Here is a 144,179-nt window from a genome sequence, read left to right as displayed (position 1 = left end):
TATAGTTGGTGTGGACCTCAAGAGGTTCCAAGCTAAACTGCTTGACTATATATGGGACCATCGGAGGCCTAGCGTGAACAGGAAAACACTGTACTCTCCTAAATTGGGGGGAGGTTTGGGCATGCCAGACCTTCTTAAATATTATCACTCAGCTCAATTGGCCCAGTTGATCCGATTTCATACAGGTCGGTCCCGGCCACTCTGGATGGGGTTGGAGTCCTCTCTGAACCCAGACAGAGATCAGTCACCTGATGTGGCTGAGGGGACGGGATAGACCATCTGTGCTATGCCCGTCTTTGTCGTTTTCCCTGAGCCTCTGGGAACGCCTAACAAAAACATATAGATTTAAATCGCCACACACTCCGATGGCGCCCTTGTTCCACAATCCCCTGTTCACCCCGGGTCTCCGCCCCCAGGACTTCTCTTGGTGGACCAATAAGGGTCTATTGAGGATAGCAGATCTATGCGACCATAAGGGAGCTTTGTCAAAATCGGTTCTACAAGAGAAATACGGCCTTCCGAACTCTGAATATTTTCGATATGCTCAAATTGCGCATTTTTTAGAGACTTTGAATCACACTTCTGATCTCTCTACATCTACGGCTATGGAACAACTTTGCAGAACTTTTGACAAACACTCCGGTCACATATCATTAATTTATGGTTTATTGTCTTCCAATACCCAAAAGATGGTTTATATGACAAAGTGGGAACAGGATATTGGCACGGAAGGGGGCTTCTAAGTCATACATTAACACCTCTTTAATAGAGGCCAGTTATAAAGTGCTAATGCTCTGGTATATGGTCCCTGCGCGAATCACTAGTTTTGTCCCGGGGGCGTCTCCGCGGTGCTTCAGAGGGTGCAATGTGGACGACGGCACTATGTACCAGATCTGGTGGACATGCCAAAGGGTGAGACGATTTTGGATACGCACTTATAACTTTATCTACTCTTTAACTCAGGTTAATCTTGTTAAGTCGCCTCTGTACGCGCTGCTGGGACGCCCGGTGGAGGGAACGTCAAAGCACTTGAGAAAACTGATAGCTTTTGTATTTGTGGCAGCCAGAATCTCCATTGCTAAGTCTTGGAGGTCCCCCACTGTTCCCTTTTTATCTGCTGAAGTCTAAATTGTCATGGATTATGGTGAACGAGAGGATGTCGGCCATATTGAACGACAAGGTTGCGGTTTTTGACAAGGTGTGGGACCCTTGGAGACGCCTACCTCACGAATATACATCAACGCAAGGGCTTTCTCTTTTTTATCTTCTTTTTTGGTCAAGATAGGGATGCACCATCCTTTCTTCTTCTCTCTTCTTCTTTCCCTTCCTCTTCCTTTTTATCTTTCCTTCTTTTCTTTTTTCCTCTTTCTCTGCATTTATATTGCTGCTTCCCATTGTTACAACACTAAATCAGCTATAGTTGGTTGTTGTCCCCTTGGGTCTAGATAGTGATCCGAATGACAGATCCTGTGCTGGGTCTGAAGTTATCCGTACTGATAGATAATTGCAGTAGGACCACTCAAAGACATAAGTTATATCTGTATGCTAGTCCTCCAGATGATGACTGATTGTTTTTCCCCTTCCCCTCTTTCTTTTGTATACCCTTTTTTTTTTGTAAAACTTAATAAAAAATATTGGAAACGAAAATCAAAGCAGTACTTACCGTTTTAGAGAGAGATCTTCTCCACCGCTTCCGGGTATGGGCTGCAGGACTGGGCATTCCTATTTGATTGACAGGCTTCCGACGGTCGCATACATCGCGTCACGATTTTCCGAAAGTAGCCAAACGTCGGTGCGCAGGCGCCGTATAGAGCCGCACCGACGTTCGGCTTCTTTCGGCTACTCGTGACGCGATGTATGCGACCGTCGGAAGCCTGTCAATCAAATAGGAACGCCCAGTCCCGAAGACCATAACCGGAAGCGGCGGAGAAGATCTATCTCTAAAACGGTAAGTACTGCTTTGATTAAAAAAAAAACACCCGATTCCCCTTGACAAAATGAGCCTCAACCTAATGTTAAAAATTGTTTTTCGGGTGAACTCCCGCTTTAACTGCATGTTACGGTCATTCCTCCTAACTCTCTCAGAAACTCACCAAGGTCCCTTTCCGAGCTTTGCAATAACATGAAGACATCATTGATGTACCTCAGCCACAACCCCACATGGCTGAGGTACATTAAGGACCGATACATAATCTCCTCCTCCTACCAAGCGTAAGTGGAGACATGTATATGTCTTGGAAGTGCCCCTTATTTGTTGGTAATTCACCCCATGAACTGGAAATAATAATGCAAACTCTAATAGAATTAAGTAATTATGTACTCCAATCTGGGGGAGGTTAACCTCAAGAAAATGGAACACCGCTCCAATAATGTGGGATCAACGTATATAAAGATTCATTGTCGATACCTACTAGCAGTGAGCTTTCCAGGACATCTATCTGCTGGATCTTAGAGAGATTGTCCTTTGTATATTGCACATATGAGGGTAAATTGAATACCATATCCTTATCAGGGCATCCCAACCTATTCCAGAGGACCCCCAACAGCTGACATAATTGGCCTACCAGGTCGAGCTTGTACGTTGTGTATTTTCAGCATAATATAGAAGGTAAGGGTATTATATTCCCCCACCCTCAAAACATCCCAATCTTGTTTGGAAATCAGAAAATGAACCAGAGCAGGAAACGGGTTGCCAGACAACCTCCTATAAGTCGAAGTATCAGAAAACGGCCTCTTTAGCTCACGCTCATACATTAGTTCTGACAAGAGCACTACATCCCCACCCTTCTCACTTTTCTTAATTACTATATTGGGGGCCTCTTTTAATTCTTTGAGAGCTACTTGTTTTTCCCACATGGGGTTGTCTACCCCCAAACTGCTCCAGTTGGCACTTACTGAAATAATCGTGTACCAGATCAAGTAAGCCCAATCCGCCTAGTCTTTTTAAATGGGGGCATCTTCCTCGACCTAATAGGCAGACTAACGGTCCGTCTCCAGAGCTGGGACTGTCCTTGTTATACTTCAGAATCGTCCTCATTTTCTTTGAGGAGAAAGACCAATTGCCCTGGCATTCTAATCACTGGGGGAGGGGGACACTATCACCAGTGGGTTTGGATTTCTTATTATTTAGAATGGATTAGCCCAAGAAAGGACCTTCCTCAAAAGGAGGCTTATGCTCTTAAATATCTCAAACTCATTAATTCTACTCATGAGGGAGAAAGAGTCCTTTCTGTAACAATTCGATATGCCTTTCCTTCAACTTAACATTAGAGAGGTTAATAACCTTCATATCATGCAAGTTACTTCTGGTTCCCTGTTCTCCCTTGCTCTTTTCTCCTAAATGTTCTTTCTTTCTTTCTTCTGTTTTCCTAAAGGTTTCTGTTTTTTCTCTTTTCTGCCACCCTTTATGTTGCCACGGCACCAGTCTTGCCTGTTCCTTTTTTCTAGATTGTATCTTCCCTGTTCACCACAGCCTCCTCTAAAAAAAACAATGTGCCAACTTCACGACAGGTTCCTTGTCACATTCAGAGGAGGTTAAACCCCATATAGGTCGTTTGTGAGCAAGAACGTCCTCTCCTAGACTACTCCTACCGTATTCTCCCAATCCTCAAGATCAAATTTAAACTTTTGTTTGTTTGTTTTCTGGAGTGCAGGTTTTTTTGATTTTTCTCAAGATCCTTTTTAAAAAGGTCATTGCTTTTTACAAAATCAGGATTCTAAGCTTTCAGCTCCTTAGGCCCCTTTCACACTGGGGCGGGAGCCGCGGTGGCGGTATAGCGCCGCTAAAAATAGAGGCGCTATACCGTCGGATTCGGCCACTAGCGGTGTGGTATTAACCCCCACTAGCGGCCAATAAAGGGTTAATACCGCCCGTAATGCGGTTTCCCATTGTTTTAAATGGGAAAGATCGGTGAAGGAACGGTATACACGCCGCTCCTCTCACCGCTCCAAAGATACTGCTGGCAGGAGATTTTTTTCTCTCCCGCCAGCGCATCGCCTCAGTGTGAAAGCCCTCGGGCTTTAACATTGAGTATGCAGTGCAGGAGTTTTTCAGGCGGTATAGCAGTGCTATTTTTAGCACTGTACCGCCTGAAAGACTCCTCAGTGTGAAAGGGGTCTTAGTGCTCTCTTCAATCAGGGCCTAAAGGTCTACCAGCTGTATTTTTTTTCTCTTCTACAATCAACCTCATGATCTCCAGGCAGTGATTAGTGCACTGTTTTTTCCCCTTAGATGATAAATCTCCCAGTGTGGAGGTGCTTGGCTGGAACTGCCCTTTCTCTAAAGATCACACCTTGACTGATAGACGATTCAAGGGACATAATGTCCCATTTCTGACTTAAAAACCTGGTTTACCTTTTATGCTGTTTGAACAATCTCTTCATAATATAATGGCTACACTGTTTGGTCCTCCATTTATGAACTACTTGGGCGAGAGACTCCTTTAGTCTTTGTATCGTGTATAGTGATGATCTAAAACCAAGGCTGGACTGGGACAAAAATTTGTCCCTGGACTTCATCCAGACCGGTCCACTTTAATTTTGCAAACACACACAAAAACAGTATATAAACTATACACAATTACGCAAAAAAACAAGTAAAACATTCCACTATGGGGCATGGGACAGGGCATAGACACACCAGTGCCCATTAATGCAGCCTCACCAGTGGCCAATAATGCAACCTGATCAGTGCAGCCACACCAGTGCCCATTAATGCAGGCACACCAGTGCCCATAAATGCAGCCTGATCAGTACCCATCAGCGCAGTCACACCAGTGCCTATTAATGCAGCCTGATCAGTGCAACCACACCAGTGCCCATTAATGCAGCCACACCGGTGCTCATTAATGCAACCTGATTGGTGTTCATCAGTGCAGCAACACCAGTGCCCATTAATGGAGCCTGATCAATGCCCATTAATGCAGCCACACCAGTGCCCAATAATGCAGGCTCACCAGTGCCCATTAATGCAGCCTGATCAGTGCCCAAATCCTGTTCACCAATCAGCTAATATCTCGACTCCCGCTGTGTAGCTGTTTAGAAAAAAAACTTCTCCGGTCTCCCCTGTGTTCAGTGGGGGCTGGGGGACAGATAGTGGACTACTTCATCACTTTCGCTCCTGGCCAGCTCCAGTGTACTGATATAAAACAGTCCGGGCTTCAACTGTGTGGTGCGCTGCTGAAGATTAATCCACCCCCGGCCCCCCACTGAACACAGAGGGCTTGGATAAGTTTTTCTAAACGGCTGCACAGCAGGAGATTAGCTTAGTGGTGGACAGGGTTTGGGAGTCCCCGCCCGCTCTACCTCCACTGTCACTAAAACCGGCCCACCGGGATACTCCGGGTAGTACCAATGGCCAGTATATGCCTGTCTAAAACACAGCTGTGTCTTGCAATGAATGCAAATAAAAGGAGGGCATCCTAATCATGGGGGGGGGGGGGGGGACACTATCACCAGTGGAGATGGGCACCAAAAAAATCATAGTTTTAGTCAACTGTAGAATAGTTAGAAACGCTTAGTTTTTAATTACATTTTTGTCATCATTTGGGAAATTTTCCAAGACTGCCTGTTCCGGCAACATCCTGTGTTTTTAGGGTGTCTCTACAGTAAAATAAAGCACAACAACTGGCTTACGAGCCAGTAAGGCAGGAAAAAATTACAATTGTAGTAGAATTTCACAATATATAAAATGTACATGGGATCATATCATTATGTAAATTTGTGCATTTAACATCTTTCTTTCTTTCAGTTATAATCGATGGCGTGGAATGGAATGATGTCAAGTTTTTCCAGCTAGCTGCACAGTGGTCGTCTCATGTCAAGCACTTCCCCATCTGTATATTTGGACATTCAAAATCCAACTTCTAGCCTTCTACCACAGGGGTCTTGTCACTGCTGCCCTCCTTCTCAAGACTGGATGTTTGGATAGCCAACACTAACTAGTGCCAACTACTATCTCGAACTGAAGCCCATCCAGCTCCTTTCCTTTGCTTTATTTTTATTTTTTACCGTTTTTTTTATTCAGAATATTTAAAGTTAAGTTTGAAGTCACGTTTTTGTATTTTTTAATTTTACAACCATAGGAGGACATCATCAAAATGAAAAGTCTTAAACATACTGCTTACCCAGCAGTAATTTTGGTACTCCTTTAACTGGGTAAAAAGATGCACTGCTAACTAATGTGTTACATGTAGAGTTGGGTTAGATTGGTGATTTCAGTGTGTGTGTGTGTATGAATTTTAGGTTGGCCTATGATTGAATTAAACTAGTACTATGCCATTCATGGTCTTGCACTTTGTTGAAACTTTCTGCCAGGATGGATCTTTTTGCCACTCTGTTACATTTTTTGTGAAAGGAAATTATATTCCTCACAACTACTCCGAATTCAGTGGAGCAGCTGCAGCTTTATCTTTTCTGCTGCGAGGGTGCTTTGTTACTTTAGTGAATTTTGAGCTTTGTCATTTTCCAAATAGGATAGGCACAATAGTTAAATAGGAGCTGAAGTTAATTTTGTGTTTATTAAAAGTCAGCAGCTACAAAAACTTTAGCTGCTGAGTTTTAATGAACAGAAACTCGCCTGTCTCGGGAACCAGCAATGTGCTCACCTGAGCCATTCCTTCTCTCGGTCTTCTGTCCGCGGTTTTTACAGCCAAGTGCCCACTGTGCATGCGCATGCTGCACATTGTGAATAGTCCCACAGTCTTTAAGGACCTAGGCGATACAAGCGGAAGTGGAAGCGTATACATGTCTAAATCGGTTACCTCCAAGAAAAAGTGTAATTTGGTGAGGGAGATCCTAAAGCATAACTTCCTCTTTTGGGTCGAGCTCCCCTTTAGGAATAATTTATACTTGTTTTAATATTTAACAAACTGAGGGATCTTAACATTATGAGATGTAATGAGAAATTATTTTAATGGAGTTGTTTGATAAAGCCACTCAAATTATGTTTCACAACTTACACATCTTGGTAGGACTTGTGTTGATCTGACTTCACCGACACTGTGGTTTAATGTATTCTAATAAAATAGAGTTCACTTTTTTCCACACATAGTGGTTACTATCTTCATACTGCATTCTAGGATATCTAAACAGAGCTACTAAGCTTCTCAATATTAAAGGAAAAAAATGTGTAACCCCTGAAATTTACTTTTACTGTTGGTTTTATATAGAAAAATAACAGATTCTGCCTATGGGAACTTTCTAATTTGAAAATGTTTTTTGAACTTCTCCACATTGATTTGCAACTGCTTGTGTCACTAAACGTATGATTGCTGAATGCACTGCTATCAGTTTCTGAGCTTATTACAGTTGAAAATTCCTTTCCATCAAATAGTTTGCCACAAAGTTAAAACACTTGCTGCTCTCTTTATTTTAGGTTAGCAGTGTCTGATGTTCATGTTTTAGTAACTGTAAAGCCGCGTACACACGACCATTTTTTATGTCATGGAAAAAAAACGAAGTTTTTCTCGACGTGATTCTTGCCAAGCCTGCTTTGCATAAACACGATCGTGAAAAAAAAGGTTTAGCAAAGCGAAGTGACGTACAAAACAGGTACGACGGCACTATAAAGGGGAAGTTCCATTTGAATGGCGCCACTCTTTGGGCTGATTATACAAATTTCCCTTCTAATGACTTGCTTCCAAGCATGCACGTTTTTTTCCCCATCGTTAAAGCGTACACGACCGTTTTTCACAACGTGAAAAACGACAATGTGAAAAATGAGAAAAAAAATAGAGCATGTTCTAAATTTTTAATGGCTATTTTTCACGTCCAGAAAAATGCTCTGGAGCCTACACACGATCGTTTTTAATGGCCAATTAAAAAAATTGCATTTTTCTCGTCATGAAAAACGGTTATGTGTACGCGGCATAAGGATTTCTTTTTACCCTCACCCAGGTTCATTGACAGTTTAGACATGTAAAATGCTTCAAAATAGCCATATTGTATATTTGGTATTGTGATATGGGTTTGGGTGATAACTGAAAACATGTCCGTTTTATTTGCGATGCCATGTCCAGAAAAATAACCATCAGCACCCTTAATGATTCGTTTTCCTATTCAGGTGTCCATGATACCATGGGAACTTGTAAACAGTGAATAATAAACTACAACACGATAATAGATATCGGCACTTGCCTTTCAAGAGCCTAATATAGGAATTGATGTTACAGTGCAATACTGTGCCGGGTTGCTGTCAGGAAGTGTCTTAAAATTATGACAATCTGTAATATTAACCATATTATCGAGTGGCTATAAGATCATTCTACTGTATACAGTGATGAAAATGCAAGGAAGATTACTTTACTTACTGTGTAATGGAGAAAATGCCTTTTCAGTTTTTTTCCAGGAAAAAAATGTTTATAATATCTTATATGTTTATCCAAATTTGCTCTCCATTGAATAAAATGACTGACAGTAATTATTGTTAGCACTTTATCTTTGGCTTTGTGTCTTTATTGTCAAAATTGTATCTATCTGCTTTTGTACAGTACCGTCTACATGACACAAGTAATTTTTTAATATGCATAGTATAGGCACAGGTCTGCTTTAAAGTATTTGCATATTTCAAACAAGTAGGAAAACCACTTAAACGCTGAGCTCCACAAATTATTTGTATTGCGTAATTACTCTGGTCCAGTTTGGTACAATGTAAGTATGCATATATTATACCCGATGAACCACTGAGGGAGCTAAAAATCACTGTAGTAATCAGTGCTACTACAGTGATAGTTGCAATCCTATGCATTCTGTGCAAGCAGCTTTTCCTCCGCACACTGACCACAAAGGGTCACTTACTCAATACTGCCAGCATTCAAAGGAACACCTTGCAATTTTTTCCAATGAATGCAAGGTGTTCTCTGATTGAACGGTAGGGAGAGGAGGTGTTCTATGAATGGTGGTGGTGCCAAGCGAATGAACACCTAAGTTCTGTGTGCAGAGGAGAAGCCACTCGCACAGGTTTTGAGCAGGACCCAGAAGATTGCAGCTATCACTGTGCCAACTACTACAGTGATTGTCCGCTTCCTTATCGGGTTCATCAAATATGAGATATGCATACTTTGTCAAATGGGACCAATGTAAGTATGTAATACATTCAATTCCTGCAGTTCAGATTTAAAACAAACCCCCATTCACCTCTGTAACTATAGGCATAGTGGATTAAAATTTCACAACCAAGACATTGAAATAAATGGAGAGCAATTGTGATTGCAAAGGGGAATGCTAAAAAAAAATCTGACTTTACAGTCTGTTGTGATTTTATTTATTTTTTTAGAAAGAATTGCTTCACACATCACCCCATCCATGCCCTGTCCCTGTTAGGTAACATTGAAGCCTGCAGGAGGGTTTGGACACTGGCAAACAAAAAATGCCTCTGATTTTTGCTGGTGCCCTAGGAGGATGGACAACTTTTCTCTACTAAGAAACGTTTAATTATTTTTACTGGCAATTTTTGTTCTTTTTCTCAGCATAACTGGTCAGGGAAATGGCCACAGAAGGACTGGCAATGCTGCCCATATCCATCATGTATGCCTATGGAAAACCTCTGTACGCATCGCGGACCAGCAATAGCACACGAATGGTGTGACAGATGCTGCTGGGAGCATTATGTTGCTGGATTATTGTCAGCTCCCCTGTGTGTTCCCTGTGCCTCTGTATCCCTGATTCATGGACTTCCTGTTACTGACCCAGCTTATCTTGACCCTGATTCCTGATATCCTGGTTTGACCTCTGGCTTGTACTTTTGACTCTGCTTGCTTCCCAGTGTTTGACCCCGGCTTGGCTCATAAACTCTGCTTCTCCTGTCTCCCGTGTATGACCCCTACCAAACACCTCAGCATACCTGATCTTTAAGTGTTTTCAGTCTGCTACAGCCATCTCCTGGTGATCAGCTCTTCTGACTAAAGCAACATCTGGCAAAATGTGCTTCTTTGGGCACAGCACTTCCTGTATCATCTCCAGTGTTGTGTTGCACTTAGCGGCAAGGGGAGCCCTCTCAGCACCTCGGCCTCCAAACCGGTACGTGACACTTGTCCTTCAATCAGGACTTTGCTATTATCATGGTCTTACCTCTTTGCAGGCTTCTCATCACTGACGTGCTGGCGGCCATCTTGCTTCATGGGGTTCTTGTAACCTGCCTCACTCTGCGGCTCCTCCTTCCCACTGGGAGGAGCTGGCTGCTCTGCATATATATATATATATATATATATATATATATGATGGCAGCTGCAGCATTTCCTTGCTTGGGCCTCTCGTCTGTTACCCCTTCTGTGATCATGCTGCTGTTCCTGGTTACCGACCCGGCTACGGACGTTCCTTCTGGTTCCTGACCCCCAGCTTCGTTTCACCCCGTCTCTGGCTACAGACTCCGGCTTGGCTGACGTTCTTCCCTGGCTATCGACCCTGGCACTGTTGGACGACTCTTCTGGTGGTTACGATCGTCAGCGTGGACTTTGACCTTGCTGTTTGGTTTTCAATAAAGATCCTCTTATTCATTTATCTGTCTTGTACGTCTGATTTATGCTTCCATGACATTAGTCATGGAAGCAAGCCATGAATCCTGACGGTGCAGGGCCATCCTCTCTACCCATGCTGGTTGCCAGACTTGATCAGCAGGATCATCCGCTGGGTGAGTTCGCTCAGGCGTTGCAAACCCTGCTTGCACGCACTGCTCATCTCGCTCCTGCTGCTGTTAGGCCGGTTGTCGCTCCTGTTTCCGCTCCTACTGCCGCTCCGGTTGTTGCGCCAGAGTCTACCCTGGCACCCGTTGTTGCGCCTGCGGTGTCTCGGGGTATGACCGGTTCTGCCCCCCTCCCACAGCGCTTTGGGGGTGAGCCAACTCAGTGCCGAGGCTTCCATAACCAAATTGGCATTTATTTTGAGTTGCTGCCGCATGCCTTCCCCACTAAGAGGTTGAAGGTGGGCTTCCTGATCTCGCTGCTCTCGGACAAGGCCTTGGCCTGGGCAAGTCCTTTATGGGAGAACAATAATCCGGTGGTTGCCGAGTTTTCTGGTTTTGTTGCTTCCCTTCGGAGGGCTTTCGATGTGCCGGCTCGCTCTGCCTCTGCTGTGAAGCTCCTCATGTCCATCAGACAGGGTTCACGATCGGTAGCCGAATACGCCATTGAGTTTCATACCCTGGCAGCAGAGGTGGGCTGGAATAATGAGGCTCTGGTGGCTGCCTTCTCCCATGGTCTCTCTGACACCTTGAAAGATGAGATTGCGGCTAAAGACCTACCCGTGGAGCTCGAGGCTCTCATTTCTTTCTTGATATTGATTGACACCAGACTCAGGGAGAGACCTTTCTTTAAGGAGAGCCTGCAGAGGCCTCTCAACAGATTGGCGCCTACATTTGCTTTCCCACCCGTTCCTCCCTCTCCTCCCACGCCTCCTGGGGTTGACGTGTCTGGGGGTGAGCCCATGCAACTGGGGTTTGCTCGCCTGTCTGAGGGGGAGAGGGCACTTCGGAGACGTGAGGGTCGTTGCATGTACTGCGGCCTCAGTGGGCATTTTCGGTTGTCATGTCCGACCCGTCGGGGACTGTCGGGGACAGATCTTGGGTGGAGTCTCTTCGTCCCCGGTTTTCCGTGCTGATAAGCCATTGCTCATCATTGTCCTCTCCTGGGCCGGGGGCTTGGTGACGGCCCAGGCGTTGGTGGATTCTGGTGCTGGTGGCCTTTTCATCGACAGTAGATTTGCTGCCGCAAACTCCATTCCTCTGCAGGTTCGAGCTTCTCCGCTGGTTCTTGAGGCGATTGACGGTAGACCCCTTCAGCCACCGCAGTAGACTCATGAGACCCTTCCAGTGGAGATGGCCATTGGGGCCATTCACAGGCAATCGGTCTGCCTTCAAGTCATTTCGTCTCCTCACTACTCGGTGGTCTTGGGGTACCCCTGGCTCCAGAGGCATAATCCGACTTTCGATTGGAGATCGGCCCAGATCCTCTCGTGGTCCCCACAGTATGGGGCTAGTTGCATCCATGGGCCTGTCAAGGTGTTGTGTGCCTCCTCGGACTCCGTGTTGCCTTCTGAATACAGGGAGTACCTAGATGTATTCGATAAGGTGCGTGCGGGTGCTCTGCCTCCGCACCGCCCATACGATTGTGCCATAGATTTACAACCTGGTGCCATTCCTCCTCGTGGCAGGGTATATACACTGTCGGTTGCTGAGAACGAAGCCATGGAGGAGAACGTGAGGGAGGCGCTTTCCCGGGGGCACATTCGCAAATCCTCTTCCCCAGCGGGGGCTGGATTTTTCTTTGTAAAAAAGAAGGGCGGAGAGTTGAGGCCTTGCATCAACTATAGGGGCCTAAATCGCATCACGATTAAGAATGCATACCCGATTCCGTTGATTTCCGAGTTGTTCGACCGTCTCAAGGGGGCTACGGTCTTTACCAAACTCGACCTGAGGGCTGCATATAACCTTGTAAGGATCAGGGAGGGTGATGAGTGGATGACCGCGTTCAACACCAGGACCGGTCATTACGAATCCCTGGTTATGCCCTTTGGGTTGTGCAATGCGCCCGCAGTCTTTCAGGAATTTATCAATGATGTTTTTCGTGACCTGTTGCAGCAGTGTGTAGTGGTCTATTTGGACGATATCTTGGTTTACTCTGAATCCATGGATGTCAAGCGAGTGTTGCAACGGTTACGAGAGAACGAGCTTTTCTGTAAGCTCGAGAAATGCGAATTTCACCAGTCCCAGGTAACCTTCTTAGGTTACATCATTTCCGCGGAAGGGTTCTCCATGGACCCTGAGAATGTTTTGGCAGTCCTACAATGGCCACAGCCCACTGGTCTTTGTTCCCTGCAGCGCTTTTTGGGCTTCGCCAATTATTTTTGGAAGTTCATCAGGGACTTCTCCATGCTGGCCAAGCCTCTCACGGATCTGACCAGGAAGGGCAGTAATTCCCATGATTGGCCGGCCGAGGCCATCCGGGCTTTTGAGGCTCCAAAATCAGCCTTTGCTTCGGCTCCCATACTGTCTCATCCCAATCCTGGGTTGCCCTTCGTCCTTGAGGTGGATGCGTCTGAGACAGGAGTAGGCGCCCTTCTGTCTCGGTGTCGGACACCAGGGGGTCCTCTGCTTCCCTGTGGGTTCTACTCAAGGAAACTGTCGCCCGCAGAGTGCAACTACCAGATTGGTGACAGGAGCTGTTAGCTATCGTGCAGGCTCTCAAAGAATGGAGGCACTTGCTCGAGGGTTCTGTGGTTTCGGTTCTCATCCTGACGGACCACAAGAATCTGACGTACCTTTCGGAGGCCAAGAGATTGACACCCCGTCAGGCCAGATGGGCTCTGTTCCTGTCACGCTTTAATTAGGTGGTTTCCTACCTACCTGGTTCCAAGAACGTCAGGGCGGATGCCTTATCACGTCAATTCTCCAAGCTGTCCAGGGAGGATTCGATACCGACTTCAGTCATACCTCCAAATCAGATCCTGGCCGCCATCCGCACCAGCTTGACCTCTCCCCTTGGAGAGCAGATTCTGGTGGCCCAATCTGGTGCTCCCTCTGGGAGACCCAATGGTAGATGTTTCGTGCCTGAGGAATTGCGTACCCGGTTGTTGCGAACCTACCATAACTCCAAGACCGCGGGGCATCCTGGAAAGAATCAGCTGTCCTGGGCTGTCTCCCGTTTGTTCTGGTGGCCTTCTCTACGGTCTGACATTGCAGCATATGTAGCGGCATGCTCTGTTTGTGCCCAGAATAAATCCCCCCGACACCTTCCGTTGGGACTTCTACAGCCCATTCCCAATGGGGAGTGCCCATGGTCACACCTGGGGATGGACTTCATTGTGGACCTTCCTGTGTCCCGAGGCCATACGGTCATTCTCATGATTGTGGATCGGTTCTCCAAAATGTGCCACTGTGTTCCATTCAAGAAGTTACCCACTGCACAGGAGTTGGCCACAGTTTTTCGCCAGGGAGGTCTTCCATTTGCACGGTTTGCCAAAAGAGATAGTTTCGGATCGTGGGAGTCAGTTTGTGTCCAGGTTCTGGCGTGCTTTTTGCTCTCAGTTGGGTATTCAACTCTCCTTCTCTTCGGCTTAACACCCTCAGTCCAATGGGGCCACAGAGCGATCCAATCAAGCCCTGGAGCAATTCCTTCGTTGCCATGTCTCCGATCATCAGGACGATTGGGTTGACCTTCTGCCTTGGGCTGAGTTTACCAGGAACACGGCGGTTAACTCTTCCTCTGGGATGTCTCCCTTCATGGCCAATTATGGATTCCAACCTGCCGTATTACCGGAGTCATTCTCTCCCCAAGATGTGGAGAACCACCTTTCTGCCCTACGTGCTTCATGGGTACAGATCCAGAGGTCCCTCGGGGTCTCTGCGCAGCGCCAGAAGCTCCAGGCTGATCGCAGACGGTTGCCTGCTCCTTCCTACCAGGTCAAAGATCGTGTATGGTTGTCCACTCGCAATCTCAACCTCTGAGTGCCTACTCCTAAGCTGGCTCCTCGCTTTGTTGGTCCCTTCCGTGTGCTCCGCAGGGTGAACCCAGTTGCCTATGCTCTCGCGCTTCCACCTGGTATGCGGGTTTCCAATGTGTTTCACGTTTCCCTGTTGAAACCACTAATATGCAATCGTTTCACCTCCTTGGTTACTCGCCTCGTCCGGTCCAGGTGGGCGATCATGAGGAGTACGAGGTGAGCAATATCCTGGACTCACGCTTGGTCCGTGGCCGGTTGCAGTTCTTGGTCCACTGGTGTGGGTATGGTCCAGAGGAGCGTTCCTGGGTTCCTTCCGCAGATGTCCATTCTCCTGCCCTCCTCCGAGCCTTCCACGCGCGCTTTCCCCAGAAACCGTATTTTGCGCCGCGGAGGAGGGGCCCTTGAGGGGGAGGTACTGTCATGGTCTTACCTCTTTGCAGGTTTCTCATCACTGACATGTGCTGGCGGCCATCTTGCTTCATGGGGTTCTTGTAACCTGCCTCACTCTGCGGCTCCTCCTTCCCACTGGGAGGAGCTGGCTGCTCTGCATATATATATATGACGGCAGCTGCAGCCCTTCCTTGCTTGGGCCTCTCGTCTGTTACCCCTTCTGTGATCGTGCTGCTGTTCCTGGTTACCGACCCGGCTACGGATGTTCCTTCTGGTTCCTGATCCCCGGCTTCGTTTCACCCCGTCTCTGGCTACAGACTCCGGCTTGGCTGACGTTCTTCCCTGGCTATCGACCCTGGCACTGTTGGACGACTCTTCTGGCGGTTACGATCGTCAGCGTGGACTGTGACCTTGCTGTTTGGTTTTCAATAAAGATCCTCTTATTCATTTATCTATCTTGTACGTCTGATTCATGCTTCCATGACCGCTATACACTGTGAAACAAAAAAAGCCACTCCAGATTAGTGAGTCTCTGGTTAATCCCCACACACGCTGTACTTCCAATAATCCTTTTTATTGAAGTTTCATATGACAAGTGGTTGACAGATGGAGCAGAGGACAAAGAGGTAGATGCGTTTCACGCAAATATTAGTGCTTAGTCATTACCTATTAGAACTAGTCACCACAATCACCTATATACTGCTCAAATGTGTCATCATTGGGTTACAGGTGAACTAATCAATTAAAAACAGTATTAAGCTGGTACCACAAAGAAAATCTGTCTGGAGTACACGGTACTCAAGTCTTATGTGAAGAGTTGTGAAGAGTTCGGTCCAGTTCCACTGCTCAAAATAATCTGATAGACCAAATGAACTGGGAGCAAACGTGACGCATCATTCAAAATCATTGTATATCATCATATTCAAAATAATAGAAAAATAAATGTATATACAGTATGTAGTCCACCAGAATAAAATTAAAACGAAACAATCCAAATGAATTTGTGTAGACTTTCAGCTTTAATTCAAGGGATTGAACATTCCATATTCATCGGCGTATAACGCGCACCTTTTCCCCCTTAAAATCAGGGGAAAATTGTGGGTGAGTGTTATATGCCGATCCCCGCTGTTTCTGAGCGCCGCCGACATAGACGGAGCTGAGCCGATCGTACTGTGTACTCGGCTACACTCGCAGTCACGCCCTGTCACGTCGAGAGAAGCCGAATACACAGGAAATCCGGCTCTGTATAGCTCGGCTGAGGCGCTAAATTTAAAAATACATAATGCTGCAATTTTGGGCAAGGTGCAGATGGACACTTATAAGGCTGGATGGACTCTGTGCAAGGCTGCAGATAAATGCTGGACAAGGCTGCTGATGGATGCTGGGCAAGACAGCAGATGGACACTGATAAGGCTGCATTGATGGGCATTTAAAATGGAAGTTTTTTTTCCTTAAACTCCCCTCCTAAATAGTAGGTAAGTCCATATACACAAAATTTCTTTCTGGGTGATAGTTTAATTTTGGTCTACGGTACTAGCCGCCGCGACCATCCTATCCTCCGGTGCCCTTCTTTCCCTCCTAAACATTTTTTTCCTTAAACTTCCCTTCTAAGCTTGGGGTGCGTGTTATACGCCGATGCGTGTTGTGTTTAAATTGTTTTTATTCTTTTCACATAGAAAAAACTTTACAAACTTTCTTAAAAAGGTCTTTAAAATCGGCATCCATTATAAAGTTCATAAGTTCTTCATACATAAAACATATACATTAACATATACACACAACATAATACAAAAGAATTGTGTGGGTACAGAGTTAGGTCCATCCTTATAATCATACATCTATAATAGGACTCCTTATACCTTGACACCTTTTCCTTTCCTTCCCTACCTCCTTTATTAAAGACCTCCTGGTGGCAGAGTGATCATATCCGCCTACCTCACACTCTTCCCCCTGTGTAGATCTGAACGAACACATATACATATAAACATACGCACCTATACCCGTATATAACAGGGAAAAGAGAGGGGGGAGAAGAAAGAGAGGGAAAAAAAAAAGCAGGAGCGGGGTGGAACTATCCGGGTACTTTCATATAGTCCGTACCAGGTCCCCTCCCCCCCGCATTCAACCCAACACCTTATGTATGCACCTATGTGTCTCTTGTCATCAAACCAAAAAAAAATAAAAAATGCGCCGGTAAATATCAAGTTCACATTTTAGGAACTGCAAGCATTTTTATACATATGACTAGGGCAGCCGGATATCCTACTGCACCAAACAAGACAAGTATCTACCCCTTACCTTTGCAACCTTCCCAATAACCACACTGACACCTGCTGGATTAAAATGGCCTGTTAGGCCTTTATTAACAAAAATACAAATAACTGAATATATATATAAAACGTGTATATATATATATACAGCCCTCAAAATTGCACTCGCCTCCTCGCATTTGGCGAGGGAATTTATGTGCAGTGCGAGTGAGGAGCAGGGGTGGACCAGTCTGACAGCTTTCTGACTGAAGCAGTGCAGGCTTTTTTTTTATTTTTTTAAATTACATCAGAGCGGCCAGAGGGGGATTCCCTGATCGATACCGCAACCCCCCCACCCCCCAGGGGGTGCGGGGGGGGGGGCGTGCCGCTCCAGGTGCCACACACTGGGGGGTGTCAGGCCGGCTACCCCCCCCCCAAATGAAAAAAGACAGCGCCGCCGCGGGTTTAACATTGCGCCGATGATAGACTACATCTGTAATTGAGAGCCCGAGCGGAGCAGGTAGTGGCTTTGCGGGGGGCGGGGGGTTGCGAGCTGTACCCGAGCCAGTCGGCACATCTGAGACTGGCGCAACGATCCCCTTCTCTCACGTCTCAGTCTCGGGCAGCGGCTGTCAGCAGAGAAGCCGCCTCCCCCGCTCCTCCTTTATGTCTATACAGTGCTCTGCATGCAGGAGGAGGGGGAGGCGGCTTCTCTGCTCGGCTGACAGCCGCTGCCTGAGACTGATCAAAGCCGTGAGAGAAGGGGATTGTTGCGCCAGTCATAGATGTGCCGACTCGCATCCCCCCCCCATGCCACTACCTCTGGCTCTCTGTCTGCGGTGTGTGTTCCGAGCCAGGTACGTTATAGGTCTGAATGGGGGGGGTCTCGGGTCTGTATTGTAGGAAGGGGGGTCTGTATGGTAGGAAGGGGGGTCTGTATGGTAGGAAGGGGGGGGTCTGTATGGTAGGAAGGGGGGGTCTGTATGGTAGGAAGGGGGGGTCTGTATTGTAGGAAGGGGGGTCTGTACTGTAGCGGGGGTCTGTACTGTAGAGGGGGTCTGTATGGTAGGAAGGGGGGGTCTGTATTGTAGGGGGGGTCTTCACCATAGCGGGGGTCTGTACTGTAGGGGGGTCTGTACTGTAGCGGGGGGAGGGTCTGTATGGTAGGAAGGGGGGGTCTGTATGGTAGGAAGGGGGGGTCTGTATTGTAGGAAGGGGGGGTCTGTATTGTAGGGGAGGGTCTTCATCGTAGCAGGGGTCTGTACTGTAGGGGGGTCTGTACGGTAGAGGTGGTATGTATGGTAGGAAGGGAGGGGTCTGTATGGTAGGAAGGGGGGGTCTGTATGGTAGGAAGGGGGGGTCTGTATGGTAGGAAGGGGGGGTCTGTATTGTAGGAAGGGGGGTCTGTATTGTAGGGGGGGTCTTCATCGTAGCAGGGGTCTGTACTGTAGGGGGGTCTGTACTGTAGAGGTGGTATGTATGGTAGGAAGGGAAGGGTCTGTATGGTAGGAAGGGGGGGTCTGTATGGTAGGAAGGGGGGGTCTGTATGGTAGGAAGTGGGGGTCTGTATTGCAGGAAGGGGGGTCTGTATTGTAGGGGGGGTCTTCACCGTAGCGGGGGTCTGCACTGTGGGGAGGGGGTCTGCACTGTAGGGAGGGGGTCTGCACTGTAGGGAGGGGGTCTGCACTGTAGGGGGGTCTGTGTAACATGTAGGGGGCCCAGAACTGTTAAGGGGGGTGTCTGTGTAACATACAGGCATCTAGAGGTGCAGGGTGCTGTGTAATGTAAAGGGGTCCAGAGGTACAAGGTGCCATGTAATGTAAAGGGTCCAGAGGTGCAAGGGCTGTGTAATGTAAAGGGGTCCAGAGGTGCAGGGTGCTGTGTAATGTAAAGGGGTCCAGAGGTACAATGGCTGTGTAATGTAAAGGGGTCCAGAGGTGCAGTGTAATGTAAAGGGGTCCAGAGGTACAATGGCTGTGTAATGTAAAGGGGTCCAGAGGTGCAGTGTAATGTAAAGGGGTCCAGAGGTACAATGGCTGTGTAATGTAAAGGGGTCCAGAGGTGCAGTGTAATGTAAAGGGGTCCAGAGGTACAATGGCTGTGTAATGTAAAGGGGTCCAGAGGTGCAGGGTGCTGTGTAATGTAAAGGGGTGCAGGGTGCTGTGTAATGTAAAGGGTCCAGAGGTATAAGGGCTGTGTAATGTAATATTGTTGTTAATATTTATTTTTGTAACTTCATTCTGCATAAAACATTTAACAATGTAATTTAATGAGATCGTTTATGAGGGTGTGTTTAGGGGCAGACTTAGGGGCAGGGCAGGGGAGGGGTTGGGTGGGGCAACTGGTGGCGAGTAACTTTCAAGGCCTGGCTAGTGGCTCGTGACTTCAAATTTTGAGCCCTGTATATATATATATATCTCCCAAACTTAAATATTTAACATAATAATATTTTATTCAACATTTTACCACACCTTGGTTGTCAGACCCCCTGACAACCCCTGATCACTCTTTTGGGCCTGTGGTACCATCGTAGCTAGCAACCTGTCCCCAGTCGCAACCACCGCCTCGAGGACCCTAGCTGACCACAGACCCACCCACTTCTCTCCCGGTGGTCCAGACTGACACCAGACCACCAAGGAGGACTCCATCCCTGAAACTATGCCCCCCCACCATTTTACCGAAACCATCCGTCTCTTTCTAAAACGTAAGGGGAACCCACCGCCACTGCGGCACAAGTGAGACCACCTCACACTTGTGCCCGCCGCCACACCAAGAAAGCCCTCCTGATGCCCTCCTCTAATCCCAGGGCCCAAAGATCGATCCCGATCGGGTTGAGATGGACCCCATCCCCCCTCAAATACCTCCAGGTCTCAACCTCCAGCTCCGAGTGGCGAATCGCCACCCCCCCTTGTTGGACCACGAACCTGCCCACCTCCCTATTAAACTTTATCCGGGGCCTTGTCCAACCTTTCGAGCGACCGCGCCTCCCTCCAAGCCATGCGAGCCACAATATCCGACCAAACGATGATCAGATCGTGGAAAGAGGCCCGCAGGCGGCGAATATCCCACTGGATATCCTTGATCACCTGGCGCATAGGGCGGATGCCAAGGTCGTTACCCCCTGCGTGAATAACCAAGATATCGGGTACTGTGAACCTCCGGCAAAACTTTTTGCCACATGAGTCCCCGGCCCCGATCCACCTGACCCTGCCTTCCTCTCTCGGAACCCCCAGCTGCCTACCCCCGGGCCTGACATCCGCCCTCCTTGCCCCCCAAAACACAAAGGAATGTCCCAGGATCCAAATAAGACAACCTTGGGGATCTGTAATGACACAAAAGGAAAAAACAATACCCAGCAGAACAAACACATTCTCTATTCATAACAGATGAGGACGAACATACAATCTGTATCTGTTAGACTCCCATCTGCCAATTCGCTTTACAGAATCTGCAGGCAAACCCCACCTCGCTGCTTCTGTCGCTGCCCCAATGCGAAACGAATGAGCCGAATACTCCCCTGGGACCAAACCACCCTCCTTCAGACATTTACGAAAAACTGCCGTAAACTGGAACCTAGACAGGCACTCCCCCTCTCTGCCGCCATTTTCTTACCCATGGCGCCCCCCGAAGTCCCTCGCTCGTAATTGCTGCAAACAAAAAACAAAACTAACGCCTGCAGACCTTCCGGGTCATCCGACCCCCCTACCTCTTCCCTCAGGGAGAACCATTCCTGCCAAACTTTTGAATAGGCCTTCCACGTTCCCTCGCTGAGCGACTGCTGTATCAATCCAGCGGCGACTCCAGTGCAATGTCCCACAACGTCTGCAGGCAGGGTTCCCCCTGCCCTTCCGCCCCCGGTGCCAGCTTCCGGAATTCCTCCCACTGGAAACGAGATAAAGCATCCACCAATCTGTTATCCACCCCAGGAATATGCACCGCATATATCAAAGCATTCACCCTAAGACATTGGAGCACCAAGTAACGCAGTAGCCTAATCACTGGGGGAGAAGATGCCGATACGCTATTAATTGCCCACACCACCCCCGTGTTGTCGCAATTGAAACGCACCTTTTTGTTTCTGAGGGACTCCCCCCACAATTCCACCGCCACCACGATGGGGAACAACTCCAACAGCACCAAGTTGCGGAGGAAACCAGCTTCCCTCCACGACTCCGGCCAGGGCTCCGCGCTCCACCGGCCGTGACAATATGCTCCGTAGCCCACCGACCCCGCAGCATCAGTGAACAGGACCAGGTCCGCATTGCTGACCGGCCCCGTCTGCCACATCGAACGACCATTGAAGGAATCCAGGAATGTCTCCCAGACCCTCAAGTCGTCTCTCAAGTCATTGGTCAATCGCACAAAGTGGTTTGGCACCTTAACCCCTGACGTGGCCGCCGAAAGCCGTCGGGAAAATATGCGCCCCATAGGGATGATCCTGCAGGTGAAATTTAATTTCCCCAACAAGGATTGCAGCTCCTTTAAGCGAATCTTCCTCTTCGCCCATGCCGCACCCACCTCCTCCCTTAGTGCCACCACCTTGTCCTCCGGCAGCCTACATTCCATAGCCACGGAATCAATAGTTATCCCCAAGAACACCAGCTCGGACGCAGGGCCCTCCGTCTTGTCCGGCGCCAAGGGGATCCCAAAACGCTCCGCCAAGTACTGTACTGTCCCCAACAACACCCCCGCAACAGCGCGAATCCGGGGGGCCTATGCACAGAAAGTCATCCAAATAATGGATGACGGAATTCACTCCCGCTACCTCCCTTACCGACCATTCAAAAAATGAACTAAACGCCTCGAACAGGGCACAAGATATGGAACAGCCCATCGGCAGGCAACGATCAACAAAATACTCCCCTTGCCAATGACACCCCAGCAAACGCAAACTAGAGGGGTGTATCGGCAGAAGCCTGAAAGCCGATTCCACGTCGGTCTTCGCCATCAGGGCCCCCTTCCCGTATTTCCTAACCCAGGAGACCGCCGCATCAAACGATGTATAGGTAACCGCACAACTCTACGGATCGATACCATCGTTAACCGAGCTCCCTTTCGGGTATGACAGATGATGAATCATCCGAAATTGCCCAGCCTCCTTTTTAGGAACCACGCCCAACGGGGAAACTACCAAACCGGGCAATGGCGGCTCCTGAAATGGGCCGGCCATCCGGCCGAGCGCCACCTCCTTGGCCAATTTGGCCGACACCACCGCCTGATGGCGCAGAGCCGACCGTAAATTGTCCGACACCGGAGGAACCTCCGACATCGAACTAGGAATCAAACCCCTCCCTAAAAACCTGCTTCCAACAGACGCGCCGCCGCTCTATCCGGATACTTACTTAGAAAAGGCAGCATCCTTCCCAGTCTCACCGGCGTCATTCCCTTTTCCAGCGCCCTCTCCGGACCGTCCCTTCCCTTGCTTGAAACACTTATTGAAGGCATGGGCCCCACCACACCCCGAACACTCATGCTTGAAGCGGCACGATCCTCCAAACTGGCAGGTTCCGTCGTTGAACTGCCAACACACCCCTTTCTTTTTGAGGGCCGGCGATCCTGAGGAGGAAGCGCTGCCGGCCCCCCCTGGAAAAGACTGTCTCGTAGCCCTGGACGAGGTCATCAACCTCATCCAGAGGCTCATGTCTTTATGGTCCCACCTAATGGAGGGACGAACCGCCTTGCGCTGACGAAACTGTTCGTCGTACCGCAGCCACGCCAAACCCCCATATACCCTATGCGCTTCATGAATGGCATCAAGGTAGCAAAACAACGCCGAGCAGTTCTCGGGGGCCTTTTCCCCGATCACACTAGCCAAAATCGCAAAAGCTTGCAGCCAATTGGCAAACGTCCGCTGAATCAGCCTGTATCTGCGCTTCTCTTCCTCATCCTTTTTACTCTCGTCCGGTTTTACCCGGTCAAGATTAAATTTCTCCAGCGGAAGTAGGGAAAAAAATCTCCACAAACTCGTCTTTCCGGATTTTTTCCCGCACTTCCGGCTTCAAATGGGCACCCAACGGCCCCTCAAAGCAGATGTAAATTTCACCCCGGGCTGTGTCGTCCAGTCTCACCTTGTCCCCGTCTTTGTCCTTATCCTTCCGCTCCGCAGTAGGTCCCTCGCCGTCCTTCTCCGTCTGCGTCTCCGCCACCCCAGTTGCGGGCGGCACCTGAACAGGGGGGGTAACAGCCGCCGACTGCACTGGCTGCAGGGAAGGGGCCAACGCTACGGGGGAAACGACCGGACTATTAGGGACCCAGGGACCAAGCGGGCCCGGGGCCTGGGGAGCACTCCCATCAAATCTGCGTAACAGTTCCCGCAAAGCATCCCACACCCCCCCCCCCTTCCCCCGTGGGACTAAGGCCCGCCACCCCCCCCACTAATCTCCTGTGACCGTAACGCTCCCCCTCCCCCTGCAGTGTGGTGCGCTGCTGTCTTACCTGTTCGACGCGGCCGTGCCGGTCCTCCAGCCGAAGTGCTCGCCGACCGGCCATCCTCCAGGGGGCCCTCCGGCAGCTCCCCCTCTTCGCTGCTGCTGGAACCTGCCGCCTGCCCATGTGGTCGATGACGCTCCACTCGACTTCCTCCCAGACCGCTGGACACAGCTGGCGTTGCGAAAGGTGTGGGGGCGGCCCCCCCCCGAGGGCTCTCATCTCCATCGCTGCTGAATTCTTCTATCAGGTCATCCCTCAGCACCGCAGCTGCAGCCTGAGCTCTGCTCCCTCCCCGGCCTACCCTCCCAGGCTCCGACAGAGGCCTGGAGGCGGGACCTCCCAACTGTCGTGACTGGATGTGTACCGCTCCCGATCCACCGCTAGCCACGCCGACACCGCGTGCTAGGCCGCCGCCTGAACTCCCCGCAAGGCCCGCGCCTGTAGAGGGGTCCTTCCTCCGCCCGATGCCCCGCTAGGGGGAGCCGCCGCGTGGACCTGTGCCCTTGTGAGAACCGGGGACGAAGGCCTGGACAGCCTTGGGGCCTCTATGCGCAGCGTGCCCTGCGCCCTTCCCCGACTGGGACTCCGGATGCGGCGCTGGGACCTGGGGGTAGTCTCTGGCGAAAAGCGCTCCGGCGGTATCGACCGCCTCGCGCGTGTGGAAGCAGGCCTTGTGCCGGCCGGGGCCTGCTGCACCCCCCGCAGAGACTCGGTGATTTGGCTCTGCAGCCAGTCAGCACCGTGTACCTCCGCAGCAGCCTTAAGCTGCTCTAGCAAACTAGCAAACTAGCTACCTCACTCATGGCGGCCCTCTCTATCTCTCCACAGGGAAAACAGACGCAGCAATCCCCTGGGACTTTCTCTCTCGGCTTCTTCCCCTGGACTCCTGATGCCCCTCCTCCACCTTCTCCTCACTATCCAGCAACTCCTCCCTACTTCCCAGCTACTCCAATCGGGTAAGTTCTCAGGAAACTCTAACACCCCCACCAATTTTAACCTCTTCTCCTCCGCCTGTTCCCTGCACCCTGTCATGTCTGTCCTCCACCTCCATTACACTACGGCTCCGAACGTGTCTGTCCACCCATTTTCAGGGGCTCAAATGTAATTTGACAGATTAATATAATCATAAAAATTTTTTTTTTTATATTTTGTTGTTAATCCTTTACTGGAGGCCAAATCGGAGGAGGGGTTTGGGAATTACAGCTCTAAAGAATAGTCACACCCCCCCCCCCTTTTTCAAGGAACCAAAAGTAATTGGACTATTGAATCAAAAGCTGTTTCAAAGCCAGGTGTGGGCTACTCCATTATTTATTAATCAATTAACCAGGTAAAAGGTTTGGAGTTGATTCGAAGTGTGGTATTTGCATTTGGAATCTATTGCTGTGAACCTACATCATGCGTTCAAATGAGCTGTCCATGCAAGTAAAACAGGCCATCGTAATGCCGCATACACACCATCACTTTATGTGAAGAAAAAAAACGACACTTTCTGTGAAGTAAAAAATGACGTTTTTAAAAACTTCAATTTTCAAAGACGAAGTTGCCTACACACCATCGTTTTTCTCACAATGTTCTTGCAAAGTGAGGTTACGTTCCACCACGTTTTACCATTGAAGCTTGCTTCATAAGTAGCTTCTGGGCATGCGTGGATGAAAAAACGTCTTAGAAAACGACGTTTTTTGCTACACGCGGTCAATTTCTGTGAAGTAAAAAGTGCACTTTTGAAAAACGACACATAAAATTGAAGCATGCTTCAATTTTTTTTGGTCGTTTTTTACAAGACATAAAACAACGTTTTCCCCCACACACAGTCAATTAAAGTGACGTTTTTAAAAACGTCATTTTTTTTCATCACATAAAGTGATGGTGTGTACGCGGCATAAGAATTCGAAAAGGAACCAAATCCATCAGAGAGATAACAGCAACATTAGGAGTGGCCAAATCAACAGTTTGGTATATTCTGAGGAAAGAAGAATGCACTGGTGAGCTCAGAAACATAAAAGGGTTTCAGGAGATGCACTAAAAAAAGGTTGCAAAAAATATATTAAACAAACAAAAAAGAACGGGTAAGATCCCACTCAAAACTTTGCACATTGGGCATACAATTAATGGCACTTTTAACTGTACCTTCAAAGTAACCCCGCTACAAAAATCTATTCCTCATATTAAAGACATTCCTCCCTGTTGCATATCCTTTGTAAACTTAAAAATTTGCCTACAGGAATGACTCTAATAGTATGTGCAGGATGAACAGTCTGTCCTTAGTATACTGTTTCCAGTATGAAGAAAGGTGAAGAAAACCGCCACCAGTTGGTAGAAGGCTTACTGGAATGTTTGAACCCAACAAAACGTACGTTCTATGGGTCAAACAGGCTTTATGTGAAATAACCTCTGGAAGCTGGATCGATATTTGGAACTGGATTGTTGGTTGCATTCCAGATGACCAAACCGAGGGGAGTCAGATTCCAACAGGTTATACCCAACCATTAAGGGGGAGGATATCCTTACAAAAAGTTCTCATGAGGAACAATGGTCCAGATAGTCCCAGGGTGGTGCGACGGGATGTGAGTAAAAAAAATGGAAGGCAAGAAAGGGCACATAGCGTAATACTGTATAAATATGTATTTTTTAATGTAGTAGGAACACTTACATTATAGAAGACAATTAGCGCTTTTCAAAGTACTTGTGGCAACAGTGGAGTCTTCCCGACGTGTTTCGTATCATAGTACATCGTCTGGGGTGTCTCTCCACTGCTGCCCTCCAAAAATATATAGACAATATGACCCCAATCCTGAGAGACCAGCTCCCGGTGTGTCAACAATGTGAAACACCTACATCCTGTACAGCAAAGATGGTGGCCTGTCGTGCGTTCCACGCCTCCACCTGGATACATGTGTTATTGCTGGGCCTCGCTGTGGTTATGAATAGAGCAGAACTGCTTGCGTTCCATGACTCTAAGTGGACAGATGCAGTGATGTGAAGCTTTGCTCGTGAGCTGTCCATGCAAGTAAAACAGGCCATCGTAAGAATTCGAAAAGGAACCAAATCCATCAGAGAGATAACAGCAACATTAGGAGTGGCCAAATCAACAGTTTGGTATATTCTGAGGAAAGAAGAATGCACTGGTGAGCTCAGAAACATAAAAGGGTTGCAGGAGATGCACTAAAGAAAGGTTGCAAAAAATATATTAAACAAACAAAAAAGAACGGGTAAGATCCCACTCAAAACTTTGCACATTGGGCATCCAATTAATGGCACTTTTAACTGTACCTTCAGAGTAACCCCGCTACAAAAATCTATTCCTCATATTAAAGACATTCCTCCCTGTTGCATATCCTTTGTAAACTTAAAAAATTGCCTACAGGAATGACTCTAATAGTATGTGCAGGATGAACAGTCTGTCCTTAGTATACTGTTTCCAGGCAAGGGCTTCCTGTAAAGGAAGTAAGTCTTCCAAGGTTACATCTAGAAAGTTGATAGAACATCTACAATTCTTCCAGTGAAACTGAGATTTAAAGAATTATTCAAATATGACAAAAAAAATTCCAATGTACTCAGTTCATTGGAACGAATGAATATCAGATCATCTAAATAATGCCTGAAAAATTTGATGTGTGAACAGAACAGATTATCTGACCCAAAAATTCTCACCCTCTCCCACCAACCCATATAAAGATTGGCAAGAAAGGGCGAAAACATTTGGAGAGAAAAAAAATCCCCATCGTATGAAGTTATATGGGTTAAAAGATAATCCAGGCAGTCCAAGATGAACTCTTTCTGAACATGCGAGTACAGATTGCATTGGTATAAAAAAAAAGATACTGCTTTAATACCCAAAGAGTGCAGGATGCTAGAATATAGGCTGGACACATCACATGTGATTCACATGTCACCCTCCATCAACTCATGATCTTGAAAAAGTCTCAATAATTGATTTGTGTAATACAAATAGCTGGGCAACCTAGAAACTAAAGGCTGTAGTTGGTGGTCTAACCACTGTTCCATCCTTTCATTCAAAGACCCAAAACCAGCCACAATGGGCCTACCCACAAGGGGGTTTAATCCCTTGTGTGTCTAAGGTAGATGATGAAAGATAGGAGCAATGAGTGCATCAGGTATCAGTATTTCACCTTCCTGCACTAATAAAACACCAAGTCTTACAAGTCTTGTTTACCAATAGGTTCCTTCCTAAGTTTTTGGTACACGGCACAATCTGAGAGCTGTCTCAGATCTATCAACCTGTATGCATCTGCGTCCTGAACAACAACCGAGCCCCCTTTGTCGGAAGTCCTTATAACTATAGAGCAGTCTTCTATTAAAGCGGAGGTTCACCCAAAAATTAAATTTTTAACATTACATTCAGCCGAGTTGTCCTAATAACAATCGGCTGTTGTTTTTTTTTTTTTTTTATCCCTGTACATACCGTATTTTCACCACCGCTTCCGGGTATGTCTTCTGCGGGACTGGGCATTCCTAATTGATTGACAGGCTTCCGACCGTCACATACTGCGCGTCACGAGTTGCCGAAAGAAGCCGAACGTCGGTGCGCAGGCGCCGTATAGAGCCACACCGACGTTCGGCTTCTTTCAGCAACTCGTGACGCGCTGTATGCGACGGTCGGAAGCCTGTCAATCAATTTGGAACGCCCAGTCCCGCAGAAGACATACCCGGAAGCGGCGGTGAAAATACGGTATGTGTGGAAAAAAAAAAAAAAAACAGCCGATTGTCATTAGGACAACTCGGCTGAATGTAATGTTAAAAATTTATTTTTGGGTGAACCCCTGTTTTAGCTGCTCGAGTGAACATTTTTCCTCCGTACTCAGGTTGCTGTTCAGAAGACATCCTCAAGACACCACACATGAAGCTTGTCTAGTTAGTCTTTGCTGCCATACCACCTCAGTTAGTCTTTGCTGCCATCTACATTGACATGGTCACCAACCTCTCTTCCAGAAGCTGGTTCATGGTTTTACCTTGCATTCTGACCTATGTTGTCCTTGCTTTGCAATGCAACATGTCAGAGGCTATAAGCATACCTCAACACTCTCCCACCAGAATTATCGAATCTGCCTGCAGCTTTAGCGGTGTGTGAGCCTTCTGCTGCAGAGGCTGTATCTGACAAATTGCCTCAAAAATCCTTGCTGGATAATATTATTCCTGAGGAGTCATAAGACATCTGCCATAGGTCCCAGGCCTATGGGAGAGGCCATTTTGACTCTAATTGGTGTGCCACCTTAAAATGTTTTTTTACCTTAATGCATTCCCTGCAATAAGGTAAAAAACATTTTACTGGGGGAACGCATGCTCAATACTTCAATGGCAGACATGCCAGCCTGAAGTTCCACTCTCAGTGGGAGTAAAACCAGGAACAACAAACTCATCCACTCGCATATCCCTGCGCCACCAAATTCAGGAGTCACCGCCGGCTGCAGAGATCCTCCCGCAATGGTCCTCACAGGTGCATGGCTGAAATCTACCAAAACCATACGGGATGCATTGGTGTGATTCTCCTCTAAGATGGCAGCTAAGCCGCAGATCACAGTCGCCCTGCTGCATGCTGACTTTTTGCTTGTTGCTTCAGTGGAGAAGATGATGATGACTTTAACCATAGCAGTACCTCGTTCATTCCGATCACAGAACCCACTCAGCGCAAATAGATGCAGTCTTTAAAAAAGACCACAACACTGGTTGCCTAACTAGAGAGATCTGGGAGTTGGGGCAGCGGACCTTGGATTTCAAAACAAGGATGAACGTCTTGGTGTGCGAGGCCCAAGATCTGACCAGGAACAGAGGCCCTCCATAATGAAAATAGGACCCTGCTCACTTGTCTTGAGGAAGCAGAACACCGATACCACTATTCCAACATTTGTCGTCGTGGTATCCCTAAATCTGTGATGGATTTGCAGTTGACAGTTACAGCATTACTCCAGTAATCCCCCTGAAAAGCCTTGAATTCAAGTACACTGCTCTATCACCAGATGCCAGCCAAATGGTCCACCAATGAAATAATATTTTTTTTTGCACTACAGCTTCTACAAGTGGCACATTAGAAATCGAATCTTACCAACGCTTTACAGATTTAGCACCATTTACATTCATTGCCAACACCCCAACTGCTGGAGGTTCCCGTTTGCGCTCCAACCCCAAAAGGGATTGCAGGGAGTCTTGGAAGACTAATACCGCGTACACACCATCACTTTATATGATGAAAAAAAATGACATTTTTAAAAACGTAAATTTAAATGATCGTGTGTGGGGGAAAAAGTTGTTTTATGTCTTGTGAAAAACGACAAAAAAAAATTGAAGCATGCTTCAATTTTTTGTGTCGTTTTCCAAAACGTCGTTTTCTGTTTCACAAAAATTGACCGCGTGTAGCAAAAAACGACGTTTAAAACAACGTTTTTAAACCCGCGCATGCCCAGAAGCTAGTTATAAAGCGAGCTTCAATGGAAAAAAGTGGTGAACGTAACCTCGCTTTGCTAGAGCATTGTGAAAAAACGATGGTGTTTAGGCAACGTCGTTTTTGAAAATTTAAGTTTCAAAAACGTGGTTTTTTACTTCACAGAAAATGTCTTTTTTTTCCATCACATAAAGTGATGGTGTGTACGCGGCATTAGTTATTTCCCATCTCATCTTTACGATGCCCTCCCACAAGGGGAAAACTGAGGTTCATTCTCACACCACCAGAGGGGGTATAGACCTTAATGGTATGGGGAATAATCCCGCTCTAATCAAATGATCTAGTGCAAATAAACCAGAATAAACATAGTTCTGGCAAATGTAATAAGAAAACACTGAAATAATATTTGCACCAATAAGAATAAACAGATGACTGTCTATGAATAAAACAGAGGATGGTGCACCAATGGACAACTGAATGTCTATATTATGATAGGTGAAAGTTCAAAACTCAGTGATTATGAAGGTGAAAACATAATGAGGTGAAGAAAACCGCCACCAGTTGGTAGAAGGCTTACCGGAATGTTTGAACCCAACAAAACGTACGTTCTATGGGTCAAACAGGCTTTATGTGAAATAACCACTGGAAGCTGGATCGATAGTTGGAACTGGATCGTTGGTTGCACTCCAGATGACCAAACCGAGGGGAGTCAGATTCCAACAGGTTATACCCAACCATTAAGGGGAGGATATCCTTACAAAAAGTTCTCATGAGGAACAATGGTCCAGATAGTCCCAGGGTGGTGCGACGGGATGTGAGTAAAAAAAATGGAAGGCAAGAGAGGGCACATAGCGTAATACTGTATAAATATGTATTTTTTTATGTAGTAGGAACACTTACATTGTAGAAGACAATTAGCGCTTTTCAAAGTACTTGTGGCAACAGTGGAGTCTTCCCGACGTGTTTCGTATCATAGTACATTGTCTGGGGTGTCTCTCCACTGCTGCCCTCCAAAAATATATAGACAATATGACCCCAATCCTGAGAGACCAGCTCCCGGTGTGTAAACAATGTGAAACACCTACTTCCTGTACAGCAAAGATGGTGGCCTGTCGTGCGTTCCACGCCTCCACCTGGATACATGTGTTATTGCTGGGCCTCGCTGTGGTTATGAATAGAGCGGAACTGCTTGCGTTCCATGACTCTAAGTGGACAGATGCAGTGATGTGAAGCTTTGCTCGTTCCGCAGGCGGCACGTGATACGTCATCTGCGCTCCATGCCTCACTGCCAAAAGAGGCGATTGCGTTCCACAGCACGTGACGCGTCATCTACGCAGCATGCCTCACTGCAAAGGGAGCGATTGCATTCCACAGCATTAGAACCGCTCATGTGATGGGCAGGTCCACAGGAAAACATCCCAAGCTTGCCAATCGAATGAAAACAAGCAGACAAGACAGGGATGGGTGGAGGAAAAGGGTCATGAATGGGCATGTATAGACAATTGCATTGCCACAGTGAAAGTGAACATCGCTAGATTTACACAAAATGAAATTTACATGTAAATTTACATCCGGTAATACCGAATTCAAAACACGATCATTCTTTAAAATGCCACAGTGTTTGGCCATAATAGTTCTAATCTGTTTATGCTGGGTGGAGAAAGAGGTTAGCATAGACCACTTGAAACTGTCATCTGGATCACGTTTAGGTTTAATTTCCAGTAGGGATCCTCTCTCAATATCTTTAAGAACATTAACCTGTACTTTAAAAGTTTCTCTATTCGTACAATTTTTATGTGCCCTAAAAATTGGCTGCGTGGGACCGAACTGAGCCACGAGCAATGGTGGCAACTGTCTATAGGGATAAACCTGTACCGGTCCGTTGGTTTGAAAAACGTTTGGAATTCAAACTGTTTGTTATTGATCCTAATTTCTAATGTGTACAACGAAGCGACATCGGCTGTGACCATAATATAGTCGCCACGTATGTCAATGCTTTCCAACCTTCTAATGGTGGCACCTGTGCCCCCAATGCAGTCCCACTGGTTTGGGATTATTCAGAGCCCCTAATGATTGAACCCTGGCATTTCAGAGACTTTTCATCTTGCCTCCAATGTAATTTTTTACATAATACAAAAAAAATTGTGCTAACTTTAGTGTTGTTTTTTTTTATTAATGAAAGCGTTTTTTTCCAAATACTGTGTGACATAAAAAATTGCAACACCCACGATTTTATTCTATAGGGCCTCTTCAAAAATATATATAGTGTTTAGGGGTTCCAAGTAATTTTCTAGTAAAAAAATGATTTTATGTGTAGGAGTGAAATGTCAGAATTGGCCCGGATGGCAAGTGGTTATACAAGCATAAATCCTTCATTCCTGCTATGCTCAGGAAAATAATTTAAAAATTGTGTCACGTTGGTGCAAAGACCCTGTCACGCTCCATAACGGGTTTCCATCTCCTTTTACCGTTTTCTGGAGGTGCGGTCGAGAGAAGGGTAAGTATATCCACATCTGGTGGGAACGCTCTTAAGTATGTTCCTTCTAGCAGTCTATTTTTGATATTTACAATGAGCTGTACAATGATTCCATGCGAACCTCCATGGAAATTGCTTTACTCTCCATTCTACCTGGTTTAGTGACTTTCCAGAAAAGAAGCCTCTGTTGTTTATTTATTTTGGTGGCTAGACCGTTACAGGGCAGAATTCTGTCAGCTTGGAACAAAGCTGTTCAGGCCCTGGATCTTCCTATGATCTTATCTCCAGGGATTTGCCAGAGCCTCAATTGGTGGTTGCTCCCCCAAAATCTGTCAGAAGGAAAATCCTTCACTCCAGTTACCTGGAAAGTGGTGACCACAGACGCCAGCCTTCTGGGCTGGGGGGCAGTTCTAGAAGAAGCATCTGCCCATGGGAAGTGGACCGGGGGCCGAAAAGCTCCTACCCATCAACATTCTGGAGATTCGGGCAATTCATTTGGCCCTCAAAGTTTGGTCTTACAGACGGCAAGTCTGGTCTGTTCGGGTTTAGTCCGACAATGCTACGGCCGTGGCCTATATCAATCACCAAGGAGGCACCAGAAGTCTAGATGCCCAAAAAGAGGTGAATCACATCCTGGCCTGGGCAGAAAGGCGGTCTTCATTCCAGGGGTAGAAAATTGATAGGCAGATTTTTTAAGCCGCCAGCAACTGAGTCCAGGAGAATGGTCTCTACACCCTGACATATTTCAAATCATATGTCAGAAATGGGTAACCCCAGATGTGGACCTGTTGGCTTCCAGGTTCAACGCAAAGCTGGACAGCTTTGTGTCAAGAACAAGAGATCACTGTGCTCAAGGGATCAGTATTCCCTGATTTATGTGTTCCCTCCCGTTCTGCTTCTCACACGATTCTTTCAGAGAGTCAAGTAGGAAGGAAAGTCAGTGATTTTGGTCGTCCTGGCTTGGCCCAGGAGACCCTGGTACGCAGAAATCATAAGGATGGCAGTAGGAAGACCTTGGGTTCTCCCACTACGCCCAGATCTACTATCGCAGGGTCCAATATTCCATTCTGCCTTACAAAGTCTAAATTTGATGGTTTGGCTATTGAGACCCACGTTCTGAGGAAACGTGGGCTCTCAGGGCCAGTCCTATCCACCCTGGTAATGCTAGGAAGCCGGCCCCCAGGCTCATCTACTACAGAATCTGGAAGGCATATGATTCCTGGTATGAACCCAGAAAGTGGCATCCTACGAAATTTTGCCATTAATAGGATTCTTGCCTTTCTTTTTTTTTAAGTTGGGCTTAAATATGAAGTTAGCCTTGAGCACTATCAAGGGCCAAATCTCGGCCTTGTCGGTATTTTTTCAAAAACCGCTTGCCTCTCATTCCCTAGTCAGGGCCTTTGTTCAGGGTGCACTGCGTTTGAATCCGCCGTTTAAATCTCCCGTGTGCCCATGGGATTTGAATTTGGTATTATCTGTTTTACAGAAGCTACCTTTTGAACCTTTACACCAGGTTTCTCTAAGTCTGTTGACAGAAACAGTTTTCTCTTGTAGCCATATCCTCAGCAAGGAAGGTATCAGAGTTGGCGGCTCTCATGTAAAGAATCGTATATGATTATTCATGAAAACAGGGTGGTGCTGCATCCTCACCGAACTTTCTTACCTAAGGTGGTTTCAGGTTTTCCTCTGAATCAAGATTTAGTCCTACCGTCTTTTTTTCCAGATCCGCAGTCTGCGGAGGAAGAGAGTCTAAACTCTCTAGATGTTGTTAGAGCCAGGCAGCGTCAAAATCCACTATTGCAAGATGGATTTGACAAGTCATTATTCAGGCCTATGGTTTAGAAAAGAAGATCCCTCCTTTTCAGGTGAAAGCACACTCGACTAGAGCAGTTGGTGCTTCGTGGGCAGTGCATCACCAGGCCTCCATGGCTCAGATCTGTAAGGCTGCTACTTGGTTTTTGGTCCATACATTTACTAAATTCTACCAGGTAGATGTGAGAGGTTACGAGGGTGCTGACTTCGGGCAGGCAGCAGTATAGATCCTCTGGCTCGATGGCGGTCTTATTCTGATCTGTGTCTCCCTCCCCTCAAATGTTAGCATTGCTATGGGACATCCCATTAAGTAATTAAGGCTCTGTGTCCCGTGATGTATGATCAATAAAATAGGATTTTCTTTATACAGCTTACCTGTAAAATCCTTTTCTTGGGAAATACCTCACGGGATACAGAGCTCCCACCCCTCTTCGGAGTTAAACGTGGAACACTTATTGCTTTGCTACAAAACTGAGGTACTCTCTATTTGGGAGGGGTTATATACAGCCCTCTTCAGATTACCCCACAGATTTTCAATCAGATTCAGGTCTGTACTCTGGCTAGGCCATTCCAAAACTTTAATCTGCTTCTGGTGAAGTAATCCTTTTGTTGATTTGGATGTATTATTTATGTCGTTGTCATGCTGAAAGATGCAGCTCCTCCTCATATTCAGCTTTCTAGCAGAAGCCTGAAGGTTTTGTGCCAATATTGACTGGTATTTGCAACTTAACTGAGGCCCCTGTTCCAGCTGAAGAAAAACATGATGCTGCCACAGCCACGCTTCACTGTGGGTATGGTGTTCTGCATTGTTGTTTTTGCACCAAACATCTTTTGGAATTATGGCCAAAAAGTTCAACCTTTGTTTTCATCAGACCATAACATCTTCCCACAAACTTTTTGAAGACACCAGATGTGTTTTTTGAAAACATTGCCCGGACTTGAATGTTTTTCTTCGTAAGAAAAGGCTTCTATCTTACAACTCTACCCCATAGCCCAGATATATGAAGAATAAAGGAGATTGTTGTCAATGTACCACACAGCCAGTAGGGATGGGCCGAACAGACCCCTGTTCGGTTTGGACCAGAACTTTCAAACCCGAATAACGAACCCCATTAAAGTCAATGGGACCCGAATATCAAATATCAAAAGTGCCCATTTTGAAGGCTTAAATGTAAGTAATTGGGCATACAATGGTTATAGGGGTCCGGGTCCTGCCCTGGGGGACATGTAATATAATTTAAAAAAAAATGTTTAAATATATATATTTTTTAAATGAGCAGTGATGTTTAGATTTTTAAAGTGAAAGCCTAAAAATGAAAAATGTCTTCCAATATAGTGCCTGGGGGGTCCCCCTAGTCTAACTGTAAAGTGGAAAATCTGTACCATGTCTAGAATCTGCTGCATTAATAATGGAATTTATAAATCCAAAGAAATTAACATTTTCCTGCAAGCTGCCTTTATTTCGCTCAGCAACAGCTGGGGAACCAGTGTGTATGATGAGGCCACAATGTAGTTCACTGGGAACAAGATTAGAGATTTTATGGATACATTCTGGTGCCACTTTGATTTTGTATAGAAGTAACGGGTGTGTTAAAATTAGTCTTTGGGTGTCGAGGCGCCTTCCCACTGTAACCCTATAGAGATAATCTTGATGTAAGCAAGAATTTGCCTTGCTGTAAAAAAATGACACTTTGCTACAATGTAAAATAGTGAGTGTACAGCTTGTATAACGCTGTCAATTTGCTGCCCTCTCAAAATAACTCAACACACAGTCATTAATGTCAAAAGTGAGTACACCCCTAAGTGAAAATGTCCAAATTGGGCCCAATTAGCCATTTTCCCTCCCAGTGTCATGTGGCTCATTGGTGTTACAAGGTCTCTGGTGTGAATGGGGAGCAGGTGTGTTAAATTTGGTGTTATCGCTCTCACCCTTTCATACTGGTCACTAGAAGTTCAACATGGCACCTCATGGCAAAGAACTCTCGGAGGATCTGAAAAAAGAATTGTTGCTCTACATAAAGATGGCCTAGGCTATAAGAAGATTGCCAAGACCCTGAAATTGAGCATCAGCATGGTGGCCAAACCATACAGCGGTTTAACAGGACAGGTTCCATTTCGAACAGGCTTCGCCATGGTCCACCAAAGAAGTTGAGTGCACGTGCTCAGCGTCATATGCAGGGGTTGTCTTTGGGAATTAGACATATGAGTGCTGCCAGCATTGCTGCAGAGGTTGAAGGGGGGTCAGCCTGTCAGTGCTCAGACCATATGCCGCACACTGCATCAAATTGGTCTGCATGACTGTCGTCCCAGAAGGAAGCCTCTTCTAAATATGATGCACAAGAAAGCCTGCAGTTTGCTGAAGACAAGCAGACTGAGGACATGGATTACTGGAACCAAGTCCTGTGGCATGATGGGACGGTGACGTCATAAAGGGGCGTGGTCACTGGATGACATCACCTGGAGACCACGCCCCATGCCAATATAAGTCGTTGCACACCACACACACGGCATTACATCGAGAGAGAGCGTTGCGCCAACATCGGAAGAAGAGCAGAGGGAAGAAGACGACAGAGAAGACCGGGCAAGAGCTAGCAAAAGAGCAGAAGATAGAGGAACCTGGCAGAAGACACCGGACAGCGGGACAAGAACCGAAGAGAGAGTGGAGAAGAAATCAGAAGAGCCCCCCGGAGCTGCCTAATAAATTACTTTAACCACTTAAGACCCGGACCTTTAGGCAGCTAGAGGACCCGGACAGTTTTTGCGGCACTGCGTCGCTTTAACTGACAATTGCGCGGTCGTGCAACGTGGCTCCCAAACAAAATTGGCGTCCTTTTTTTCCCCACAAATAGAGCTTTCTTTTGGTAGTATTTGATCACCTCTGCGGTTTTTATTTTTTGCGCTATAAACAAAAATAGAGCGACAATTTTGAAAAAAATTCAATATTTTTAATTTTTTTTATAAAACATTTTTTTTCCCCTCAGTTTAGCCCGATACGTATTCTACCTATTTTTGGTAAACAAAATCGCAATAAGCGTTTATCGATTGCTTTGCGCAAAATTTATAGCGTTTACAAAAAAGGGGATAGTTTTATTGCATTTTTATAAAAAAAAAATTTTACTACTAATGGCGGCAATTTTGACACATTTTTGGGACCATTGTCATTTTCACAGCAAAAAATGCATTTAAAATGCATTGTTTACTGTGAAAATGGCAGTTGCAGTTTGGGAGTTAACCACAAGGGGGCACTGAAGGGGTTATGTGTGACCACATGTGTGTTTACAACTGTAGGGGGGTGTGGTTGTAGGTGTGATGTCATCGATTGTGATTCCACAGTGAAGAACGGGGAAGTTGTATTTACACACAGCTCTCCCTGTTCTTCAGCTCCAGGGACCGATCGCGGGACTCCAGCGGCAATCGGGTCCGCGAGTCCCGCGGCCACGGAGCTTCGGAGCGGGTCGCGTGCACGAGACCACACGGCTGGGCTTAAAGAGCCACGTACATGTACGTGGATGTGTCCAGCCGTGCCATTCTGCCGACGTATATCGTCGGTAGGAGGTCGTTAAGTGTCTAAAAACCTGTGTAGTGTGTTTGATTTTTGACACTTTTTTTTCCAGGTGAATGGGTAGGGGTACCACTAACTCCTTTATATATATATATATATATATATATTAGGGATGGAGGTGTATCACTGGTGACTTCAGACCTTTTAATTTGTTTGCATTGAATCTGGGTGGAAGACACCCATAGCCCAAAAACTGGCCTGCTATCACTACCAGCCACTGTGTTTTATAAATCAAATTGAATTTACTTTATATACATGCATTTAGCCTCTGATGCTGCCCCTCCCAGTGGTAGTGTTTTTTTGTGGCCTGTGTGTCTTTTGCTGTCTCCTTGTGGCGGTGGCGGTGTTTTGTTTGGCATGGGAGCTGTGATATGTAAAGGGAGATTTTGTTCTCCTTCTGTCCCCCCCTGTCCCTTGGATTCTGTGGGGGGGCCACTGGCATATCGGTGCCATGCTCTTACACTCATTGGGTGCTTATCGCGGTCACCCAGTGGTAGTGCAGTTTGCCATCTTGGATAGATAGGAGTCCGCTGCTCATGCGTACCCCTATTGCCAGCTGACGCCCTGGCGTCGGCGCTCCAATCCATCCCCGCATGACGTTGGGGGCGGAGCAGACCGGACCTCTTCAGGGATATAGGTCAGGGGTGAGACATGGCTAAGATCACTTCCTTCACTAACACCAAGCACACCACAGAGATTTCCATTTCTGCTTAGCTGTTTGTATATCAAGGTAAATACACTTTCCCCAGCCTAGCACTCACCTGGTGCTTCATCTGCATTCCCTGCACTTTGTTTCATTCAAAACACTGCTGTTCACACAACTTTTTTTCTCTTTTCTTACTATAGGGGTTGATTTTCCAAACACATTTTTTCAGGATTTACTTTCTTACCCATGGTCTCTATGTCTGCGCCATTATTGGATCATGTTAGTCCACACGTTTCCATACAAATAATTGTATAACCTTTGCCTACTCTGCCTATTTAGTAAGGTTTGATATACATACTTATGTTAGAGTATACATGCTCTCATATAAAACGTTATTACATTATATAACTTGACATTCACCTTACCAATTTTGGCATATTATTGAGACATATAAATCTATGTTTACAGCTGATATCTATCAAGCTACATACTGAGACAATTAGGACCATTCACCTTCACCTATGCCATGTCTGCCGCATGGCGTCCTCCCTGGGGGCACCCGTGTCCGTCTTCTCCCCCTCAGCTCCCGTGCCATACTCTGGCTGCTGCCGTCCATTCGGTACATTGGTAAGTATTGGGCCGTTTTGTTCTGGCCCATTCTGCCATTGTTCTTACATTTACCACTGTGACACATCTTGTTGTCTATTTAGATACATCTCATCTGCATCTACTCCTGATGAGCGAGCTATGATCTCGCAAAACGTGCGTCAGGTTTCTTCAATGCTTGTATATGTATATACTCCATGTCATGATGTTTTATATCAACTTTATTTATTCTTTGTATCATGTGCCAATATTTGGCTGCGCTATATTATCCATGTGTGTACATTCATTTTCAATAAACATTTTTACTGCTATTACTTTTGTTACTCAGTGGCAAACTGTGACCACCTCATTTAAAGTCCCATGAGTCCCAAGAGATGCAGACTTTTAAACTGAGCACAGATAACAAGTCATAAGGTCTCTCCTCTTCGGTCCAAAGGACGCAGCACCCATTTTTGCCCAAATAATGTAAAATTGTAATTAGTTTGAACACAGAACAGGTTTTCCACTTTGCACCAGACCATTTTAATGAGCTTTGGCCCAAAGAGAATATGGTGGCGTGTCATGTTTAGATATGGCTTCTTCTTTGCATAATAGAGCTTTACCTTGATTTGCACAGCAAACTGTGGACACAGATAAGTGATTTTTGGAAGCATTCCGGAGCCCATGCAGAATCACGGATACCTGTGATCTTTAGATCACGGGAATCCAAATAGCTTTCGGCCTTGTCCCTTACATTTTTTCCATATTCTCAGAATTGTTTAATAATATGTAAACTATACGATTATATACTTAAAGCGGATGTGCCATTAAAAAAAAATATTAAAAGCCAGCAGCTACAAATACTGCAGCTGCTGACTTTTAATATTAGGACACTTACCTGTCCTGGAGTCCAGCACCGTCCGCAGCAGAGGATGAGCGATCGCTCGTCTCTCTGCTGCTCCCCCCGCCATCCTCAGGGAGGGAACCAGGAAGTGAAGCGCTCCGGCTTCACTACCCGGTTCCCTACGGCGCATGCGCGAGTCGCGCTGCGCCCGGCGATTGGCTCACACGCTGTGTGCTGGGAGCCGAGTGTTCCCAGCACACAACGGGGGACAGACGTCTTTGGCCCGAGACGTGTGGCCGGAAGTGGGTGCAAATACCTGTCTTTAGACAGGTATCTGCACCCCCCTCCCCCTGAAAGGTGTCAAATGTGACACCGGAGGGGGGGCGGGTTCCGATCAGCGCGAGTTCCACTTTAGGATGGAACTCCGCTTTAAACTCTGCAATATTACATTGAGGAAATTCGAAGATTGCTCGACAATTTTTCGACTCAAATTTTTCAGATTGGTGAACCTCTGAACCCTTTTCTTCTGAGACACTCATTTTATACTAAATCATGTTACTGAAGTGTTGCCAATTAGCCTAAATAGTTGCAAAATGCTCTTCCAGCTGTTCCTTGTTGCTTACTTTTGCCTGCTTTTTGCTGTCCTGTCCCACTTTTTTGAGAAATGTTGCTGCTACCAATTTCAATATTACCTTATTTTTTCTTAACATGGTACATTTTCTCAGTTTAAACATTTAGTATGTTTTCTAGGTTCTATTATTAATAAAATAAGGGTCTACGAGATTTGCAAATCATTAAATTTAGTTTTTTTGTAGATTTTACAGTGTCCTAACATTTTTGGAGCTGGGGTTGTATAGCTACAAGGTACCGAACATACTGTATATAATAATTTATATAGCAGGGGTTCTCTGAAACCAATCTTTGTTTATTTTATTTTAATACACCCATGGCATTAAAGGAGTAGTCACAATTTACATAAGCATTCTGTTGCAGAACAATTCATCTGGGTTTACAACAAATGACACTTGCAATCTTTAAAGGCACAGGGGAGGTTGTCCTCAGGCAATGTCTGCATAGCAGGGGGGCCTGGCTCATATGTGTAAACAATACTCTACAAGCTAGCTGGAGGAAGGGCTGCCCTATGAACAGTGATTGGTCCAAAGGCAAATAGGAGGGAGTTTTGAATGAGTGAGTGTGGCTGGAACTCAGAGCTCTCTGTTCTCGTCCATGCAAGGTTGAGCGAGGACCTGGGCTGTATTTTGGTCCTAGCCATGTGGCCAAGGCCGAGGCCTTCTCTCCATTTACATCGTGAGCTCAGCCAGAGCAGGAGAGGAAGTGTTGACTATATTTCATTATTATTTGCCAGTAATGTTTATTAGGCCATAGATATTTTCTGTTAGAATGTAATGTTCCTACTTTGAAGGAAATAAATACAGTGGGGTAGATTCAGATAGAAGATACGACGGCGTATCTCCTGATACGCCGTCGTATCTTTGAGTCCGGCCGGTCGTATCTATGCGCCCGATTCATAGAATCAGATACGCCTAGATTTGACTGAGATTCGACCAACGTAAGTCTCTTACGTCGTTGGATCTTAACTGCATATTTACGCTGGCCTCTAGGGGCGTGTACACCTAGAATATGTAAATCAGCTAGATACGCGAATTCACAAACGTACGCCCGGCCGACGCAGTACATTTACGCTGTTTACGTTAGGCTTTTCATGGCGTATAGTTACCCCTGCTATATGAGGCGTATCCTATGTTAAGTATGGCCGTCGTTCCCGGGTCGAAATTTGAAAATGTTACGTCGTTTGCGTAAGTCGTCCGTGAATGAGGCTGGACGTCATTTACATTCACGTCGAAAACAATGATGTCCTTGCGGAGCAATGCACACTGGGAAATTCAATCACGTCGGGTCAAGCCTGATTTAAATAACACACGCCCACCTCTTCAGAATTTGAATTAGCCGGGCTTACGCTGGGCTATTTACACTACGCCGCTGCAACTTTCTTTTAAGAATATGGCACTTGCCTGTAAAAGTTGCGGAGGCGTAACGTAAATAGGATACGTTACGCCCGCACAAAGAAGCGCCGTTCTACGTGAATCTACCCCAATATGTTTGACTAGTAAATGCGTCTCTTTATAACTAGCATTATAGCCGTAAGCCTAATACACACTCGAATTAGAGGATATTAGCAAACAAGGGACTCATGCATTTTAATACAGATGCAATAATTATATAGTATAGGTTATGATATAGATATTAATATATATATTATTGCATGATTGATACTTCACATTCGTTCTCACATTCTTAAATAATTTTAGGTAAAATAATCCTTTATTCAAAAGTACATGGCATAATAAGGCAGCAGTCAAAAATATAAAATTCTGTACTATGGATAAAACAATAGTAAGAAAAAAAGAAACATGAGACAGATATATTGGAAATTGTCCAGCTGGACTTGTAGGCTGAGGGTAGTACATAAGCAAAGGCCATGGGAGAAGGAATTGATTTAGTTATTTCAATGTTCAAAAAACAAACTGACAGCCATTTGGTATATTTTCAGTTTGTTTATTGCTTTTAAAGGTTACACAAATGCAGTTTCACATGTAGATATAACATAAAAATATATAATTATTACAGTAGTAACCCTTTCTTGTGTCTTATTACATTAACCCCTTCTTGTGTCACCAAATATGCATAGATATTAATCAAGCTGCCCATTGCTTTAACTCATCGTTAAAGCAATAATACACAAAATCTAACATACGCCTATCCTTTATAAGAGCTTAAACAAGAACCTAAATATTATCACACGTTAACAAAATATGAAACATTTGCAAGTTATTGTGCTATTAAAGAACAAAATACACTTATTACCAAACGTATTGGGACGCCTGCCTTTACACGCACATGAACTTTAATGGCATCCCAGTCTTTTGCCTGTAGAGTTCATATTGCATATTTCATATTGCACCCTTTGCAGCTATAACAGCTTCAACTCTTCTGGGAAGGCTTGTCCACAGGATTTAGGAGTGTGTCTATGGGAATGTTTGACCATTCTTCCAGAAACCCATTTGCAAGGTCAGGCACTGATGAGGATGGGAGGGCCTGGCACGCAGTCTCCACGCTAATTCTTACCAAAGGTGTTTTATCGGGTTGAGGTCAGGACTCTGTGCAGGCAAGTCAAGTTCCTCCACCCCAAACTCACTCTTCCATGTCTTTATGGACGTTGGTTGTACACTGGTGCACAGTCATGTTAGAACAGGAAAGAGCCATAACCAAACTGTTCCCACAAAATTGAGAGCGTGAAATTATCTAAAATATTATTGTATGCTGATGCCTTAAGAGTTTCTTTCGCCGGAACTAAGGGGGTCAAGCCCAACCCATGAAAAAACCCACACCATAATTCCCCCACCACCAAATGATTTGGACCAGTACACTAAGCAAGGTCCATAAAGACATGGATGAGCGAGTTTGGGGTGGAGGAACTTGACTGGCCTGCATAATAGAACACCCTTGGAATGAATTAGTGTGGAGACTGCGAGGCCAGGGCTTCTTGTCCACATCAGTGCCTGACCTCACAAACCCACACTTCTAAACCTTGTGGACAGCCTTCCCAGAAGAGTTGAAGCTGTTATAGCTGCAAAGAGTGGGCTATCCCAATCTTGAACCTTATGGATTAAGACTGGGATGCCATTAAAGTTCATGTGTGCATAAAGGCTGGCGTCCCAATACTTTTGGTAATATAGTGCATATTGAATATGGTGTAGCTATACCCACCCTGGTTTTTCAAATGCTAAATGTCACATATCCATGTTCAAATCTTCAGGTGAGACCCTTACATGCAAAATATCTATTTATTGCTGTCTAATAGAAAAACTTACTTTTTATGACATATTTCTTATGTCTGGACTTAATAAAGTCTGCAAACATTTAAATTCAATAATTACAGAAGAGAGGAAGGAGAGGTTTATTCTCACAGCCATAGACATAATTACATATATTGCTAATAAATCTGTGCAAAATAGTTTTGGTGTTGGATTTTCATGAATCTAAGTATATTAGATATACAAGGTAATGGTTTTACATTTTCAGCCTTTTTATAATAAAATAAACAATACATTTATCTTACAGAATGTAGATTTGCAACTGAAAATGAACCACAACCATCAATTTTGAAGAACTTTTCTGTAACGACCAAGGCACACCTTAATTAGAGCAGACACACCAAGTCAACCATCCGTGTGAGGGAGATGGGGGGGAGGCAGTGAGTGAGAACGCATTTGCTTAGGTTTAGCTTTCCTGGCCAATCCAAATTGGAGGCCTGTTCCTTTGTTCAACACATGGACCTGTTCACACAATATGCACCTATCAAACGGTAACTGAATACTTCAGTGATTGATTGTACTTGTCACCAACTTCAGAAGAAATGAGGATAAAGGAGCACCTAGTGATCAAAGTGGTAATTCATTTGTATTTTATTTGACATTTCAGCAATAAAAAGAGGCCAACGCATTTCGGGGGGCTCACCCTTCATCAGGGCTGTTTGAAAAAGTGTAATAAAAACAAGAATAACAGCAAATATATATAAATACTTGAGATTAAAGGGTCACAATCGGGAACATTCGCTTACTGAATGCTATGCACAAGTATTGTGTAAAAAAAAAAAAAAAACATTCAATGAGCTCTGGCCCAAAAAGAAGATGGTGGTGTGTTTTAGATATGGATTTAGAGGATAGTTTTTTTAATATAAAAGCATACACTGGAATGATACTGCATAGACAAGTATTATTGACAACAGCATTGTTTTTGCATGTTACCTAGATTTGCAAACTACCAGTAATGTATTTCATTTAAGTTATGATCAAAGAAGATTATGATCCAACAAATTCATCAAAAAGGCATAAAAAGACCTGCTTTATACACTGTGACAAAACATGGAAAAAGAGGGGTTGTCCAAAAAGCATGTTGCTTTACCTACATAATGAGCGTATAGGCATGAGTGCGTGGATCCATCCATCCACAAAACACAGAGTATATATATATAAAACTAAGAAGTAGATTCACCTGCTTAACTGTAAGATGTTAGTAACCAACTCGATGGAGGGAGGGAAGGGGGGAAAGAGGGAGTGAAAAGGGGAGGAGGAAAGGGAAAAAAGGGGGAAGGAAGGAAGGAATAGGGAAGCAGGAAGAAATAACAGTAGAGATAAGGATAAATAAAGGGAAAGAGGGGGTGGAAAGAGGGGATGAGGGAAAACACTCACCTTAAGGAAAAGACATAAATAGTCATGCAGATTGCTCCTAATCTCTAAACAGAGTGGGACTGAAGAGATGAATAAGGTCACAAAGAGGGGTGTTTGCAGATGATTTAAATAGAGCCTTTAATAAATCTGTTTGATCAATGATAGTCCCATCAGAAAATTAAAGACAAAATTGTCATTAAACAGAAATAAGGTTGCAGGCATTGTTGAAACCTCACATGAAACATAATGGTCATGCAGAGGCACCGCAAAGTGTGAACAAATTACTTACATAGGTCCCAGTGCTTCTGGATAAAGGGCATTTCTACACCTCAGTGTGGATGGTCACCTACATTATGTCTATCATAAAGCCAGGAGGGGGCAGGAAAAACCCTGAGGCCACCCAAGACACTCAAATCAAAGGTCCGACATGGCCTTAAGGAATCAGAGGGGTGGGAGCAAGCTCATTTTCTCATTGAGGTTTTGGATATGGGGTGTGGTTGCCCTAGGGTAATGCACACCCCATGCCAAAAACATCCATCTCCAGGAAGCGTCCATTGCCGGATCACAGGTGTAGTGGATGATTGTGGGAGTGAGTGGACACCATGATGGGAGTTGAGAGGATGGGCTCGGATCCGGCACCGGAAGTGATGTGTACCGGAAATGGCATCACAGGTGCTCTGCATTCCACTTGGCAGAATACAACTGGAACTGACGTGGCTGGAAGCCGCGTCACCTCCTAGTTGGATAGCAAAAGGAGTATCCGCCGTGGTATCGCCTCTGTAAGATTACAGGGAGGAAGGGGAAATCATATCAGTATCTCACTCTCTCATACAGTCACAGGGTAGTAGACATGGGCAGAAATATAAAAAGTGAAAAATAAAAAATGAAAGGAAGAAAAGAACATATAGGACAAAATATAAATATATGAATGTAGATTTACATGGAATGATTTATGAGGTTGGAGAAATTATATTAGGAACAGTTACTTCCTAAGGGACGAAGCCCAAACTTAACTAACACCTTCCTCGCTTATATCTTCCTGTAATACCTCGGTTTTTCTGTAATACCTCCCTTTATGTCCAATACATGGTCCTTGATCCTTTTCCAAAAGTACCGTTTAGTTTTGCCCACATAGTACCTTCCAAAGCCACATGTGAGCAAGTCTACTATGCCAATGGCATTACAGTTGACAAAGTGGTACATTGTCAGGTTTTCACCTGTTGGTAAGCGTACCACATTACCTGGTTTAATGAATTGACAGTAATTACATGCCCCACATTGTATGTGCCATGGTGACGTGAAACACATGGATCTTGATTTTTTTGGCATAGTGAAATGCTTGGAAACCAATGTCACAAAGAGACTGGTTACTTCTGAATGTGACACGTGGTTTCTGATCTATAAATAAACTTAACATAGGATCATCTTTTAGAAGGTGCCAATGGGTGTTCAAAGTACAGAATGTTAAGTGTTGTATTTGGTGATCAGACGTATATTTTGTATCACTTTGGAAAAAGAGGTCTCAAGGATTGTCTAATGCATTTCTATATGCCTTTTTGAGGGACCTTTTGCTGTAGCCTTGGTCTATGAACTGTTTTTGTAGGCCTGTGTTTTGAAGTCTGCTTCATCTCTACAGTTTTGTTTTGCCCGCAGGTATTGACCTTTGGGTATCGAGTTGATCAGATGTGCTGGATGGGCACTTTGAAAGTGCAAGAGTGAATTTCCAGCTGTATCTTTCCAATACAGATTGGTGGAAAGGTCTCCCTTGGAATCCTTATGAATGGTCAAATCCAAAAAGGGTAGAGTATTAGTGTGCCAGTTAAGAGTAAAGGATAAATTATAATCATTGTGGTTCAATGCCTCAATGAAGGCCACCAAGAGATCACAAGGGCCTCTCCAAAAAAATCAATATATCGTCGATGTACCTGCGCCACAACAAAGTGTGGCGCAGGTACATCATATACACATCTGACACGAACACCTCATGCCCCCCCCCCAGATACAGGTTGGCATACAATGGGGCACACTTGGTCCCCATCACTACTCTCTGCACCTGGAGGTAGTGAGAGTCGTGAAAGGTGAACATGTGTGTTAAAATGAAATGCAGCATCTTCGCAATGAAAGTGTTGTATGGTATGGCATTAAGATCTCTTTCACCGAGTGGAATTCTAGAAAATAAAACCTCCACGTCAATAGAGGCTAGAATTGTATTGGTTGGAACAGTCAGCCCATGCTGTACAGTTAGTAAATGGATTGTGTCCTTTAAATAAGTGGGAAAATTTTCAATGTGTTGACGTAGGTAGTCATCAATGAGGGAGCTGGCTTGTTGAGTGAGGCAGCCAACCCCAGAAATTATAGGCCTTCCTGTGAGTTTTGAAAGAGATTTGTGGAAGATCGGGGTTATAGGGTGATGCACTTTAAGGTAATCTCTGGTATTTTTAGGGATTAGGTTCTTACTATATGCCTTGTCTTTGATATTGAAAAATTGCTGCTGATAGTTGTGAATGGTCAAAATGTGGGGGAGTTCGAATTCTAGCATTCCAAAGGACCTATGTAAGCCATGATGTGTTTGATTGGATTAGGATCTGTAAGAGGAAGCAGTTGATGCATCAGAGATGTTGCCATCATCATTAAATCTAGATCTATTATGTTTGTTTTGATCCATCTATATGCTTGCCCTAGTTTGAATGCAACCGAGTCCTTAACAAATTTCTCATCTTTATTCTGTACCAGTTGTTTGTTGTAACCGTCAACAAATTGTTTAATCAACCTCACACAAACAAAACATGTCTGTCTGTTGGAAAGGATTTTCAATTTGTTTTGAATACTTTGAATTTCTGCATCAAGTTTTTTTATTCTCTAAATCATAGTGGTCCTTTAACATTTTGAGCATGTTCAGTGAACATGTTGTTAAATTACCTTCCCATTGGGTGTGTAAAGCACTTGATGTTTTTTTTTTTCAAATGTTTTTTATTGTATTTTTCAAAGATACACAATAAAGCACAAATAAGAGTCATAACAATAAAACAGTTTCTTACTTTGTGTTCAACAGTGTTCCTGGGTAGGCTTCAAATTATCATTTTACTAAACAGTAACCATATAGGGCCTTAGTCCAGTTGGATAGTGGTCAGATGCTTAAACAAGTAACTAGCAATCCCTGTTTACCACAACGGGATTATGGCTCATTATCTTATATTATAAAATCAAAATTAACATAAAGAGGTATCAAGGGAAGGAGGGGAGGGGAAGGTGAGTAGGAAGTTATCTTTTACATCCGGTCTAGTTTAGGAGTGTAGTCGTTCAGGAATACACTTAATAATTTTTAAAATTCTTCCGAAAATTTGAGGCCCTAGGATGAGTAATCCATTCATTCCAATTTTTAATTAATTTACTTATGGTTCCTTTCCTATGTGCTAACATTAGCTCATAGTGAGCCTGAGTATTGAGTCTCTGGACAACATCAGATAAGTTAGGTGCTAAGGTAGATTTCCATAGTTTCGTTATGGTGAGTCTCGCTGCTGTAAGGAAGTTGGCAACTATAGTTCTAAATTGAGGAGGATAGACATCTAGATTTAAACCTAGTAGGGCTAATTCAGGTGTGAGTATTTTTAGATTACCAGTGAAGGATGCATTATTCCAGAAGCTAGATAAGGTTTTACAATCCCAGAGGGTATGTAACAAATTGCCAGTGTGGGATTCACATCTCCAGCATATGGGGGAGGAGCTAGGGAATATTTTGGATAGTCTGTAAGGGGTCAAATACCAGCGGTTTAGTATTTTCTGGGCATTCTCCCAATGTTCTACACATGCAGAAGAAGAACTGTTAATATGGATGGCTTTTTGCCATTCTTCCCACGTAAAGGTTTGTGATAGATCCTTCTCCCATTTAATCATATTTAAAGTTTTGGTTTGAATTGGAAAAGATGAAAGTAGTTTATATATATGGGCTATGCCTCTCTTACCACTTATTTTATAGGAAGTGAAGAATTCCTACAGCGCTCTAGGGAGCTCCACACTTTTCTTTGGGTCAAAGTTTTTATTGAACGGTTTGGCTATGAGTTTATTCGTTATTTTATGTATGTCATCGGGTGATAGCTGATCAAAAAAATTGATTCCCTGTTTGGACCAGGGTGTGGTAGTAATTCTTACTTTACAGTAATCGATTACTCCTAGTGGTATTGGCATTAGGACTGGGTTACATGTTGGCTGTAATTTTGTTAGAGCAAACTTCCAGGCTGCCAGAGTAGCTCTAATTCTTAGGAAGTTGGGTGTATTAATTTTTGGTAGAGCATAGCAGGCCATGGAAAGGGAAAATAGATCCTTCCCTTTAGACACTTCTCGTTCAATGTTCAACCATAATTTATCATTTGAATATCTGAACCAGCATCTCATTTGATCAAGGAGTGAGGCGAAGTAATATAGGCATAAATCTGGGAGGTTTAGGCCGCCTTTAGCTTTAAACAATGACATAGTAGATAAATCAATTCTAGGTTTCTTTCCCAACCAGAACAAGTTGCTCAATTTCGAGTTAATTTGTGTGAAAAATTTAGTCGGTAATGGGATGGGGAGGGAGCGGAAGTAATATAGAATTTTTGGTAACGTCTTCATTTTAAAGGCTGCTATTCTTCCAATCCAAGATAGTTGTGTCTTTTTAATAGACTGTGTATCTTGAGTGATTTGAGTTAATAAGGAGGGATAATTTGCTTCATACAGTTTATTAGGTGGGTAAGTAAGTTGAATCCCAAGATAGGTAATGGAGGTGTTGTCCCAATTGTAGCTAGATTGTTGTTTTAGTTTAACAACTAGGTCTGGTGGGATGTTCATAGGTAGTACAAAACATTTACTGTGATTAATCTTATAATAAGAGACTGATCCAAATGTATCTAGGATAGCGGTTACATCTTCTAGTAGTGTGTCGGTAGCGGATAAAGTTAAAAGAACGTCGTCCGCGAATAATCCCAATTTATGTTCTATTTGACCGACCTTGATTCCTATGATATTGGGGTTAGATCTTAGAGATATCGCGAGTGGTTCAATTGCTAATGAGAATATAATGGGTGATAAGGGGCATCCCTGTCTAGTACCGTTTGAGAGACTAAACTGTTTTGATATACTTCCTGATGTAAATACCCTAGCAGATGGTGTAGTGAGACCAAATTTCTTAAGGGTTTCCGCTACATATCCCCAGTGCACTCTGTCGAATGCCTTCTCGGCATCCAGTCCTTGATGGGTTTTTAAGAGTTGGAAATATCTGGATCCTCAATCCAATTTTTTGTCTATATAAGATTGAAAGAAGTGACTGTGCTAGTAGAACCAGGACTTATGTTCAAGATTTTTTTTTAAATGGGAGAAAGGGGACGAGATCTCATTCGTCTCAAAATTTACGCCCAAAGCAGTGGCTTTAATCTTCATCATTTGATCTATCCATGCGTTTCCGCAATAGTCCGTCATATTTGGTTACAACTGGATGGTTTAATGTTTAACTCAGATTGGAAACTATATATGGGATTATAAAACGGAGTTCTCTACAGCCAGAAACCTATACTACACAATTGTAATTGTCCACATACAGATATACAGAACATAAGGAAAAAAAGTCACATCATCAATAAGCTCTTTTGATTATTTTTCTAAATATTTGTTAGTAATCATTGGACATTCTCCTCTGAAAGAAGAAAGGATGGTGTATTGAACAAACACCTGAATTTATGTAGTCAAAGGTTGCAGGGGGTGAATGTGAGATGATTGAACCCTACATGTATGCCATCACGCAAAATCCATGTACAAAAAAAAAGGAAGGTTTGGTGGGACTTTACATATATCATGTATGTTTTTTTTAAGAAATGCACAAAATCAAAGTTTTAAAAAGAGAGTATACCATACATAATTTTATTTAACATATATACATAAAATAGATTAAAACCTTGAAAGACAAATAACTTTAAAAACACTGTTACAGTATCCACGTTGTTATCCTGGCTGGGGGATCTGAGAAGTTGGCCTATGCATTTCGTGGGAGGACCCGCTTCATCAGGGCCTTGGATTTAGAGGATAATTTTTATATAAATGCATACACTGCAATAATAATGCATAGACAAGTATTATTGACAACAGCATTGTTCTTGCATGTTACCTAGTTTTGCAAACTACCAGTAATATATTTCATTTAAGTTATGATCAAAGAAAATTATGATCTAACAAATCCATCAAACGCCTGCTTTATACACTGTGACAAAAACATGGAAAAGGAGAAAGAAAAGGAAAAAGGGGTTGTCCAAAAAGAATGTTGCATACCCACATAATGAGGGATATATATGAGTGCATGGATTTTAACCATCCACAAAACAGAGTATATATAACTAAGAGGTAGATTTTCCTATTCAACTGTAAGATGTTAGTAACCACCTAGATGGGAATTTCCATTTAAATTAATAATAATAGCCTCATTTACTTGTACCAATAAGCACCACCCCCATAGGTGTCATCACCTAGTCCCTCTCAGCAGTCAAGCCACAAATCCCTGGGGCAAAAACATTTCTCATTGCTGCCTCTGAACACCAGTGCTGAGGACTTCTAACTGTCCAGGTAAGGATACCATATTCTTCTCCTTCACACACTTCAGCAGCCGTGAGTGTGGGGATGAATACCCCAACAACATAGAAGCGCACACCTGGATTAGCATCCTTTTTTGTATAAGCAGTTACTATTTTTCATGTGATCTACGAGCCAATTTAAATAGACTGTGCTGCAGGACAGATGACACTGCTCTCTGTAAGTCAGCGCTCCCACACACTACAGCGCGGGATTCTCTGTTCACTTGTCAGCTGTCAGATCGGCTGAATGCCAATTTCCAGATCTGATCACTCTTATTAGCTGCTTATAAATGCAGGAACCTCCCCACTCTGATGCCTGTATATGTTTATCATTCTCCCTCATTCATCCCACACATTTTATTCACCTAGTCTTAGTCCCCTTACCATCCTCAATCCTGAGATTTTTTATGGTTCTCCACACATTTTTAGGTAAAATACTGCAAAAGGCCAAAAGCACCCTCCAACAGGATCATTCCACAACTATTTTTATTAGCATGTTATTGCTGAGATATGCATTTAAAAGTTTCTATATCAATCTTATAGCGACATTGCAGCATGCCCTCTTTCAGTTTTATTTTATTCCAATTTCTATTTCATATATATGATGCTTTTTAATTTGAAAAGTTTCACATACAATTATGACAGTACAACTACTTCTATAATGTACATGAAATGATATCCTTCGTGTGATGGGTAAATATTTTTGTATGTATATGTAGGTACAGCTTTTTTACACAATACTTGTGCATAGCATTCAGTAAGCGATTGTTTCTGACTGTGACCCTTTAATTTCAAGTATTTATATATATATATATATATATATATATATATATATATATATATATATATATATATATATATATATATATTTGCTTTTATCCTTGTTTTTTATTACACTTTTCCAAACAGCCATGATGAAGTCCCCTGAAACGTGTTGGCCTCTCTTTATTGCTGAAACTTTAAGTAAAATACAAATTAAATACACCTTTGATCACTGGGTGCTCTTTTATCCTCATTTCTTCTACATTACAAGCAAAATCGACTATAAGGACGCACACCGAGGTAGCAGCCCAAGCCCATAACAGGGCTTATCACCACCTTTTTCCAAACTGGGCTGGAACTTCTGGAAACAAATTCTTTCCCTCTGTCCATACCCTACCAATCTACAACACTGACTGATAGAGTTCCTCCAGCGCGCTCTACACCCATTCTTCTTCACCAACTTCAGGCTGAAAATATATGCAAACATATTGAGGTTTTGGGGTTACTGAAAGCTGTTCACTTTGCTTAGTGAATAAAATGAAGCTCTCTGACTTGCTCTAGACCAGGGGTCTCAAACTGGTGGCCCTCCAGCTGTTTTGAAACTACAAGTCCCATCATGCCTCTGACTGTGGGAGTCATGCTTGTAACTGTCAGCCTTGCAATGCCTCATGGGACTTGTAGTTTTGCAACATCTGGAGGGCCGCCAGTTTGAGACCCCTGCTCTAGACGGTCATAATTACTGTTTTTTTCCATGACTTCCATTCTTCAACCATGCGCAAGCAAAAATACATTTTTTTTTTACCTTGCACATGATCATACAGTGAATGTTCACTACATTCACTAAGCTAATGGAAAATTCCCTTGCAAAGTGAACAGCCTATTTGCTTTTAGTAAATTAACCGCTTAGAGCAGGGCTCAAAATTTCAAGTCCTGAGCTACTAGCCAGGCCTCAAGAGTTACTCGCCACCAGTTGCCCCACCTAATTCATACACTGCCCTGCGCCTAATTGCACCCGTAAACACGCCCTCGTAGATTATCTCATGGAATGACAATGTTTTATGCAGAATCAAGTTACAAAATTAAATATTACCAACAACAACTTTAACAAAATGGAACAGGGCACTGGGGGCAGACCAGAGGGACGGGGCACTGGGGGCAGACCAGAGGGACGGGGCACTGGGGGCAGACCAGAGGGACGGGGCACTGGTGGAAGACCAGAGGGACAGGGCACTAGAACTGGGTCTCTTCCCCATTCTCTTGCTGTCTCCTCTGCAACTCCCATCCATCCTCTCTCTCTCTCCCATTCATCTCATCATCAGGAGCCTGTGTGTGCGGCTCCACGCTTGCATGTCCCCACTTCCCCCTTTTATTCAGGCTGGCAGAGAGGAGAGGAGCTGCAGCACAGTGAGAGGAAGTACAATCCACACAACTGCACAGCCATTGACACCATAGCACAGCGCACACTGACAGCGCACAGCACACATTGAGACCAGTCTGTTCACAGTGCTCAGGCTAAACTGTTGGACACTTACATAGAAGGCTGCCGCTGTCATGTCAGGGCAACTTTCAGTGAGCGCTGCACCGGAGTGGTAATTTTTGCAATCCTCCACCTCACTCATTACTTTCTGCTCTCCAGCTACATTGGTCGGGGCCCGGGGGAGGGGGGCAGGCTCAGAGAGGTCATACTGTTAGGTCCCATGGCTTAATGAGAATTGTAAGGAGAGCACATGTGTACTGCTCTGCCTGTGCGTGGCTCACCAGACCACTTTTCCCGAGCATGCACCTTTCCTCTTCGGCCGCCAATCTCATCTGGACTCTAAGTGTAGGCACAGATTGGAGGGAGATTGGTCATGCAGCCCTGTCATCACTCGCCCCCAGCTTAAATCCACTCGCCAAATGCTAGTAGGCGAGTGGAAATTTTGAGGGCTGGCTTAGAGTATGACTGAAAATAAAAAAAAAGCTACATTTTATAAAAAAACAAAACAAAGGAGCGACAGAGCACACCGACTCCTAGTGGAACACAGTTTTTCAATGAAAGATAGAAAGTGATAAAACACAATGCACACACAAGGGTGTGTAGAGAGAATTCAAAAAGCAATTAAAAAGTTGCCTTTTGAATTGTAGCCATGTGTTTCATGGGGGAGTCCAATAGCTAACAATGCGACTATATAAGCCATGTCCTATGACAGCACATGGCTGACCTGAAGAAGGAGGCTATGCCCTTTGAATCATGTTGTCTTGGAAACTAGGAGCATTCCCTGTCAGCTGGTGCTGCCTGGAGTGACGTGATCCTGTAGGCAGGCCCAGCCTTCCGTGATCGGAGGATGTCTGCTGTGGACGAGCAACTTGCGTGTAGCTCGTGGCGGCTGCATGCTGACACGCTCTCACGATCCACTGTCAGCTCTATGAAAATTCAGTCTGGAGCTCCGGCCGCCATGAAAATTTAACAGCCAGACATTGACCCTTGTCCATGTCCATCCTAAGCCTTTCACACATCCCAATCTTTGGACTGGTTAGTGAATGTGAACTTTCACATTACAGTTAGGGACATGGAAATAGGTTAGTATTGGAGACAAAGGGACACTGGGTTCACACCAAAGATCACAGTGGCTCACAGCAGGGATGTTCCCATTCACCTTTTCAAGTCCGATTCAGCACAAATTTAGTGTACCATGTACAGGGTGCAGGACTCAGGAGTGTGCTAAATACAGAGTGCAGGGCTGAGGAGGATGCTATGTACAGAATGTAGAGTTCAGGCGTGTGCTACATGGAGTACACAGTTGCAAATTGGCTGATTCTATGATAGATTGCATGTCATGAGGGAAAGTTCACGTTACTTTCATTGCAATACGTATCTCTTGCACACAGGTGACTGAGCCCATTCTGTGTAATTGTAGTTGAATTTCCTCCACCCAGGCAGCCCATGCACAGTGTACAGCCTGTCATTTACATGAATGGTTGTATGCTGCTGTATTTATGTTTATGATGGCACCTTTATAAGGAATACAGCAGCATACAATCATTCAAGTCAATGACAGGCTGCATCTGGGCTGCCTGGGTGGAGAAAATTCAACTACAATTACAGAATGGGCTCAGTCACCTGTCTGCAAGAGACCTGGCTTGTTTATAAAGAGTTGGAAACAGCGTTAGAATAACACCAGAGGACAAATTCCTTTTTTGAATCTATTTATTTTGTATTGCGACACTAGCAAAGTTTATGTCAAAGATGAGGGAAGCAGATGGATGGAGATCCACCATTCTTTTCTCCCTGTCAGGCCTCGTACACACGATGAGTCCAAACTGATGGAAACGGACTGAAGTTCAGTTTCATAGGGTTCACCGATGAAGCAGACTGATGGTCTGATGTGCCTACACACCATCAGTTCAAAAACCGATCGAGTCCAACTCGGTGACGTAAAACACGACAACGTGCTGAAAAAAATGAAGTTCAATGCTTCCAAGCATGCGTCGACTTGATTCTGAGCATGCCCGGGTTTGGAACCGATGCTTTTGTGCTAACCATCGGTTTTGACCTATCGGTCAGGCGTCCATCGGTCCAATTTTAAAGCAAGTTGTCTGTTTCTGGACTGAAGGACAACAGACCGATGGGGCCTACACACGGTCGGTTTGGACCGATGAAACTGAACTTCAGTCCGTTTTCATCAGTTTGGACTGATCGTGTGTACGAGGCCTCAGAGTCTCTGTAAGAGCCATGAGCCTTGTGCTGGCACAAAGTATATATACATGTATACTGTAAAACCTTGGTTTGCGAGCATAATTCGTTCCAGAAACATGCTTGTAATCCAAAGCACTTGTATATCAAAACATTTTTTTACAGGGTATAAAAGAGAAGAGAGGCAATAACTTGTTAAATGTTGAACGTTTATTAAATGTAACCATATTGCTACACTTAGAGGCTCCTCTCTTCTTTTTTTTATACTCAGTTGTGACATGACGTTACTCAAAACATATCAAGACATCGCTTGTATACCAATGCAAAATGTATTAAAACATTTTGCTTGTCTTGCAAAAGCTTTCAAACCAAGGTTTTACTGTATATATATGTACAAGTACAAGTATATGTACATGGAAGAGCTTTACCAAAAGCCTTGCTGGTGTCAGAATACACCCTGGATGGTCTTGTTCTCTGGAGCTGCCCTATGCATTAACACTATGCCACACTGCAGACACAAGCATGTGCTCTTCTTGCTGACAGATGCTGTTTCTCTCTCTCTCTCTTTAGACCAAGTGAAGGGAAAACTCACTCACTGCAGCCAGGAGCTGGAGAATCCTTCTGTTCTGTCTTATCCCCTCTAGCAGTTTGGGCCGAGCTGTGCCTCTCTCCTCACCCTGTCCTTTCCTCTGTGCGTCTCAGAACTCAAAAAAGTCAGGCGGGTTCAGAACTTTCCTATTGGCTGAGAAGGCAGCAAAGAGGCTGTATAGTAATCCGCCTCTAAAAATCTGCCTACCAGGTCTAGCTAAAGATCATTGTCTTATGAGGAGGAACCACTGTATCCCTCCACAGGGAGAAAATAGGACTCTCCAGTTTTCTGGCATCAGTACAGGATTTACAGGTAGAATAAAAAAAATAAAAAAAAACACTGACACATACAAGAAGTGGTATGTGAATTTTGGGAGTGCTTAAAGAATTTGTCAGGTGACCTATTTCTTTTGTATCTTCAAAAGAGCTTGAACAGCACATCTTGACTGCCTCAGAGAGTCCTTGCTGATGCAGTAGAACTACCTTGTTGCTGTGCTCAGTCTTGCCATGGTGTATGACCTGTGACATGAAACGGTCTTCCACAGCCTCACCTTAGCAGAGTTTGGCTTTTCTTCACCCAATTTTAAGCCTCCTACACAGCCATTTCAGGTTATGGCTATGTTTCAGCCTACATATGAAATTGATGATCATTAGTAGCTTGAAGGATATAACTGGTTAATCATACACCAGACTCTAATTCTACAAAATCCCTGACTGTGCAAGTGTACATGAAGAGACCAAAGGCCTAAACCCACAGAAGATGTGGTTATTTCTCCAAGATGTTTGGAACAACCTTCCTACCGAGTTCCTTCAAAAAGTGGAAGCATGTGTACCCAGAAGAACTGAAGCGGTTTTGAAGGCCAAGGGAGGTCACACCAAATACTGATTTGATCTGCAAACGTTTTAGGCTGGTGTGAAAAAATGCTGTAAATTAAGAATTATTTCAAAAATAGAAGTGTTATTAGTTTATTTTTAGCATATAACTAAAAGAAAAAGTAAAATGCTGATTTACTTTTTAATTTTTGTATATGATTAAAATAAATTGTAGTCCGATTGGTTTCTATGCAGAGCTGCACCAGATTCTACACGCTACAGTTTTTAGTAAATCTCCCCCACTGTCTTTAAAAAAGTATATTATGCTGTTTCACATCAGTCAGTAGGTTTTTCCTGTTGTTTAAACCATTTTTATAGATTAATGGATTTGCATTTTGGGCCTAGGTAGTCTAATTAGAATGTCATGCTGTACTGGATGACTAAAGCCTTATACAAGACCTAATACCAGTTTGGCAAATGTTGAGTAACATACTGAAAACCACAGTGGACACCAATGTCTGAGCAGCTTTGATGACAACTCTTGTAGCAGGATCAGGGCTAAACACAGGACAGAACACAACTCCTTTTTATTGCAGGTTATGGTGATGATTTGCAATATTTTCCCCTCTTCTTGTCACCTGAGAGGTCGTTGGCCCGGATTCACGTAGCACTTATGCCGACGTATCTCGAGATATGCCGCGTAAGTGTAAATGTGCGCCGTCGTATCTATGCGCCTGACTTTGAAAGCAAGATACGCCTGTAAATAGGCTTCATCCGACCGACGTAAGTTTCCTACGCCGTCGTATCGTGGGCGCATATTTACGCTGGCCGCAAGGGGCGCTCCCATTGATTTACGATTAGAATATGCAAATGAGTGAGATACGCTGATTCACGAACGTACTTGCGCCTGGCGCATTAATATACACGGTTTACGTAAGTCGTACGTCCGGCATTAAGTTAAACATCATAAAGCAGGTGTAAGTCATGTTAAGGTATTGAGCAGGGAACAGCCGTCGTATTTTACGTTGTTTACGTAGTAGTATGTGAATAGGGCTGGGCGTAGGTTACGTTCACGTCGTAGGCAGTGATTCAACGTATCTTAGGGAGTATTTCCGACGTGATTCTGAGCATGCGCACTGGGATGCGTCCATTTGCATGGGGTCACCTTTCATTTAAATGGATCACGCCCACTTCCACCTACTTTGAATTAGGCCGGCTTACGCCTACGAATTTACGTTACGCCGGCGCAACGTTGGGAGCATTTGCTTTGAGAATACTGTGCGATACGCCGGCGGGCGCATTTCAGGCAGTAGAGCCGCGGTGTCCCATTGTTTTAAATGGGAAGGAGCTCCAAAGATGCGACTAGCAGGACTTTTGGAACGGTCCTGCTAGCGCACCGCCTCAGTGTGAAATCACTCGGGCTTTTACACTGAGACTGCAGGGCAGGAGTTTTTCCAGGCGGTATTTAGGCGCTATTTTTAGCGCTAAACCATCTAAAAAACTCCTCAGTGTGAAAGGGGCCTAACTGGCCCATGTCAGTGGCTCAGATGATCAGTCGGAAATGCAAGCAGCTAGCATTTTCAGGAACACATGAGCACTAGCAGCCTCCTATTTTTGCACAGAAGTGAAAAGGGACATAAAAAGGCAACATCTCCCAAATGAAGCAGCTAAAGCCTGATGCCGCGTACACACGGTCGTTTTTTGTGATGAAATAAAAACAAAAAACAACCAAAAAAAATCGAACATGCTTCAATTTTTTATGTTGTTTTTTTTGTGTCATAAAAAATGATCGTGTGTGGGCTAAAACGACGTTTAAAACAAAGTTTTTAAACCCGCGCATTGCTCAGAAGCAAGTTATGACGCAAGCTTGAATGGCTTTGCAAGAGCATTTTCAGAAAACGATGGTGTGTGGGCAACGTCGTTTTTTAAAATGAAGTTTGAAAAACGTTGTTTTTTTTTTCCATGATAAACAACGTTTTTTTACAAGACAAAAAACGACCGTGTGTACGCGGCATCATACACACGATCGGACATCAAACTGACTTTTCCGTGAATTTTGCTCCGAATGGGCGTTGGCCGTGAACTTGGTATGCATACACATGGCAGGACTTTTTCACTCTACAAACACGAACGTAGTGACGTAATACACATACTGCTCTTTACCGCCACGCTTTGGGCAACTCCTGCTATTGTTGTCTGATCTTTAGCATTGGTTCTGAGCATGCGTGTTTGTACTTTGGGTTTGTCCGATGGAGCGTACACACGGTCGGATTGTCAGGTCAGTCGGAGGTTTGTAGTCAAAAAGTCTATCGTGTGTATGGGCCTTTAGAAATAAAATCACATACTAATTATAAACCTTAAAGGATATATAAAGGTTTGTTTTAAAAAACAAAACAAAAAACAAACATGTCATTCTTGCCTCCTCTGTGCAGTTGTTTTTGCACAGAGTGGCCATGATCCTACTCTTCTGGGATCCCTCAGCGGCGCTCCTGACTCTTCCTCTTCTCGAGTGCCGCACTGGAGAGTCTCTCTCCCTTGGGGCACATGTGCACGCGCGCTCCCGTGTCCATTGACACAGAAGGCAGGACTCAGGCCCACCCACTGGCTCCCACATAATTGTATTTGATTGACAGCAGCAGGAGCCAATGGCTGCAATGCTATCAATCTATCCAATCAGGATCCGAGACACGTGCTGGAGCTGGTGTGATTGTCTCCGTCGCTGGAAAGTCGGGTTCAGGTAAGTAAAAGGGGGGCTTCTGTGGGGCTGCTGCATTAGAGGAAGTTTTTCATCTTAATGCATAGGGTGAAAAACCTTAAGTGTTTACAACCCCTTTAAAAACTGTGAGTATATTTAAATAAATATCACTTTCACTGAGCTGTTTCAGATAACAAAGCACATGGCTACCTCTTAGGCTGCGTACACACGATCAGTCCATCCGACGAGAACGGTCCCTCGGACCATTCTCATCGGTTAACCGATGAAGCTGACTGATGGTCTGATGTGCCTACACACCATCAGTTAAAAAACCGATGGAGTCCAACGCGGTGATGTAAAAAGCATGCGTTGACTTGATTCTGAGCATGCGTGGGTTTTGAACCGATGCTTTTGCGTACTAACCATTGGTTTTGACCTATCAGTTAGGCGTCCATCGGTTCAATTTTAAAGCAAGTTCTCTTTTTTTGGACCGAAGGACAACTGACCGATGGGGCCCACACACGGTCAATTTGGACCGATGAAACTGAACTTCAGTCCGTTTTCATCGGTTTTGTCCGATCGTGTGTACAGGGCCTTACAGTTCTGTAATGTATCGTAGAGATATAGAGCCTGATGAAGAGGCACGCATGCCTTGAACGCGTGCACCGCCCCGTGACCTAACCCGGAAGTGACGCTCCACCGCCTGCGCTCCACGGTTGCGTTCCACCACGCTGTCTCACTGCGTCCCTGTATCTCTCTGTCCCACCAGCGCTGGATGCCACCTAGGGACATCTACAGATGCCGATGCCTTGACCAGCGGATGAATCGCACAGTGTTTCTCCCTTCAGTGGGAGTCTAGAGCATCTGTCCATCCCAGGATCCTAACATCAGTGGAGTCCACCTATCCCGGAAGTCAGCCACGGATGACACCCTATTGTGATATGCCTGTTTTCTGCAGTCTTGTGAGTAGTACCCTAATAAGAATTGTCCTGTTATTTGTGTTAATAAATCTAATACTATGCTTAGAGGGCGACGCTTTTTGTTCTCTTGTACTGTAATGTATCGTGTAATCAGTTATTGCTACAAGACTAAACCTTTTTATGGCTTTCTTTGCACCAACAGTGCCAAACTGCTACATTGCATTTTCATTTCAGAGGTATTTAATGTTTATTTTATTTTTTTTAATCATTATGCTACTGCATGCAAAGCTCAACTTTTATTGCTTCCTCCACTGGAGTGGTTATATAATAATATGAATACCTGGATGCTCGACAGATTTCAAAGCAGGGCTTTGATGCTGCACACAGAAAAGTCCAAGCAATCCCTCCCAGACAGCAAAAGCAAGCCTGCCAGGAGTTAAAAGTTTGACAACTGGAGAACCCCAGCTTGCCACACCATCTCAAAATTTACTAAGTATTCTTGCTTCCTAATATATACATGTTATTTTACAATCTATGCATGCAATTAGATGTCACTGTAGAAACAAAAACACTATCATACATAGTGCACATGTACTAATGGGTTAATAAAACTATATTCCTTCATATTCTGCAGTATCCTGGGTTACTGTAAAGATCTTGGAAAGATAATGCAGTAGCCCTGCAATTATCTGTGATCAAATGGAGACCCAAGCATCTGTTATCAGAAATTTAAAAAATATGAGCATAGTTTTACCTTCTACATAGTACTCCGAGATCCAGCAGGATTTCCTGCATAATGATGTGTGCAACCAACAAAAGGTTTAAGAAATTTGTATCTGAGCACAATTCAAGCAGCTGCATTTCGGGATATATTACTGCTTCAAAAATGAAAGCCGACAATGAGAGGTAGAGTAGGCCTCAAATCGTTTTGGACATTGAAAGATTGGCAAGATCACAGTATAAAGCACCATTATAGTAATTACAGAGATGTCACCCTTGTAAAACTTCCATCACAACAGTTTTTTTTCTGTTATAATCAGGGCAATCTTAGAGCAGACAAAACATTTTTATGCCATCTCTTGGTTCCGTCCCACAGTATCCTGAAGTAAATATGTATTACAGACCTGCACTAAAAGAGGCAATATTCATTTTACAAGAAAAATCAGTTTTCGGATGCAAAAAATCTGTTTTGCTAATTTTTTACCTATTGTATTTATCAAAAAACAAAGAACTACAGCATGCATGTTAAGGAACATTTACTCAATACAGCACTCAATATAATGGTATACTTTTTAGTCACTCTTATTAGTAAAGATTAATATTTCATGCACTGGTCCTAAGTGGTACTACAGTTAGCTACACTGTATGGAACTATACACATCTCAAAATGGAAGACATTGGTGATTTTGTTGTTCTCAGACAACTTGTAACATTTTGTCCACAAGTAGTAAACTATACAGTATTTACGCCAATATTGCACATATCCCATTATCAATCTAATATTTATCAGGGAGAGGGGGTGAGTAAAGTAATAAAACAATGTGATGAATACTCAGTAGTAACAGTGGCTAAAAACACACAGAAGCGATTACAGAATTGGGTTCCCTATTAAACTTACACAAGTTTACAAGACAGTGTGCCTAGCTGAATAGTATTTGTACATATTTCATATTATGCTATAAGAAACTGAAAAACTGAAACTAGGAACAGACCACACATTGCAGAACATGCTTTGGCACTTTGCTAAACTTTCTGCTTTGGCTTTATTAGAAAGTGGGACAGTGGTTGCTTTGCATCCTACTCAGTTAATGTCTTGGAAGTTACTGAGATTCCCCTCAATCTCGCTTGTTAAATTGCAAAAAAAGCCGCGTTTAGCCGCGTTTACATGTCGCGTTTAGTCGCGTTTGTGTCTAGAAGCAATTAAAAAAAAAAAAAACGTCTGTAAACGAAACGCTGCTAAACATGAATTGCCACGTTTAGCGCTTCAACTGCCTCTAAACACAGCTTCTGAACGCATTTTTTTGTGGTTCAAGAAAAAGCCTCTAAACACAACTGCCTAGAAATTACTATAAACAAACCAGTGTACATGTACTGATAAGATAACAGAGGAAAGTTCAGGAGCAGTTGAAAAAAATGCCCAACTGCTCCCAAATGTCCCTTTACCAGCAGCAGTGTACATGAGGCCTTACAGTAAATGTTATAAAATTGATATTAGCACATGTATAACATTCCATCACTTGAAATAATTCCCCTATTTATAGAAATTTGAAGGTCAACATCACATCCATTTTTTTTCATCTCACTTTATAATTGTAAAGCAGTGTGTTATATAGGAGAAAAACAATTACATTGTCCCTCTATCCTATGTAACATCCACCCTCCTCATAGTTGTGTGCACAGAGTGTGTCGGATGTGCCTGGACACACCCTAAGCACCCCATGTGCCATGCCTTACTGAGGCAAAGCAATTGCCCTGATGCTGTCGGCTTCTTGTCTCTCCCAGCCTGCCTGTAGAACAGAGCCAACAGAGTTTTGGGGAACTTCCTTTGAATCTGTGTTACAGGTCTGATAGGTGGAGATATAAGCAAGCAGGAGAAGCTGGGACTATACCAGTATAGCATAGTTTTTTCTAGACCATTAAAAACGTCATTTTTTACAACCCGAAAAACAGTCGTGTGTACGCGGCATTAGTACTCTTCCTGGTAAGTGATATTAAATCTTTTATAAATAGGCCCCATGTTTAAGATCCAGAGGGGAAGTGCAGTAGTCCAAGATATAAACTGAGAGCTTACATTTTTTTTGTTGATATGGGTAACTTTACAACATTTTCTTTTCTTCAGCTTCTATAAATAATTCCCAGAAGGTTAAGCTGGTCACAACTTTCCCCCAAATAGTTGTGTTAATGTGTATTCTAATACAAAAAAATAAAAAATCAAGCACAAAGTAACAGTCAGCTTTGTATCAGGATAAAGTTACACAGCATCAACTAAATAATAAGACACGATGTTAAGAATTTGCACTTAAATTTAGAAGGAAAAGTTTCAGTACTGTATACCAGAAAAGGATAAAAGGTAAAAATCTGATGCGACTGCAGACACCAAAAAGTGTTTCCACTAAGAAATAGAATAATAAATAGAACACTGTATTTGTATCAATATGAAATAAACAAATAAATGCCCACCAGAGGGTCTTGAACACAAAATAGAAAAAAACAAAACAAACCCAAAATAAGCCCCAATATTGAATAGATAAATAACAAATGCGTCTTGTGATAATCACACAAACAACAAACTAATTAAGCAGTAAAAAAAATGCACACACACACACACACACACACATACATACATACATACATACATACATACATACATATATTATATAGTGAACACAAATAATTCAGTAATACAAATAATGACAGTCCGTGACACAAGGCTAATCCTCTAGCACATAGGTGGCAAACACAAGGCCGCGGGCCGAATGCGGCCCTCCAGGCCATTTCATGTGGCCCTTACCCCTCTCCTGCAGCCCTCCTCTGGTCCTCCTCAACCCTTACTTTCTGCTTTTAAGCAATACATCCAGCTTCTTTCCAGCAGCAGCATATGGAAAGGGGGGTGCACTGTGATGTAAGGGAGAGTGGGGAACGCAACTTCTGATGGTGGGGTGGCTCTTGGCATCTAATGTAAAGAGAGGGGATGCGCTGGACATCTAATCTTACAGATACAACCGGCCCTTTCGAGGCAATCATAATGCTGATGTGGCCCACGATGAAATTGAGTTTGACACCCCTGCTCTAACACAACCGTGCCAAGGTGTCATAAAAAAAAAACACACAAAATACGTCCCAAAATTGTAAATAAGTTCAAATAAATGTCCAGAAAGAAACACTTGTGATATGACATAATTAAGGATATCCAGCTTGATGCACCACAGTGTCCACCAACACCAGGCATGCACACTCAACTCCAGATATTGACCTATAAATACTACAGGTCAATAAACGCTTTGTCAATTTCCGTACTTCCTTCCGCCTATCTTGCATGTATCCGATGCTGGAAGTTCCTCTTACGCGATCATTAGGGCAAGTGTGCACTTAAAAGAGGCTCTTGATAATTTATTAAAAAGTTTACTACACTAACTGAAAACAAAGAAATGCACTTGCATAACATTCAGGGCTCACAGACCCGTAAAAAGCAATGTACTGTAAACAGCAAAAGATGTATCTGGATAGTGGCTAACGACGTCACACCGAAAATATCGTTACCACTTTTCCATTCTATGCGTTGTCAGGAATCACGTGACTTCCTCAGGGATAGGCCCCATCCCTGTGTGCATGCCTGGTGTTGGTGGACACTGTGGTGCATCAAGCTGGATATCCTTGATTATGTTATATCACAAGTGTTTCTTTATGGACATTTATTTAAACTTATTTACAATTTTGGGACGTATTTTGAGTGTTTTTTCATGGCATGGTTGTGTAGAGAATTAGCCTCATGTCACAGACTGTCATTATTGTTTGTATTACCCAATCACTTATTGAATTGTCTGCGTTCACTATTCATTTATTCTGAACAATCTAGCAGGCGTTTATTTCATATTAATACTCATGCCCTGTACACACGATCAGTTTGTCTGATGAAAACGGACCGATGGATTTTTTCATCAGATATCCGATGAAGCTGACTTTCATCAGTCTTGCCTACACACTATTGGTTAAAAATCCGATCGTGTCTAACGCAGTGATGTAAAACACAACAACGTGCCGAGAAAAATGAAGTTCAATGCTTCTGAGCATGCGAAAAAAAACTATGGGGCCCACACACGATCGGTTTGTCCGATGAAAACGGTCCATCGGTCCATTTTCATCAGACGAACCGATCGTGTGTACAGGGCATTAGGGATTGAGCAGCGCAGCACTTGTTCTATTTATTATTTCATAACAGATTTAATTATTACTTGACACAGAGCATAAAAAGTAGTTCTCAGAACAGAAAAAAGTCACACTTTTTCGAACATAAAACAAGTAAGTGGTAGTCAAATTATTGCCAACCAGAAGAAGGAAAGATGAATATCACGGTGACCATCTTGGGAGCATAGTGATAAAAGTGAGAATGGGCACCTATGGCTAGACCGAGTCTGACTTTAATCGGACTAAACATTAAGAAAAGGTAGCGGTTCCACATTTAACACACAGTATCCATGAATTCAAACACTTTTGCAACATATCAAGCGATCATATTATTGCACTGACCTACTGCTGACCGGCTATCCATATTTTTTCTTTCACAGTCTGTTACAAAGAACAATGTATAGTGTGTGGCAAGTTTAAAGGGTCCCATATATACCTTATTTAAAGTAACCATTTTAAGAATCATATGCAATAATTAGACAACTATGACGTTTTTTAAAGTGCACTTCCAGTCTTTGGAAGTGACCATTGTTGCATAAAAAGTTTTCCAAAAAGTTGAAAACTTTGACCCAATAGTTATTTTTTTATGAATTTGTTTTCACCCATTAAACAAAAAGGGAACAAGCCTGCCATGTCTTCCAACAGCAAGTGACTTGTTGAATAATAGGCGTCCACCATTCTTCTCGATGAGCCTTTACCCATATTTGGCCAAATTTACTTAAAATGTGCCTGCAGTTTTAAATTCTACTGCCTTGCTTTCTATCTGCAGTAAAAAACATGATTTTTTTTAGTATGAAAAATTTGCCAGTGCTGCAAAAGAGGGCTACATGTTACCAGAATCCTTGAGATACTGAACATGTACAGTTCAATATACCATCCACTACTCACCATTATTAAAACACGTTATGATACTATAATGTGTACCATCTGAACAGCAAAAAAATAAAATAATAATAATAATAATAATAAAATACAATTTCTACTCAATCCTGCTTTGTTAACCTATGTAGAGTATACTTGCATTAACATAACATGCATGTTATAGCTAATGTTCTACCATGTGGTTTTTCAGATTTATTGATGATTATAACTTCTTTAGGTTAGGTTCACATATGAGCACGCAGTGGCTCACAGCAGGAGTTTGTGCGTCCTTGTTCATTGTTTCAGGCCAGATTACAGCCTGAATTTTTGGCTGAATTTAGTCCTGAAATGAACCAAAAGATGCACAGGGTTCCTGTGCAAATAGCACTGGAGTCGCTGCGGAGATATGTGAACGTCATAGCGAGTCGGTTACAATCTCCTGCTGTGCGAATTGGATGCAGAGAAACCCACATCCAGTCCACACTAGTGTGAACCCAGCCTTACAAGAGCATTCCATGGATAATACCCGGTTTTTACAGACTCACTTATTACAGTGTTTATGCTTATAAGATTGTTTGATTTATTTTTAAATCAAAATAAATCAAACAAGCGAAATAGCCCTAGAAAACCCAATTTTCAAGAAACATTTCTCATAAGACTTTCCAAACATACAACCTACACAGGTGAAGGTGTGATGTATCTGGATGAGCTGGGCAATTTTTAGAAATAAATACTTTTTTCCTTGTCCTTAAAATAAAAAAACAGAAAAAAAATATTATTTATATATTAATACCACATACCACATTTTATGTTTTCCATAACAATACAGGAAAAAGGTGAATATGCGCTATATGATGTATCTGCGGATAGCATATTTTTTAGGCAGACAAAGGTTAATCTGTACCAGTAGAGTGTAAGATAATGATAATAAAATGTTTACATTGTAAGGAAACCTGAGAATTGAGGCTAATGATAGCATATTGTAAACTTTTCAAGGGATTTGAACCAAAACGAGTTTTATGTTTTTTGTTTTATCTTTACCAGCTTGCCTTGTTCTGTTCGCTCCTTCCAACAATATTCATTGTAAGAGGTTTCTTTTCAGTTGCTTGTTTAAAAAAATTGGAATTGAACTTAAGGTAATTTCACTAGAAAAAATTGATCATGGGCTAAAAAAAAAAAAAAAAAACACAGCATCTTGACATATTTAATATTCGACCAACGAAAAATAAATCAGAATCCTGTGTGTAAGAAATACCTGGAAATTCAACTTTGTCCCCAAGATTCTGTAGTCGCATATCACAAACCAGTGTTCGTAAATCAAATCCATCCTGCCATGTTGACAATGGTCCTTCAGTGACACTTATCTACCCAACTGTTGCTGCCATATTGAGTTGCACAATATTTTGTGGCAATTCCTGCACCCTATAGGTTTAACCCTTTCTGTAACATGAATCACCCCCTAAAAAAAAAAAAAAAAAAATACAAGATGCGGGGTTATGAAAATACAAAACAAGTCAAAGATTATTACTCCTCATTAGGTCAGTATGTATTACCACTAGATATCCTCTCCATGGCCAAGTGTTTATATAGTACTGGAATCAAATTAATAGTGCAGAGCATGCCGCAAAGTAAATGGATTTCATGCTCGTCAAATCTGTTGGCATAGTCATTCAGAAGATCACATTTCCTGGCACTTTTCTTGATGAGAAGCATATTACCGGACCAGTGAGGTAACGTCACAGCACTGAGTTGTTCATACTGTAACGGTATTATTTCCATCAGACCTTAACATTCTTCCAATACATACTAATTTATGAGGATGTGTACAGGTTTACATGAAATGGGTTCCATTATCCATTCAAGAACACTTTATCTTGTTCTTTTATCATTGCTAGTGACCTAAGGAAAGAAAAAAGGAAAAAAGGTTAAGCATATACTCATTTAAGATTTATTAAACCAACTAACTAAACAAGCAGTATCTTGCAACAGGTATTCACATGCACTCATACTTCGCTATAAATAAGTAACGTTTGTGCTTAGTGGATAAGGTGGAGATTCCTGTCAATTATGAGCTGACCATTTGTGAGGGTAGACTATGGGAGCTGCTGACTTGTGCAGGCACTAGATCATGCCAACTTAAAATAAATTATGTGAGTACACTATGGAACCTGTTCAATTTGGCAGTCGCCAGACCTGTCACCATGGCAATGCTTTTTCCTAAGTCAATCTAAAATTTCCAAAATTCTGTTTAAATTTAAGCCATGCATACGATTTAAAGATTGAATATTGTTAAACCATAATTTTTTTTTAAATCTCTATATATATTGAACCGCCTAATGTTTTCCAGGCGTTTCAGCCATTAGTACTACCCTGAGAATAAAATGAATGGTCTTTCATACATACGTCTTACAAAATGGTTAAAATCACTAATACCAGATGATGAACAGTTACAGAGAAGGTCTAAGTCTCAAATTAAAATTCACAGGGGTCCAGTTTGTAAAATGTTTTTAAGGCAGAGGCCCATGTTTTTTATGACAGTCTCCTCTGTACATCACTGTCCTCAGCCTTTCTTCACATCACAAACCCCCCATTACAGCTCCCACTTTACATCAGTGTCCCCTTTAGGCCTTATTCCCACAGGGCGGATGCGTCAACGGCGTCTGCCAGCCCAGCGGGAGATCTCTCCGTTGATCTCCGCTGAGCCGGCGGATGACAGGTCCCTCTCTGCTCACTGAGCGGGAAGGGGCTTGTCGAGCGCCACTGCTTGTTTATGGAGAGATCAGACAAAAAAGGACAGCATGTCCATTTTCATCAGATCTCACCCGATCCGATCCGCCAGGACGGATGGCGTTGTATCGCCATACGTCTGATTTTAGCGGATCGGATGTCAGCGGACATGGTCACTGCTGTCATCCGACGCTCCATAGACTTTTATGAAGCGCCCGTTCAAGTCTGCCGGAAAAACTGACAGGCGGATTTGAATGGTCCGCCCGTGTGCAAGGGGCCTTATACATTACACATGATAGTGCCCCTTGCAGTCATAGTCCCCCTCTCTTCCTTTACATCACAGTCCCCCTTTCATCATTTAGCTCCCCCTGCACAGTCCTACCAGGGTAGAGGTACATAGCAGCTAGGTGTTCTCTCTCTGGTCTCCCACCCGGCCACCGCTGTCATCCCCACAGCGAGCATGGCGGAAGGTGCTGCACATCAGGACAGAGGGCGGGTGCTGCCCAACTCAGTGCGGGTCCGGCATTTAGTGAACCCTGGTCTAAGGTATCTTCAGTATTATTTTCTTTCATTTTTAGTGACAGACTTTTTTCATAGGCTTGCTTCCAAATTTTGGTAATGAATTATATACATACATGGACATGGAGAAACAACGAAAGAGAGGAGATGCGAAAGCATATTAAAGAGGCATCAATGCCTACATTATCCAACACAGTTATTGAAGAAATAGAACTTCCAATTACAGTAGAAGTGTTGAGTGGAGCAATAGCAGTTTACCAATAGGTAAAAGTCCGGGCCCGGACGGTCTGACAAATACATATTATAAAAAATTCTCTTCAGAGTTAGTGCCACCATCATGTCATTATTTTATTTCAATTAATGCTTCTAGTCCATTACCCCCAGAAGCCCTGCTGTTATACTACCGAAAGGGGGGAAAGATCCACAATACTGTGTCAATTATAGGCCTATTTCTCTACTCAATTCCGATACCAAACTTTTAGCGAAGATCCTGGCCCTTCGACTTCAAGAACACATGGGTAAATTAGTTCACCCAGATCAGACAGGATTCATAAAAAGGACGCGAGGCGATGGATAATACGATCCGGGGACATCCTTTATTGGATGCAACACGGCCCTCATAAGACCCCAAGGACCGTACTGTCAATGGATGCCGAAAAGGCATTTGACAGGGTGAACTGGGGCTTTATGATAGAAGTGCTTAAAGAGGTGGGCCTAGGCAACTGTATGATGCAATAGGTAACAGCCTTGTATACAGACCCAAGAGCAAGGGTAAAAGTGAATGGCACATTGTCAGAATATTTTAACATACGGAATGGTATGAGGCAAGGGTTCCACCTCTTCCCCCTAATATTCTCTATGATATTGGAGCCTTTTTTGTGTAAGATTAGAAGAAATGGAGAGATAGTAGGGATATGTATTGGATCTGTTGAACACAAAGACTCGGCGTATGTGGATGACTTATTATTTTATCTTTCTGCCCCACAGACGTCTTTACCAGCAATTATGATTGAAGTGTATATATTCGGTAACCTATCCAACTTTAACATTAAATTTTGGAAAATCAATTTTCCTACCTAATCATGTCCCCTTAATGTTGGCAAGGACATTGCAACAGAAGCAAAAAACGTGCATGCTCAGTAGCAAGTTATGAGACGGGAGCGCTCGTTCTGGTAAAACTAGCGTTCGTAATGGAGTAAGCACATTCATCACGCTGTAACAGACTGAAAATCGCGAATCGTCTTTTACCAACACACAATCAGCAAAAGCAGCCCCAAGGGTGGCGCCATCCGAATGGAACTTCCCCTTTATAGTGCCGTCGTACGTGTTGTACGTCACCGCACTTTGCTAGAGCATTTTTTTTCAGCATCGTGTGTAGGCAAGGCCGTTTTAATGATCGGGTTGAAAAAAACATAGTTTTTTCTAGACCATTAAAAACGTCCTTTTTTAGAACCCGAAAAACGGTCGTGTGTACGTGGCATTACACTTAACTGGTAACCTGAAAACATTTTTAAAGTGTGAAGTGGAGATTTTGGGTCATATATATATATTTTTTTGCATTAAATTAATTAAAGTGTATTTTCTCCCCAAAAAAATTGTGATTAAAAAAATCACTGCGCAAATACCGTGTGACATAAAAAATTGTAACACCCACCATTTTATTCTCTAGGGCCGAAAAATATATATAATGTTTGGGGGTTCTGAGAAATTTTCTAGCAAAAAAATTTGGATTTTTTAATACAGCTTACCTGTAAAATCCTTTTCTTGGAAATACATCACGGGACACAGAGCCTTAATTACTTAATGGGTTATGTAGTCACCACAGGCGATTGGATACTGGCAAACCCAATTAAAATTGAGTTGCTCCCCTATATAACCCATCCCAAATGGAGAGTACCTCAGTTTTGTAGCAAAGGAATAAGTGTTCCACGTTAAACTCCGAAGAGGGGAGGGAGCTCTGTGTCCCGTGATGTATTTCCAAGAAAAGGATTTTACAGGTAAGCTGTATTAAAAAATCCTATTTTCTTGCTTATACATCACAGGACACAGAGCCTTTAATCAACTAATGGGATGTCCCATAGCAATACTAAAATTGAGGAGAGGGAGACACAGATCAGAACAAGACTGCCATCGGGCCAGAGGATCTATACTGCTGCCTGCAGTACACTACGCACAAAGTCGGCATCCTCATACCCCCTCACATCTACCTGGTAGAACTTAGTAAATGTATGGACCGAAGACCAAGTAGCAGCCTTACAGATCTGAGCCATTGAGGCCTGGTGATGCATTGCCAATTAAGCACCAACTGCTCTAGCCGAATGTGCTTTCACCTGAAAAGGAGGGATCTTCTTTTCTAAACCATAGGCCTGAATAATGACTTGTCAAATCCATCTTGCAATAGTGGATCTTGACTCTGCCTGGCCCTTTCTTGGGCCTTGTGGCAGAATAAACAGACAATCAGTTATCCTTATCTGAGCCGTAGCTTGCAGATAAACCTTTACCGCTCTTACAACATCTAGAGAGAGTGTAGACTCTCTTCCTCCGCAGACTGCGGATCTGGAAAAAAAGATGGTAGGACTATATCTTGATTCAGATGAAAACCTGAAACCACCTTAGGTAAGAAAGTTGGGTGAGGACACAGCTCCACCCGGTCTTCATGAATAATCATATACGGTTCTTTACACAAAAGAGCCGCCAATTCCGATACCCTCCTTGCTGAGTATACAGGGAGTGCAGAATTATTAGGCAAGTTGTATTTTTGAGGATTAATTTTATTATTAAACAACAACCATGTTCTCAATGAACCCAAAAAACTCATTAATATCAAAGCTGAATATTTTTGGAAGTAGTTTTTAGTTTGTTTTTAGTTTTAGCTATTTTAGGGGGATATCTGTGTGTGCAGGTGACTATTACTGTGCATAATTATTAGGCAACTTAACAAAAAAAAATATATACCCATTTCAATTATTTATTTTTACCAGTGAAACCAATATAACATCTCAACATTCACAAATATACATTTCTGACATTCAAAAACAAAACAAAAACAAATCAGTGACCAATATAGCCACCTTTCTTTGCAAGGACACTCAAAAGCCTGCCATCCATGGATTCTGTCAGTGTTTTGATCTGTTCACCATCAACATTGCGTGCAGCAGCAACCGCAGCCTCCCAGACACTGTTCAGAGAGGTGTACTGTTTTCCCTCCTTGTAAATCTCACATTTGATGATGGACCACAGGTTCTCAATGGGGTTCAGATCAGGTGAACAAGGAGGCCATGTCATTAGTTTTTCTTCTTTTATACCCTTTCTTGCCAGCCACGCTGTGGAGTACTTGGACGTGTGTGATGGAGCATTGTCCTGCATGAAAATCATGTTTTTCTTGAAGGATGCAGACTTCTTCCTGTACCACTGCTTGAAGAAGGTGTCTTCCAGAAACTGGCAGTAGGACTGGGAGTTGAGCTTGACTCCATCCTCAACCTGAAAAGGCCCCACAAGCTCATCTTTGATGATACCAGCCCAAACCAGTACTCCACCTCCACCTTGCTGGCGTCTGAGTCGGACTGGAGCTCTCTGCCCTTTACCAATCCAGCCACGGGCCCATCCATCTGGCCCATCAAGACTCGCTCTCATTTCATCAGTCCATAAAACCTTAGAAAAATCAGTCTTGAGATATTTCTTGGCCCAGTCTTGACGTTTCAGCTTGTGTGTCTTGTTCAGTAGTGGTCGTCTTTCAGCCTTTCTTACCTTGGCCATGTCTCTGAGTATTGCACACCTTGTGCTTTTGGGCACTCCAGTGATGTTGCAGCTCTGAAATATGGCCAAACTGGTGGCAAGTGGCATCTTGGCAGCTGCACGCTTGACTTTTCTCAGTTCATGGGCAGTTATTTTGCGCCTTGGTTTTTCCACACGCTTCTTGCAACCCTGTTGACTATTTTGAATGAAACGCTTGATTGTTCGATGATCACGCTTCAGAAGCTTTGCAATTTTAAGAGTGCTGCATCCCTCTGCAAGATATCTCACTATTTTTGACTTTTCTGAGCCTGTCAAGTCCTTCTTTTGACCCATTTTGCCAAAGGAAAGGAAGTTGACTAATAATTATGCACACCTGATATAGGGTGTTGATGTCATTAGACCACACACCTTCTCATTACAGAGATGCACATCACCTAATATGCTTAATTGGTAGTAGGCTTTCGAGCCTATACAGCTTGGAGTAAGACAACATGCATAAAGAGGATGATGTGGTCAAAATACTCATTTGCCTAATAATTCTGCACTCCCTGTATGGCTACAAGAAAAAACTGTTTTTGTGTCAACAGACTTAGAGAAACCTGGTGTAAAGGTTCAAAAGGTAGTTTCTGTAAAACAGATAATACCAAATTCAAATCCCTTGGGCACACGGGAGACTTAACTGGCGGATTCAAACGCAGTGCACCCTGAACAAAGGCCCTGACTAGGGAATGAGAGGCAAATGGTTTTTGAAAAAATACCGACAAGGCCGAGATTCGGCCCTTGATAGTTCTCAAAGCCAACTTCATATTTAGGCCCAACTGAAGAAAGGCAAGAATTCTATTAATGGCATACTTCCTAGGATGCCATCTTTTGGGTTCACACCAGGAAACATGCCTTCCAGATTCTGTAATAGATGAGCCTGGAGGCCGGCTTCCTAGCATTAACCAGAGTGGATAGGACTGGCCCTGAGAGCCCACGTTTCCTCAGAATGTGGGTCTGAACAGCCAAACCATCAAATTTAGACTTTGTAAGGCAGGATACGACAGTAGGTCTGAGCGCAGAGGGAGAATCCAGGGTCTTCCTACTGCCATCCTTACGATTTCTGCATACCAGGGTCTCCTGGGCCAAGCTGGGGCGACCAAAATCACTGGCTTTCCTTTCCTCTTGACTCTCTGAAGGAATCGTGAGAGAAGCGGAACTGGAGGGAATGCATAAATCAGGGAATACTGATCCCATGAGACTGTCAGGGCATCTGACACTTGAGCACAGGGATCTTGTGTTAATGACACAAAGCTGTCCAGCTTTGCGTCAAACCTGGAGACCATCAGGTCCACATATGGGGTACCCCATTTCTGACATATGATCTGAAACATTTTCCTTGTCTCAGCTGCTGGCCTGCCAATTTTCTACCCCTGGAATGAAGACCACAGATAGGCAAGGAATATGCCTTTCTGCCCAGGCCAGGATGTGATTCACCTCTTTTTGGGCATCCAGACTTCTGGTGCCTTCTTGGTGATTGATATAGGCCATGGCTGTAGCATTGTCGGACTGAATCCGAACCGGCCAACCTTGCAGTCTGTAAGACCAAACTTTGAGGGCTAGATGAATTGCCCGAATCTCCAGAATGTTGATGGGTAGGAGCCTTTTGGCCCCGGACCACTTCCCCTGGGCAGATGCTTCTTCTAGAACTGCCCCCCAACCTAGAAGTCTGACGTCTGTGGTCACCACTTTCCAGGTGAAGGATTATCCTTCTGACAGATTTTGGGGGAGCAACCACCAATTGAGGCTCTGGTGAACCTTTGGAGATAAGACCATGAGAAGATCCAGGGTCTAAACATCTTTGTTCCAAGCTGACAGAATTCCGCCCTGTAACGGCTATGAGTGAAACTGGGCGTAAGGCACAGCTTCGAATGAGGCTACCATCTTTCCCAATAATCTCATGCATAGCCGGATGGAAGGCCTTCTTTTTGCCTTTATCACTCGGACCAAGTCTTCTATGGCTTTTGCCTGGGAAGCAATACCTTGCTTTAGGACGTGTCTATAATCATGCCCAAGTACTCCAGCCTTCTTTGAGGCTGCAAGGAAGACTTCTCCAGATTGAGGACCCAGCCTAGGCACTCTAAATATTCCACTGTGCTGTGCACATTGTGACCCAAGCGTGCGGCGGACTAATCGATGATCAACAAATCGTCCAGGTAGGCTGTTACTGCTATGCCTCATGCCCTTAGCCTTGCTAGGGCCAGGGCCAGTATTTTTGTGAACACTCAAGGTGCTGTAGCCAGCCCCAAAGGAAGGGCCACAAACTGAAAGTGGCGCTGATCCACCGCAAACCTTAGAAATCTTTGGTGAGCGGGGAATATTGGCACATGTAGATATGCATCTCTGATGTCTATTGATGCCAGGAATTCTCCTCCCTGAAGGGTGGAAACAACTGAACGAACAGACTCCATGCGGAAGGAGTGAATGTTCAGAAACTGATTCAGGCTTTTCAGATCTAGGATAGATCTGACATCCCCGTTTGGTTTTGGAACCGTAAAAAGGTTTGAATAGAATCCTGATCCCTGATCCTCTGGGGCTAATTCCAAGATTACCTCTTGGGACAACAGGTGATCCAAGGCCAACAGTAAAGGCCTTCTTTTTTCTGGATCTTTGGCAACTCTTGATCTCAGAAAACGGGGTGGCGGAAGTTCTCTGAATTCCAGCTTGTAGCCTGAGGACACTGTGGAGATGACCCACTTGTCCTGAACTTCGTTCAGCCAGGCGCTTGCAAATTGCAGCAGCCTTCCCCCCACTCGGCGGAGCGGGGGCATCCCTTCATAGGGAAGTTTTGGGGGTCTGTTTAGACTTTGAACCCCAAGTCCTTTTCTGCCCTTGGGCTTGGCTCTGGGCCTTTCCCCTAGAGTTAGACTGGGGAGGCCGTCTCCACTGCCTGGAAAATGAGGTTCCAGGGGCTGGAGAAAGAGTATGTTTAAATGAGGGAAAAGCAAACCAAGGAAATGCTTCAGAGTAGCGCTACAACAAAAGAGGATGTTGAAGTCCCACAATCATGTAAGTAAGAAATTTATTAAAAATATGTCTCAAGAACAAAAGTCTCCAAATTTCCAGCTTTGTAATGCAGGATATGCAAAGTACAATGTGAGCAGTTCCACATTGTCGTGCACCACCAAAACAGTTAGCCGCAGAGCCAATACAAACACTGGAGCAATTCTGCTGAGCCAATACCTCTCCTACAGGCAAGGCGTCTCACATGGAGTGAACAAACCAATAGAGTTCAGCATCAAACGTGGGCGATGTTCTGCGCTCTTACCATGACCCTGATGGATGTGTGGGCGTTCCGGCGAACGGGGAGTTCGGTCGGCCGTGGGTGAGAGGACGCTGTAAGTCCCTGTGCACTGTGGGCAATCAGGACGCGCGCTCCACTCAGGCTGTACAGGACGTCTCACTGACGCTGAACGGAGGGGCGGTAACAGGACTCACAGAGTGCTGATGCAGGATAGGATGGAGATTTGGAGGCTTGGCCCATGCAAACTAGATGGGCGGGATGCCGAGTTGGTAGACTGGAACGATGTCTCAGAAGATCTGTGTAGTGCGCGGTACGGAGTTGCTGCACGGGCTGGAGACAGGAGATGGTTGCTGCTACAAACTAGGACGACATGTATCGGGTCAAAGCCCTTCATCAGGTCAATAGGAAGTAGCATTGTGGGAATTATTTATAAGAGACAGGTACATGTGGGATGAGGCCAAGCCAATGCTACTTCCTATTGACCTGACAAAGGGCTTTGTCGTCCTAGTTTGTAGCAGCAACCATCTCCTGTCTCCAGCCCGTGCAGCACCTCCGTACCGCGCACTACACAGATCTTCTGAGACATCGTTCCAGTCTACCAACTCGGCATCCCGCCCATCTAGTTTGCATGGGTCAAGCCTCCAACCCTCCATCCTATCCTGCATCAGCACTCTGTGAGCCCTCAGTTCAGCGTCAGTGAGACGTCCTGTACAGCCTGTTCGCCGGAACGCCCACACATCCATCAGGGTCATGGTAAGAGCGCAGAACATCGCCCACGTTTGATGCTGAACTCTATTGGTTTGTTCACTCCACGTGAGACGCCTTGCCTGTGGGAGAGGTATTGGCTCAGCAAAAGTGCTCCAGTGTTTGTATTGGCTCTGCGGCTAACTGTTTTGGTGGTGCACGACAACGTGGAACTGCTTACATTGTACTTTGCATATCCTGCATTACAAAGCTGGAAATTTGGAGACTTTTGTTCTTGAGACATATTTTTAATAAATTTCTTACTTACATGATTGTGGGACTTCAACATCCTCTTTTGTTGTAGCGATACTCTGAAGAATTTCCTTGGTTTGCTTTACCCCTTCACATCACTCCTGATGTGTATATCCTTCCAGCTGCTTATCAACTCCATTTATTTTTACTATTGACATATCTATTTATTATTATTTTATTTTTTGGTTTCACATGCCTCTATGTGTTCATATCTTTTCACTCTGTAATTCTGGCGCTGTCTGTTTTGTTTGTCATTTAAATGAGGGAAGCTTACTCTTCTTAACCGGCAACAGAGTAGACTTGCCTCTGGTAATCTTTTAGATGTATTTATCCAGGTCATCCCCAAAGAGGCGTTCTCCCCAAGGAGGAATGCTGCCAAGTACTTCTTGCAAGAAACCTCGGCCTCCCAATGTTTTAACCAAAGAGACCTGCGCATGTGTACCTGCAGGAGATTGAAGCGGGATGCTTGTTGAACAGAGTCCATAATCGCATCAATCGCAAAACACAAGGCTTTAGGAAGGTCCTCATAAACCTCAATCTCCTCTGTAGGGAGGAACTGGCATACACCAATGGCTGCAACTGCAGGTTGTACTACAGCCCCAGCCATGGAAGAGGAGGCTTTTAATAGGGACTCCAGCTTTTTATCAGTTGGATCCTTAAAATCCTGCGCATTGTCTATAGGACAGGTCAGGTTTTTGTTTGCACAAGATATAGCTGCATCAATAGCAGGTACCCCCCATTTCTTAGAGAAACATTCCTCCATAGGATAAAGGAGGGAAAACTGCTTAGGAGGAGAAACAGTTTATCTGGGTGAACCCAGTCATCATACATGAGTTCATCCAGCAAGGGATGAACTGGAAAGGAGCATGCAGCCTGCAGGGATTTCCGAGATCCTAAAGAGGAAACAGAGGGCCTAGAAGCTTCAACAGGAGGCAATTTGTAAGTGGCACGCATCATTTCTGCATAATATTGCACCTGCATCTTTAGCGACTGAGAGGTAGAAGAAATCCTCTCATCCTCGAGTCCTCAGACTGCACATGATCCCCATCTCCAGAGAGGGATTTTTGACCCTCAGAAGGCGCCTCTGATGAGAGAGCCAGAGCAGATGAAGGGGATCTACCCCGTTTTCTGCTACCTTTCAAGGTTGCGATAATAGTAGCAATCATTCCTTCCAAGCCATCCAAAGCAACTTTTAAAGCGTCCTTAGTGACGTATGCAGGAGCTGCCATAGGAGAAGCTGCAAAACCGGACAGGGGCTCATCCTGTGAGGCTGCCATCAGGCTAACAGAGGGGGATGGTAAACTGCAGGCAAACTCAGAATCCTTAGCCGTACGCAGGATTTTCTGGTGCCCCTTTTACGGGCCCTTGACCCTCTTCTCGGGGACATAGTCCTTACTGCAAAGCAAAGGTACTATCCACAAATACAATCACTGTTATGCTATAGTCTTACAATACACAAAAAATATCAGCTCACTGCACAACCTGATGCCGAGTAGGAGTCTAGGTTTGCCTGGTTCAATCCACAGGGATGCTTACAGCCCACAGCTCTGTGTCCATGCCACTTACAGAAGGCTCTGGCGTGCTGGGCTTTTAAAACCAGCCTCTTGGTGCCTGCACACAGGTGTCCCACCTTTGCGCATGGGCACTAGCAACCACGGCCCTCCCCCTATCCATGTCTCACTTCAGACAGCTAAAGTGCGCTTCCGGCGCGCACACATGCTGCTGTCATGGCGGCGCCTGGGAGGCGAGGAAAAGGGGGGAGAGGTTACTGGGGGCATAATTATGGACCCCTATATGCGTTATTGTGGCAGAGCCTGCAGCAGAAGGAGGCGAGTGGTGTTTAAATTTGACCAACTTCACTGAGCTTGTATCCTGGATGGCTTATGTAAGAAAAACACCAGGTTGCACTTACTCCCTCCAGTGGTGAAAACCAGGAAAAACATCCTACTTACAGAAGATAATATCAAATAAAATTATCCTCTTACCTTATCCACGCCGCAGGAAAGTTACTAAAAGTAGTTCCAGCTTTCACCCATCACGGCGGGCAAGTTGGGCCAACCTTCAGGTTTATCAAGGGTTTCATTAGAGAAAACCTCATACCTGGACCTGTAGATGACTCTGCCAGAAACTTTTCGTGCCACAGATGTATTAGTACACCAAAGTCTGGATCCCAGAGCCCAAACCTCCACAAAGAGACATTAAAGGCAAACCTTGTTTCTTCTTTACACGAGGCCCGGATACCAACCATCTTAGGCTTTTGATATCGGCCCGAGGTATGGATCCGGTTATAGCTCCTAGGTCTCCGCAGTCAGACCATCAAAAGAGCATTTTTCTTCCTAGCACATGTTGAACGTGACCAACCACCCTAAACACTGGCCTAAAAACTGAGGTACTCTCCATTTGGGAGGCGTTATATAGGGGAGGAACTCAATTTTAATTGGGATTGCCAGTGTCTGATCACCTGTGGTGACTACATAACCCATTAAGTAATTAAGACTCTGTGTCCTGTAATGTATGATCAAGAAATTATGATTTTTATATGTTGAAGAGAAATGCCAGAATTAGCCTGGTAGGGAAGTAGTTAAAGTGATACTAAATGCAAACTGTTTAATTTATATGTTTACTTCTCTTTCTGAGTGTGTGAACGGTGGCACTATAATCAGCCTTTGTACATTCCCAGAATGACCCGCCCGACCATCATTTAACTTTAGTCATATGACGTCTATCCAGAAAGGGGTCACGCCGCGGCACGGTCTACCATCAGCTTCAGGTACCATATAATTGCTGTGACCAATCACAGCAGGTCACATGACAATTGTAAACAATGGATGGCTTCCTTTCATGCCATCCATTGTGCACAATTGTGTTGCTAGCTGTAATTAGTTTCAGTGATCACATGGTACAGACAGGGCCAATCACAGCCCACATGTACCATGTGATTAGCTGCAGCCAATCACAGCTAATCACAACAAAACACACAGAATAAATCAGTTTAATTCAGTAAAAATGGTTGCTTATACCAATTAAATGTACTGGTATAAGCAATCAATGGGTAAAAAAAAACAAATCCGGTTCACTTCCCCAGAGTAGTACTATGCCTTGCCTTGCTCTGGTCACAGTGTGTTAAAAAAAGTCAAAGAAAAATAAATCTATATATTTTTTTACATACTGTCACCAGTCAGTTTCCTTGATCACTGACACACCTATTACATAATAATGCTGTACTGCACTAGTGACAGTATGTAAAAAAAATAAAAAATAAAGTTGTGTCAAAAAAATTACAACTTACAAAAACTGCCATACCACTTACTAAATACCTTGGACTGTCTAAAACTTTCCAAAAAGGGGTCATTTGGGGTATATTTGGGGTATATTTGTACTGTTCTGGCGTTTTCAGGACCCAAGTACATCAGGATTGAGCAATTTTCTGATATACAGTACAGTATAGTTTGCAAACTCTATAAAACTTTCCTACAGACTAAATAATAAACACTGATTTGGGTAATTTTCACATTTTCGTTGAAAAGTAGCAGAATACATTTTGGCCTAAATTTATGAAGAAAGATCATTTTTAAAAAAAATAAAATAAATACCACCAAAAGAATTTGGGTGGAAAAAAATGATAATCATTTCATATCGGTACAGTGTTGCATGACCTCGCAATTGTCATTTAAAGTGCGACAGCACTGAAAGCTAAAAATTGCCCTGGGCAGGAAGGGGGTGAAAGTGTCCTGTATTAAAGTGCATATATAGTAAAAAATAAAATATCAATAAACTGTTTTCAATTTTAACACCAATATAAATTTGAAATCCAATCTTTATTATTTTTTTAGCAATAACATGGTGTGGGTGGATGTCACACCCCTGGAGCCTATGTCTTAGAATAACAAGGAGATGAAGCCGCCATCAAAATGTAATATCCCACCCCCATTGTGTTTCGCTGGTTAGTGGGCATGGAGGAGGGAGGGAGGGAGGGAGGGAGGAAGGAGGGAGTGCACTGTCATTTACCACTGTGCATAGTATACTATATGTGTGACTTGTTTCACATGGACTGCTCAGATACGATAGAAAGAAAATGCTAAAGGGTAGAATACACTGAAAACTGAGCATGTGCACTAGCTGCCAACACTGCTCTGCAAAATCCCCAACTGCAGTGGGGACATGGACAGAAAGGGAGACAGAACAGTAGGATCAACCAGTTTTTTTGCATAATACAGAAAATGAATCCCATAGTGACTAAGTGAGTATGAACAGCATGCATGGGCGTCCGCTCCATAGGGCAAGGGAGGGCGTTTGCCCCCCCTAGAAATCAGTGCCATTATTCTCGGGGAGGAAAACAGCAGGCAGGAAGCAAGGCGGCGGCACGACAAATTCAATTAGAGCCGCTCTCTCTCTTCTAGCTTCAGCTGACGGAGAGGGGGTGATCGGGGGATATATAAAGTACACAGCCCGCAGCTCTGCTCTCCCTGTCACAGCGCCGCTGCTCCATTTACCAGAGAACTCGGCAGTGGCACTGTGACAGGGAGAGGAGAGCCACGGGCTGTCTGTACTGTATATCTCCCCCAATTGCCCCCCTCTCCGTCAGCTGGAGCTAGAAGAGAGTGTCTCTAATTGGATTTGCCGTGCCGCCGCCTTGCTTCCTGCTTTCCTCGCCATGATTGGCCACAGCAGAGGGCCCATCAGAAGATTTTGGGGACTGGGGGCATCATGGGAAATGTAGTCCCTTAAGAGTGGTGGCCCCAGACACCATGCTAAAGCCCCCAGCATGCAAGCACTCTGTTGGGGGGGTTACAAAATGAAAAAAGAGAATACTGTGCTCATGCTGAGGGAAGCCAGAGAGAGCCACGCTGTACCCACACAACCAGAGAGCCACGCTGCACCCGCACCAACCAGCAAGCCACGCTGCACCCGCACCAACCAGAGAGCCACGCTGTACCCACACAACCAGAGATGGAGTCACGCTGTACCCACACCAACCAGAGAGCCATGCTGTACCCACACCAGAGAGCCACGCTGTACCCACACCAACCAGAGAGCCACGCTGTACTCACACAACCAGAGAGGGAGTCACACTGTACCCGCACCACCAGAGAGCGAGCCCCGCTGTACCCGCACCACCAGAGAGGGAGCCCCGCTGTACCCGCACCACCAGAGAGGGAGCCCCGCTGTACCCGCACCACCAGAGAGGGAGCCCCGCTGTACCCTAACGACCAGAGAGGGAGCCCCGCTGTACCCTAACGACCAGAGAGGGAGCCCCGCTGTACCCGCACGACCAGAGAGGGAGCCCCGCTGTACCCGCACCACCAGAGAGGGAGCCCCGCTGTACCCGCACCACCAGAGAGGGAGCCCCACTGTACCCGCACCACCAGAGAGGGAGCCCCACTGTACCCGCACTACTGACTACAGTCACCCCAGGCAACCCAGAGTGAGTGAAAGTCCAGCCAGAGGGATCACTGTTACAGTTTCATCAGGTCTGGTAAGAGGGCCTGTTGGCCATTATCCATTACTGTTCCTAGGTACTGAGCCATTAGGAAGTGTCTAACCTGATATCCTCCCATCTATGCTGGGGGAAATTATTGCAGAAAATTACACCAAATGCTGGGAGTTTTGAGTGAGGAACTGACACTAGTGCTGAGGGTCATTATTATGTACATTGTTAGAGATGCTGAAGTTTTTATTATAAAAATCTGCACCGATGTGGGGGTTATTGTTGCTACTGACACCAATGCTGGCGATTTTTATTGCGGAAACTGACAGCAAAGCTGGAGATTGTTATTGCAGAAACTGGCACTGACCATGGGGGTTGTTATTTCCTTGGGGGGGCTCCATTTTTTATGATATTGTTATTCAAAGTTCCTAGTTGCTTGATAGTTGCATCAGGTTTCTCAAACCTTTGCATGCCTGCGCTTTATGTGATAATGACTAAACCCCTCCCCTTCATGACATTGTCAAAAAGGACCGAGCATGCATGACCTGAAAATTATGCCCCCCCCCCCCCTGAAAAAAGTTCAGCGGACGCCCATGACAGCATGTAATACAGCATTTAATAGTTTTTAATGATGTTGGTTTAAGGATACTTTAATCAAATGTGTTATTTATATACCAACATGTATATGCTTTGTTTGTTTCATAATGTTTATTCTTATGCTGCATGTTATCAACCATAGTGTAAAGACAACCGACTACAATTATATCAGAATTGCTGATTACTTAGTTTGTGCGCAGAAGCCATCTTGCTCAAATCCTGGAATTGTTTAACCACTTCACCCCCGGAAGAATTTACCCCCCTCCTTACCAAAGCACTTTTTGCGATTTGGCACTGCGTTGCTTTAACTGACAATTGCGTGGTCGTGCGACGTGGCACCCAAACAAAATGTACGTCCTTTTTTCCCCCACAAATAGAGCTTTCTTTTGGTGGTATTTGATCACCTCTGCGGTTTTTATTTTTTGTGCTATAAACAGAGCGCCAATTTTGAAAAAAAATTCAATAATTTTTACTTTTTGCAATAATAAATATCCCCAAAAAATCCATTAAAAAAAATATTGTTTTCCTCAGTTTAGGCCGATACGTATTCTTCTACATATTTTTGGTAAACAAATTTGCAATAAGCGTATATTGATTGGTTTGCGCAAAAGTTATAGTGTCTACAAAATAGGGTATAGTTATACTGCATTTTTATTTATTTAATTGTTTTTACTAGTAATGGCGGCGATCTGCGATTTTGATTGTGACTGACATTGCGACAGACATATCAGACACTTTTGACACATTTTTGGGACCATTCAACATACAGCGATTAGTGCTATAAAACTGCACTGATTACTGTATAAATGTGACTGGCAGGGAAGGGGTTAACACAAGGGGGCATTGAAGAGGTTAAATGTATTACCTAATGTGTGATTCTAACTGTATGGGGAGGGGACTCACAAGGGGAGGAGACCGATGTGTGTTCCTCTGTACTGGGAACACACGACGGTCTCCTCACCTGACAGGACAGTGGATCTGTGTTTACACACACAGATCCACAGTCCTGCCGTGATTGCTGGCAATCACGGGTGCCCGGCAGACATCGCGGCCGCCGGGCACGCGCACCAAGTCACGAGCGATGCCGCAAGCTCCCCCCAGACAGCCGGGAAGCCCAGGACGTCATACGACGTCAACCCAGGATGGGAGATCCCATCTGTGGATGTCATATAACAATGGGCGGTAGGGAAGAAGTTAAACACAATTTAAAATGGTAACTAATGTGGCCAGTGATTGTATATTGCATGTTATTGTACACAAACCTATTTTAAATTCCAAGCGTGGATGGTGGTCTATGCATTATTTTAGAAATAAATAATGCTGTCAATAAACACTTGTAGCCAGTTTCAGATAGCTTTACGCCGGCGTATCAGTAGATACGCCGACGTAACTCTGAATCTACGCCGTCCTAAATTTAAGCGCATTCTGGAAACCAGATATGCTTAAATTAGGCTAAGATACGGGCGGCGTAAGTCTCCTACGCCGTCGTATCTTAGGGTGCAATATTTAGGCTGGTCGCTAGGTGGCGCTTCCGTTGTTTTCGGCGTAGAATATGCAAATTACTAGATACGCCGATTCAGAAACGTCGTTTACGTACGGCTTTTTCCGGCGTAAAGTTAGTCAAACAAATAGCTGGCTTGGTCAATGTTAAGTATGGCCGTCAGTCCCACGACGAAATTTGAAATTTTTACGTTGTTTGCGCAAGTCGTCCGTGGGGCTGGACGTAATTTACGTTCACGTCGAAACCAATACGTCCTTGCGGCGTACTTTGGAGCAATGCACACTGGGATATGTACACGGACAGTGCATGCGCTGTTCGTAAAAAACGTCAATCACGTCGGGTCACCAATCATTTACATAAAACACGCTCCCTCATCCTCATTTGAATTAGGCACGCTTACGCCGACCCCATTTACGCTACGCCGCTGTAACTTAGGAGGTAAGTGCTTTGTGAATACAGTACTTGCCTCTCTGACTTACGGCGGAGTAGCGTAAATACGATACGCTACGCCGCCTCAAAGATGCGCCCGGCTACCTGAATCTGGCTATAGGTTTTCATGATCTGAAGTGTATGATCTTAAGTGCTGAAATTGGAGTCCCATTCAGTTACTCACTATACAGATTTAATAAATAGATCCTAAATGATCTGAGGATTCATCATATTACAATCATTAATCCAAATTTCTAAAGCATAAGAATTTATTTTAAAAGCTGATGAACTGCCTATATTGTACACACTCCTATGAAATAAACGTGGGTACAAGAAACACAATTAAACCTACAGTACATGTTCCTCCCACAAATCCTTTTTCAGTGACCTTGATTTTCTGATTATTTATTTATTATAAAACAGCACAATATGTGTCATAGGTTTAATATGCAGGATTTATCTTTCATGTAGCAGTTACATATATTTTTGTAAGATTTCCAAAATCCCTATATCTATACGCTCCATAAACAGTCAGCACACAAGAAAAAAACAATTCAGGATTTTTTTATGGTACATGCACTAAAACCCCTTTCATACAACCAAACATGCAACTAAAACTGCATTATATATGTACAAGTACAGTAAAACACACACACAAAAAAAAAAAAAAAATAGTCAGATACAGATAATATAGTGCCAAGTATAAATAAATATACAGACCTATGATGCAAATTATTGTCAGTCAGTTGGCACGACAGGCAGCATTTCTGTCCCACTCGCTTTGTACCACTAATACAAAGACAACAATGCTCCACGAGAAGTCTGTAGGAGAAAAAGCCAGTATATCTGCATTTACAGTGTGAAGCTCTGCAGTGGGCAGGAGCCGACAGCTTTGTGTTGGGATGATGGATTACCTGGGAGCAGCACGGTTTCATTATGGTCTAATAGACTCCTCTGTAGAAAGGCCAGTCCCAGTCTTTCTTCCCTTTTTTTCGCATTTACAGAATTCAGAAACATGCTTTTCTGTGGTTATCCATGCTCAGCAACTTCTGTGGAAAAAACACTGTATTAATGCCCGACAGTAAAAACACACCAAAACACACTTGCTCCACCCCAAACCAGTGAATAAACATCAACTATTGAACAGAGAGTGATCATGGCAAATACAAAAATAATTCAATGGAAATGAAAGGGGTTGTAAACTCTTGTGTTTTTTCACTTTAATGCATCCTATGCATTAAGGATGAAAAAACACCTTGCTGTGCCCCCCCATTTTACTTACCTGAGCCCCAAATTTCCGAGGGCACGATCCCTCGTCGCTTTCCCTCGTGGCTTGTTGGCTTTTCATTGGATAGATTGATAGCAGCGCAGCCATTGTCTCCCGCTGTTGTCAATCAAATCCAATGACGCGCCCATCGTGGGGCGGGGCCGAGTCATACACTTGACGCTATGGCCGCCCAGTGCATCACACGTGAGCACACCCGCAAGGTAACCCCCTCAGGAGAGACCTTCCTAGAGGGGGTTATCTATTGTGGGGAGGAGCCGGTAAAGCCGCCGTGGGACCCCAGAAGAGGACCATTGGGGCCAATCTATGCAAAACGAACTGCACAGTGAAGGCAAGTATGACATGCTTGTTATTTTTTTTTTTAAATGAACCTTTAGTACCACTTTAATGACACAGGTAGCCCAGACAGACACTAGACACATGGCTACTATGACTCAGAAGTAGTTCCTTGTAGCATGGAGGGCAGAGCAGGGATCTCCAGGTACATGTAAAGATTAAAAACAGTGTAAGTGTAGTATTAAAAACAGTAGGATTTATTAAGAAAAAACACTCAAAGCTAGTGAACCCACAAATGTGGTCTTCTACTATTGTATGGCAGCTCTGGCCATAGAAAACAGTGTTATCTGTAATAGAGAAAGACTGTGAAGCCTTGTGGGGAACCAACGCCAACTGCTGTCATAAAAAGCCAAGAGTCTAGATGCTGTGCAGGGATGCATGTCTGAGAACCCTCCATTCATCAGCCTACCTTAGAAGGGCTACCTGTATTGGTGCGCATCTTCACTGGTCTCACAATTTGATTATTATTATCATGTCAACGATTCAATTCGATTCCATGATGCATCACGATTACTGCCCATGGTTTTCATCAAAAAAATTCAAGCAGTCAGAAGAACTGCATTTATTTATTTTATCTGTTATTTAAAAAAAAAAAAAAAACACAACACTCCCTGCATGTAGCAAAGTCTAAACACAGCAGACAACAACTTAAAGCGGAGCTCCAGGCTCCCCCAAAATACTACAGAGGAGGTTCAGAGAATGCAGACATACTAAAAGAGGGAAAAAGTATTTGACCCCCTGCTGATTTTGTACGTTTGCCCACTGACAAAGAAATGATTAGTCTATAAATTTAATGGTAGGTTTATTTTAACAGTGAGAACAACAAAAAAAACTAATTTCAAAAAAGTTATAAATTGATTTGCATTTTATTGAGCGAAATAAGTATTTGACCCCTTTGCAAAACATGACTTAGTACTCGGGTGGCAAAACCCTTGTTGGCAATCACAGAGGTCAGCTGTTTCTTGCAGTTGGGCACACATCTCAGGAGGGATTTTGTCCCACTCCTTTTTGCAGATCCTCTACAAGTCATTAAGGTTTCGAGGCTGACGTTTAGCAACATGAACCAACACAAAAAATTCTATGGGATTAAGGTCTGGAGACTGGCTATGCCACTTCAGGACCTTAATGTGCCTCTTCTTGAGCCACTCCTTTGTTGCCTTGGCTGCATGTTTTGGTCATTGTCATGCTAGAATACTCATCAACAACCCATTTTCAATGCCCTGGCTGAGGAAATTAGGTTTTCACCCAAGATTTGATGGTACATGGTCAATCATCCCTTTTGATGCAGTGAAGTTGTCCTGTCCCCTTAGCAGAAAAACACCCTCAAAGCATAATGCTTCTACCTCCATGTTTGATGGTGGGGATGGTGTTCTTGGTTTCATAGGCAGCATTCCACCTCCTCCAAACACGGCGCGTTGAGTTGATGCCAAAAAGCTTGATTTTGGTCTAATCTGACCACAACACTTTCACCCAGTTCTAATGTGAATCATTCAGATGTTCATTAGCAAACTTCATAGGGGCCTGTACATGTGCTTTCATGAACAGGGGGACCTTGCATCCGCTTCAGGATTTCAGTCCTTTGCGGTGTAGTGTGTTACCAATTGTTAACTTGGTGACTATGGTCCCAGCTGTCTTGTGATCATTGACAAGATTCTCCCATGTAGTTCTGGGCTGCGATTCCTCACCGTTCTCATGATCATTGAAACTCCACGAGGTGAGATCTTGCATATCTTGCACAATTATTTTGTGTTTCTTTCATTTGCGAATAATCGCACCAACTGTTATCATCCTCTCACCAAGCTGCTTGGCAATGGTCTTGTAGCCTATTCAAGCCTTGTGTAGGTCTACAATCTTGTCCCTGACATCCTTGGACAGCTGTTTGGTCTTGGCCATGGTAAAGAGACTGGAATCTGACTGATTGATTGCTTCTGTGGACAGGTGTCTTTTATGCAGGTAACAAGCTGAGATTAGGAGCACTCCCTTTAGGAGAATTCTAATCTAAGCTCATTACCTGTATATAAAAAAGACACCTGGGAGCCAGAAATCTTGCTGATTGATGGGGGATGAAATACTTATTTCACTCATTAAAATGCAAATCAATGTATAACTTTTTTAAATGTGTTTTTTTTCTGGCTATTTTTGTTGTTATTCTGTCTCTCACTGTTAAAATAAACTTACCATTAAAATGATGGACTGATCATTTCTTTGTCAGTGGGCAAACTCAGCAGAGAATCAAATACAGAGAATGCAGACATACTACAGGGTCAGAGACTGCAGGCATGACACGACACAAGAGAGGGTCAGAGACTTCAGGCATGATACAAGAGAGGGTCAGAGACTGCAGGCATAATAAAAGAGAGGGTCAGAGACTGCAGACATGATACAAGAGAAGGCCAGAGACTTCAGGCATGATACAAGAGAGGGTCAGAGACTGCAGACATGATACAAGAGAAGGTCAGAGATTGCAGACATGATACGAGAGAGGGTCAGAGATTGCAGACATGATACAAGAGAGGGTCAGAGACTGCAGACCTACTAAAGGAGATAGTTAGAGTCTGAAGACATACTAAAAGAGGGCAAGAGAATGCAGAGATACTACAGGAGGCAGTCAGCAGGTAAGTGTAATATATTTTTTATTTTAAAGAAAACATAATAATACCCTTTAGTGTCACTTTAACAAATCACACTATAATAATAATAAACATATTCCCCTGGAAGTAGGGATGCACCGATACCGGTATCGGTGACGATACTAGTCATTTCAGCAAGTTTCGGACTTGTGAAAATGCTCAGATACCGGAAACAGCCCTGTCCTCCTGCGGAAACTTCTCGGCTCTCGCGGCCGCCCCCCCCCCCCTTGTTACTTTGCCTGTGTGAAGGCCAGGAGCAACAGGCACGCAATGACTTCCTGGTACAGGAGATTAAAGCAAGGTAACTGGCGGAGGCGGAACACTAATGCTACCAGTCCTGAAGCAGGGGTCTGACCAGTGACGTGACTCGTGAGAAGAGACAAGTGTCACGAGTCATGAGAAAAAGAAGGGGAACCCTACCCTCCTCTGACTGTCTCCTGTACCATGCCTGCAGTCCCTAACTGTCTCCTGTACCATGCCTGCAGTCCCTGACTGTCTCCTGAACCATGCCTGCAGTCCCTGACTGTCTCCTATACCATGCCTGCAGTCCCTGACTGTCTCCTGTACCATGCCTGCAGTCCCTGACTGTCTCCTGTACCCTGCCTGCAGTCCCTGACTGTCTCCTGTACTATGCCTGCAGTCCCTGACTGTCTCCTGTACCATGCCTGCAGTCACTTCTGCCTGTTGCCTTCTCCTTCCCTGTACCAGCTATCACCCCTGCCCCCATGTTCCAATAACCCTGCTATCCCCATCCTCTTCCCCCCAGTGACCACAGCCTTTTCCATCCCAACTCTCCCACCCCACAATCCCTATTTCACCCCACCCTCAACCACGCCACCTCCCAAACCACCCCTCTTCCTAGGCGATAGGTATCGGTAATTGGTATTGGCGAGTACCTGAGGTAAAGTTTTTGAATTAAAAAATAAGTAAGCCTAACAGTAAAGGCGAATATATTTCTATATTGTGAAAGATAATGTTACGCCTAGTAAACGGATACCAAACATTTCAAAACTTAAAAATTGTGCCCGCTCATGGAATGGTGACAAACTTTGGCACTTAAAAATCTCCATTGGTGACGTTTAAAAATCTCTACAGGTTACCAGTTTTGAGTCATAGAGGAGGCCTAGAATTATGTCTCTCGCTCTAACAATCGTAGTGATACCTCACATGTGTAGTTTAAACACCGTTTTCATATGCGGGTGCGACTTACGTATGCATTTGTTTCTGCGTGCGAGCTCGGCGAAACGCTGAATGTTTTTTTTTTTCCTTCCTGTTTTTTTGGGTCACTTTTATTTATATTACATGGAATGTAAACATCCCTTGTAATAAAAAAAAAGTAAGACAGGACCTCTTTAACTGGTTGCCGACCAGCCGCCGTCGTTTTATGGCGGCAGGTCGGCTGCCCTGCGTGAGAGCTCGTAGTATAACTTCGGCTCTCGCACAGGCCACTAGGGGCGCGTGCGCACGCCCCCCGCTCGCCCCTCAACTCCCGTGCACGTGCCCGGCGGGCGCGATCGCAGCTACAGGCATCATTCAGATATCACCGTCTTCAGCCGGCGATTCTCTGCACGATAAGAATGATCAAAGTGGCAGTTCCGCCGCTTGATTGTTTCTTATAGGCAGCGGGAGGGGACGTTTCCCCCCCCTCTCGCCGCCATCCGGTGCTTCTCCGGGCTCTCCCGTGCCATCGGGGGGCCCGAAGAACGAATCGGTGGGCACTGGCTGGGAAGAATAGAGATGACTGGTGACCAGATGGTCACCAGTCATCTCTATGACCGTCAGAGGCCCAGGCGCGACGTTACGCCTGGGTACCCAGAAGTAAACAAAGCCGCAATCGCGGCTGTAGGCATAAGATCAGTGAATTTTTTTTCATGCTCTCATGCTTGTAAGCCTGGAGGAGAGATGTGGGGTGCAGTCCTTGATAGCTGTGAGTAATAAGTGATGAGAAACCAGGAAATCCAATATTTCAGAGAAGAGCAAGCTTCGGTGCGCACACCTCTAGTGGTATGGAATGCTCACCTCAAGGCCATAGCACGGATAGCCTGGATACCACTCAGGGTGTACTCAAAGATCCAGCAGGATGAGGGCTAGATGTAATCTCCACATTAAATGACCATATTGGAAGAAACAAGAAAAAGATATGGCGTAATACTGGAAGCAAGGGTCTAAAAAACGATCAATCACATGCACATGCACTCACATGGAGGCCGTGAGCAGTGGGCCTATCTCCTACGAACGACGAGTTCGTGCGACCCAGTCTGTGATCTTGATTGTATGCTGATCCTCTCTCTTTGGCCTCCACCTAAACATCCACGGATACTGGCACTAAATGCTCAGCAGGTATAGATGGGCAAAGAGAGAAGAAGGCACATAGTACAGCTCCGCTTCAAAAGGTATTTAATATAAAAACATATAAAAAACTCACATTTAAAATGTCAGAAATATCCAAACAAAACGAGCAGCGAGCTCATATCTCTCTCTTCAGAGTGTGTGAGGTCTGGTACTTCCTGTCCTTACTAGTGGCGTCATGCTGCTTACATATTCCTTTGAATTTGCACATTAACTACCTTTCTTTTTGTACAGTTCTTTGTAAGCAGTGTAAACAGTATGTTTACACTACCTTTACTACTCCTGTACGACTGTGATAGGAGGTTGTTTTGAACTAATTTTACTACTTTTATTTTTATTTCTTATTCATGGGACTGAATTTCTTTATCTCACTCTAGGCAATTGTTTAGTCACATCGCTGTTCCTTACCTTGTACAATTTATGTGTATTTTGTGGTTCTCTAAGACAGTGTATACCTGCATTGCTTCAAAATGTTAATGATTCCAATGCATTTTCTTTTGTATGACTTGCAAAAACGTATAAATAAACAATTTTTTTTAAAAAGGCGTGTGCAACAATTCTAGCACTAGACCTCCTCTGTAACTCGAAAATAGTAACCTGTAAAAAAAATGCAAAGCGTCGCCTATGGAGATTTTGAAGTACCGAAGTTTGGCGCCATTCCATGAGTGTGCAATTTTAAAGCATGACATGTTAGGTATCTATTTACTCTACGTAACATCATCTTTCACATTATATAAAAAAATTGGACTATCTTTACAGTTTTGTTATTTTTTAATTCATAAAACCATTTTTTCCCCAAAAAAGGCATTTGAAAAATGATTGCGCAAATACTGTGCGAGAAAAAAAGTTGCAATGACCGCCATTTTATTCCCTAGGGTGTTTGCTAAAAAAATATATATAATGTTTGGGGGTTCTGATTAATTTTCTAGCAAAAAAATTTTGATTTTTACATGAAGGAGAGAAGTGCCAAAATAGGCTCGGTGGACAAGTGGTTAAAGGAGAAGTATGGGATAGGTTAAATAATTAGCAAATCTTACTATCATAACAAAGCAGCTGTTCTTTCCTCCCTGTTTTTTTTTTTTGTACCAGCAGGCGCACTTCACGCAGGTCTATTTTTATGTTTGAAAGTTCAGAGGGGGTGGATAAAACTTCAGCAATCCACCCCCTCACCCCATGCTTACTGCATAAGCACACATTAGGGCAAATTAATGTGAGCATGTTGGTCACATGGCTTTGTTTCCATGGTAATATGACCTCAAACAGGAAAGAGGCAAGATGGTAAACATTTTGCCATCTCCTCCACTGCTGGGACCGAAGTGGCATACGCATGCCTGGAACGCAAGAGAACAGAGTTGGAAGCTTTGGAGAAACAATGTGAGACTTCAGCTCCCAGACACAACAGCTGTATCCCTGAACCAAGGTCAGTACACCGTGCCTAACATTTTTCAAGACAATATCTCTCAGTACACCAGGATTTTGCACCTCAGGAAACTCTGGACACCTGTATGTAGATAACAGACAATATACCTTACCATGGGGCTAGTTCGGGCGTCACTAAATGGCAACCAAGCTGGTAAATTTCTGGCTCAAAGACTGAAAGACCGTAAGTCCCAAGTATAATTCCCTTCCCGATTAATCCTACAGATAAGAGTAAAATTCTTAACCCAAAGGACATAGCAAACTCTTTTGCCGATTATTACTCTTCTCTGTATAACCTCAAGGAGGACCCTCATACCCCACAACCTACAGACGACGCTATTCAAAACTTCCTGGCAGATCTTACGCTTTCCTCCTTGTCAAAAGAACAACATCTCTTAATGCTCCTATCACCGAATCTGAGATTCAGAAAGTGATTAATACCCTTTCCTGCGGTAAGTTCCCGGGCACTGATGGCCTAACGACTATTAAAAAATCTTTCAAAATACTCTCTCCCCAACACTGAAGTTGATCTACTCTGCAGCAATGTCCTCTGCCTTGTTTCCTTTTGAAATGCTTAAAACATATGTGGTTACCATTTCAAAACCAGGTAAAGAACCTACTCTCTCAGACATATTCAGACCCATCTCGTTATTAAACTCTATGCTAAGATCATAGCTCACAAGCTCCTCACCATCTTAAATCAAACCTGATCAGACAGGATTCACTTCAGGAAGGCAGGCATTGGATGCCACAAGGAGAGTTATCAATATTATAAAATACGTCAGGGTTTGTTGAATTCCTTCTCTGCTCCTCTCTCTGGATGCGGAGAAGGAATTCGACAGAATTCACTGGGGCTACAGGACACATACTCTCAAAAAAATTGGCTTCACTGGACCTATTCTGTCCACTATCTTAGCTCTTTACTCATCTCCAAGTGCACAAGTATACACATCAAACATGCTATCCCACCCCCTTCTCCATAACCAATGGTACAAGGCAGGGATGCCCTCTATCTTCCTCGATCTTCAACCTTCTGATTGAAACTTTAGCTAAGAAAATAAGAGCACACCCAGGTATACCAGGCTTCCCCATGCAAAATAGATCCCATAACATAAACCTATTTGCTGATATTATCCCATTTCTAACTTCGCCATCTCTATCTCAACCCCATGCACATATCACCCTCACCCAATTCAGTGAGATATACTACTACAAGGTTAACTGCACAAAAATTGCTCATTCTAGGACTGGGCATCTCTCCCGACACACAATCCCATTTGCAAAAGACTTTGCGGTACACCTGGAGCAACGTTAGCATACCCTACTTGGGATTACAAATAACAGCGGACTCCTCAAACCTAGAAGATGCCGACTACATCCCCCTGATAGACAAAATAACTAAAGAAACTAAAAAAATAGCTAAGTGGAACTATCCTGGTCTGGTCGCCTAGTATCATTTAAAATGCTCATACTCCCTCAAATACTGTACATACTTAGAACACTCCCAATCCCACATCTTACATCACTAAACGCTCTACTCCAACAATTTATCTGGAAATCCAAAACGCTCTAGATGTTCTAAAGCCCTCCTGATTAAACATAGATTGGTACAACAAAAGGTATCAATTGGATTGCTAATTTGTATGATAGCAATACTCTCCAACCATTCGATGTACTCATGAGAGAATTTAACCTCCTAACTACTGACGCCTACAAATACCTCCAAAGATACCATTTCTTAAGATCTTTAAAGAACCACCAAAAAAATTCAACACAAACTTACTTTTAACAAATCACGTCCTTACCAGAAATAGGAATCGGATCTTGATATAACCTTTACAACCTCCCAATTAGGGATGAGCCAAACACACCCCCTCCCGTTTGGTTCGCACCAGAACCTTCGAACGGACCGAGCGTTCGCGCGAACATTTAGAACCCCATTGAAGTCTATGGGACTCCAACGTTCGAATTCAAAAGTGCTCATTTTAATATGCAAGTTATTGTTGTAAAACGGGTTTGAGAACCCGGGTCTTGCCCCAGGGAACATGTATCAATGGGAAAAAAAAAGATTTAAAAACGGTAGTTTTTTCTGGAGCAGTGATTTTAACCACTTAAGACCCGGACCTTTAGGCAGCTAAAGGACCCGGCCAGTTTTTGCGATTCGGCACTGCGTTGCTTTAACTGACAATTGCGCGGTCGTGCAACGTGGCTCCCAAACAAAATTGGCGTCCTTTTTTTCCCACAAATAGAGTTTTCTTTTGGTGGTATTTGATCACCTCTGCATTTTTTTTTGCGCTATAAACAAAAATAGAGCGACAATTTAGAAAAAAAATGCAATATTTTTTACTTTTTGCTATAATAAATATCCCCCAAAAATATTTAAAAATTTATTTTTCCTCAGTTTAGGCCGATACATATTCTGCTACCTATTTTTGGTTAAAAAAAAAAAAAATCGTGATAAGCGTTTATCGGTTGGTTTGCGCAAAATTTATAGCGTTTACAAAATAGGGGATAGTTTTATTGCATTTTTATTATTATTTTTTTTACTACTAATGGCGGTGATCAGTGATTTTTTTCGTGACCGACATTATGGTGGACACTTCGGACAATTTTGACACATTTTTGGGACCATTGTCATTTTCACAGCAAAAAATGCATTTAAAATGCATTGTTTACTGTGAAAATGACAATTGCAGTTTGGGAGTTAACCATAAGGGGGCGCTGAAGGGGTTATGTATGACCTCATCTGTGTTTCTAACTGTAGGGGGTGTGGCTGTAGGTGTGACGTCATTGATTGTCATTGATTGTGACTCCCTATATAAGGGAACACACGATCGATGACGACGCCACAGTGAAGAACGGGGAAGCTGTGTTTACACACAGCTCTCCCCGTTCTTCAGCTCCGGGGACCGATCGCGGGACTCCAGCGGCGATCGGGCCCGCGGTCCCGGAGCGTCGGACCGGGTCGCAGGAGCGAGCCGCGGGCGTTTCTATAAGAAAAAAGTAATTTAAAACTGCTTGCAGCTTTAATGTAATGTCTGCAATATGGATGAAAATCATTGAGAAAAATAGCATGGGTTTCCCCGCCCCCCTCCCCCCCAGGTCATTACCAGACCCTTTGGCCCTATATACTTTTAACAGCAGTATACAGGCGGTGCAAACAAGACAGGGACTGTAGGTTTGTTAAGTATAATCTGTTTGTAATTTTGAACTAGTACTTTTTTAAAGTGTAGCTCCAGCCAGAAAATATAATTTTTTTATCTTTTTGGAAAACATAGAGAGGGGTTATCACCCCTGTAACATTTGTTTTGCTGTCTGTTTGCATATTTTCAGAAGATTGCACCTCACTTTCTGTCCCAATGACAAATTATTTTTTGAAAATTTTGTTTTTTTGGTGCCCCTCGGCCTCCTGACTGTTTAAAAAAAAAAAAAAAAATCACAAAAATAAAAATGCATACTAACAAAAGCACCATGCGTTTTGATGCAGCGGCATTAAAAAGTGTAATTAAAAAAAGGCCCATGCACTTTGGTGTTATTGAGGGGTGGCAGGCAGTTAATTCTCAAATTAATAGGCTATTCTGCAGCAAGGCACATACTCTGCGTGTAAATAAAATAAAATAAAAAAAAAATCACAAAAATGCATGCTAACAAAAGCACCATGCATTTTTTCAAGAATCGTGAGAATCGTCATCATTCTAAGCAAAAGAATTGTGATTCTCATTTTTCCCAGAATCGTGCAGCTCTACTGCCTTTAGGAATTAATATGACAAACACCAGCAAATCTATTGACGTAGCTTTAGGTGCACACAGTACAGAGGACACAGACAGTACACCACGTGAAAAAACTGCAGCTAGCACAATCACCTGCCTGCCTGTCAGTAAATTAGGAAGAGCTGATCTTGCTAAACTATACAGTGTATAAATATATATACACACACACACACACACAACACCTGGGATGCATATATATCTATCCTCTACACACTAATTCTAACTGACTAGCCTGCCTGCCTGCTCTATCTACCTGCAAAAAATGACACTCTCTCTCTGTCTCTCTCCGTTCTCTCTTAACCACCGCAACACACTACACAAGGCCGACCTGCAGGCGGCCTTTTATAGTGTGGGGCGTGTACTAAACCCCCTGAGCCATAATTGGCCAAATTATGTTCATTTATGGCTCTCCGTTTTTTGTGTGCTGTGATTGACCAAGCATGCGGGTCATAGTGCATGCTTGGCCAATCATCAGCCAGCAATGCACTGCGATGCCGCAGTGAATTATTGGCCGTGACACGCCACTCGAATTTGGCGCGAACGGCCCAAAACATTCGTAATGCGACGCACGATCCAACATACGACGTTCGAGTCGAACATGAGTTCGACTCGAATACAAAGCTCATCCCTACTCCCAATGGCAATCTGCATTCAAGGCAATATATAAAGCATCAAAATGTGTAAATCACTGGGAACTCTCAAGGAATAGCCCTAAAGATGTCCAAATTCGCTCGGTCTAACTCCCCACTATGCAGGAGGGATTGTGGGCGGTGGGGAATATCCTACACATGTTTTGGACCTGTAAACACCTAACAGGCCCGGAGGGCCTGGCCATTGCATTGCACAATGGCCACTTTTCACTCTCCTCTCTACTTCCTTCCTCCCCCACTTTATTTTATTTATTCCTTTTGTGTGTCACTTTTTGTACTTTTGTGTTTGTACATGGTTTGTTGCACTGTGTGACTGGTAGGGTGTAGGTCCTCGGGCCTGCCCTGAAAGTTTTGGAGGGGGTGGACATGGCCTTCTGGCTTAGTTTGCCCTCTCTCATGGGGTCTCCCTTTGGGGGAGCCCGACCTAGTCCTTGGGTGGGTCTGTTTTGGCAGACCCTCCAGAGAAAGGGGTCCATCTGGTTTTGGCCAGATGGACCAAGTGTAAGTACCCTTGTCCCCGTCTGGAGCCTAACGCCAAGGGGGATTCAGGGCAAGGCCCTCTGATTTTAGAGGGCTTGTGTACACCCGTTGCACATTTTTGTGTCACCTCTTTATGTTGTGCACATTTTTTTGGCACCGGTGAAGTTTGAGTGTGTTTCACATGCCATGGGTTTTCGAAAAAACAAAAACAAGCACCCAACTAGTTTCTGGAATAGCATACTCTGATCCATTTCAAATATTACAGGTGTCTTTACATCACCAGATCCTAGTAATGGCAATGCTAAACCTAAATATTGAGAACGTCCCTCCCTGTCAGTGACAGTAGTCACTCATATCCTATTAGCAACCAGATCACTAATTACGAAATACTGGAAATCCAATAGAGTACACTATGTATCTGAAGCGCTAGAAATCACACACACACACACACACAATATGTCTATGAATCTTTACTGGTCAACAAAGGAGGTAACAGAAAACACTTTGATGCACACTGGCAAATATGGTCTGTTTGGTTTAAGGTAGACTAACCTATATTACTGATAACTTTCTTTCCTCAATAAGCTTCCCAATACTTACCCAACGGTCAATTACTGTACATCTCTTTGTTGTTGTTGTTTTTACTTTAATTTTATTTATCCTTTGCTTTACCAAACTTTTATTATTTGTAACTTCCATTATACAATACCACTGTTCCTAGATAATATACTGGGTTATTCTTGAGGGTTGGCCTACGATTGATTGCACCTGACACATCTGAGCTATCTATAGTCAACTTTGTCAACCTATGTGATCTTAAAGTTCAGGTCTTATATTTGTATTCTCTGTACTATTTTGTACTGTGAAAACCTTTTCCAATAAAAACATTGCTGCTCATCTACATCTAAAGACCATGTGGACACAAGACTTCTGGCAATATGTTCTGTAGATGTAAAACTTTTTGGAAAATGGTCAAGAACTGAAACTCGAGACAGTCGGTCATGCAGCAAGACCACTACCCTCAATACACAAGTTGATCTACCAAAGCAGAAGAAAGTTAAATGTTTTGGTATGGGTGTGTCTAAACCCTGACTTTAGTTCTATAGTAACATTGGGGAAAATCTTAAACTAGCAAGAAGCCCACTAACAAACCAGAGTTGAAGCCAGTGTGAGGCCGCGTACACACAGTCGGACAAAACCGATGAGAATGGACCGAGGTTCAGTTTCATCGGTCCAAACGGACGGTGTGTATAGTCCATCGGTCTGTTGTCCTTCGGTCCAAAATTTTAAAACATGCTTCAAAATTGAACAGATGGCCCGCTGCTCGATCGGTCTAAACCGATGGTTAGTACAGAAAAGCATTGGTTCAAAACCCGGGCATGCTCAGAATCAAGTCGACGCATGCTTGGAAGCATTGAACTTCGTTTTATCCAGCACGTCGTGTGTTTGACGTCACCGCGTTCTGACCCGATCGGTTTTTGGAACGATGGCGTGTATGCACATCAGACCATCAGGCCACTTCAGCGGTGAACCGATGGAAATGACCCGTCAGACCATTCTCATCGGTTTGGAACGACCGTGTGTACGCGGCCTAAAGCTGGTCATACTCTATACAAACCTAATTGTATTGTACAACCTCTGCGCAATCAAAGACAATGTAATATGAAGACAAACAAATATTCTGTTCAGTTTTTATCTAGTCAGGCAGGCCCCTTCATGGCTGTTAGATCTGAAGGAGACTGTACAATCTACAATCACATTATACAGCCAGCTTTAAAGAGGTTGTAAAGGTTTGTTTTTTATTTTCTAAATAGGTTCCTTTAAGCTAGTTCATTCGATTTTCCTTCTAAATGTTTTTTTTCTTTGTCTGAATTTCTCACCTCCTGTTTCTCCTCAGTAAGCTTGCCCCCATCATCCTAACCGTTCTGGCTGGGGGTTAGTCAGCGTGCTCCCCCCTCCCTTGCGGGGAGACGGGCGAGCACGCTGATTACCCCCAGCCAGAACGGCTTGGATGATGGGGGCAAGCTTACTGAGGAGAAACAGGAAGTGAGAAATTCAGACAAAGAAAAAAAAACATTTAGAAGGGAAATCGAAGGAAAAGATAAGTGAACTAGCTTAAAGGAACCAATTTAGAAAATAAAAAACAAACCTTTAAGGACTGGCCAACATTAACTAGAAACATTTAGTTGCTTTTATATAGTTACATAGTAGGTGAGGTTGGAAAAAAGACAAGTCCATCAAGACCAACCTATGTAAATGGGGGGCAAACCCATTATGGTGCACAAATGTTTGCTACACACATGTTCAAAAAGGTTGGATTATTGAACATACTATTATTAAGAAATACAGTAAATTAAACACTTACTATTATTAAACTAAAATTTGCTTAATTGGGTTTTCATTATTTAGGACTTGAAAAACACATCATTATTTTGGTCAGATTTATGCAGAAATATTAAAAATTTCAAGAGTTCACAAACGTTAAAGTACCACTGTAATTAGTCTTACAATAGGAAACAGTCCCCCCCCCCAAATATACTTGCACTTTACAATAAAAAAAAACGATAATCTGTATAACCAATGGTTAGCTTAGATTACAACAGAATAAGGCATTCTACATTATTTATAAAAATAAAATTGTATTATGCAAGAAAGGATAAAACGATAAAATTATTTTCAGAAGCCAATAATTTGATTAATTTTCCTATAACTAAAAATAAAAAAGGAAGCACACAAATGTAAAAAATATGCAAACACTGCAGATTATACACTTGAAGTAAAACACTCACACGGTATTATCGGATCTTGCTTGACCTTCAAAATGCTGCAGCAGACATCTGCAGGATCAATTAGCATCATGTCCACAAGCATAGGGGAGCCGTGCGATCATCACTGCTGTACACTTTGTCCTGTCTCAGCTCCTGATGTAGAGTGGGAAAGCTCCTTACCAGGTGTGTTGAAGTAGAACGTGCAGCAAATTCAAGCGAATCTGAACAGTGTATCAGCAATGCTTCTGTATCCTTTCCAAAAAACATTTCTAAAATAAAAACAGAATAATGGAAATAAAAACAATTGTTTTGTATGCAAATACAGATTCGATGAAACAATTATAGAGGCCTATACAACACTGATATTATACATCAGAACAAATAAGATGTACATGCTTAACCACTTAACCCCCGGACCATATTGCTGGTCAAAGACCAGAGCACTTTTTGCGATTCGGCACTGCGTCGCTTTAACTGACAATTGCGCGGTCTTGCGACACGGCTCCCAAACAAAATTGGCGTCTTTTTCCCCCCCACATTTTTCGTTAAAAAAATAAAAAAATATAGCAATAAACGTTTATTGATTGGTTTGCGCAAAAGTTATAGTGTTTACAAAATAGGGGGTAGTTTTATGGCATTTTTATTAATGTTTTTTTTTTACTAGTAATGGCGGCGATCAGCGATTTTTTTTCGGTACTGTGACATTATGGCGGACACTTCGGACACTTATTTTTGGGACCATTGGCATTTTTATAGTGATCAGTGCTATGAAAATGCATTGGATTACTATAAAAATGCCACTGGCAGGGAAGGGGTTAACACTAGGGGGCGGGGAAGGGGTTAAGTATGTTCCCTGGGTGTGGCCTCACTAGGGGAAATTACTGATCGCTGTTCATACATTGTAGGCATTTCTCCCCCTGACAGGACCGGGAGCTGTGTGTTTACACACACAGCTCCAGATCCTCGCTCTGTAACGAGCAATCGCGGGTGCCGGCGGCAATCGCGCATGCCGGGCACCCGCACAGGAGTCAGGGACGAGCGGGGTTCGCGCACCCACCCGTACATTCCCTGGATAAGCATCTGGAAGGCTGAGGGCTGTACTCGGAAAGCCGCTGGCTCCGATAGGCACTTCTGCACAGCCAACCAGCTGCCGTTATTCAGGTGGCCGGCGCTCAAGGTCCGGCCATCTGAATAGACCAGCGGCCGGCAAGAATAACAGATTCATGCAATGCATGAATCTATGTTAGTTAAGCGGTGCGAGAGCCAGAGGGGGCGGCGCTCCAGCGCCCGCTATAGAAGAACCGCCACTGCGGTTATACACTAAAATGGCTGGCTTTAAAAGGGAAGGAGTGGGATAATTGGATGACAGAGTATTTGCAGGATTTTGGACAGACATTATATTGGCACATACAATCGTTTGAGAGATATATTAAGGAAGAAATAAATCCTTTTGGTCTTAGAGTTCAAATATGTCCAACTTTTGTAAACAGTAGATGCTGACTTCAAAAAAGAGTGTGAAAGAAATCTTAAACAAATGCTCCAAGGAGATAATGTTGTTATTGATATCAATATATAAAATACAAAATTAGTGATCCAGAGAAAGATCTAGATCAAATTTTACGCACTACTTCAAACCCTTAAAAAACTCAAACATCCTATACCAAGAAAGATAAAAATACTGATCATTTTTATAAAGGTATTCTTATGAAAAAAAGAAAAGAAAATAAGAGATACCGTATATACCCGAGTATAAGCCGAGTTTTCAGCCTTTTTTTTTAGGGCTGAAAATACCCCCCTCGGCTTATACTCGAGTCAGTGTACCTAAATTCTTGACAGGCGTCCATTTCTTTTTAAAGTCGCGGCTTCCTCCTGGCGTTCCGTTCCGCGATAGGCATTTGACACTGTGTTCCACCTATCACGGAGGTCCTCTCATCCTCGGACAGTTTCCCAGCAGACACTGTGTCACTGCCAATCACGGACATCCTCTTGTCCGAGGATGAAAGAATGTCCGTGATTGGGGGAACACAGTGTCTGCTGGGAAACTGAGTGAGAGGATAAAAGGACCTCCGTGATAGGCGGAACACAGTGTCAAATGCCTACCACAGAATGGAACGCCAGGAAAAAGCCGTGACTTTTAAAAAATGGACGCCCGTCAAAAATTCAGGTACTCGGGCACAGTGAGACTGCAATGGGCACAGTGAGGTATGGCACAGTGAGACTGCAATGGGCACAGTGAGGCATACAAATGGGCATTGTTGACCCCTTTTTCCGCTTACGGAAGCTGCTGCATTCTCACCCTAGGCTTATACTCGGGTCGGCTTATACTCGAGTATATACGGTAGATCACGGGTGTCAAACACAAGGCCCACAGGCCAAATCCGGCCCTCCAGGCCATTTAATGTGGCCCTCGCACCTCTCCTGCAGGAGAGCTCCAGACCTCCTCTGGTCCTGCTCCAGACCCTTACTTTCTGCTTTCAAGTAATGGATCCAGCTTCTTCCCAGCAGCATAAGGAAAGGGGGGTGCACTGTAATGTAAGGGAGAGTGGGGGACTCAACTTCTGATGGTGGGGTGGCTCTTGACATCTAATGTAAGGGGAGGGGATGTGCTGGACATCTAATCTTACAGATACAACCAGCTCATTTGTGGGCAATCATAATGCTGATGTGGCCCACGATGAAATCGAGTTTGACACCCCTGCGGTAGATCATTCTTCAGGGAAGGAAAAGTATACAAATAGCATTCGAGACAGAATAAACAAACATCATATGTCAATACCCCTAGGGGCAATGCTGCTAATGTTTCCCATTCTTTCTCCAGCATCTCTTTGGTTCAATCACAGTCCTCTTTTACACATAGAACCAATGGATGTTCCAAAAAGTTGGAACAGAACCAGCAGACAACACAAAGGGGTCATTTACTATAGTACTAATCTCGCTAAAACGGTATTCACTATAGCGCCGGTGGAAAAATACTCTCAAAACCAAATTTACTATAGCTCCCAGAAAACAAATAGCGCCCAAATCCTTACTCTTTTTTTGGACCATGACTATTGCACATGGAAATGTTTATAGCATGATATAATTGTCTAAATCAGGGATATGCAATTAGCGGACCTCCAGCTGTTGCAGAACTACAAGCCCCATAAGGCATAGCAAGACTCCGACAGCCACAAGCATGACACCCAGAGACAAAAGCATGATGGGACTTGTAGTTTTGCCACACCTGGAGGTCCGCTAATTGCATATCCCTGGTCTAAATGGTACTGAAATGTGCTGTACATTGTTTAACCACATCAGCCCCGGAGGATTTGGCTGCCTAATGACGAATCATTTTTTGCGATTCGGCACTGCGTCGCTTTATCTGACAATTGCACGGTCGTGCGACGTTGCACCACACCAAATTTACGTCCTTTTCCCCCACAAACAGAGCTTTCTTTTGGTGGCATTTGATCACATCTGCAGTTATTTTTTGCGCTATAAACAAAAAAAAAAAAAGCATAAATTTAAAAAAACAAAACAATATTTTTCACTTTTTGCTATAATAAATACCCCCCAAAAATATACAAGAAAAACGTTTTCCTCAGTTTGGGCGGATAGGTATTCTTCTACATATTTAAAAAAAAAAAATTGCAATAAGCATTTATTGATTGGTTTGCGCAAAAGTTATAGCGTCTACAAAATAGGGGATAGTTTTATGGCATTTTTATAGTTTTTTTACTAGTAATGGCGGCGATCATCGATTTTTATCGCGACTGCGACATTATAGTGGACACATCCTCGTTTAACCCCCTTGCTTAGCAACCAACTATGGATTGTGAAAATAAAAACTGCAAATCTTAATCAGCAGCATATGCTAACAATAGGCGAATGCCTAATAAGCAATGCCACAAGAGCATGGTTTTTACCATAATATTAATGCCTTAAATGCAAAACATTATTGTATAGAATGAAAATAATAAAACATTAGTAATTGTATTTTGTATGTATGATTGTGCTCAGCTCCGTAGCATAGTGGTATGCCCTGCTATCCTGGTTCAAGCCATGGGTTCGAATCCCACCGATGGCATTACCTCCTGAAAAAATGCATTGTACTTAGCAGCATAATTAGCCAAATAACATCATTTTGGTTTATTCCATAATTTTAACTCTTCAAATGCATGCAATGGTATGTAATTATTCAATAAGATTACGAGGTGGAATTCCAAAAATGCAGCCATTCAAAAATCAAACAAAAAAACGGCGTAGGGTCCCCCACCCAGTATATACCAGGCCCTTCGGGTCACAGTAAATGACCCATCTCTACCGAAAGCCGACGGTGGGCAATTCTATTTTACATGTCTCAAGCTTTCATCCGAAAAACCCCTATTGACCCAAATACCCTATAGACAATATTTAAGAACAAGGAGAAACTGCTTTGATGAAATATCTTTCCAAAAAGAAGCCAAAATTCTCCAAAAGAGACTTTTGGAGAGAGGCTATACAAAAACAGGTCTTAAGAAAGCATATAGAAGGTGTGGTGGAGATTTTTGAAATCCATATTTATAACAAGAAGCTTCAAGGGAACTCTCTAATTAAAAAGGACTCTCTTTGCTCTAAAAATACCATGCCCCGTTGGACACGTGTGTGTGTGTGTGTGTGTGTGTGTATAATATATATATATATATATATATATATATATATATATATATATAGATATAGATATAGATAGAGAGAGAGATGCGCGTGTATATATTATATATATATATATATATAGTTTTACAAGACTTTATTATTAAATGTGACTTAAATCTATCTTTCAATGACTCTATAGTTTCAGAACATGTTTAGAATACAATATACCCGGCTTTGGGATTTTAATCTGAACAAAAGCCTCCTATCTGACCATTTGTTTGCATAATGATGTTACTTTAAAGGAGGTGGGAGGTAACAAGGGAACAGGAAGAACTCCTAAAATGAGATCCTAAAATGGTAGCCGGTGTCCTGGCTTAAGTGAGCCCCTCACCCCCATTGCCTCAATGTAGCAGTTTTAGCATATGGAAAGGGGGGGGGGGGGTTTACAAGTGTGTAAATAACCCAATATACTGATCATTGGCCTCTCTATAAGCCTGATGATCTGATCTAAGGAGCATGGAGATGATGCAAGGTTTCTCTCTGTAAATGTACCTCCTTCATTTTCTTCATCTTTTCTGTAACTCTTCCTTTACTACAATTTGTCCTGATATACTGATGTGTCCATTGTAGCAATATTCCTATTTGTATCATTGGTAACATCTTTGTTTTAAGGTTGTATCATTTATGTTATAGTTGCGAATACATGTTTCTTTTCTTTTTAATTCTCATATAGACAAAAGGTTTTAATCACTTATTTTAGGTATCATTAAGTGTGTAAGCGAGGTAGGTATAAAGATCTCCACCTCAGATGGTGCCCCTTGTGTGAGGAAGTTTAACATTTGGGTGAAATGCGATTTCTTGTATGGTAGACAGAGTTGGTCTATACAGTCTTAATGCCAGAATGGCTAAGCGTTTTTTTTTATGCCTTTTGGTTTTTCACCTGTCTCCCATCTGAATACCTAATAAATTTCTCGGAACTTAACTTTTTACCTTTTGTCTATGCGAATACTTTGACAAGACTGATTTTGAATAATTATATATATTTGCGGCCTTCTGCAGGCCTATGCTTCCTTCTGTGATCTGGCGCCATCTTGTGGTGACCGTTGGCATGACAAGTAAACCAGCAATGTCAATAGAACTTCCCCTGTGTTTTCACTGCCACCTCTTCCCCTCTAATTAGAGCCCCCAAACATTATATATATTTTTTATTCAAACACCCTAGAGAATAAAATGGCGGTTGTTGCAATACTTTCTGTCACACCGTATTTGCACAGAGGTCTTACAAGCACACTTTTTTGAGAAAAAATACACTTTTTTTAATAAAAAAATAAGACATCAGTAAAGTTAGCCCATATTTTGAAAGATAATGTTACACCGGGTAAATTGATACCCAACATGTCACGCTTCAAAACTGCATCCGCTCGTGGAATAGCGACAAACTTTTACCCTTTAAAATCTCCATAGGCAGATTTAAAAAAAATTCTACAGGTTGCATGTTTTGAGTTACAGAGAAGGTCTAGGGCTAGAATTATTGCTCTCGCTCTACCAATCGCGGTGATGCCTCACATGTGTGGTTTGAATACCGTTTACATATGCGGGAGCTACTCACGTATGCGTTCTCTTCGGCGGGACGGAGCACGTTTTCTGGCTCCTAACTTTTTTAGCTGGATCCTAGATTCCAAGCAAATTTGTCAAACCCTGGCTTAGTCAGTTACCATATTATTTATAAAATAGCAGAACAAGTAAACACAACACATACAATCTCGGGAAGGGAAAAACGATCATGTCTACAGGATTCCCCACACATTTATAAATATCAATAACCCACATATATACACTAATCAGGACACTGAAAATGAATAGCAGAGTTTTTTTTTTCTCTTCCCCCCCCCTTCTCTCCCCCATGTACTTGTACCCCTCCCCCCTGTGTCGTCTTTGTGACCATTTTTCAGGGAAACAATCTTGAGGGATTGGACGGGTGGGGGACAGGGGACAAAGGGGGGGGGGGTGAAAAAAATGGAAATACAAGACTTTTCGCATTGTATATCTGAATGCTTGTGTTATGTGACCCAATGTTTAATGATAAAGAGAGGGACTATTATTAATAGAGAAGATGGGACCTGGATAGTATCCAGTAATAAACAAATTTACTGCTTAATCATGTTAAAAAATATTAGGCGATATGCAAAATCTTGATCAGCTGCAAATCGGACAACAGCGGCTCCGGACCTCCCCTAATAGGGATCTTACTACAAGTAAGAAAAACTCTAAAGAAGTCAATTATTTTTTTGTAGTGTGAAAGTAAGTTAGTGTTTTGTAAAAAAAATGTAATTACCGTATTTATTCGAGTATAACGCGCACACGTGTATAACGCGCACCCCTAATTTTCGATTAAAAATCGGTATAAAATCATTGTAATTGCCAAAAATCATTTATTGACAATGTATTGACCCCTGTATATCCAGCCATGTCCCCTGTATATCCAGCCATGTCCCCTGTATAACCAGCCATGTCCCCTGTATAACCAGCCATGTCCCCTGTATAACCAGCCATGTCCCCTGTATAACCAGCCATGTCCCCTGTATGTCCAGCCATGTCCCCTGTATGTCCAGCCATGTCCCCGTATGTCCAGCCATGTCCCCTGTATGTCCAGCCATGTCCCCTGTATATGCAGCCACCTACTGTTAATCACCACAGCGCAGGAACATTACAGACAGCGTTCGTTTGAACAGCTGTTTTCCCTGCCACGCATAGACACTCCCCCTTGCTCGCGATTGGACAGATCCGTCCAAGGGGGAGTGTCTACATGCGGCGGGGAAAACAGCTATTCAAACGAAAGCTGTCTGTAATGTTCCCCGCGCCACGGTGATTAACGTTGTAGCGGCGTTGGTGGCTGCGGTGGCGGCGGGGGGGTGCAAGGTGATACAAAAGGCTAGGTTTAAAGTGGAACGCCACTGCCACCCCATCCCAGTCCTCGTGTATAACGCGCACCCAAACTTTGATTTTTTTTTGGGGTATAAAATTTTGCGCGTTATACTCGAATAAATACGGTATTTTTTCTCTTCCTCTCTAGTTATGGATAAGGGGAAATGTTGTTCCTTTAATGCCAGAAGCCTAAATTCTCCCTCTAAAAACACAAATATTACATTTATTCCATAAACAAAAGATTATTTTTTTCCCCAAGAAACACACTTTCATTCAGATCACATCTCTAAAATAAATAATAGAAATTATCCAACATGGGTTCATGATTAATTTGTATACTCTAAATCACGAGGAGTATCTATTGCGATCCAAAAAGACATACCCCATCAAATAACACAAACCTGGAAGGGGAAAGATGGCAGGTTTTTAATTATAAAGGTCTTACTATATGGGGAAAATATTTACAATTATTAAAATGTATCAAATTATGAACAAATTAAGAATGAGATAAAAGCCAATGGATAAAGCAAATGGAACGATAATAATAGGAGATTTTAATTTCATAATGGATCCAAAGATTGGCACCACTGCAACCCAATCATATAGAAATAATAGCCAGTTAGAAGAATTTAAATATTTATTGCGAAAATACCAAATGATAGATATATGGAGGACTCAACATGAGACAAAAATTATTCAAATATACAGAATTCATGTCATAGAATAGAATACTTTTTTATTAATCAAACAGTTCTGATGATGACTCCCTCCACGGATATTGGCAATTTTCTCTGGTCAGATCATGCCCCGATCTATATGGCTTTAGAGGTAAGAGTGTATATCAAGTCAAGAGGGATATGGCGATTATCATTCAATCTGATTAAAAATAGGAAATGTGAAAAAGAAATCCGACAAACAATAACGGAATTTATACAGAATCATGAAACAGATGAAACTTCAATCCCCATACAATGGGAAACATTAAAATGTGTAGTACAGGGACAGTTCATCAAGCACGGAGAAAGAATAAAAAAGGAAAAAATAACCAAAAATATCCCAACTATTGAGAGAAATTTCGTTACTAGAAAATACTCATAAGCAAAGTTTTCATTTGGCGGAGGGAATGATATTAAAATGATAAAACTAAGGGAACTACAAACCTTGCTTGATGAACAGTCCCCGCAATGGAGGGATAACAAATAGAGCCAAACAATATGACTATGGAAATATAACTGGGAAAGTATTCGCTAGAATATTAAAACATCAACCCCTGACCTCTATAGTAAAAATCTTGAAGCCCACTGGGGAAATGACCTATGATCCTAAATAGAGGTCGACCGATATATCGGTCGGCCGATATATCGGCCGATATTTGGCCGTTTTTAAGATATCGGCATCGGCCGATTATTGTGAAAATTCGGCCGATTTTCGGGTGCTAAACTCTGCTGACCAGTGCCCCGCTCCACCTACAGCTACAGCAGCACGAGAAATCATTCACCCGCGCCGCTGATAGCCTGCGCCGGCCCCTATAGGAGAAGAGAAACAAGTTTCAGTAGAGCCGCCCAGCCCCGCCCCCCGACTTTGGCGGGCTATAGCAGAGGAAGAAAGCATCAGCAAGCATGTCACTAGCCCGAGCCGCTGCTGCCTGTGACTAGTAACTCCCCCCCTCCTCAGCAGGTGATCGTGGCCAGCACTACCTCCTCTTCCTTCCTGCATGGATGGAGGGTAAGTGAAAAAAGTAATGTGTTAGAAGAACACAGTGGACGAGTTTCTGCTAAGAGAACTGGTACAAACAGCTTCTGTCTGCAACATTCTTCTTTGAGGCATCCAAAAACCTCCCCCCCCCCCCTCTGCTTATCTCCAGAAAAATAAGGGGAGATGTTTAGTTGAGAAGAGGAGAATTTAGGAAAAGCTGATTTCAGCACAGCGAAGGCAGAGTACTCATAATGTAATGGGCTCACTGGAAGGATCAACAGATATTTTTCCTGTCCTTGTAGATTTTTTTACATTGAAAAAACATAATGAAATGTGCGTTTATTGCAGAAATGTACAACATATATGGTTTCTTCTTTGCCCAGACATCGCTTTAGTGCAATACCTTGGTGCCTGCCACACTTTTACCTGAAATTGTCTTTATACTGAATTGCCAAATGTGCCCCCTGTAGACTTTAATCTGCTTTGATGGGACACCTGGCTAAGACTGACAAGCTGCCATTGAGTTGCATTGTGAAAATGGATGAGGATGACTCTGGGTGGATATGAGCCTCTTCACAATGTAACTCATCCTCATCCATTTTCACAATGCAACTCAATCATCTTCATCCCCGCCACAATGTATCCCCCCACCCATGGCCAGCTCTATCCATCCATCCATCCCCCCTCCACAACGCATCCCCCACCCACGGCCAGCACCATCCATCCATCCCACACTCAGCACCATCCACCCCCCTCCACAACGCATCCCCCACCCATGGCCAGCTCCATCCATCGCCCTCCACAATGCACCCCCCACCCACCGCCAGCACCATCCATCCATCCACCCGCCTCCACAACACATCCCCCACCCATGGCCAGCTCCATCCATCCCCCTCCACAACGTATCCCCCACCCATGGCCAGCTCCATCCATCCATCCCCCCCTCCACGACGCATCCCCCACCCATGGCCAGCTCCATCCATCCATCCCCCCCTCCACAACGCATCCCCCACCCATGGCCAGCTCCATCCATCCATCCCCCCTCCACAACGCATCCCCCCACCCATGGTCAGCTCCATCCATCCATCCATCCCCCCTCCACAACGCATCCCCCCACCCATGGCCAGCTCCATCCATCCCCCCTCCACAACGCATCCCCACCCATGGCCAGCTCCATCCATCCCCCTCCACAACGCACCCCCCACCCATGGCCAGCTCCATCCATCCCCCTCCACAACGCACCCCCCACCCATGGCCAGCTCCATCCATCCCCCCTCCAACACATCCCCCACCCACGCCCAGCACCATCCATCCCCCCCTCCACAACGCACCCCCCACCCATGGCCAGCTCCATCCATCCCCCTCCACAACGCACCCCCCACCAATGGCCAGCTCCATCCATCCCCCCTCCAACACATCCCCCACCCACGCCCAGCACCATCCACCCCCCCCCCTCCACAATGCATCCCAATCCAAAAATCGGCCCAAAATATCGGCCGTAAAAATCGGCATCACATATCGGCCATAGGCCGCCCCGATTTCTAAATATCGGCATCGGCATCGGCCAGAGAAAAATCCAAATCGGTCTACCTCTAATCCTAAAGAAATATCTGAAACATTTCATACATATTACTCTAAGTTATATAATATAAAAAGACAACAAGAAAAGGAAGGAAGGGAGGAAAATTTTGAAGAAATACGGCAGTATATCAAGGAAACAGCATTATCTACTTTTTCTAAAGAAACAATAGAAGATCTGGAAAGAGAAATCTCACTAGAAGAGATACAACAAGCCATATCGGCACTGGTCCCGGGCAAAAGCCCAGGCCCAGATGGATATACGCCAAGATTCTATAAAACATTCCAAGATATAATTACACCTAGCTTAAAAAGACATATAATGCCATTTCGACATTTCAAACCTTTACACCAAAGTATGGAAGCACATATCACATACATTACGTAGTAATTACCGTCCAATTTCCCTTACTAATATAGATATACGATTATATTCTAAAATTATTGCCAACAGAGTAACACCTATTTTGCCTAAACATATAAACTTATATCAAACAGGATTTACTAAAAGGTAGAGAGGAGAGATAACATAATAAAAACTTGTATATTGATGGAGTATGCCCAAAAGAACTGTCATCCCAGCATGTCTTCTATCAATATATGCTGAGAAAGCATTTGATAGGACGGGATGGCGGTTTCTGGAAGAAACTCTAACTCAAACAGGGATGGGACCTAAGATACCGAGTAGGATCATGGAGTCCTAGAGCAAAAGGAAGAACAAATGAAATGTATTCCGAATACATAGAGATCTCAAATTGTACTTGACAGGGATGTCTCTTATCTCCACTATTATATGTAGTGGTGATGGAATATCTCACTGCAGCTATACGGGAGAATAAGAATATCCAGGAGATAAATATTAAAAGGAAAATAATATAAGATGGGAGTATATGCAGATGATTTGTTAATATATATTACTAACCCAATTATATCAATACCAAACTTAATATAGGAACAAACATTTTGGAACATTATGTAATTTTAAAGTGAATTATGACAAATCAGAAATGTTAAATATCATTAAACAGAAAAGCTACAGACACTTCTTCAAAAAGATTTTTCTTTCAAATGGAAAAAAAAGAGGCAATGAAGTATTTGGGGATATATATCCCAACCAATTTGAATAAGCTACAAGAAATTAATTATGCCGCAATAACAAGAGAAACTACAAAATTGTTTCAAAATTATGATGACATAAATCACTCATGGATGGGTAGAATTAATGTAGTGAAAATGGATATACTACCAAAACTCAGGTCTTGACAAAATTGTTTGGAATCTAGGAGCCAGCTAAAAAAGTTAGGAGCCAGGAACGCGCGCGTCCTACCGAGCTCATGCAGAAGAAAACTCATAAGTGAGTAGCGCCTGCATATGAAAGCGGTGTTCAAACCACACATGTGAGGTATCGCCACGATTGGTAGAGCGAAAGCAATAATTCTAGCCCTAGACTTCCTCTGTAACTCAAAACATGCAACCTGTAGATTTTTTTAAACGTCGCCTATAGAGATTTTAAAAAGGTAAAAGTTTGTCGCCATTCCACGAGCGGACGCAATTTTGAAGCATGACATGTTGGGTATCAATTTACTCAACGTAACTTTATATTTCACAATATTAAAAAAAAATTGGGCTAACTTTACAGTCCTGTCTTTTAATAAAAAAAAGTGTAATTTTTCCCAAAAAAGTGCGCTTGTAAGACCACTGCGCAAATACAGTGTGACAAAGTATTGCAACGATCGCCATTTTATTCTCTAGGGTGTCATGCCAGTAATGTTGGAAACCATCAGGACCATCAAGGTAAAAAAAATTCTCATCAGAGAATAAAACTTTCTCCCACCTTTGAATGTCCCATGTTTGGTGCTCTTTTGCAAAGTACAAACGAGCAGTTCTGTGGCGTTCAAGGAGACAAGGTTTTTGAAGAAGTTTTTTGTTTTTTGAAGCCCTTCAGTTTCAGATGCCGTCTGATGGTTATGGGGCTGCAGTCAGCACCAGTAAGGGCCTTAATTTGGGTCGAGGATCATCCAGTGTCTTGATGAGAGACCCTGCTTATGCAGTTCAGCAACCCGACCACGTTCAAAAAGGGAGAGTTTTTTTGCCTTTGCCATCACAACGTGTAACTACCTGACAGAAAATGACAATGGATCCACATCTTTGCACAGATTTGGCCTTTTAAAGGCATGTGGTCCTAAACTTTTGATCAGCTGAAAAACAGCCTGTTTCAGTTTAATCGTTATTTTCAATTAATTGAATGCTCAAAAAATGTTTTGTCTCACTCTCATTACTGTTAAGAAACCTTTCCGCATTTGGAGGTGAAATCTCTTTTCCTCTAGATGTAAAGAGTGCCCCCTTGTCCTTTGTGTTGACCGTAAAGTGAATAACACCAAGGTCACTATATGGACCCCCTATATATTTGTACATGTTGATTATATCCCCCATTAAAGTGGTAGTAAACTCTGTACTACCACTTTTACCTACAGGTAAGCCTATAATAAGGCTTACCTGTAGGTAAAAAGAAGATCTCCTAAACCTGTACGGTTTAGGAGATATTCCCCTCGCATTGAGCCGCTGACTGCATCAGGGCATGCGCAGCAGGGATCCTCGGCTAAAGGCCCCAGCAGCCGCCGGACCTTGCCGGAAAGAAGTCTCCTGTGCACATGCACATGAGCGGCGACATCGCCGCTCTAGCCACTCACAGCGCTGGAGCGGCGATACCCGGAAGACACGCCAAGACAAGATGACATCTCCCTCGGTGTGGACCAGGCAAGTTCCCCACGCCTCGTTCCAATGCGGTGCTCATTATGCCTTTTGCCTTTCAGGTATGTAAAAAAAAAAAAAAAAGCAACTGCAGGTTTACTACCACTTTAATCTCCTCTTCTCAAGAGTGAATAAATTCAGTTCCTCTAATCTTTCCTCATAGCTGAGCTCCTGCATGCCTCTTATCAGTTTGGTTGCCCTTCTCTGCACATTCTCCAGTTCCCCAATATCCCTTTTTGAGAACTGGGGCCCAAAACTGAACTGCATATTCCTGATGAGGTCTTACTAATGATTTGTACAGGGGCAACAAAATTATATCTCTCTCTGGAGTCCATATGTCTCTTAATACAAGAAAGAACTTTGCTCACTTTGGAAACCGCAGCTTGGCATTGCATGCCATTATTGAGCTTATGCTCTACCAAAACCCCCAGATCCTTCACTACAGATTCCCCCAGTTGTACTCCCCCTAGTATGTATGATACATGCATATTCTTAGCCCCCAAGTGCATAACTTTACATTCATCAACATTAAACCTCATCTGTCACAGTCGCCCAATTAGACAGAGCATTGAGGCCTCGTACACACGACCGAGGAACTCGACGGGCGAAACACATCGTTTTGCTCGTCGAGTTTCTTGTTAGGCTGTCGAGGAACTCGTCGAGCCAATTTTCTCCATTCCCGTTGAGGAAAAAGAGAACATGCTCTCTTTTTGGCTCGTCGAGTCCCTCCACAGTTTCCTCGTCGAAAAATGTACACACGACCGGTTTCCTCGGCAAAAACAAAATCCCAGCAAGTTTCTTGCTGTTTTTTGACGAGAAACTTGGTCGTGTGTACGAGGCCTCAGGTCGGCTTGTAAATTGGAGACATCCTGTAAGGACGTTCCACTGCATACCTTGGTGTCACCTGCAAAGACAGAAATTTTACTTTTGATCTCAGACCCAATATCATTTATAAAGATATTAAAAAGTAAGGGTCCCAAGCCTTTAACTCTTTAACCAAAGACAAGCCAATACCACAAGATTTCCTTTCTGCGCATATTGCGGTCATCCCAAAACCCGACAGACACTACAGCATGTTCTAGCTACAGGCCTACCTCTCTATTAAATATTGACCTGAAGTTGCTGGCTAAAATTTTGGCAAATAGACTTAGACTGCTTCTGACCAGTGTAATAGGCCCTGAACAGATTGGCTTTATGCCAGGGAGAGAAGCAAAAGGACATCATAAAGGCACTCCTCCTTACTCAGGCATCCTGCTCCTGGCACATCGAGAGCCTTCTCCTGTCCACGGATGCGGAGAAGGCTTTCGATAGGGTGGAATGGGACTTTATGTTTGCGACCTGCACACACATAGGCCAAAGCTCTCACATGATGGCGTGGATTACGATGCTATACCGACAACCCTTAGATAGGATAAAAATTAACGGGTCATTGTCAGATAAAGTAGAAATACGGAACGGTACGCGGCAGGACTGCCCTCTCTCCCTGTTACTATTTATCCTCTCTTTGGAAACATTTATCCGTATGATCAATAAAGACATTTCAGTGCAAGGGAGTTCCATACAAGACAGGGTTTACAAGACGGCAGCGTACGCAGATGACCTCCTATTCTTCGTGACAAACCTGCACATTACAATTCCCAATCTCTTGAAAGCCTTTTCCCATTATGGTTATCTCTCTAACCTCAAAATAAACTTAACAAAATCAGAAGCCATAAATGTTAACTTATCCCCTTCCAACCTAGCTAGAACCCAGGCTAATTGTCCCTTTAGATGGGACGGGAAAGCTCTAAAATACCTAGGTATTTAGTTAACACCCAACCTGTCGTCACTTTATGAGGCGAATTTCCCACCACTACTTCAAAAAAAATAGAAGGGGACCTAAAACTATGGAACGCTGGCTATTTCTCGTGGTTTGGGAGGGCAGCCATCTTGAAGATGGTGATACTTCCCAGACTTCTGTATCTTCTAAGGGCTCTGCCGATCACATTACCTAATACGTTTTTCCAAAAACTGCTAACTGCCCTCCTGACTTTTCTTTGGGCTCATAAAAAGGCCAGGATTAAATTCACACTCTTGACTAGACCTAAGGAGGGATGGGGTTGCCAGACTTCAGGAAGTATTATTCAGCAGTGCATCTCACAAGAGTGATAGATTGGCACTGCCATGGAAGGACTAAAGATTGATTAGCATTAGAGGACAGTTTGGGCCCTCATCCCCTTCTTTTCTCACCCTGGAACCCAGGATTACAAAAACATTTATTTGTTAAAACAACAACCATTAATGGCTAATACCCTGGCTATCTGTATGGGATTGGCCAAATACCCCACTCTCTTTCCTCTATTGAGCCCCCTCACACCTCTTTCAGATTACCCAGACTTTCTGCCGGGTATCGGTAATCAATTGCTACGTCGTTCCCCCTCCAACAAAACACTACAAACAGGTGACTGCTTTCAGAATGGGAAGCTCATGGACTATCAGACGCTTAAAAGAGTGAGTGAACAATCCAATTTACCACTCTGGACATACTTACAAATTCGTAGCTACGTGAGCAATAAAACAAAACAAAATTATTTCTCCAGACAACTGACTGATTTTTAAATGGTCTGCGCTAAGGGTGATCAATTGCAAAAAGCTACCTCCATCTCCTATAAGTGGCTTCAAAATTCTTTCCCCCGAGGAAGAGGATAGATTTCGAAAACGCTGGTCCAAAGCCTTAGAACTAACTTTCTCTGATAAGCAATGCTTGTATTCTTGCACATAAATGCTCCATCAGCACTAAGACACAGGAAATGTCCTATAAACGGCTTACCGACTGGTATATCACACCGGCTAAGCTACATTCCTGGTATGCCCAGATCCCCAATGCCTGTTGGAGATGTGGAGGGGACGCGAGCATGTTGATACACATCTGGTGGCACTGCCCCCACCTGGTTGCGTATTGGCATCAGGTTAGAGACCCAATTAAATCAATTACAGAAACCAGTCTAGTACTGCATGCCGCATATTGCACATCTCCTCTTTCTCACTGAAACAGTACAAGAATTAGCTAACTAAACATATGTTAAATGCAGCCAAGATGTTGATCCCAATTCACTGGAAAACTACACGAGTACCCACCATCGCACAGTAGCTGGCAAAGATTTCAGAAATATGTGAAATGGAAGACACTCTCGCCCAGGCCTCCGATAGTGTAGACAAGTTCCATAAGACATGGACACCCTGGTTTGAATTTCGTTATTCGTAAACCTTCAAGATCCTTCTAAAACCTGAATTATTGTATCTTCAGATAAGTGTCACATAGCTAGGCACAATGTTTTATGAATAGTCTAAACAAGTGGCATTACCCTTCCCCAATATCCTCTCTTGATCCTTTAATTACTGATACCCTTTCTTGTCTCTTTACTCTGGTAGGCTTAAGTATAGTGGTGTAGATTTCTTTAAGTCAGGGTTTGACAAATTTGCTTGGAATCTAGGAGTCAGCTAAAAAAGTTAGGAGCCAGAAAACGCGCCCCGTCCCACCAAGCTTGCGCGCAGCAGTGAATACATATGTGACTAGCGGCCGCATATATAAACGGTATTCAAACCACACATGTGAGGTATCACCGCGATCGTTCGAGCTAGAGCAATAATTCTAGCCCTAGACCTCCTCTGTAACTCAAAACATGCAACCTGTAGAATTTTTTAAACGTCGCCTATGGAGATTTTAAAGGGTTTGTCGCCATTACACGAGCGGACGCAATTTTGAAGTGTGACATGTTGGGTATTAATTTACTCTGCATAACATTATCTTTCACAATAAGAAAAAAAAAAAAAAAAAAAAAAAATGGGCTAACTTTACTGTTGTCTTATTTTTTAATAAAAAAAAAAGTGTATTTTCCCCCCAAAAAAGAGCGCTTGTAAGATTGCTGCGCAAATACGGTGTGACAGAAAGCATTGCAATGACCGCCATTTTATTCTCTATGGTGTTTGAATAAAATGTGTGTGTGTATATATATATATATAATATGTTTGGGGGTTCTAATTAGAGGGAAGGAGATGGCAGTGAAAAAAATAGAACTGTTTTACTTGTAATGCCAAACGGCCACCACAAGATGGCGCCAGATCACAGAAGGCCTGCAGGCGGCCGCAAAGCCATGGCCTCAATTGCCGGCGGGTGCGCACGGAGACACAGGCTGTAAGGCCCCCCATGTTCATGTTTATTTAACAGCACCACAGAAACCTGAAAAGTAAAGTGTGCACCTGTGCTTCATAGTTATCAGCCTACTGCCATATGTTAAAATGACAGGAATATGGTTAGCATTACATTGAGTGTTATTAGGCTGGGTTTACATTGGCCAAAGCTCTGAAAAGTGATCCTCGGATCACTTTACAGAGTGCAGCCAAGTGGCTGCGGTAAGTTATTCAGGAGGCCAAATGACAGTTTATAATGGTGCTTATGCACCACAACCACAAGCCAAGTGTTTGGCTCACAGTTGTGGCGCAGTCCTATTGACTTGAATGGCTGAGTTTGATAGTCAAATTCGAAATGCCACTGTAAATTTTTCGTTGATGCGACGCAAAGTGCCACAGCATGTAAGCAGCCTCGTCTAGCTGTATTTTAGACTTGGATGTGTGGCGAAGGGGCAGTAGAAGTGGGGTTCAGCCACCTGTTTTTAATGTCCCATGATCATCTATGTGAAAGCGGCCTTTTTAAAGGGGTACAATTATTTGTCTGCAATGACTGAACCTTGTAAGACCAGTAGGTGATCATGCATTTTGTGTTTTATACACTCCTGACCCCTGTGCGTTACGTATTACCTGACTTCTGTACATTACACATTCCTGCACCTTACCCCCTCATGACCCTGTACTTTGTACATTACATACTTCTGATCCCTGCACTTTGTACATAGGCTTAGGTGTTAAGCCTCTCCCACTGTTAACACAACAACCACATGCAATCTCAGAATTCTCCAAGAGTGATCCCTGCCAGGTAGTCTGTAAATAAATTGTAAGACTCCTTTCACACTGAGCCGCCCATAGTGTCGGCGGTAAAATGCCGCCAATTTTACCGCCGACGTTATGGGCGTATTTACGGTGCATTTTGGCCGCTAGCGCTGGGGAATTTAACCCCTTCTAGCGGCCGAGAAAGGGTTAAAACCGCTGAAGCAGCACATTGCAGGCGGTATAGCCGCGCTGTCCCATTGATTTCAATGAGCAGCAGCGGTGGAGGAGCTGTATACACACCGCTCCTTAGATGCGGCTAGCAGGACTTTTTTTACCGCCCTCAGGCTTTCACACTGGAGACAATAGAGCAGCACTTTAAGACCCCTTTAACACCAGGTTTTTCAGGCGGTACAGCGCTAAAAATAGCGCTGCTATACCGCCTGAAAAACTCCCTCACTGCCTATTCAATGTGAAAGCCCGAGGGCTTTCACACTGAGGCGATGCGCTGGCGGGAGAGAAAAAAATCTCCTGTCAGCAGCATCTTTGGAGCGGTGAGAGGAGCGGCATGTATATCGCTCCTTCCCATTGAAAACAATGGGAAACCGCGGCAATACCGCCCGCAATGCGCCTCTGTAGAGGCCCGCAATGCACGGAGGAATACAACGGCGGGAATACATGGAGGTATACAACGGCGGGAATACACTATATAGCGGTGATTGGTGCCTGTATAGAGGCGCATTGCGGGCGGTATTAACCCTTTATCGGCCGCTAGCGGGGGTCAATACCGCGCTGCTAGCGGCCGAATCCCACGGCAAATCCGACGTTATAGCGATGCTATCTTTAGCGGCGCTATACCGCCCCAGTCTGAAAGGGGGCCTTAGGGCGGATTGCAGGCGCTATTTTTAACGCTATATCACCTGCAATACGCTCCAGTGTGAAAGGGGTCTTAAGGCGGCCCTGCTGAACAGACAGAGTGGAGGGAGAGGAGAACTCCGATTCACTGCATTAGTCGGCAGCCACCCACTGATGAGGAGAAAGTGGGGGAGGCAGTTTGAGAAAGTAGAGGTTATTAATGGGCTTGCAGGAACTGAGCCATGTGGCAGGACAGTAGAAATTTGGGTGGGGAGAGAGGACTGTGTACAAAACTAGGTGAAACATGGAGTGTGAGCCAGGGAAAGAGCAGTGCAGGGAAACACATATCAACTAGAAGCAACAACGGAGCCTGTGGACAAACAGACAAAGCAGTCCTGTCTATACAGAGTTCGGACATCCCAATTAGCCAGCAGCTCTGTCCAAAAAAAGGGCGCCCCTCTAAAGAGGCTGACAGACTTTCCATGTTTCCATTACTTCACTGACAGAGGTGCCTGCTGAGGGCGCTCTATAAACTGTGTGTAGCGTCAGTCCCCCTCAGATCTAAAGCGACTGCATTTCCAAGGGTACTTGCAGTGCAAAGTGGATTTGCCTTTAGTAAATTAACCCCAGTGTGTTCTGGAAGTAGGATGGAGACTTCCCATTATGCTCTCAGCAACAAAACTCAGCTGCGTTGAGTGCTCAGCCATTCATATTGTAACAAACACAAAGCTTCCTCTGATTGGCGAAGGTGGGTGTCACAATTTCCACCTCTGCTAATCAGAGGAAGCTTTGTATCTGTTGATAAAATACAAGGTGTCCTGTGAATGGCTGAGCACATAACCCGACTGGATGGACTTGTTCCTTTTTTCAACCTGACTAACAATGTAACGATGTTGTTGTGAGAGCATCTGACAGGAAATCGCCATTCTGCTGCTGGAACACAGCACTGTATCCTTTATGTAGCCCATTCTGCATACAGTTTACCAATCTCTGACAGCAAGCACATCTATTAGTAAGGCCCCTTTCACACTGGGGCGGTGGGTGCGTCGGCGGTAAACCTCCGCTATTTTTAGCGGCACCTTGCTGTCAATTTTGTGGCGCTATTCGGCCGCTTTTACCCCCACTAGCGGCTGAGAAAGGGTTAAAACCACCACGCCGCAGTGCCCATTGAGCAGTGGAGGAGCGGTGTACACACCGCTCCAAAGATTCGGCTGGCATGACTTTTTTTTTTACCGTCCTGCTAGCGCACAGCTCCAGTGTGAAAGCCCTCGAGGCATTATAGTGCCTGCAAAGCGCCTCAGTGTGAGAGGTTTATAAAGTGGTTGTAAACCCTCTGTGACTACTTTCACCTACAGATAAGACTAGATTACGGCTTACCTGTAGGTGTTTGAAAAGTCTCCTAAACCTCCACGGTTTAGGAGATACTTACCAAAAAGAATGTACCGCTGTCTGCGGTCATAGACAATGGCGCAGGTGCACTGAGCATGCCGGGTCTTGAATGGGATCTGCTGGTCCCGCACGCATGCGCGGGATGACAACATCGCCGCTCCGGCCAGTCACAGTGCCCGAAGGCACTCAGAGGAGACTCGGTGGTCGAGGAGGGGAACGAGGAGCGCTTCGATCTCAGGTAAGTCATTCATAATGAGCTAGTATGCTATGCATACTAGCTCATTATGCCTTTCTCTTGCAGTGTTGTTGTTTTTTGGAAAGTTTCTAGGAGGGTTTACTTCCTCTTTAAGGAAATAGTTTATTTATGTCCCACCGTGTCAGGCACCAATTATTGTCCTCTTTGTACCCAAGGGTGCACTCTTCTATGGCCCTGTCCCTTACTGTACCCACATGATCTTAGATTCTCCTGTACTCTGATATCACCCATATTTATGGCCTCCTCCCTATTGGCTCAGTATATTGTATCAATGCTCCTGACCGATCTAGTCATGGACGTTCAGTGATCTAGTCATGGACAGTTCAGTGATCTTGCGGTGGAACCTTTGGCGATCTACCAATTAACGGTTGAGCGATCCAATGATGGAGCCTTCAGTGATCTAGTGATGGAGCCTTCAGTGATCTAGTGATGGAGCCTTCAGTGATCTAGTGATGGAGCCTTCAGTGATCTAGTGATGGAGCCTTCAGTGATCTAGTGATGGAGCCTTCAGTGATCTAGTGATGGAGCCTTCAGTGATCTAGTGATGGAGCCTTCAGTGATCTAGTGATGGAACCCTCAGTGGTCTAGTGATGGAGCCCTCAGTGATCTAGTGATGGAGCCCTCAGTGATCTAGTGATGGAGCCCTCAGTGATCTAGTGATGGAACTTTCAGTGATCTAGTGATAGAGCATTCAGTGATCTAGTGATAGAGCATTCAGTGATCTAGTGATGGAACCCTCAGTGATCTAGTGATGGAACCCTCAGTGATCTAGTGATGGAACCCTCAGTGATCTAGTGATGGAACCCTCAGTGATCTAGTGATGGAACCCTCAGTGATCTAGTGATGGAACCCTCAGTGATCTAGTGATGGAACCCTCAGTGATCTAGTGATGGAACCCTCAGTGATCTAGTGATGGAACCCTCAGTGATCTAGTGATGGAACCCTCAGTGATCTAGTGATGGAACCCTCAGTGATCTAGTGATGGAACCTTCAGTGATCTAGTGATGGAACCCTCAGTGATCTAGTGATGGAACCCTCAGTGATCTAGTGATGGAACCCTCAGTGATGTAGTGATGGAATATTCAGTGATCTCGTGATGGGACCTTCAGTGATCTAGTGATGGAACATTCAGTGATGTAGTGATGGAGCCTCCAGTGATGGAACCTTCAGTCAGTGATCTAGTGATAGAACATTCAGTGATCTAGTGATGGAACCCTCAGTGATGTAGTGATAGAACATTCAGTGATCTAGTGATGGAGCCTCCAGTGATCTAGTGATGGAACCCTCAGTGATGTAGTGATGGAACCCTCAGTGATGTAGTGATGGAATATTCAGTGATCTAGTGATGGAACCCTCAGTGATCTAGTGATAGAACATTCAGTGATCTAGTGATGGAGCCTTCAGTGATCTAGTGATGGAACCCTTCAGTGATCTAGTGATGGAAACCTCAGTGATCTAGTGATGGAACCTTCAGTGATCTAGTGATGGAACCTTCAGTGATCTAGTGATGGAACCTTCAGTGATCTAGTGATGGAACCTTCAGTGATCTAGTGATGGAACCTTCAGTGATCTAGTGATGGAACCCTTCAGTGATCTAGTGATGGAAACCTCAGTGATGTAGTGCTGGAACCTTCAGTGATCTAGTGATGGAGCCTCCAGTGATCTAGTGATGGAGCCCTCAGTGATGTAGTGATGGAATATTCAGTGATCTAGTGATGGAACCTTCAGTGATGTAGTGATAGAACATTCAGTGATCTAGTGATGGAACCCTCAGTGATGTAGGAATCTAGAAGGTAGGTACACTTACCACATACAGCTCGGACAGGAGATGACACTTCTAGTGCTCCCAGTGGCCTGATTGGTTAATCTGCATGCAGTAAATGATCCTTCAGCTCCGGAGGTAGCCAATCGGAGAGTTTATGAGAGGAGGGACTGGCGATGTGCAGACTCGGGTCAGTGGCCATGTTATGACAAGGCCAGCGTACGGTGATATGGACAGAGAAATGATCTCTATGTACGGTGGAGATGGAGAAGTTCTGCTCCGTGATGATCAGGGAGCGCAAAGGGCTGCCCGGCCATCTAACCCGATGTTGACATACTAAGCCCAATATACACGAGTCATGTTCTCTGATCTCCGGAGATCACACAGCGATCTCCGAGATCATAACAATGAGCCGCGCATTCTCCGCCGCTTCCCTCTACACTGCACCGCAATCAGCGGAAGTGTTCCTCATGCGTCATCCGGGTCACTACGGAAATAGCGTAGATCCTCCGCATTCCACCGAGAGTCCTGCGTTGAGATTTGTGCATTATATACGTCACTCTAGTCATCTGTACATGTGAGGGATCAGTCTGTGTTCATCACGTTCTCATAGATGACAAAAGACCTGAGTACAGTAACCGCATCCACACACAATGGATGTGCACAATATGGATGACAGAAATGTACACTTCATCCGTGATACGTTCCCTGTTCATTAACCACTTCAGCCCCAGAGGATTTGGCTGCCAAATGACCTGGCCACTTTTTGCGAATTCGGCACTGCGTCGTTTTAACTGACAATTGCGCGGTCGTGTGACGTGGCTCTCAAACAAAATTGACGTCCTTTTTTCCCCACAAATAGAGCTTTCTTTTGGTGGTATTTGCGCTATAAACAAAAATAGAGCGACAATCCCCCCCCCCCCCCAAAACATATAAAAAAACACATTTTCTCCTCAGTTAAACTTTAGGCCGATACGTATTCTTCCACATATTTTTGGTAAGAAATGGATTTATAATATACTCATGGGATCAAATAATATTATTTATGTTTTGACGCGTGCTAAAGATTATTATGAATTTGAATTATACTTGGGGGAAGTCTGGAGTTAGACAAATAGGGATAATTACTCGACCTCCGATGGATCGATTTACAGAAACAGGGGTTGGCTTCTTTATTTTTGTTTTCTTTACCTCTGTCTATAGAGTGATCACTTATTTTGAACCTAAGTATTGTTAGGATAAAATGTACTACTAAAGTATGTATTTATGTATCACAATGTAATGATATTTTTTTGATGTATAATATCTGATGTACTATCTACTTTTCGAAATAAAATTAAACTTGATTGAATAAAAAAGAAATGGATTTATAAATGGATAATCTGCACGTAGGTAGGTTACAATAAGGTTGCAGCCCCCTCTAAAAAAAAACTCCCTAGGGAGGTTCTGAAGTGGTAAGGTGTAAGTTGGGGGTGGTGGGGCTACCTGAGATCTGATGGGTAACCAAGTAGGTCTAGAACAATAAATAACAGACTAAGATATACAAGGCACATGTGACTCCAATTGTGAAAAAAGGTGCACTTCCCCATCAGGAAGTTGATTCATTTATATGAGGCAATGTTCAAGAAGTATCTCCAAACAGTTCCAGATTGAGGTGGTGCTACATCACAGCATATAGTAGGTGACTTCCTTGCTCCCCCTCAGGTGTCCCCACCCACCACATCCTATAACCCCTACTGGGGTATTTTGCATATATGATCAGGTCCTGATTCCTGAATGTCTCCATACGGTGGGTCCTTGTATACAGTAGGGAAGTAGTCACTTCACACTCCACTCAGTATCCAATAGAAATAAGCAGTGGCTGATGGCACTAAACGTTCCTCATGTGGATTTCATGTGTAATTTCCCCGGGTGAAATACTGTCTATTTTCCCCACTGGTACTGCCTATAAAAGTACCAGTACCAGCCGTTCTACTCTAATAAAGTAGAACGGCAAGTGGCTAGTGAAGGGGGAGAGGGGGCTTGGGTGGCTCGGTGGTGCGGGCATTGTCCCACCGCTATGGGAGAGACCTGTCAAAGTGGGCCAGTCTGGATGAAGTCCAGGGCCAAATTTTTGTCCCAGTCCAGCCCTGGCAGTTTGTATAGCAAGTCTGGGTTTCACGGAGTGCGCGCCAGCTGCGTTTCTACCAATGCTCTAGAATCCAGAAGTGACGTAGTGTGCGTGGCTCCGCCTTAGGCGTTTCGTCATGGACGGTCCGCCTCACTCTGGAACTGTTTTTCATCTCACACATATACTTTAGCACATTTACTTACGATTTGGCGCACTCACATCATTGCGTTTATTTGACCATATGACCTAATAATCTCTTTTGGAGATTTCTGCTGCAGTTTTGACACTGAGCTGGAGGTTTACTATATCACTTGTCACTGTTAGCACTTTATTATTTAGCCTAAATTCACATTTTCAGGAATATATTGTGACTTCGTGGCCTGCTTTAATCACTAGAGTGCACTTTTTTTCACAATTGGAGTCACATGTGCCTTGTATATCTTAGCCTGTTATTTATTGTTCTAGACCTACTTGGTTACCCATCAGATCTCAGGAAGCACCACCACCGCCAACTTACACCTTACCATATCGGACACTTTTGACGCTATTTTGGGACCATTTATAAAAATGCACTGATTACGGTATAAATGTGACTGGCAGTGAAGGGGTTAACCACTAGGGGCGTGGAAGGGGTTCAGTGTGTTCTAGGGAGTGATTCTAACTGTTAGGGGGCGTGGTCATATATAATTAACACTGTAACAGTGGTTAGGATATCAGTCCAGCGTATAGCATGGGATATTGTTATCAGTGTGACCAGTGTTCACTGCAGTACAAAAAGACACAGCCTAGGAGAATAGTGCAAGGACCAACAGGTCCGCTCACCCAGCCTGAAAGCAGTGTGGACTTGCGTGGAACCCAGGTTCACACTGGGCTGCGGGAGTGAAGCCGTGCAAGTTCAGCTGAACTTGCACGATTTCGCTCCCGCTGGCAGTCCCGATTTCGGCCGCGATTTCAGAGACTTTTGTGCAGGTTTCTGCACAGATGTTAATGTAAATTGCGGCCCGAAATCGCAAAAAGTAGTACAGGAACTACTTTTTGAAATCGGTGTCGTACCGATTAGGACGTTGCCATTGCCGGCAAATGCCGCCGATTTGAGATGCGATTTGACATCTCAAATCGTACCAGTGTGAACCACTGGCTGTAGCTTTCCCGCCTGCACACCCGCTGGATTTGGATGTGGCCATGTTGCCAGTCAGGCACTAGGTCAGCGGTGGGTGCAGTTTTATGTGACCCGTTCCCGTAGCAGCCCATTAGCTAAAATGGATGCTGTGATACTCACAGATTTCCATGAGCATGTGCGGGCTAGCAAGCTAACATGGATGGTGACGTCAGTGCATCATTTATGTGGTGTCGTGACAACCGACTATTTTCACCCCATCAACTTGAGCTTCTTCTGGGATGGGGGGAGGGTGCTAGTGGTGGTCTTTTATTTATACTCTTCAAAAAGCATGGAAATGCGGTTACTTGCTTTCGCCACTAGAGGCCACCTTAACCATCAACTCCACATACAATTCATCTGCAGCGGGCTTTCATCAATCAAGTTTAACCCCATATTGGGGAAGCCTAGAGTAAAAATGAAAAAGAAGAGGGGGCAAATGGGTAGCAGGAGAGAAGCATGGAAGCATTTTTCTTAAATGGCAAGTCAAGACATTAAATGTAATCCTTATTAGGGAGGGAGAGGAGCGGAACAAGAACATTTTTAAATTAAATAAAAGGTTAAAAAAATAAAAATTTTAAATTAAATAAAAAGCAGAAGTAGAAATGAAAACAAAAGGGAGGAAATAGGCAATATTATTTGTATTGAGTATATGAGTATTCGTAATTATATGCCTCTTTTTGATTGAGTTTTGAGGTCAGCCAAATATGGAATCTTAGGGCCAGATTCTCGTCCAGCGGCGTGATTTTGTGCGGGCGTAATGTATTCGCTTTACGTTACGCCTCCGCAACTTAGACGGGCAAGTGCTGTATTCTTAAAGCACTTGCTCCGTAAGTTGCGGCGGCGTAGCGTAAATCGGCCGGCGTAAGCCCGCCTAATTCAAATTTAGATCAGGGGGGCGCGTTTTATGTAAATGTACTGTGACCCGACGTGATTGACGTTTTTCCCGAATGTCGCAAATGCGCCGTCCGTGGAATTTCCCAGTGTGCATTGCTCCAAAGTACGCCGCAAGGACGTCATTGGTTTCGACGTGAACGTAAATGACGTCCAGCCCCATTCACGGACGACTTACGCAAACAACGTAACTTTTTCAAATTTTGGCTATACTTAACATTGGTACGCCGCAGTTATGTCTCATATAGCAGGGGCAGCATTACGCCGGGAAAAGCCTAACGTAAACAGGGTATCTTTTCTGCGTCGGCCGCGCGTACGTTCGGGAATTCGCGTATCTAGCTAATTTACATATTTCGACACGTAAATCAGCTTACACGCCCCTAGCGGCCAGCCTAAAACTGTAGTTAGGCTCCAACGGCGTAAGAGACTTACGCCAGTCGGATGTAATAGAAATCTATGCGTAACTGATTCTAAGAATCAGGCGCATAGATACGACGGTTCGGATTAGGACTTACGACGGCGTACATGGCGCTATGCCGTCGTAAGTCCTCTAAAAATCTGGGCCTTAGTGATTAAGAAATGCCCCAAAGTTGCATTCTGTGTTTGAGCCAGCGGAAGCAAGTGTATTGAGGCGATAGAGCCACATCTTCTCCTTCTGTAAGCGAATAGTTTTGTAGTCACCCTTCCGTGGTGGCAGGTTGAGGGTATATATACCCTTCATCTTAATTCCCTCTGATTTACCACCATGGAAATCAAGGAAGTGTGCAGCCACTGGAGACAGGTCCCTTTTCTTCTCCTTTTTGTCCTCGTTAGCACCATTGATGCCCCTGATGTGCTCACCAATGTGTACCCTAAGTTGCTGCTTAGTTATACATATGTAATATCTATGATAAGGGCACTCCAACATGTAGACTACCTTTGAAGTGGCACAGTTAATGACATTTTTAATCTGGTACTCTACAGTGTGGCCAGCGTTGGTGAACACAGCAGTCCTATCGACATGTCTACACATTTGGCAGTGGCCACGTGCATACGTTCCCTTAAAGCGGGGGTTCACCCAAAAAAAAAATTCTAACATTACATTGAGCCGAGTTGTGATAATGACATTATGCTGACCTTTTTAATTTTATTGCCGTATATGCCGGGTATGTAATCTGCGGGACTGGGCGTTCCTATTCACATGCTAATTGATTGACATGCTTCCGACCAGCGCATACATCGCGCCACGAGTTGCCGAAAGAAGCCGGACTGCGAGTCGGCTCTATACGACGCCTGCGCACCGACGTTCGGCTTCTTTCGGCAACTCGTAACGCACTGTATGCACTGGTCGGAAGCATGTCAATCAATTAGCATGTGAATAGGAACGCCCAGTCCCACAGATTACATACCCGGAAGCCGCGGTGAAAATATAGATAAAACGGTATGTACGGCAATAAAATTAAAAAGGTCAGCATAATATCATTATCACAACTCAGCTCAATGTAATGTTAGAATTTTTTTTTTTGGGTGAACCCCCGCTTTAAGAAGAATTCCCTAGGAAAAAGGGAAACTGCTGGGAAATGTTGCTCCACTCTGAGTGAAGGATTAATGGACTTTGGGGCTTCAAAAACACTGGGGGCGTTTAGTCATTGAATAATGGACTGAAAAATACACAAGGGCCCAGATTCAAGAAGCACTTGCGCGGGAGCAAGTGTGATTTGCGCCGCGCAAGTACTGATTTGCTCCCATGCAAATTTGCGGCTGATTCAGTAAACCAGTTAAGCCTGAATTGCGGCCATTTTCCCGCGCACGCAGCCTAGCTGCTCCTGCACAATTTTCGCGCAATTTTGCGCGGGGTGTAAGTTGCGCCTTCATGGAATTACCTCAGCGAATATGCAAATTAGGTACTGCCGATGATTCAGAAACATGCGCGTGTGATGCGCATCTTGCGCTGGAAGCGCGCAAGCTTTTTTCCCCGGGCAAACTTGCTCCTGCTAAAAGCAGGGGCAAGTTAGCAAAAGATGGCCAAATGTCATCTGAAGGAGCGCGCAACTTCAGCAGCACCTAGACAGACGAGCTGAACAAGTAGAGCACCCACATTTTAGGGACCTCACATCTGTGCACCAACATGCCAGGGGCAGCTATGGTTCTTGATATTCTATTGACTGAGCCGACTCGTAGGAGGGCACGGGAGAGGATTTACAGAGGGCGCTACAACCTTTTTCAGATGCTTGATAATGAGGTGTATCACATGTTTCGCTTCAGCCCTGAAGTCATCCTTGAGTTGGTAACAATCCTGCAGGATGACATCAGCAGCCCGACCCATCGGGGACAGGCAGTGCAGCCACTGGTGAAGGTAGTGGCAACCCTTAATTTTTTGTCAAGTGGCTCATTTCAGCGCACAGGTGGAATGGTGGCGGGGATGTCCCAATCCAGCATGAGCAGGTGTGTCCACCAAGTGATCCCTGCAATACTCAGACGAATGGGCACACAATTTATCAAACCAACCACGGCTGACCTGCGGCAGAAGGCAATCAGTGATTTTTATGCACTAGCCAGATTTCCACGCACTGTGGGTGCAATAGATTGTACCCATGTGGCACTACGCCCCCCCCCGGCTCCTCGAGCATATCTACTGCAACAGGAAACATTGGCATTCGATAAATGTGCAGATGATTGTGGATGCACATGGCCTCATATGGCATGTCCGTGCCAAACACCCAGGGTCAAGCCATGACAGTTTTATTTACCGACACAGCCCCATCCCAACCGAGTTTGACCAGAACATGTATGGAGACAGCTGGCTGATTGGTGAGTGACATGGGTGTCAGGTATGACTGCCCACCCCCCCCATGATGCACACATCACAAGGGGCACATGCACGACTAACATCCTCCTTTCTTTTTCCTTCCAGGTGACTCTGCATATGCCCTGGGTCCTCACATGATGACCCCATTTCGTAACCCTCAAACACCAGGAGAGGAAAGATATAACGAAGCCCATGCACGTACCCGTGCGGTGGTGGAGCGCACATTTGGCATCCTTAAATCTCGATTCAGATGTCTGGATAAATCAGGGGGGACCCTGTTGTATTCACCCAACTTTGTGTGCCAAATCGTCGGGGCATGTAGTATTCTCCACAATTTAGCTCAAAGAAGGGGCATGCACATTGAGCTACGCAATGACCTTACCCCCAAACCACGCAACCCCCCCCCCCCAAGAAACACTACCGGATCTTCTGAGGGAAGAGCAATCCGGAATGGTCTTGTGGAACGTCTCTTTGCACATTAAACACACCCTGATCTTGTCACAAGTATAATGCACACCACTGTAGTCCCTAGCACACACCCGACACATGCACCCCAAATTGGATTAGACCCAACAATACCCCATGGTATTAGGGAGCAGCAACGCCGCGTCAAGGCTCCAATTATGTTGCTGTCCATTCATACACCTTTCACATGGCAGAGGGTGACACCCCTTTTCCAGCAGGAGTGCCACCCCCCCCCATTCACACACCAGTCACACTGTAGTATACACTCCTCACCGTGTGTAGGGACTACAAATAAATATAAAAGCTCATATCCTGATCATATAAAAAATAAATAAACTCATATCCTGAGCATATATAAGAAAAAAAAAAAAAACATATTCTGTGCATAAAAAAAATGTAAAATTGAAATTATTTTTTTGTTTTTTTCTTTGGGCCAAGGGTGCCCCGGCTCTGGCTCCTCAATCTCCGTGGTGCGGAGGAGGCATGGGGTGGGGATTGAGGGGGGGGAGGAGCACCAACCCCTACTTCCACACTCCGCGCAGGTGGTGGCTGCATGCCCTCCATGGCGTTGGCCAGGCGGGCGAGGATGGTGTTGGTCTGGGCCAACATCCTCATTTGGCGGGTGGTGGTATCCCGCTGATGACGGCGGGTAACTCTCGCCTCCTCCCGCACTGCAGCGGTGTTGGCCTGCACCGCAGCGGTGTTGGCCTCCACCGCAGCTGCCATCCTGCTGACCTCAGCGGTTAACAAAGCGGGGGCGTTCTCCTGAGCCACCAAGCAGGTGACTATGGCCTTGGAGTTGCCACTAATTTCCCCCAGGCTCTGTGAGACATGTTTGTCCCGGTCCGCATGCAGGGTGAGGGCATGCTGCACAGAGGTGGAGGTGGATGCCATGCTGTCCGCCAGACGACGCACCTCTCACACCATGGCCCCTATATGGCGGGTCTGCAGGGCCTGCTCCTCCAGCAGACCGTCACGGAGGGTGGAGGATATATGCCGCGTTTTGGACTGAGCCTTCCTGGGAGGAGAGGCTCGGGCACGGACAGAGGGAGAAGGGGAGGGGTCCACAATGGAGGGGCTTGCCCTGGAGGGGGATGACGTGCTGGGCGGGGGGGTGGTGGGTTGCCCAGGGATGGTGGTATCCTCCTGGAGGGAGCCAGAGTCCTCCTGGATGAGGATAAAGGAATCCTCCTCGCAAACAAGTTCCTCCACCATACTTGGCCCCGGTAGGATCTCCTCCTGGACCAGCATAGACAGAATGTCCATGGGGCCTGACTGGACCCCTGGCTCTGGTATGGATGGGCTGGGTCGACCCGCAGCCGAAGACGGCCCAGCTTCATCTTCCTCATCACCACCTGTGGATGACACCAAAACGAAATATTTTGCTGGTGCAACACACTTCTCACATGTTCATTTCTACCCCCTCCCATGATGCACAGCAGATATGAACAAAAAATAATACTTCCATCTTCACTTCTACCCACAAATATGTTCACTTCTACCCCCTCCCATGATGCACAGCAGATATGAAAAAAAAAAATACTTCCATCTTCACTTCTACCCACAAATATGTTCACTTCTACCCCCTCCCATGATGCACAGCAGATATGAAAAAAAAATAATACTTCCATCTTCACTTCTACCCACAAATATGTTCACTTCTACCCCCTCCCATGATGCAAAGCAGATATGAAAAAAAAAAAACTTACCAGTCCCCAAGTTCCCAACAGTGGAGTCGTACCCTTCAAGTCCCTCCACCTGCTCCTGCACAAACGTTTGGGCAATAAGCTGCTCCTCCTGATTGAGGCGGATCTTACATTGTGGGCCACCTCCCGTGCCACCGGTATATTTTCGGATAAGAGCCAGTTTATCCCGGACCCTGCGCCTCATATCGTTGAGCTTTTTCTGGATGTCATCCCAGGTACGCTCTTCATTACCCAGGGCATTGATGTTCAGGGCTATGGCTTCATATATAGCCCTCCTTTGGGCAACGGTGGTGTTTGCCCGCTGGGCACCATATAGAAGCTCTTTATGTTGCTGGAGTGCAGCAATTAAGATGTCCATCTCCGCAGCCACAAAGTTTGCCTTCCTTTTTTTGGTTCCTTTGGGAGGTGCCATCTCTTGAAAATGGGCTGAATTTCCTTGCTCAGGGGGGGTAGGAAAAAGCAGGATGAAATTCAGCAAAGAACCTGCGCAAGTCTGCTCCTATTTATTTGCTCAGTGCAAGCAGCTGAGCATGATTTGCCCTGAAATTATGCTAGGCGCAGTTTGACGCATGCGCATACGGCAGCGCTCTAACTGCGCATGCGCGCGCCCGGCGCAAACCTCTGCTGAGCCGAAAATTCCTCATTTACATAGGGGCACACCCACTTTGACTTGCACGGCCTTGCGCCCTCAGCTTTGCCTTAAACAGGAGCAAATTAACTGAACAAACAAATCCTGAATCAGGTGGCAATTTGGCAAAATTGCTCCAGCGCAGAGAAATTCAGCTGAGCAGCTCATGTGTAAGTAATGGGCAAATCTACCTGAATCTGGGCCAAGGACTATTGTCTGAATATGCTGGCCACCAGGTGGTGTGAGAGTGCCAGCCTGAGTGAGCCAATGTTCACATTATGCACCTGTTTTATAGGAATTGCTAAGTACGTTTCTTTAGGTCTGTTATGGAAAGTTTTCATCAGTACTCATGTTTAGATACACTTTATGACATACTACATTGCATTGCTGCTCTCGGCTGAGGGTAATGTTTGTTCAACACTCACTATGTATATACTGTATATTGCACTGTGTACTTGTAGCATATATTTCTTTGCTGTCTATTTTCTTTCAGGTGTTCCTGAGAGACAGTAAATTAAGCTGAGAGACAGTAAATTAAGCTGAGAGACAGTAAATTAAGCTTTTCTAACCAAGCTAATATGTTCTATATTTTCCAGGTGTACATAATAGATATATAGTTAGGATATAAGGCTACTGTTTTATATTTTCCACCTTTTTGTTGTTCGGGTAGTACGCCAATACGTAAAATTGTACATATCTGCCATTTATATGCCCTTGTGTGAAATGCCACTTGCCTATGAATATATACTGTTTATTTCATGTGGTACGCCACATGTTTTGTTACTATATTTGTTTTACTCTCTTTTCTCCTTGTTTCCCCACCCATCCCAGTTTTACCAGGACATCCACTCTCAGGCTTTAGAGTAAAATTATTTTCTTGCAACTCCGAGACGTTGTTTCCTAGGCAGGGGGAGGATGCAGCACCCTGGTGTTTAGACAGGGTTGTTAAGTAAAATTGTAGTGTAGTAGTAGTTACCCTGGTAATTGTTAGTAGATCCACTGATTCCTCTCTAGTTCTGGACTTGCTGCACCTTCTCTCTTCTGTCGCTAGGTGGCATTATACTGGTGACATTAGATAGACAGGGGGTTAGCAAGGTGAGGTTGCGAATGGATGGGGTATCTCAGCCAATTGGTAGGGGTTTCTTTGCTCGCTTGGCCTGCTGGGAGAGCCAATTTAGGTGATCGGGTTTCTGTGCCACCTGGACGGCTGTCTGGGTGGACCTGTGTTATGCTGCTCGGGATGCTAGGCCTTAAACCTGAGGCCCATCCCAGGGACATCTGGCTGCTAGGCTGTCTGTGGGCCTATTTAGAAGCAGGAGAAGCAACGCAGGGTTAGGACTGCAGGATTGGAGTCCAAGGTCCAAGGAGTATAACGGTTCTGCCAGACGGGGAACCAGTTGTGGTCGCAGGTAGAGGGGAAGCTGTCGCCACTAAGGGACCATCCACCTTGTTACCAGAGACCACTGTGAGTAAGCTGGAGCCAGTACCAGAACAGTCTTCTCACCAGCCAGGGACGGTAAAGAATTGGGAAAACTTCAGTAAGTGCCAAGCCAGGGACCTAGTGGGTCAGCAAAGGAGACGCTTGAGAAGTATCTGTGAGTGCCAAGCCAGGGACCCGGCAGGGAAGCGGGGGTGATGTTTGAGGAAAATACTGAGTAATGGAAGTGGAAGAGCTCAAGGGATCCAGTGGCGATTGGGTCCGAGAGTCTAATGAGAGAATGGGAGCTCAGTTAGTGAAGACCTACAGTGAGACTGTAGCATGCGAGGAAAACTATTCTGTGTTACCAATAGTTAAGTACAACTACCGTTAGTGACTGTTACAAGATTTGATGCCACAGGAGACAGCGGTCCTACCCATACAGACGTGGTATCCAGCTGGAGGCCTTCCCTTGTATAGCTGTCTACCTATGGAAGTCTCGGAGTCTGCCAATTATCATTGTATCTACCTAAGGGTGTCCTGGCCCTAACCACCTCTCCCACAGTTCTTGTTCGAAAGACAATAAATCTCTTTGCGTTCAAAACGTGTCTGGCACCCATCACTTCAGCTTGTATTACCCCCACCATGCCTTGTAACTCACTCTATCAAGAGGCATGTCAGCTCTCCCTGACTCTGGAGGTCACCATTAGGCCTCTAGAGATTTGAGACATTACTACAATTATTTTGCGCAGGTTAACCTCCCTGGCGGTGAGATTATGTCTGTAATTTTGTACCAAAAACGGTACAATTTTTTGCATGGAAATTTGGCCTTTTATACTGTAGGCCTGCAATTCTTAGGAATAACTCACTTAAATCTGTCCAAACAAGAGTCTAGTAGACATCTCAGGTATGATAACGTTTAAAAAACAAAATCATAAATTATAATGTAATAAATAACTATAAATAATTATAACAAATAATAATGTAATTATAATAAAAATTATTCAATAATGTAATCAAATCAAAAACACTGAAATTTGCTCAGTTGCAGAATTATCGCTGTCATTACTTTCTGTGTTTGATGAAGAATTTCCCCACAAATCGCTATCGCTCTATTCTGCAAGTGATTCTAATTTATTAGATGTGTGTATTTATTTCATAGAGTACTGTAATCTACAAGATTACAGTATACTGTATGTGTATTGTGTTTTTCACTTTTTGAATTTGGCGCCGCACTCCGTCCCCGTGCGTTGTAACATCGCAAGGAACAGAGCTCGGCGGCACTGTGAATCGAGCGAGGAGACACAGCTGAGGAGCCCGCACACACAGCGGGGACACATCGCAGGATCCAGGGACAAGGTAAGTAACTTCCCCCTGTATCCTGCAATGCAATCCCGAGTCTGGCTCAGGGATACCACTTTTGGTATAAAAAATTCCCCCCCGAGCTACACTCGGGATTACCGCTAAGGAGGTTAAGGGAACATCCCAATATATTTTCACGTACATCAGTGTGATAAATTTTCAATGATTTGCACCATAGCTTGTAGACTCTCTGGGGTAGATCCACGTACAACGGCGCATTATTGCGCCAGGCGTAGCGTATCTAAAATACACTACGCCACTGTAACCTACTTTTTTTGTTTCGAATCCTCAACGAATTTGCGCCGTAAGGGCGCGGAATTCTAATGGAAGTAATGGGGGCGTGTTTTATGTAAATACGTTGTGACCCGAAGTAAACAACGTTTTTTTTAAACTGCGCATGCGCCGTCCGTGGGGGTATCCCAGTGCGCATGCTCGAAATTAACCCGGAACAAGCCAATGCTTCCGACGGTGACGTCATTCTACGCAAATCCCTATTCGCGAACGACTTACGCAAACGATGTAAAAATTTCAAATTTCTAGGCGGGAAGGACGGCCATACTTAACATTGAGTACGCCTCATAACAGCAGCTTTAACTAGACGCCGGAAAAAGCCGAACACAAACGACGTAAAAAAAATGCGCCGGGCCGACGTACGTTCGTGGATGGCCGTAACTAGCTAATTTGCATACTCGACGCGGATTTCGACGGGAACGCCACCTAGCGGGCGCCGAAAAATTGCAGCTTAGATCCGACGGCGTACTAAGACGTACGCCTGTCGGATCGATCCCAGATGCCGTTGTATCTTGTTTTGTGGATACAAAACAAAGATATGACGCGGGAAATTTAAAAATACGCCGGCGTATCAGTAGATACGGCGGCGTAATCCTTTTGTGGATCTGCCCCACAAACTTTCACACAGACCAAATATACACTTATTTGGGTTATTTTTTTTACCAAAGCAATGTAGCAGTATACAAAATGTATGAAGAAATATTACTAATTTGCAAAATGTTATAACAGAAACAAAGAACAATGGGCCAAATTCTCAAAAGAGATACGCAGACTTAACTCCATTTTTCTAAATTTACACGGCGCGTATATTTGCGCACGATCGTCAAAACGACTTAAGCAAAGATTTCCGTATTTTCAGCCGTACTTAAATTAGTTACACCTGCGCATTCCCGGGCGCAAATTACGCTAGGCTCGCCGCTGTTTTTGATAGGCAAAGATGCAAATGAGGGAGTTAGGGCGATTCTCAGAATTAAGTGTGTGTGCCGTATTTTCCGCCCTGTGCGCACCTGTTAGTTTTTCTGACTAAATTTCCACATTATAAAACCAGCCCTAATTTTACACATGCTGTGGAAGGGTTTGCTGAAGGTAGTGACTAGAGGTTAGAGCTCTAGTTGTGAAGGTTTTTGTTTAAGAATGCCAGGACCAGCGATGATTTTGACGGCACTTGCTGCCTTACAGGCACAAAGGAGGAGGAGGAGGGCACAGAGGAGGAGGATGAGGGCACAGGCGCGTGTTTATCGGCCACGCCGTGATATTTGGCAAATGCCAGCTTATGAGGTGATTGGCAACTACCGATTTGATAGGGAAGCCATCCTGGAGATCACCCAACTCCTTCATGAGGATCTAATCACCCCAACCCTACGTTCCCATGCCCTGACACCTCTTGAAAAAGTGATGGCAACCCTCCATTTTTTATCGAGTGGCTAATTCCAGCGAGCATCTGGAGGTGTGGCTGGGATGGTGCAGTCAACCATGAGTAAATGTCTACATCAGGTGGTCCCTGCCATACTGCGGCGCATGAGCCACCAGTTTGTCATGCCCACCCAGGAGGACCAGCGTGTGCAAGCAATGACAGACTTTTACAATATTGCTGGCTTTCCTAAGACCATCGGGGCGATTGACTGCACCCATGTGGCACTCCAGCCCCCCCATGATACTGAACACCTGTTCAGAAACAGGAAAGGCTGGCATTCAATCAATGTCCAGATGATCGTAGATGCACATGGCCTCATCTGGCACGTTTGTGCCAAGTTTCCCGGCTCGTGCCATGATAGTTTCATCCTAAGGCAGACCAAGATCTACAGAGACTTTGAGATGAACGTGTATGGAGACAGCTGGCTGATTGGTGAGTGACATTGGTGTCAGGTATGCCCCCCCCATGATGCAGACATCACAAGGGGCACATGCATGACTAATATCCTCCTGTCTTTTCCCTTACAGGTGACTCAGGATATGCCTTGGGACCCCACCTGATGACCCCCTTTAGGAACCCCCAAACACCCGGAGAACGAAAATTCAATGAGGTGCACACCCAGACCCGGGCTATAGTAGAGCGGACTTTTGGCATGCTAAAGTCAAGATTCAGATGCCTTGACAAGACTGGGGGTACACTATTGTATTCCCCAGACTTTGTATGCAAAATTATTGGGGCATGTTGCATACTGCACAATTTTGCATTAAGAAGGGGCATGCATGTGGAGATATGTCCTGACATAACCCCCCACCCAGGCAATCCCCCCCCCCAAACCCCTCTACCCGGTCTGCTGAGGGCCAGGCAATCAGGAGACAACTGTCTGAAGGCATCTTTGCCCAGTAAATGGATCCTAATTATATTTTTGTTTTTGATTTGCCCAGAACAAATCACAGAGATTATGTGACCTTTAAATCTTTATTTTGCTAAATAAATGCACATTACTTATATGCCAAAGAGAATGTTTATTTTTATTTACAAAACGCACATTAATTATCTCACAATGAGAATGCATGAATGCACGTCACTGTGGTCCCTAGCACAGACACATCACATGCACATCGAATTGGATTAGATCCAAGTACACCCCCCCCTTTGGTACTTGGGAGCAGTAACGCCCCGCCACGGCTCCAATTATGTCACTGTGCATTCATACACCATTCAGGAACCTAGGATGACTTCTCCCTGGTCCTGGGGATCCCTACTCCACCAAAACTGAGGGTGACACCCTTATGTTTTCAGGAATGCCACCCCCCCACATTCACACATCATTCACACACATTAACCAAATCATAAGTACAGTGTAAAAAAAAAGAAAAAAAAAAGTACCCCTGCAAATTAAGGATGTTGCCGAGTGCTCCTTCTGGGCTGCCCACGGGCACGGGCACGGTCACGGGCACGGGGACGGCCACGGGGACGGCCACGGCCGACTGGGGGATCTTCACGGGGGGGGGACTGTGCAGGGGAGGGAGTATTTTCAGGGGGGGGACTGTGCAGGGGAGGGAGTATTTTCAGGGGTGGGGGACTGTGCAGGGGAGGAAACAGCCTCCCCTGGTGTCTGTCCTCCTGCTGGCCTTCCCTCCAAGGCAACGGCTATCCTTGTCAGACAGGAAGTTATGTCAGCCGTATTGGCCTGCACAGCCCGGGTATTGGCCTGCACAGCCTGGGTGAGGGCAGTCACCTCCTGGGCCACACCTGTTGTGGCGTTCCTCAGGTCCCACAAATAGGTGATGACCCCCACGGAGTTGGTGGCCACGTCACCCAGGGACTCCCTCATTGCACCCAGGCTGCGCTCCACCTTGCTCATTGTTTTTTGTATTGCAGACAGACTGCGGGTCTGCCGGACATTGTCCCTCAACAGACTGACCGGCAGACGCACCAACCCCCCCCTGTTTTCCGGGGTCGGCCTCCTACTTGCCCCTGAGGCTTGTGGCCTTGGAGGAGGAGTTGGAGTGAGCCATGGGTGCTGCTGCATGTTGGAGGAGGGTTGGAAGGGGCGACCCATGATGGTGGCCTGACTGCTGGGCGCCTGTGGGGTTCCCTCAGGGGATGATTCAAAGGTCCTATCTTGGCCCATCATTATTTCCTGCCCAATCAGAATATTGTCATCTTCCTCCCCCTCATCCTCCTCCCACTCAACATCCAAATTAGGGGAGTTGTGGGCACTCCCCTCCCATGGCGAATCCTGCCCTTCTTGGGACTCTGCATGAGCCTGTCTTGGGGGTGGTTCAACCTCCTGACCTGATGGGCCAGCAACCTCCTGACCTGATGGGGCAGCCACCTCCTGGGCTGATGGGCCAGCCACCTCCTGGGCTGATGGGGCTGCCACCTCCTGGGCTGATGGGGCTGCCACCTCCTGGGCTGATGGGGCTGCCACCTCCTGGGCTGATGGGGCTGCCACCTCCTGGGCTGATGGGGCTGCAACCTCCTGGCCATCTGGGGAGGACACAAAACAATCACAGGTTGTTGGATCCACACACTTGGCACATCTTCCCTTCCCCCACCCACACATGCTAATCACCAGATAGAAATTGTAAAAAATTACCTGTCCTCATAAGAGGATCATTGTCAAAGCCAGGCAGGCCCACCACCTGCTGTGGGTGGAAACACTGGGCCACTGCCCATTCCTCCTCACTCATCCTGACTGGGCAGGGTCCTCCTCCTCCAGTGCCCCTGGTATGGGCATGCAGCGTTGCCAGCTTGTTCCGGGACACGCTCCTCAAGTCGTTAATTTTTTTTTGAACTCCAGCGATGGTCCTGGTCTCCCCCCCCCGCCGCATTGATCCGATCGGTGATCTTTTGAAGGATCTCCTTCCTCCTGGCCGGGGTGGTGGTGTGGCTCTCAGGGCCATGGAGAAATCGCCCAAATTTAATGACGCCCTGAGCAAGTATATGCTTCTCTGCCAGGGTAAAATTAAGCTTCCTGCGCTTGGGAGCCATGACAGACAACACCCAGCAACAGGGAACTCACCCAAAAAACAAACAACAATACACACACACAACAAAGAAACTACAAACAAGCAAAAATAAAAAATATACAGACAGCTACTATTAATTCAAAAACAAACAGGCAAAAAAGAAAAACAAAAAACAATCACACACCAAAAAACAAGCACTTATCAAAAACAAACAGGCAAACAATCAAAACAAAGAACAAATTAGCAAAAACAAACACCAACTATACCCTCCAACTCCACAAACACTTTTCTCACAAACAAATCTTACCAACAAACACTGACAAACGTTCAAAGCAGAAGCAACTTGCTTTAGGAAGGGAACACAGGGAAATACTTTTGCAATTGAAGTCTGTTTGGCTGGGGCTATTTAAACACAGGGCGATCTTCAAACTAAGTACGCTTGGCCTTTTACCTATCTCACTGATTGCGCTGACCAAAGTTCTGCACATGCGCAGTGAGGTCCAGATTCGTGCGCGCATGCGCAGTACGGCCGGCACTTCATTTGCATGGGGTCACGGCTCATTACAATGAAGCACGCCCACTTCATTCCCACTTGCCATAACCACGCCTTACGCATTGAAACTTAAGTTAGGGATGGCGCAATTTTGTGCGCAAATGCACTGAGAATACGGTACTTACGACACCAACTTAGGGCGCCGTAACTTAAATGACATAAGTTAGATAATCCTAAATTTACACATGTTTTTGAGAATTTGGCCCAATTTGTTTATTTTCAAAATGTTTGGTCTTTTTTCATTTATATCTTAAAAAATTTAAAACCCAGTGGTGATTAAATAAATACCACCAAAAGAAAGCTCTATTTGTATGAAAAAAAGGACAAAAAAGTCATATGGGTACAGTGTTGCATGACTGAGTAATTGTAAAAGTGTGAGAGCACTGAAAGCTGAAAAATTGGTCTGCGCAAGAAGGGGGTACAGTAGGCAAGTGGTTAAATAAGGTTCAATGCAAGGGAAATGTAAAAAAAATTGCACTTGGAGGCTTAACATATAAATGCAAGGTATTCACTAGGGGGAGAACCTCTGGGGGAATCAAGGATGGAAAGAGATTTGGGGGTTCTTATATGCAACCAAATGGGAACAAGACATGAATCGTTCTTTTGCCATCAAAGACTAGTCAAGTATATGGCTAGCCACGAAAAAATCCTCTCCAAATTGCTATGCGGTAAAGACGAATTACAAGGTTTTAGCGCGCTGGTACCTAGTCCCAGCTAGAGTTGTAAAATTCATCCCCACGTACTCACCGAATTGTTTCAGAGGATGCGATTTACCAGGCACACATTTCCACATCTGGTGGCAATGTCCGGTGGTCCAAGATTTTTGGACGAATATATTTTCAATGGCATCTTAAATCTTCGATTATCCAATTTTTTATTTCACAATGTAGAGTATAAGATTTCCTATCATCTGTGCCCAGTCTTGACACACAGAGTTAATCCAGCGCTGAGCAATCCTCTTTTAATGTTCAGTGAAAATTAACAGAATTCCAGATAAAAACTTGCCAAATTATAAAGTGCGTTTCTCTGTTCTTGCTTTGTGTTACAGGTTATTTACATATCTAGAGCTTGGACATGTTTATCTTATGTTATGTTATGTTTATCATAATATGAGGTGATCCAAAGTTCATTGTATATTACCAGGATGTGTTATGTGGGGGAGGGGTGGATTTCTCACTTTTTATACTGTGAAACACCTCATATTATGATAAACATAACATAACATATGATAAACATGTCCTTCCACACTTACCCATACTCAATTTCAATTACTAATTCATCTCACTACAGCTGCCAAACAGACTATTGCCAAATCTTGGAAATCAAACTCTCTAATCTTGGCAGAGGCTAAACATAGAGTGAATAGAGCAATGTTATATGCAAAAATGACAGCTATTGAAGAATATAACAAGTACATTTCGTAAAATGTGGCAGCCTTGGGTGAAACATTACCTCCCCGCCGATTTTGACCAGTCTTTGTTGTTACCAAGCTAGAATATTTTACAATTTTTCAAAGTATATGTATGCCAGGAGCCAGACCACGATCCCGGGTGCCTATTATTTCTCTCATATTTTTGACTTTCTCCTCTCCTGTACCCTTTATTATTTTTTATTATCTAAATTTTTTATTTAGTTTTTTTTGTTTACCGATAGGATAATCGCGAGGCGATTTAACATATTTTTTTCTAGGGTTACTCACTCATAATTCTATTATGGTTTCATGTCCTATTACATTATAATAATTCCTTGAAAAATAGTTGGATCGATACATCTTCTATTTTTTCCTACTTAGTTTATATACTCACTTAATTTTCTGTGTATTTATTAATTATAGGGAACACTTAACTGCATATGTATTGATTAAATGTGCTGTACTTGGTACTGCAA

The 144,179-nt window shown here is 44.2% G+C and overlaps 1 protein-coding gene and 1 long non-coding RNA gene across 7 annotated transcripts in view; one reads left to right on the top strand and one right to left on the bottom strand.

The window, feature by feature from the left end:
* Window positions 1-7,112, top strand: part of PACS2 (phosphofurin acidic cluster sorting protein 2) — a 406,668-nt gene extending 399,556 nt beyond the window's left edge. For all 5 annotated transcript variants that reach the window (XM_040333364.1, XM_040333363.1, XM_040333367.1 and 2 more), the window contains one exon: window positions 5,750-7,112. In XM_040333364.1, the coding sequence (XP_040189298.1) occupies window positions 5,750-5,868 (119 nt within the window). In that variant the 3' untranslated portion in view covers window positions 5,869-7,112. The remainder of the gene's footprint in view (window positions 1-5,749) is intronic.
* A 60,959-nt stretch (window positions 7,113-68,071) lies between these two features.
* Window positions 68,072-125,075, bottom strand: LOC120920187. 2 transcript variants are annotated; one of them, XR_005744693.1, is made up of 5 exons: window positions 124,579-125,075; window positions 101,810-102,057; window positions 87,015-87,149; window positions 86,821-86,922; window positions 68,072-68,784 (listed from the first exon to the last, which is right to left on the bottom strand). It is a non-coding gene; the product is annotated as an uncharacterized LOC120920187 (long non-coding RNA). The 2 variants fall into 2 exon arrangements; XR_005744694.1 differs by lacking the exon at window positions 86,821-86,922 and having other exon boundaries at window positions 124,579-125,071.
* Between the last annotated feature and the right edge of the window lie 19,104 nt (window positions 125,076-144,179).

This window comes from Rana temporaria, chromosome 13 (genome assembly GCF_905171775.1).
Source record: "Rana temporaria chromosome 13, aRanTem1.1, whole genome shotgun sequence".
Classification (NCBI taxonomy): domain Eukaryota; kingdom Metazoa; phylum Chordata; class Amphibia; order Anura; family Ranidae; genus Rana; species Rana temporaria.
The sequence above is the reverse complement of the archived record's forward strand: the minus strand, read 5'-3'. Positions and strand labels throughout refer to the sequence as shown.